At 39.4% G+C, this 144179-nt stretch overlaps 1 protein-coding gene and 1 pseudogene across 1 annotated transcript; both read right to left on the minus strand.

Annotated features, from left to right (window-relative positions):
• Positions 1 to 2337: 2337 nt before the first annotated feature.
• On the minus strand, positions 2338 to 42619 carry ppp1r2 (protein phosphatase 1, regulatory (inhibitor) subunit 2). Its single transcript, XM_052124561.1, has 6 exons — positions 42263 to 42619; positions 26601 to 26708; positions 21016 to 21099; positions 10189 to 10292; positions 9658 to 9831; positions 2338 to 5505 (listed from the first exon to the last, which is right to left on the minus strand). Exons 1-6 carry the CDS (start codon positions 42385 to 42387, stop codon positions 5486 to 5488), a joined length of 615 nt encoding a protein of 204 aa, XP_051980521.1. The 5' UTR covers positions 42388 to 42619; the 3' UTR covers positions 2338 to 5485.
• A 13641-nt stretch (positions 42620 to 56260) lies between these two features.
• Positions 56261 to 85709, minus strand: LOC127640957 (intestinal-type alkaline phosphatase-like; annotated as a pseudogene).
• Positions 85710 to 144179: the final 58470 nt, after the last annotated feature.

Below are 144179 nucleotides of genomic sequence, written 5' to 3' on the forward strand. Positions count from 1 at the left end.
TACTTATAAAAAAATACTGGAATGACCTTCATGTTTGGTTAAGTTTGAAATATGTAATACATGACTTTGATTTTAAATCTATAAAATAAGGGGTCTTTTTACTCAATAGTGATGTTGAATTTTTAGTTAATAATATTGTGGTTTTAGCCAATTACTTTATACATAAAGGAATTGGCGATCTTCCTCAAATTCTTAAAAGCAGAGGCGGCGGCAGCCGATTTTGCCGGGGCTTCAGCCCCGAATGTTTTGAGTGTAGCCCCGAATGAATTTTGAAAAGTTGACTGACAAATATGAACCGGACAATAGCCTATGTAAACCCCCAAAATCACAAGTTGCCTTATTTCATTGTGTTTTGGCTTTGCACATACTGCATACAGTCTGTAAAAATAGACATAGGCATAATCTAGCCTATATAATAAGTTTCTTTGCTGTCGGTAGCCTATGGGCGACTCCGTTTCTTCCTCTCTGTTGAATATGCAGCAGGTAGGGGAGGAGCTGACATCAACTTACGTTACTTAGTGGCGAGTTAACAGCAGTTAGCAGGAAAGACAGCAAAAATGAAGCAAATGAGGCCTCTAAAATTTCTGAAAGAAATCAGTGGGTAAGAATTCACATTTGTTTTTGTTCTTAAATTCTAAAGATCATCATCTAGCAGGCTTTCACCCACAGTAGGCTAAACCTCAAGACGTCTACTACCGACTGTTATTACATGTTTTATCCTCTAGCCTCTTGGTTAGCGCATCCGCCTCTCAAGCTGGAGACTGCGATTCGAGTCCTGTTCAGAGCATAATCTTCTTGTTTAACAGGTGTTGTTTTCTCTACGGATAACCAATAAGCATTAGCATAAAATGTATGTGTGACTTGTTTTGTGATATTAGTTTGTAGTAAATATACACTTTGAGGGTAGCAAAGATGTGCCAGAATCAGGCATGGAAACTGGTAACAATTAATCAGTCACTTTACTTTAGAGAAAGTTAAAAGTGAAACATTGTTTATCCCAATGATCCTAATGAAAGGATTTTGACAGATGAACATGAAGAATTATATACAGCTCGATGCCATGGTGTATCAATGAACTTACAGTAGACTAAAGTCATTCATGTATTGCTTTAACTTAGGATCTTATACATCATTTTGACTATTTATGTCAAAAAATATAAATTATTTATATAAAAAAATTTTTTTACCTCACTTTACTCACTATAATATAACTCTTTTGTGATGACTTTATTGTAATGTACATGAAAATTCAAGAATCATGATAGGTATTAGGGCAATCCCACTGATCTGCTCTTCCCAATACATTTTCTTCAATAGTATTGGTCTACAATTTGACATGAAGCACTTGATGAATTAGTTGTTTGAAGCTGATTTGCAATAAGTTATGTGCTGTATCTGTTCTTTTGCATCACAGATGATTCAGGGAGGAGAGAGGATGTTGAGGATAGTGCTAGAGTGGAAGATTTAGGAACTGTAGAAACAGGCCCAGCCAGAGCAAAACTCAAAGAATACCCTCTCACCAGCTTTGGACTACAGAGAAGTGGTTGCTAGTGTGAAAATAAAATGGTCTGGGCTAAGCACCGGATGTCCTTCAATGCTGGAAAGGCCTCTGCTTAAAATGTTTGCATGATAAAAAAGCCCTTAAATTGTGTAAACTTTTGGAGAAATACTTTGATGATTAACCCCCTTGTACAATATTATTTCGGTGCCGCATAGAGGAGAAAAAGAATTTGTGCCTAAAGGAATTTGTGCCAAAGAGATTTGAGACACAGCCAGAAACAGGCCTGTGAATAAAATCCTTATTTTCCTCCTTTTAATTCCAGTCTGGCACTTTAAACCATGCATTACTGTACACGATTCTGTGCTTTACCATCATCAACAATATTGAAGTCACGGAGTGCCATTTAAAAAAGAATGAAGAAATAAATAATCAATCTATTCATTTTATAAATGGACAAATACATAGACATTTAAATGTTTATTTAATTCACATTTAAAAATGTAATAATAAAAACTGTCCGATGGCATTTTTTAACTCAATTCTCAAATGAATAAAGTAAAGCCATTGGCAAATAGATTAAGAAAAGAAACTGGCAAATAAATGAAGAAAAACAATTGCCAAATGCTTTTTTAAAGCCCAATTTAAAAGGCGCATTTTTATTAATGTGTTATTTTATTGTTACATTAAATTGCATTTTAAACATGAAGTAAATACATGATTTATTAATGCACAATTTTATTGAAAAATATCATTACATTTTTAAACGTGAATTAAATAAACTCTTTTAAATGTTTCTACTTTTTTCCATTTATAAATTGGTTTATTTATTCTCGTTTTTATTTTCAAATTAATAGACTGATCTTTTATTTCTTCATTCTTTTTTAATTGGCACTTCATGGCTTCCATATAACAATTGCTTCAGATTAGCTCCTAATTACATACTTGTGAAATTAATTTGTTCAGCAAATATTGACTTTGTTTTCAGAAAAAGAGCTGCTCTTACAGGTTGACAGATTTAATCATTCACACTTTTATTCAAAGTGAAAAACGGAAATTGCTTTAAAGGTACAGTAACTTTTGTCTTTATCATCTTGGACTCACACTGACATCTAGTGGTTTGGATGCAGCATCATTCACAATAGTTTTCAGTTTCAGATATCATTGTAGAAATGTAATATTCACAGTCAGCCATGATTACTTTAATTAATGAGTGAAAGTGTGAAATAACAGGACAGTTACTGAGATTAAGAGAGTAGTATTCGGCTGGTCATGTGATTATAAAATGGCCGCTCTCCATGTAGAATAAAACAGCTTTTATAAGGTAACTGACATGACTGGAGTCTTAATTTTGTAGTTTTCCTACATATCTTGCAAAATTACCATTTATGTCTTTAAGAGTTAAACCTTTTTAATGAGGAAAAATGACTTTCACCTTTAAAAAAAAGAAACGTTTTTTTTTTCTTCAATACAATAAATGTCACTTAGCGTTGGATCAAGATTATATTTTCTTTGTTAGTTTAAATCGTAAATTGCTGTCCTCTAGTGTTCGATCTATGACACAGGCCTATATTTGACTTCCTAACACCCCATCTGTACACTGGAGGAGTCTGATGAAGTCGCGCAACAGGAGACACAAGCTGGCTTTGATGTAACGCTCAGAAGTTGAAATATACAACGAATAAAACTCACTGCAAAACAAATTCACATATATGATATTTGTTGAGTAAATATATTTTATCTTTGATGGACGGGTTATTATTGAGTCTGGAGTAGCTAGACATCATCATTGTTTATTCAGGGTAATATGCTTATAGTAACAGGATAGTTAACTTCATTTCTTGTAGTATTGTAAAATCATAATTATTGTGGGACCATGTTTCAAAAATGTTTCATTTTGTTAATTTTCTTTTTTGTTACAGTGGCAGTACTTTTAATGTAGGAATGCTAACTTTAGCATTTTGGGGCAAACTGGTTAAAATGGTGAATCTTAAATGAGTTTAAGTTTTTAAAGATATTCCTGAAAGGCAAATTGGAAGACCAATTTCTTATCAATATATGAAAATTAATTTTAGTTAAATTTAAAAATTTAGTTAGGTCAACATATTCATATAACCAAAGCTGTTAAGCATTTATGGTACAGGACTTTTACTTTGCTGACATCACAACACTGAATTTACATTGCATTTCATCTCCATTTCACCCATGTAAAATACACCATCAGATATTTATTAACAATATACAACCCTTTAAGAAATAATTGCTTCAGTGTTTCTGCACACAAACCGATAGGAACAAAAAGACACTGACACAAACTAAGCTTATAACTGATTGTGGCATTTAAAAAAACTTATCATTCAGAAAAGGGTCTAAAAATAAATTCAAACTGAAACAATCAAATGAAGAAATTCTATTTTTGACATTTTCATGACAATTAAGCACATACTGTTTAATTTCCCCCCCAAATTCTCATTTATGTTCCGGTAACACCTATGGATGTTTTTTATTTTGTGTCATTTTCACAACTGTAATACAGTATTTTTTGTATTATAGTAAAATTGCTGTAAAATTTTCTTACAACCATAATAAATTAAAGGCAATGTAACTTTTTCAAAAAGTAATCATGTTATTTTGGGTGAATCTCATGAAAATGTGTCCATCTCTCACCCCAAAATCAAAGAAACCTATTTATAGGACCAATAAAATCCTTTGTATTGTGACATTTTCATGACAAAATTTTATTAGTCATTTTTCTTTTGATTTTTTTGTGTAATTATCTGTAATAAAGCAATTGTTTGTATCATATATTTATACAGTTCTTTTTTTATTAAAATCATCATATATTAAAGACGCAATGCAAGGAAAAAAATGACTAAAATGCTTGTCATTTAAATATAGATTAATTTGCATTAGAGTAATTAGAATTAAAGAGGAAAAATGTGCTTAATTGTCTAAAAACTGTCACAGTTAGAAAAACAAACAAACTTGAGCTTCATTTTCTCTATGCAAAATACAATCTTATTTGTTGAGATGCACAATTTCATAACTTTAAAGTGATAAAATACATCAGGAAAAAAAAACAGGTGCCATTTAATTTTAGAAGTAGAACTGTTGTGAAAAAATGATTTCATTTACTTTTAATTTGGTATTGTGAGATGGACAATTACCGTATATAATAATCACAGAAAAAATAATTCCATCATAATGGTGTTAAAAAAGGCAGACAAATAAAGATGCCACACACAAAAAAAAGAAAGTTTAGCATCCATTTAAGCTGTTGTCATAGTTTATGAAAAGCAAGTGAGACGACCAAAGGATTCAGTCTACTCATCAGTAGTTTTACAGTTAGTTAAGTAATATTCACCCATTAATTCATATGTAGGACAGAGATACAATTAGTGCCAATGTAATAAAACATGGTTTCTGAAGCCATGCATACAGTAGAGCTCATATGAGCGGTTTTTCACAGGCTTTGTGTGTGCCAGAATCAAAAGTCCAAGGCCACATCAGTCCCCTTGATTTTAACCTCAAATTTCAGCATCAATGTAAAGCCAGTATGTGCTAAAACACCCATTTGTTTTTTGAGTGAGCTATCTCTTCAAAATCATTTAAATAAATTGATTAATAACACTGTGTTTGGAAATAAAAGAAACAATATGGTTTCATTGTGGAAGTCAATGGTCAAATCAAGAGATCAGGTGTATGAAAACAGCAGCGCTGGGCACAAGCGTACGTTTCCGTTGAGTGGCAGTTAGGCAGCTCTCTGGGCATATGAAGAGGGTGGAGTCCAGCCTGTAACTGTCTGATAACAGTCTTGTTTCTTAGCATGATGACAATAAAGGTTTGGCAAATAAAGGGGCCAAATGATATGCATGGCATTGCAGTGTTGGTGGAATACACAGGATGGAGCTTCACCAGTGACATCACTGTTCACGTTTAAGGGGTTCATGTCACAAGGCAGGAATTGAGGGACAACTGTTCACATCCTTATGAATCCAAGGAATCAGCTGCAAAAGAGGAGTTGACAGCAGTCAATTTGTTTCCAAACGTAATGTGGTTACATGATGAGACAACTTTTAATCCATTTCATAAAAAGAAAACTTCTAAATAATAAACAACATTTGTTGTAGGTGGTTGACAGGGTGTTACTTTTCTATTGCTTAAAAGGCTCCGAAATTTGAGCCAGTGTTTAGAGGAGCATTGAAATATAAATCATTAACCAATGTGAGTTATCAATCAGAATCAGAATTTACTTTATTGCCATGTAAGTTTTCACATACAAGGAATTTGCCTTGGTGTTTAATGCATACAATAACAATAAACATAGTAAGATAAATAAACTATATTTAAGATACAATATATATAAAGAAAAAGTAAACTGACTGGTTTTAATAAAAGGAACTGTACAGTTGTACACAATATGAACCATAGAATGTGCAAATGTTCACGGTTCAGTTTTTCACAGAAAGGTTTGAGTATAATAAAAGGACTATATCCTTAATTCTATGAATAGAATCCACATGAGATCAGCAGAAGAAGCAGTTTTAACCACTCTACGATGATTTAAAGTAATATTTCTGCAGATAATGTGCCATTTGCAGTGTTGGGTGTAATCTAATTACTAAGTAATTAGTTATTGTAATCTAATTACTTTTAAGTTAAACAAAAGTAGTGTAACACTGCATTTTGATTTCTTGTAATCAGATAACAAGATTACAAACTTTCAGGTGAGTTAATTCCTTTAAGTACATTACTTATACATACTGCATTTCTAAAATATTATTTATGTAGAATACATTTAATATGTCCATCTATATGGATTTTTGTGACTGCTGAAGGGCCTCTTAACAAGTCATTGTAATAGAGAAACATGAGGCACTGATGAGTATATGACTAGTGTGCAACAATGAACAAGGAGGAAATACTGTATAGACATTATTTTGACTTCATTGGGTCTCATTCATGAAACTTTTGTAAATATGAGAGTAAATTCAGAGTAAATTCTGCATAAAATGGACCACATTTGTTATTAAAACATGTATTCCATGAATTCCAAACATTCGTAAATAGGAGGCATGTGCATGTTCATTCACAATTATCATAAAATCACACCTATAAAACACCATACAAGAAAGGCACCAGACTCTCTAGTAAATGCTGTAAACATCTATGTGGAACAGTAATGAAATAGTTATGAATGAAGTGCATTCACATTTTGATTTAGCAAGCACAATAGCATCTATAAGAAAGGGAGGACTTACGCTCATCGCATGTTTTTGCTGTCATCAGAGGCTCTTTTGTGAATCAAACAGTTTGAGAAGTCAATAAAAATGGTTTGACATGAGTGTAAAGCATTTTAAATTCACGCCGGCAGGAGAGCGGTGGGGCCGGGCCGTGAGGACACAACCCTTGAATTACGCTAATCAGCCGGGAGGGGGATAAAGATGAGCCGGAGGCGCCAGTTTGAGTGAGTGTGAGAGAGAGAGTGTGAGAGATTGTGAGAGAGTGTGAGAGAGAGCCACATGCGGCCGCAGTGTGTGCTGTCGATGTGCTTTATTTTATTTAAAGTTTGTCATTAAAGTTGATGTTCTGCCCGTTTCCGCCGCTTCTTTACCCATCCCTTCCCATGTTTTGGCACCAACGTAACGGGTAAGGAGGAAGGATGCGCTGTCGCGGAGTCCTCACCTCCGCAGCCATTTGCCTGGGGCCGGAGGGTCACTGCCGGCTGCCAAGAGACAGAGTAACCGCTGTCATCCGCCGAGAAAGGGGAGGAGCCGTTCCGTCCACCAGGGGTTGGAGGGCTTGCTGCTGTCTGCCGGGGGAAGAGCAAGCTGTCGTTCGCCAGAGGTCGGAGGAGTGGCTGAGGACAAGGCAACAGAGTGTCCGGGAACCGGCAAGCCAGTGTTTTGCCTTTCCTCTGTCGCTCCACCTCGCTCTTTCCCTCTCCCCTTTCCCTCCCAGGCCTCCAGAAAGGTGGGGAAGACCTGCTGGCAGGCACGGCAAGAAGGGCAACAGCCCCTCCCTCCAGGAAGGAAGGGGAGTACGTCATCCAGGGACAATGTGTGTGTGTGTTTTATGTTGAGTGTATGTCATTAAATGTACATTGACTGTTCTGCTGGTTCCCACCTCCTTGCCCATCCCTTACTCCCGTTACATCCACCAACATTAACATTTTCTGATTCAGTTCGCAGCACGTCATTTGTGAAACTTCTCAGGTAAATCATGATGGTAACAGTGATTACTTGCACTGGAAGATTCTTCAGAGAAATAAATAGAATCCCAGAAGGAGGTTTTTGACTGAAATGCTGTAACGGCGGGTTCACACATTCTCCCGAGAGTGGGGCATGAGTGGCACGTTATCGTTTCGGCACCAAAATTAACAGATGACACCGATAAACTGGTAATGCATCCCAGACGCGGCAGTGAGCGAATAGTTTTGGTATTTAGCATATTTTTGCCACGCGGCTCATGCAGAGCTCAGTGGCTCTGGGGCAGTACAACACAAAAATAATCAGGAGATTATTGAAAAGACAGAAAAGCAAATCAAAACGATTAAAACCGAACCTATAGTACACTACAATGTATATGTCTGCAGGCAAGTAAACTCAATAAAATAACTTGAAGGAAACTATTAATAAACTGCCAGATCTTTTGCCATTCTGTGTATACAACATTAGCCAATCACAACCAAGTGTGCTGATAAAGATTAAGTGCGCGTGACAGCCCGCTTTTGTCCTTGAAGCAGCAATAACCTCAGCTTATTATGACCTAATTAACGAAAAAATCTGGCCTAGTTCCCCATAGATAACTTTATTTTCTGTGCAGAGGTCCAACACGACCGCCCCACTCACGGAGGATGTGCGAACACGATTTACTGATGCCTATACTAAATTCTGAAACCTAAACTACCGGTATAGAGCTCAAATCAAATAAAAATGAGGGCATACATATTCAAACGCAAAAGCAAAAATCAAACATCTTTCCATTTATCTTTTACCACCCCATGTGAAGCACTTCTGCTGGAAAAATGAGAAGTAGAATTTGGAAATAACTATATTTTGTAAAAAATAAATGCTAATTTACAAGTGGTCGGGAGAATAAGGTGTTAATTTTGTTTGTACCAACTATGTTTTGAAAATACGAAAACTTTAATGAACCTGATGTAAATGAGAATTTACATCAGTATGGCGAACGATTTACACAAAAATTGGTTTTGCTAATTTTTCATGAATGAGGCCTATTGAGTGGAAAAACAGCTGTGAAGTGTTTTAAAAACTTAAAAGTAATTAGTAAAGTGATTCATTTTTGATGACATAATCAGTAAAGTAATATGATTATGATTTTTAGAGAAGTCATTAGTAACGCATTACTTTAAGTAACATAATAAAACTGGTCATTTGCCAAGTATAGATTCTACATTCATGGCACTAATGCTAACGCAAACATGCTATACGTGGCATTAATATGCACGGATTACCATCTTTTATTGTATTTTATGATACATTTTGTGAAAAACATTCACATAAGATCATTATAATAATGGATTTTAAAAGAAAGACATTAGATATATTGCAAAGATGGGTTTATAAAAGGGTAGCAGACAGGTAAGGGTGTGTCAAAGGGCAGAATACAGACAAATAATAATTTCTATGGTTTCTAGATCGTTTTTAGGTGGTTGCTAGTGTTCTGAATGGCACTAAGCACGTGGCTAAGATTTTATGGTTGCTTGCTAGGGCATTGCTAGTTGCTAGGGTGTTCTGGGTGGTTGCTAGTAGAGGTCGACCAATATTGGATTTTGCCAATACCAATAACTAAATTGGTGGGAAAAGCCAATAACTGTTTAATCAATTAATCAATAGTTTTTAAAATCAATTTGTCAAAAAAGTTAATGTTTACTTAAAACTTGGCATACTAGTTGTGACCTTTGCCATTTCAGGCAACTATACTTAATTTAGGCAACTACACATATAGTACATTCAGTCATACTGGTTTGGAATAACATGAGTGAGTAAATGACAATTTTCATTTGTGGATAAACTCTTCCTGAAAACTCCTTTAAGTGGTTTCTAATGAACCGTCATTTGTGAAATACTTTGGTCATTCACTTTTTACATTTACAGATTTCAAGAGGGGAATATTTAAATGTTGTCTTTCTTTACCATCTTGTGGGGGGTCAATGGTGATGTCCTCCATCTCGGTGTCATCCTTCATCTCTTCATCCTCATCCTCCTCCTCCTCCTCTAGTTCATTGGCAATAAGTTGTCGAGCAAGTTTGATGTTTAGACCTTCATTATAATGCATCTTCCTCATCATTTGAAACTGCTTCTTTCTGACTGAGGACAGACAGGACATACACAGCTCTAAACGCTAGAATCGAAGCAATTTTGTCCACTGACAAAAGGAGATAAACATACTACACTGCATCATGGAGATTTTTCTGAAGTACATTAATGTAATAGACCAGATACCTTGTTTTTAAGCAGACACAATGACAGAGCATTTGAACTATACATCAGTATTTTTTTTTCAATTCAGTAAATATGTAAAAAAAGGTAGGCCAACACAAATAGTTGGAACAATGTGTGTTTCAGAGTTTGAGCCAAACAGCCACAGGCTGATTGTGCAGTGAGCTGTGTTAATGTACATCAGTGCGAAGAGGTGAAGCTGAGGGCACGAGAGAGATGTGTCACCTTGGTCCTCTGGACTCAACTCCTCTTCTTCCTCTTCCTCACTGCTCTCCTCTTCTGGCTCTCTCATGAAGCGAGATTCAGCACCCTCCACCGCTGCAGCCAGCCTGACAGAGAGAATGTAACCATTATAGACTACAAAAACCAAGTGAGCTGCCTTGTTCCCTACTGCCTACACAGGCAGCTGCATGTTGCTTGCTAATGATGTAATACTATTATAAGCATACATACTTAGACTTCTCAGTATTGATTCAACTGTTTATTATATTGATATTTCTCTCGCCATCTTGGATTTATCTTTTCACTGAGCTTGTCACAGGGATGCAGGGATTACCTTCTCTGTAAAAGATGTGTGCGATTATGCATACATCTGTAATATAGTTACACTTGTTATTCATGTTATATTCACCAAACCTTAAATAGCTGCAGTTAGCGGGAGTCGCTTGGTGCCATGCAAGGTTCAGACATGTGAATGGCGAGCTCCGTGCACTTTGCTCGTTTTAATACTTTGTGTCATAAACTGGTGAGATTTGATACACCCTCTTCCATAACTATTCTATGAAGACAATGTCAAAAAATTCAAAATCCTCAGGCTCTGGACACATTAAAAGACACTTACGTGCTCAAGCGGAGGCCCCTGAGCTACAGGCAGAAAGCCGGTGCGGTGGAAAAGATTCAGCGTCAAATGTCAAACATGTTGGCACTGTTGACGAATTTCAATGCTGACTTGGGAGGATTTTGCTTTAATACGTCGATCAATCACAGCCATGGAGACGAAATTCACAGAGTTTGTTACAAGAGTGTAGGATGTTGAGAAACGGATTGATTATCTGGAATTATCGGAGAGGGAACTAGGTGCTAATCCGTTAGCGACCAAAACAGACTTGGATTGCGTTTGGGAAAGGTTGGAAAATATAGAGAATCGTAACCGCTGACACAACGTTTGAATTGTTGGAATTTCTGAAGACGAAGGCGGCAGAGATATGGTGAAATTCCAAGACGAGCTCTTCCAGAGTCTGCTTGACATAACAGGCCATAAGCTGGAAATCGAGCAAGCTCAGAGTTCCGGCTCGGACACAGACCCTGATCAATTCTGGCCAAATTTCTGAGATCATCCGATAAAGATCTTGTGTTACATGTGGCGAGGAGTAAAGGAAGGCTTTCTTGGAAGAACCACAGCATTTTCTTTTTCCCAGACGTTGCGAATTCGACAAGAGAGAAACATGATTGATTCAAGGAATGCAAGAGACTCTTGGAAGGTTGCTTTTGCACTGATATTCCCAGCCAAATTGTGAATAGATGCTAAGGATGGCCGCAAAATATTTATAAGCCCACAGCAAGCGATATCCTTAATAAAGTCAATGGAATGAATAAGTCATTGTGTGATGCTCTCGATGCAGCCGAGTGGACCTGACTCACGGAACATTCACTGGACTGTCTGAGGAAACAGAGTGCCTTATGTGGTTCTTTTTGTGTTGGTTCTGCCTAATGGCTGGAGTTTGCTCTGAGACTAAGATGTTTCCAATTTAGCAAATCCACAACAGATGAAATGAGGGACTTGTATTAAAAATAAAATTCTTGAATAAATCTTATGGACTGATGAAAAAAATTGTATACTCAAACCAGATGTGTTCAAAAGTCTCCATATATCCAAAGTCTCTAAAGCCCAAGATTGTTACACATCCTGTGAAGCATCAATGTTGCTCTAGGGGGCTTACACACTTTTGCGGCACTATTTTCATTTTCATTTATTTATGTATTCTCTTTTCATGGTAATGCAACAGGAAATGCCACAACAGCAATTTAACAAATCCAACAAACACAAAAAAAGTACATTCCATGACAAAAAGAACAGGAGTAGGAAGAAGAAGAAAAAAATCTTATAAACTCCTACCCCATTCTTATAATAATTTTTTTTACAAATTAGATGACCTCACCGACATGACAAAAGATAACAACAACAAAAAATAACAAAATAGCCCAGACCAGATAATCTACTTTCAATTTTAACAATTTTCCTTTTTTTGTTTTATTTATTTTTTTATTATTAATTCTGCTTACACAACACTAAACAAACAAACAAAAACAACAATGATGGAATGATGACAACATTGTTGTTGTAATTTTATCAATTTTCACAATCATCTTTATATGAATTAAGTATCTTCTGTTTATACTTGTATTTAAATTGTAGAATGTTTGAACAACATTTTAGATCATTTTCTAGAAAATTCCATCTTTTCACACCAGAAACTGAAACACACATTTGTTTGAGGGTATTTCTAGCAAAAGGGTGTTTAAAGTCTTTATTTCTTCTGCTTGTCCCAGTATTTACAGTAAAAAGAGTTTGCAGTCCATGCGGTAACAAGCAGTATTTTGCTTTATGAACAACTAATAAAGTTTGTAAAGCAACCAAATCCTTCAGTTTGAGTAGTCCTGACTCCAAAACAGTCCTGTAGTATGTTCTCTTGGAGCAACTCCATTAATTATTCTTATGGCTCTTTTTTGCTAAATAAATAAGGGCATTAAATTAGTGAAATAAGAATTACCCCATATCTCCAAACAATACATCAAATATGGCAAAATAAAGGAACAATATAGGATTCTCATTTCCTTATAATTTAACAAACTTTACTCAAAACGGCAATGTTTTTACAAATTGTATTTCTTACATAAGCTATGTGTGACTTCCATTTAAATTTTTCATCAATGAGTACTCCTAAAAACCTAAATTCTGACACTCTCTCAATAATTATTCCATTTAAAGTCAAACGAACATTTACAAGGCATTTTTGATTTGTAAACAACAAAAATTATTACTTAAATTTAACGACAGTTTATTTTTATTAAACCATTTCTGAAGTAGAACCAATTCTTGTTCAATAGTTTTCATTAATATTTTGATGTTCTTTCCCGATACAAAAAAATTTGTATCGTCCGCAAAAATAACAAAACGTAAAATCTTTGATTCATCACAAAGATCATTAATATATAAAATAAATAATTTTGGCCCCAGCACAGAGCCTTGAGGGACTCCACACTGTATTATTTCCAACTTAGATTCATGGCCTATATACTCTACATATTGTTGTCTATTTTCTAAGTAACTAATAATCCAGTTTAATGCTACACCTCTAATACCATATGTCTGTAATTTAGATATCAATATACCATGATCAAGAGTGTCGAAGGCCTTTTTATGGTCAATAAAAACACCAACTGTGTGATTTTTATTCTCCAATTCTGTGGTAATGTCTTCTGTGATTTTCATCAAAGCCATAGCTGTTGAGTGGGTGCTTCGAAACCCAAACTGATTATCATGTATCAAAGAATGTTTTTCAAGAAAATAATCCAATTTTTTAACAAAAAGCTTCTCCAGAATTTTTGAAAATTGCAAATACAAAGATATAGGCCTATAATTTGTGAGACTATGCATATCACCAGATTGAAAAAGGGGAATAATTTTAGCCACCTTCATTTTATCTGGAAAGAAACCTATATTAAAAGACAAATTGATTATATATTTTAATGGTCTACTAATGCAACTTATAGTTTCTTTAACAATATACATATCTAAGCCATCACTATCGCATGAATGTTTACTTTTTAATTTAGAGACAATAGAAATAATTTCACTCTCACTAACTTAATCAACAAAAAGAGATTGCATGACTCTGCTTTCACCAGTCCAGCTTTTATTTTCATTATGTAGTGGTATAGTTTTGGCAAGATTTGGACTAACATTGCAGAAAAATGACTTAAATTCATCAGCCATTTTTTCACCACTTATCTCGACGTTCTGTTCATTTATTAAGTATAATGGCTGACAATATTTCATTTCACTGCCCATAACCTCCCTTAAGACTTTCCACATTCTTTTGATATTACTTTTATTATCTATCAACAAGTTTGTATAATAATCTTTCTTTGCACGTCTCATTATAGTAGTCAGCTTATTTTTATAGGCTTTATATTTTTTTTCTGCATTTACTGTCCGATATTTTACCAAGTCCCGATAAAGCTTATTCTTATTTTTACACGATTTCAATATACCCTTCGTTAACCAAGGTTTTTTTATTATATATCTTACTTTATCATTCAATATTTTTATTGGACAATTTTTATTATATAACCATAGATACTTTAAAAAAAAATAATTAATAAGCCTTATTAACATTATTTGTACTATAAACATTGTCCCATTGGTCTTTCATAAGATCATCCCTAAATCTATTTAGTCTTTCCTCCGTTCTTAACCTAATAACTTTAATAGACTTTTCTTTCTTTACTTTTACTTCACAGAGGTGAGCTACAAAAATCGGTAAATGATCAGTTGTATCATTTAACAAAAGACCACTTTTGACCGTTTTTTCAAATATATTTACAAAAATGTCAGATCACATTTCAGATCACTACTAAAATATAAAGCAACCACCCCTCCTCTCTTATTAATTAACAAAACATTCATAACCCTCAAAATGAAATTCCACACCTTTCTCATCCGTTAACCAAGTCTCAGACAAAGCTATAACAGTAAATTTATTTTGTAATGTGTTCAAATAATCATATATTTTACTAAAATTTGAATACAGGCTTCTACTATTCAAATGAATAAGAGAAAATGAACCAGCCGTTTCTATATTACTAGTAAATTCTGCGTATGTATAGTATTTACATGTATCATTTATATTTGGAAAAATATAAATTTGACTCCGAGTCCAGTTCTTCATGGTCATTCACATCCTTCTGAATTTTCAACTTGTAAGGTATGTTTACATACTGCGGACATTGCACTCAACTATACAAATTAGCGCTTGCCACAATGTAGGCCTAATCTCCACATACCTTATTCGTCGTGTGTCTTATGTTCATAACTGTCCAAGGAAAGTCGAAGAGATTCAACGCTAGCTGTTATTTCCCCAGCGGGAGCATGTTTGCTCCTACTGCGGGGGGACTGCCATCCTACAGCCCGCAGCGCAGAGTCCCAATCCGGCTCTTGTCTTGGAACTTCCATCGTTACACCAAAGTCCTTTAGACCCTCAGCTGCTTTTCGTGGACTTTCAAACATGAGTTTTGCAGGGTAGAGAATGCGAGACTTGATTTTTTCGCTCCTGGAGTTGTTTCCTTGCGCTCCTGTATTTTACACGCTCCTTAAAAACGTCGGTAGTATAATCCGCATCAAAATATATCCGTTGATCCTTGATCCGAATGTCCTTTAGAGACCATGCAGCATATAGCACTCGTTGTTTCTCCTTAAAACTGCGGAAACAGACGATGATTGATCTGGTGAAGTCCGCGGCACGTCCCGTAGAAACACCTGTTGCTGCAGCGTGATGCGCCCTTTCAATGTAAATCTCTTCCCGGATATTAAGCTGCTCACGAATAAGCTTTTCTATAAACTCAATCATATTACTTCCTTCTGTTTTCTCCGGTACAGAGTAAATTCTTAAATTATTTCTCCGTGAACGGCCTTCCAGACCCTCACACTTCTCCTCAAGGTACTTTTGTTTGCGCATTAGATGAAACAGCACCTTAGTCAGATCCATGTTTCGGTCCTCGTTGTCCGCAATCCTCTGTTCGGCATCCTTCACCCTTGTTTTTAATTCTTCAAAGTTCAGTTTTATATCGCTCACCTCCTTCCTCAGCACACTAAAGTTTTCAGCCGTTTCAATTCGAAATAATTTAAGTTCCTTCAATATTTGTGAAGTAATATCGGGGCTACCAGCGCCCTTTCCCTCCAGGCAGGTTTGGTTTGCTGGCACGATATCCGACAACTCGCCTCGTCTTAAATTTGGTTTTGGTATTTTTAGGCACTGTTTTTTTCCTTTAAATATTAACTTGATAGTTCAAGTCATAATACACTTTTTCTAAGTCCACAAGCAGTAGTCAATCTTTAAAATTTAAGCTTTTGTTTGTCAGACGTTACACCCTGGTATCGGCTGTTCGGCCATCTTGGCAAAATAAGATGGCCGAACTATGATCAAGGACTGAGTCCATCAAAAGATTAAAGTCTCCTCCCAATATTATATCATGAGGGGTGCTAACAGCTTGCAATAGACAAGCAATAGACATTAGCACTGAACCCATACTACACCAGACTCAAGCTTCATGATAACAGCGAAATACCACATTGTTTTTTATTCAGTACAGTTGTATGTCGAGAAGCAATATCTCACAGACAGCAGTGGTATTCGGCTGAACTCTGTGGTGAAGTAGCTCAGACTATGAGCACACTCCAGTGCTGTTCACACAGAAGGAACACAACACACTGGAATCGAACGCAAGGATCTCAAGACGCACAATTGCAAGTTGAACAATCTTTCCTGACAAAGCATTTAAACAACACTTAATTTGAGAAACACTTATAAGAGAGCAAGATGTAATGGCCAAAGACCTCCAGCAAATGTAAGGGGCTGTTCACAAGTATGTGATTGATCTGAAGTATGTGCAAGTATGTGATTGATCTGAAGTCAACGTTTTACAGTGAGGAAAAAAAATTATCATCATTGAAATCAGATGCATTTCTGATTTGTTTATACTTTTCTCTCAGCTGCATGATACGAATTTGCTTTCTCACGTCACTAATATGCAACTTAGCTGGCTAATGAATGCATAAATGTGACCAGCTAGATATAAACTAATGCAAATAGATGGTAACAATTGTGATATTTAAACATTTGGGTAAGACTTGAGTGTATTTTTGTCACACCGCTTGAGGTTAGCTTTAATGTTAGCATGCTCGCCACCTTGTCTGTTGAGATACTGCTGTTCTCTACTAATGCAGCATCTAGTCAACAAATTAATTACTTTATAATGATATGACAACATGTATACCTTTTTGCTGGTGATATTTTAAATCAGCATCTGAAGTGTTCCGCTCCATGCGGTGTTAAGTCTTATGTGTCAAAACAAACACCACAAGGCATCAGTAAAGTTTATTTCACCTCTAGAGGCCGCTCTCATGCTGTATAACGACAGCGAACCTTCCCAACCGCTCCAGCACCAGACGCAGAAGAGAAAAACTATCGGCGTGAATTTTTGCAGATAACCGATAGTTTCTGTAATGTTATCGGTGCCGATTAATCGACAAAACCGATATATCGGTCGACCTCTAAAAGATACAGATGGAGAAAGCGAGAGCAGTTGAGACAGATCAAAGCAGAACAGTTTGATAACTCAGAGGTTTGGGATGGGAACAATATTCCCTGCAGCTAATGAACCACTCACTCACATTCATCTCAGTGCATCAAAGGCTTTTAAAGTCAGGGCACTACATTTCAAGACCCAAAGCCTACACTAAAACATAGCACTTATTTATTCAAAGACTTTAAGTGCTTTTCTCTTAGGGGAAAAAATTCTTCTGTCAAAAAGATTGCCTCTTTCTGATGGTCTGGAGTTAGTCTCACATAACCAGACCTTTGACTTAATGACAAAAGTTTGAGTCCACTTTACAGCTTATTCTGTCCAAGAACCACCCATGTAGAGAGGGCGATATAAATCGAACAATTATAGTAAAAAAAATTATGTAGGTGCCGTTTAGAAGCAGGTTAATCAAAACAATTTATACATACTAAAAGAATACATTTGAAAAGTACTAAAAATAAATGATGACGGTCTGGTAAAAAGTTCCCAAGTCAGTTTTAATGTGAAAAAAATCTTGGAATCCATTAATTTTTAATAAACATCAACCCCTGGAACATGCAAGTGCCTGAAGTTGAAGAAACACCCATATAGACATTTGTGATCAGAAATTCTCCCCGCCCAAATAGTGCTAAGTATTTTGAAACTGCTAGAACGTTGGATGATAAACAAGCTCTTAAATCATGTTTAAGTTTAATCATCTGGCAAACGCTTTTATACAAAGTGACTAGTGCACTATACATTTAATCAGTGTGTGTGTCCCCTGGGAATCAAACCCATGACCTTGACATTGCTAGTTCCATGCCAGTTGAGAGACAGGAACCACGAAAACAGCGTAGATTGTACATAGTGTCATGATGTCAAACTTCACATAGGAGAGATAAGAGAGAGAAGACTGTGTGCTAACCTTATATTTAAATGGGTTAGCAGCTACGGTTGGAGTGGCTGTGACCATTGATTCACCTGTAGGCTGTTCCATGTGAACTCAGTTCTGTTAATTCATGTAACATCTCTGACTACATGTATTCAACAAACCTTGTGTGCAGGAGACAAGAAAATTAGTAAAATTGCAGGTAACCCTACAATTTTGTTGATGATTCCAATGGGGATGGGGCATTCCAAAGCTTTGCCAAAGTGACACTCCATCATGCGAAAATGTTAGCTTTTGCTGCAACTTAGGCATCCATTGACCAATAAGAAATGTAGGCAGGGCCCAGCTTTTGCAAATCCAAACTGAGCTTAAGACTACTGTCAAACAAGCTCTCTCAAGCGTTATTGTGCCCTAATCCTTGTGCAAGTGAAATGCCCTATGCTTCAGTTTAACTGAATCTATAGATTCAGTTTAATTCAGTGTACTGTAAATACAGTTGAAGTCAGAAGTTTACATACACTTTGGTTGAAGTCATTAAAAAAATATATTTTAACCACTTCACAGATTTAATATTAGCAAACTATAGTTTTGTCAAGTCATTTAGGACATCTACTTTGTGCATGATGAGTAATTTTTCCAACAATTGTTTACAGACTGTTTCAGATTGTTTCACTTTTTATTGACTACCACCATTCCAGTAGGTCAGAAGTCTACTTACACCATGTTAACCATGCCTTTAAGCAGCTTGGAAAATTCCAGAAAGTGATGTCAAGCCTTTAGACAGTTAGCAAATTGGTTTATGATAGTAGGTTTACTGAATTGGAATTGTACCTGTGGATGTATTTTAAGGCCTACCTTAAAAAAAAAGTGTATGTAAACTTCTGACCCAGTGGGAATGTGATGAAAGAAATAAAAGCTGAAATAAATAATCATACTATTATTCTGAAATTTCACATTCTTAAAACAGTGATCCTAAGTAAGCTAAGACAGGGAACGTTTTCTATGATTAAATGTCAGGAATTGTGAAAAACTGTATTTAGCTAAGGTGTATGTATACTTCTATCTTCAACTGTATAAAGAAAACACAAATTTTGTGGTTCTAGAACAGAGCTGTACAGTGAGACAGTTTTGCTTGCAAGTGTGTGATAAGTGTAATTTCCAGCTACGAGGAGCATTGTAACAATGTTTTGCAGCACAATGACTTTTATTGTGATTAATATTTATAGTAATAAAAGTACACTCAATGAGCACTTTATTAGAAACACCTGTACACCTACTTATTCATGCGATTATCAAATCACTCAATCATGTGGCAGCAGTGCAATGCAGGAACAGGAGCTTCAACCATCAGAATAGGGGAAAAAATTTTATCTCAGTGATTGACCGTGGCATGATACTTTGTGTCAGATGGGCTGGTGTGAGTATTTCTGTAACTGCTGATCACCTGCCAAAAACAAAAAAACACCCAATTCTATGGAAGGAAACCACTTTTTATGAGAGAGGTCAACGGAGAATGGCCATGACTTGTTCGACAGACTGATGACAGAGACGCAAGAGTAGCTCAGATAACCTCTCTGTACAATTGTAGCGAGCAAAATAGCATCTCAGAATGCACAATATGTTGAACCTTGAGGTGGATGGTCTACAACAACAGAAGACCACGTCTGGCAATTTATTAGGACCATAGTCTTCCTAATAAAGAGTATATCATGTCAAATCATTAAAAATATGTTCTCAACCCTGTTCCTGGAGGCCTTCCAACACTGCATATTTGTATATCTCCCTTTTTTGACGCACCCAATTCAGGTCTTGGCATCTCCACTAATGAGCTGATGAGTTGAATCAGGCGTGTTTGATTAGGGAGATATCCAAAATGTGTAGTGTTGGGGGGCCTAGGAACAGGATTGAGAACCACTACGCTAGATGGATGCCTTTGACTGTTGCGCTGTGTCTAGCGATTTTTTTCAGCATCTTGTGCAGTAGCGATGCATTTTTTGATGCTTTGTCAATTTAAAAGTCTCTATACACCTGCGTTCACAAATACAACATTTTAATGCTCATTTTAGCAATCAAATTTGCATTTTAATCTTAAATTCAACTAATATTTATTTTCAGTTCATTAGCACCAGTTCTAACATCTAAACAAGTAAGTGTGAAGCCCTTTGCTAGAGTGTTTTGACAACACGAGAGACATAAAAGTCTAGCTCTTAAAAGTACAAACTAAAATAGTTGTCAAAATATAACTGAAGAAAAAACTTTTTTGTATGAGTTATTATACAGTGGGGTCCAAAAGTCTTTGTCCACAATGACAATCTGGGATTTTTTAAATGTAAATGTGGAAATAAAGTAAGGATTTGGGAAAAAATTTTTATATAAGAAGCCATAAATTGAAGAATAAATATTGAAGATTCTACACCATTTCTAAGATTGATTGTGTGACAGACAATGTTAACGCCTTTATACAAAAGGTAACTTCTTTGCTTCCATTAAAGCTTACAATATGCACTTTGAATCATATTCAAATCATGCTGGATAACATGGATCATGATGTTTTCCTTGTGAAGTCAATGCCAGCTCGAGTGCATGCCGTCATTAAAGCAAAAAGGGACCCATCAAATACTTTACCAATTCTAAAATGTACATTTTGTATTGAATTTGTAAATAAAATGTTTTTGTAATTAATTTAGAAGCAAACTAGAAGTATTTTTACAAGTAGTTTCAGACATTTGGATGCTGTCGAAGCCCTTATGCACATATACGTAATAGCAATGATGCACTGCCCTAAACCGTACAGTAGTTTTTTCACAGACATCACTCACTTCTTAGCAAGGTCATCTCCAGGTAGTACTGTATTCCCATCTGAGTCACTGAGTGCCCCCTCGTCCTCGTCCTCACCAACCATCCTAAGAGAGACAGAAGAGTTTTGGCCGACAGCCTGAGCGGAGAAAGACGGCATAACCTTTTCTGCAAGTTTGCAGTCATATTGAGTTGCAGCCTCAAAGTGCATCTCTTGTATTTTGAAGACACAGCAGAAACATATACAGAGATTAAAGAAACTGTTTTAACTCAATCCATACAGCCTCAGCAAGAGATCATATCAGAACAATCTTGAATGACTATAGGGGTAATTCTCCTTAAACTATGATGCAGTCATTTTTTAAATATATTACAAAAAGAAACTGTTGTACAATGATTTTTTTAAATTAAAATCAGTGAAAATTAAAGGCAGTACCAAGGGAGGGGAGTACTCTTTAAGTATGGATTTAAGCATTTGCTTTAAGTAATCGTGTGTAACAGTTTTTCATATTCTGTTTGTTTCATGAAAATAACTTGAATAATAAACCACGTCTGTTTAGAACATATGCAACTCATTATTGAGATAAACAGCTTTTAGTCTCAGTAAAGAAATATGCCTGTTATGTTCTATTCATCTATTAACATTAACAGCTGTTTATCTACTGTTATACTACAGGGCTGTTGAATGCTTGATTCTGATTGGTTGAGAACGTTCTAAGGTGTGCAATTATTTTCAGGGAAACGCACGGCTAAAGTAGTTCCAGGCAGGTCTTGACCGCATTACAGTTCCATATCACTTCGTGTAGTCAACTGTAATAACGGAAAATAGGATACATTTCATAACAAGAAGTGACAGCGACAAATCCACTTCAACTTCAAGAGGATTTGTCACCAGACACAGCAGCCCAATACGTCGTTGGATGATTTGAATTCTGTCAGCCCAATGCGCTTGATCTGCCATTTTCGATGTCTGACTTCACCATCAATGGAAACGTGCAGTTTAATTTTAATAAATAAATTCGTTCGAATTAACGAATGAATTATAACGTATGAATTAATAAATAAATTAAATAATATGGCGCACATGATTTTCTGTCTCATTATTGCAACCTCTGTCTCTCTAATAACTACACTAATAACTGCATTAGTCTGCTGTCAGTGGCTCAAACCTCCGTTACTACCTCTAAAATGGCGTTTTGGAATTAGCAACGGAGGCATGGGATTAGATGCGTAAGAAATTAGTCCTACATACAAGAGCGTTTTAATGACAAAAACTTGACAAACGTCTAGAATCACATCATCTGAACAATGTTTCGAGGTGTGGTAACTGTAGTATAAGCGGAATAATTGACTCCGGGCGTTGAATTATTAGAAAAATAATGCACACCAGGTGTAACGGCCACTCCGCTTCGCGTCGTGACCGCATTACCACCCCGGGTGTGCATTATTTTTCTAATAATTCAACGGCCCGTCGTCAATTATTCCTTACTTATACCATGGTCTGTTCAAATAATCTATTATGATTGGTTGGAATGTGTGCTGTTCAAACCGTTGAATGAACAGGTAGTTTCCGGTCAGTTTTAATCAACGTTTGATATTAATGTGCTGTTTGTAACCCTAGCAACATAACATCACAGAGCAAGCAGCGTGAGCTACAGCAATTGAAAACATTTCCTAAACATTTTCATCAGCATAGCTAATATAATGGAAATGAGAGGTTGAAATCAGGACCTATTAAATGCTTCTTTCGCTGTCCAGCAAGGCGATGCAAAAGATTTAAACTAATGTGTTGTGTAACCCACACTTACACATCACTGACTCAAACTCTGAAGAAGAGCCGTTTGTTTACAATTGCAGTTAAGCGCTACCATTCAAGGGCGATTTTCATTCATAATTCAGTCAATCGTGCAGCTTTGATGGATATCATACCGATGTCTCAGAGGTAAAAATCTGCAGGTTCCAGAGTGTTTTGAATGGTTTTCCCCTTATCATACAGTATAGTATGTATTACTTTTACTGTCACTGCCACGTTTGTAACATCCTTTTTACATTCCCCTCTACATTCTGTGGATATTATTATTTTTGGATTGTGCATTGATTGTGCACTAGAGCTGTTGGAAATAATAGTTTCAGTGATGCATCGCTATTCATGAATCTGTTCTATTCTATTCTGAATCGATTCTCAAAAAATCATTTGATTCGGAGTTCAGTTTAAATCATGGCAGAGCAGTGGTGCATGCCAAAGACAGATGTGGAAACAAAGACGTGAGTTAAATGCATACACTAAAGTCAAGTGCACAAACACGACTGTTTGCAGACCAGCTGTATCAAACACATGACCATTTGTGCCCGAATGAAAATATGATCCCGAAATTCTTTCACAAACCCACACACATAGCAACGGGAGAGTTTATTAGTGATAAGAAGCCAACAAACAAACAACATGAAAGACGATCTTGCACACATTTTGGTGCTTTTCTCTCTTTATACTGTTAAATGCTTTGTTTGGAAAATGTTAATAAAACATTGTTACATATGGTTTTCTTTTCTAAGGAACTAAATGTATTTTGACAGAAAAATATGTATAATCAAATGTCAGCACTTGATTAATCACGTTTAAATATTTTAAATCGACTGACAGTGTGGAATATTCCACACATTAAGCGACCAAAATTAAAATATAAGGAACAAAATCACTATGCGTCTTCATGTTTTGTGTCAAGTGCCGTTTCACAGGGAGATAAAGACTGGCTCATCTCAAATAAAATTGTTTTCTTTAAAAACTTTTTTTTTTTTTTTTTTTTATTTTAACTGTAAATATAAAATACAGTTTAATGGCCAGTAAGAATTATTTATGGATGGATAAATATTTTCTAATTTATTGAGAACATAAACCTGTTCTCTCTTTGAGAGGCCGTAAGCTATGGAATACTCTTCCATTTACCATTAGAAACGCCCCAATCTTGGACAGTTTTAAGAAGTTACTTAAGACTCATTAATTTAAGGTAGTCTTTTAATATTTATTAATATTAGTTTTATGTGTGGTTGCTGCTCTATGTTAGTCATTTTGTGTTTAGTCTTTTTAAATTTGTTGGTATGGTGGTTACTGTTGGCTAACTTTTTCCCCAAGGAGTACATGCGCTCCTAAATGAAAAAATGTAGGAGCACACAAAGAAATTTAGGAGCACAGTGAAAATTAAATACAGAGTTTATTAACAAACAATTTATTACATACATATTTATACTGCGTGTATGAGTGTGTGTGCGTGTACTACGGGACACACATCTGTGAACAGCACATACCTCCCAAATCACACATTGAACCCATGCCTACTAAAATCAAAGGATATCAGTTGTCCAGCTGCTTTTGTATGTTGACCGTCTGGCACACTTAGTGGTCAGACAGCGATCTCTCATTATGTCAGCAATTTGACCGATCATCTCCGCACATTGTCGTATGTGGGATTCATGTAAACTCAGTTTTTGTGGTGCAGTCTGATAAGCGACTCAGATTTGATGAAAGGTTCTTCTTCTTTCACAATGAAGTATGCAATGTTTATCTTTATTTTCAGCTGCTTCCACTTCCTCTCCTCAGACTGCAGCACTTGCCTCCTCAAGGCTGCTGACACAGAGCCTGATTGTTTCTCCTGTCTCATCCAGAGCACTGGATATGCCGCCGTGAGATGTTTCGCTACACTATCTCTTTTCAGATTAGCGATGGGCATTCCGGCTCTTTTCATAATTGGTGTTAAAACAATTCTAATTAAATTATTAAATGAAATTATACTCTACCTTAACCACAATTTATTTAAAAATGCATTGATTTGTTAAGAAAAATAATACTATTAAACATTTGCATTTAAAGTATAACTTATTGTATATAAACAAAGTGCATATAAATCTAACCATTCAAAACGAATACAATCTGAACAGAATAATAGACAGGGCCACCGCTGGCCTAATTGATGCCCTACGCGTGATATGAGCGAAGCGATCGTCAGTGTTCCGCAACTGCTTTCAGGTGCTTGAATAACGTATAGCGAGCGAGTAAGGGCAGCCGGTGGACTTTCTGGTGCCATCCTAGGGTAAGATGGTGCCCCCCTAGGGAGTTGATGCCCTACGCAAACTGCGTAGTATGCATGTACGTAGCAGCGGTACTGATAATAGAATAATGCAACATATCAAAGAAAAATAAATAATCTGCAAAACTGCAGCATCCCACAAATTGAAATAAATTAAAAAAAGAAGGATGTTATTTCACGTGTGCATTTAAAGTACAACTTTTCAATGTACATAACAAAGTGCATATAAATGTAACAATTCAAATACAATCTGATCAACATAAGTTGGCTCCGCCCTCCCTCACGCATCTTTGGTTCATTGGTTGACACTGAGTGTCTGATTGACAGGAACAACAGGTGAGGCTTTTAGTCTGAGCAGACAGTCAGAACTAATGTGTGCGCTTGAGCATTTAGGCCTATATTATTTCATTACTTTTTTTCGTTATTTTTAAATCTTTTGATTATTCGTATCTTAATTTGTTTTTAAATATTTGTATAAATAGATTCTGACCTTCCAACGTTCACCTACAAGAGCCGACTCGTTCGCAAATGACCCATTACTATTTCAGATGTGGGTTTCTTGACACGAAGGACGAGTTGCCCACCTGTTTCTGCCCTCTACAATATTTGCAGAACATGATGTTGTTTTTGAACTCTAGCCATGGGAACATTTTGAGCCAATTTGCATTGAATCTATATGTTCTCCCTCCACCAGCTACAGTGGACGTTGAAGTGACAGCTGTGGTCACGGTAGCTTTGCTCTCAGCATCCCTAACGTTAGCCGATTCAGGTAAACCTTGTGAAGAGACTTCGTTAGTTGAACCTTGCGAATCCCCCTTGCGAAATTCCTCTTTCTCCTCATCTCTTTTTCACTTAAAATAAAATGCGATGTCGCCTATACCGCTACTTTTTTCAATTGTTCACCTTTCTCTCTCTGACTGGACCGCGTCATCACAGAAAACTCTGCTTGTGGAATGTGGGTTTTGTAATTTTTAAAGAAATATCTTAAAAAGGGGTGGGGGGGTTATAAATAAAAGGTATTAATATTATTAAAGTGATTATTACACCACAAAAGGCTGCTATTTAATTAAATTAAATTTTGTTTGTATGCTACAAACAGAGTGTGCAATGCTCATGATGGTGTTTTCCATGTTTGAGTCAAGGAGTTCTGAAAGGTATGATCTCTTTGAATCTTTATTTCAGCACAACACTAGCTCCAAACATTCACAAGCACTCACATTTGAAGTGTGCAGCACATGCAAACTAAAGAATTATCTAATTAAATTGCAGCTTTTGCAGTTAAATAATCTCACTAGGACATAACGTGATTTTAATTAGTGCACTGAATCTTTACGGTTGACATTCGTACGTCAGATGGCATCAGTTTTTGGAAGCAAAGCATTTTTATGAGCATGAGTACAAGTACATGTGCACGATATCTGAGCAGTATCAGTCTTGGGACATTCCTACTAATAGCTAAATACATGTGGACATTTACAGAAGGTTGACTACCTCTATTGATTTTTGGTTTACCGTCTGCTGCTCACCTGTGGTACGGTGTGCTAGGTTCATCAATCTTCATTAACCCATAGTCCTTATCTGCTGGATGATATGTAGCCAGAATATTCATTTCATCCCATTTCTGTGACTTCTTCCTGAAAGAATGAGTCCAAACACAGAGTGCTTAGCAAACAATTATAGATGAACTATTAGCCCTCATGCAAATATTACCACTGAGATCTGTTACATTTAACCAAGGACTTGTCCCCACTTTGAAACTTCATGGTGTACTTTAAAAAAACAGAAAGTGGTATACATGGTGAAATATGTTGACAGACATATGAGCAATTTTAATAAGACTGGGAAACACACTGAGAATTAACCAATGCATCTTCCATGTATAAGCAGTATTATAATAGAAGTAATAAATGGGTGGTTACGGTCCAGCACAGCTTATATAGCACAGCTGCTTACATTATTGCTGAACTGCAGTCTATACACCATAATCCCTCCAGAAATTATATATTTTTTTTACAGTCCCACTGTGACGGCTGAAATATGTTTTGACTGTATGGACCGTCAATAATTCACTGTGCTACAGCAAAGCTAAAATATGACCTCAATCAATCGATTTCAACCATTTCCATCAAAAATCAACACCCACTCAATGCAATGGCAAAGCCACTTTACAACACAGCATTTTATTAACCTTCAAGCAGTTTAAACTCAGACACCCTGACTCTACTAAAGTAAATGATCAAAGCTTTGGAGGTCTGAACCTGTTCTTTCTAGTGCTCTATAGTGTGATTAAAATCATGTCAGTGCATTTAGTGACATGAATCCACTAGACTGGACAACTAATGCTTCTGCAGGAGCAGTTAGATGTGCCAATCCACATGGAAGAACAGTTATACAACCAGTGTTTGGAAGAGGTGCTATGATTAAATCAACTGCAGAAATCCACTCAAACCTGATGCAGGATTTCAAACATGATGATATTTATATACAGCATTTCTAAACGCCAACGCAGAGCCAAAGACACTGTTGTTTTGACAAAGATGATTATTTTAAGGAAGATGGTGGGACGAAACCAGAGCAAAAACACTGAACAAAATTTAGGGCTGGATATGGATACAGATTTTCCATTATGATTCGATTATGATTTACAAGCTCTCAATTTGATTCTGATAAAATGTGATTTGATTGGGCTTCATTTGGGTAGGTTTCAGGTATAATGAAAATTCTTACTTGCATATGAAAACATCTGAAATGATACACACCTTAATCTCATGGGGGACAACCTTTCTCAGTTCTTACCTCTAGTTTTAATCAGATGGAATAATTTAAGAATTCTTCCAACATTATGGCCTTCTGTCAATTCATCACATGCTGATTTACATTTGTTTTGTTTGTTCTCGGCAGATACCATTAACAAATACTTTAACAGGTAGATAAAAGGCAGTTCTAGAGGTCGACCGATTAATCGGCCGATTTTTTGCATTTTTTACATAATCGGCATCGGCCAATATCCACGCATATCAAGCCGATTATTAGGCAGGCGCATCTGTGGGCACGTGGAACACGTGTTCGACGCACACTGCCCCTAGAGTCATTTTCCAGCAGAGTGAGCAGACCTCATCCAGTGCCTAAGGAAGGAGCTAAGTTCCTTGGAGAAAACAGTAAGGGTTAAATTTGTATAACATCTTCAGATTTAATTAAAAACTTTTGATATGTTACTGCCAACTTCAAGAAAAACGTGACAAACACGATAGTTGACATGACGTTCGGCTACTTTGGATATTGATAGCGTAGTTGAAGTTGCATTATCACAGCAGAAGGGTTGCTATCATGTCACAATAAGGAAGCAAGAATTTTGCAATTACAGACAGTGAATCTGAGACTTTTATTTGTTCTGTTTGTGTGTCTTATATTTGAGAGGGTTGTCACTCAATGCAGAGAAATAAGTAATAAAAATATACCAACGCAGTATAGGCTATTGAAGGACTGGCTTTGGTAAGCTCGGACGTTATCGGTTCTGCTGTCGGTACTGGAGAAATTAAGAAAATACATTCTTTATTGCTATAAAGAGAAAGTTATTTTATCTCGCCAGCCATTTCTATGTATAATAATATGAAACCATTTGTCTGTGATGCAATTTAGCGATTCGCAGTGAGAGCGAGAGAGAGAGAGAGAGAGAGAGAGAGAACTCGCTCACGCGGTGCCACAGCGAGCACAAAACGAGCCCTGCTTAATGAGTGACAGAACTAAACATTCAGAATAGCCTGGTTTAGATCTGTGATTATTAGTCTGATTTTATTTTAGATTTCGCCTTCCAAAGATTATAAAAAGAATATTTATACATAAGCCGCATTCTGTCTAGCACAACTTCCTTCCCTTCACAGCGGTGCACTGACATTTCTCCTAAAACTCAAACTTAACGTCAGAATCAGCACGATCGGTGATTGTTGTAAAATGCAGTCTAGCTACTGTTGCTAAATTGCGGGACGCGTTTAATAATAAAAAGAGCGCAAAAGATACCGTTCCCAAGGCGGCGCGCGCTCCGAAACACACCGCAAAGAGACAAGCAAACTATAGGCTACTTTGGGTTTCATGTGCGTGTCTAAACGATCAAATATACACAAAAATATGTCAAAACGACCGGCTTGGAGAGTCACTTAAACACAGTTTATGTCTTAAAGGTGGGGTACGTGATTTGCAAAACGGCCGGCAGATTTTGAAAATACACAACTCTAAGGTCCTACCTTCTCTCCTCCAACGCTGGCCCTGACTCCACCCGTTCGAAAAACATGGACGCGCAATCATGCACGAGCGAAAACTCAGATGCGCAGTGTTCTAGCAGTGTTCTAGACTCACTAGTCAAACAGTGCATTCACCTGTCAGACAATTTTTCAGAGCAAATTGTTGACACAGCAGGAGGAGGGGGTCGCATACCACTCTTGAAAGGTGTAGAGCTGATTTTCTCATAACTGTAAAAAAAAAAAGAACATCGCCAGCCCTGGCGTCTGTACAGCGGTCTTCTATTCAAAACAGGATTCATAGAAATGTGGAACAACCCCACTAGCACTATAAAAGCTCTATTCTCCATACATAAATACAATCGCTTCCTGTTACTGGGTCACGAGCTTTGAGTATGCGCACTGAACAGGACACGCAGCGCCAGGGTGGTGGGGGAGGGGGCATGGTACGACCGTTTGATTGACACATTTTCTGTCCAATGATTCTAGATGGTCTTGAAAATGATTGGCTGGAGTTTTTCGAGTCCTGCCCATTCCACAGATGATTAAATTGCTTAATTTTCATTTCAGTGCTTCTAATTTACAGCCAGTAAGTGGGTTAGGAATAGGATTTCAAGTTATTTTGAAAAAATGGTCAAAAAAGAAAATCACATACCCCACCTTTAAATGGACGTAGTTATGGAAATAGTTGGGGAGAAAATATGCTGCATTAGGAGACTATTAGATCTGAACTCGGTCTTAAAGGGGAAGCTGTCTATTAAACATGTGACGATTGAGACATTACTAAGAATCAAACAACAAAAGGCAAAGAGAAAATCACTTACAGCTCTTGAATGAATAACTTCTGCATTAATAAGCATTAATCTATCTATGATAAACTATGCAGTGTTATTTTACAATTGATTACTTTATTAGATTTCTTTTTAGACCACACCTGAACAGTAATGTTAGTAGACCTTCCTGAAATTAAATCACTGTGCCTATATAACGTTTATATTTGTGTAATATATATATATATATATATATATATATATATATATATATATATATATATATATATATAAATAACAAAAAGAACCGTTAAGAATACCGTTAAAGTACCGGATCGATAAACAGTATCGGTAAGATTGTAATACCATTAAAACCTTAACGATACCATCCCTAGTTATGCCTGTGCTTCTCTTGGATGCTCTGAATATTGGATTACGTATCTGGATTGCCCCTTAATTAAAGCTGCAATTGAATCTCTACCTTCCTGTCTCGGAGCAGTTCGTAACACCTGCTTTGTTTATTTAATATATTTGTTATACATTATTTATACAATATGTTTTTACATTATACATTTCTAATTTTAAGTGTACAAGTGCAGATTGGTCAAGTGTTCAATAAATGTATTTGTTGAGAAATGTTGTCTCTCTTAAGTAATTATTTGTGTCACATTTTATCTTTCAAACAAAAGGTTCAAATAAGAGGTTAAAAACAAGCACATATCGGCCAAAATAAATCGGCAGCATTAATCGGCCATCGGCCGACCCGGATTTCAAAAGATCGGCATCAAAAAAAAACAATATCGGTCGACCTCTAGGCAGTTCACCAAAAAATTAAACTGGTCATCAACAGTCATCATACAAGTCTGTCTGAATTTCTCAGGAAATGTTTATACTTCTGCATCAAACCCCTGCTATAGGCTTCACGTAGTGGACAACGTGGTGATTTGCATTTATATTTCTGCTTTTTGTGTGTTGTGTCGTTCTGCGAGTAAACAGCCAAGTGCTAGTATGTTGAGAAATTGCCTTTATTCCTGAAATAATTATAGATTTCATAAATAAACAAAAGCGATGCAATTTGTGGATTCAAAAGTATTTCTTAAATTATTGTAGCAATAAAAACTAGTTCAAAGTATGTGTTTGCTAGTTCATACTGAGATGAAAGTTTTTTTTTTTTTTTTTTATCCCACTAAAATCATGTTAACATTAGGCAAGATGCAAGAAACATTTTCACAATTTTTTTTTAAATGTGATTACATTATCAAATGTAATCACATATTCATATCTGAATCAAGGTACTGATTATCATTGTGCCATGTCTGCCAAACATATTGAGTGGTCCAAACATCATCTGCAGCCTGAAACTGAACATTTGATAGGAAGCTATAGAATGCTCCCCAAGTAGGGAATGACTTAACCTCCAGTGTGCGGTCTATCTGCACTGGTCTCAGAACAGTTTGAAATGCACCTTATTTTCATCCTAACTCCATATAATGCCTCTGAAAGCAACATTTTTCATCTTTTGGATGAACCCTTAATTCTCAATTAGGGGTGTTGAAAATAATCGTTTCTATGATGCATCACGATGCTGATGTGGACGATTCTTCATTGAAGCAGTAATAGACCATAATCGATTTTAGCCTACTGATGTTTCTCTGACGTCATTCATTGCATACGTGCTTGTCACGCTAGCGTAAAATGGTGGGAGGAAGGAAACACAAAAGTAATAAAAAAATGCACAAACTATTTAAAAAGCTTACGTCTGGGCATATTTCGACTTTTATGAACAAACTGGTAAGCACGAACTGGATAAGACACACAGTGTGTGTAAAGCCTGTCACACACACGAATAAAACATTTAGGGAATACCACTAACTTAAGAAACAATATTAGCCGTTTTCACCCTGAGATGCCATCGCCTGCCAGTGCCAAGGCGAACCCAGCTCAGCCAAAAATATATCAAACGATATCAACTTTGCTGCCCAACTCTGAGAAAGGGAAGATTTAAGTACAGTACTTGACACTTTCATGCGCTTTTAGTATTTACTCGTTCTAAATGATCCTTTTGTCTGCTGTGTTCAGACTTAAGTTTTGTTTGATATGTGCTACATTCAGGAAGTGTACTTTCTTGCAGCAGATAAAATAAAAAGGGAGTTCATATATCTGACTGCTTGTATTCATTGACGAAAATGTAGCCATGTGCAGTAATATTGAAAATTGAGGATGCAATGCATCGTGATATGGAATCGAAAGCATGATAATCGTAATCGAATCATGAGACCAGTGAAGATTCACACCCCTATTCTCAATGTGAAAATGCATAGTAAATATATAGTAATGCAATTACGACCCATATTGTACAGTGATAACAAAATAAAATATAACAAAATGCATATTAAAATGAAGTCAAATGACCCACAGATGTGTTAATGTTGAAAGTTATTCAAAATAACTAACATACTTTAACTTTTGAGAGAATGCGGTGAAGGGTGAGGGTCGAAATCCCTTGTCTCTTCAGATATATCAATACATATATATATCCTTTTATATCAATATCTATCTATATTCTGTTGCTTAACTTCTTTAATAAAATGATGAATTAACTATATGCATGATAACATAATCAATTCTATTTTCTTATGCATAACTGAAATATACTTTGAATCATATGTGTGTTGGAATGTTAACTAGTGTCTTTTAAGGAACATTCCAGAGTCTCTCTCTCTCTGTCCTGCCCGTAGTCTGAAGGTCCTTTGGGGATAAGCTTAGCTGTGATGAGAGGGGGCAGGGAGAATGTTAAACATATGTTCTGTGTTTGATCATTACTTTTCTATGATTAAGTATATGGTTTAAAGTCCTATGTAAGAATACCTGAATAGTAGAAGTGTGATTTTCTCTTATTATTTCTTTAGGGAAGAAATGTATGTTATTTCAACCCTCTCCTCTGCCCGAGGAGTAAATATTTTATCTCTCTGTTTTGGTTCAAATGGCCTGATAATGTGTGCTCTGGCTGACTTGTGCCCAGAGAAGAACTGTCGTTCGTCAGTGTTTTGTGTGTGCGTTTGACCTTCTACCTAGGTTTTGCACCCAGGGATGCACACCAGGCCGACTCGAAGACGCCCCGCGACCATCTGCGTGGTCACTTCAGATGTAAATCTCAGGCGTGGACTACAAGTGCGCTGATTAATGTTGATAGGCCATTTAACTATCTATATGTTGTGACTTTATGTTCTTTTAGCCAATCAGGAGTAAAATAATGGAATGTATGTCCTTGCAAATGGTATAATTGATGTAAGATTTTGTGTAAGGTAGGAGTTGGCTTTCGATCTCCTCGTGAGGCTTTGCCGCTGGCTCTACCAATTTCACTGCAAACTATTCTTCAGTAAATTTTGATTCTTTAATTGAATTTCTCGACTCCTGGTTTTCTTTCTCCATATCTGGTCCGGGTCACAACTGTTATACCCCTAACAGCGGTCGCAGGTTCCACATATGTTGTTGTCATGTTTATAGTATGCACAAGATTAATAATTACATTTATAATATATGCACTGTTTTTATCTAGTTGCTAAGCCATAGCGTATTTGTTACAAGCCATGTGTGAGTCTAGAGAGAAAGTTATAACTGAAAATATTTTCATGCTATTCAGAGAACATGTCAGCACTGAAAATGGACACAACTGGCATTAACCTGTAATGCTTTAAATGTTTTAATACTTAGATTAGTGTCTAAAAATGTAAGTGCATGATAAATATTGGGATACTATTTAATATATTTGGCAACATTCCAGCTCCATGGCTTTGTCATTTCCTAATATCATTGATCATTGTCTGTCAATGACAGCTGCAGTCGGCATAAAGATTTGTTATTCAGATGTTATCAATATCTAAATAGATCGTCCAGCCCTCATGAACATATATAGTTTATGCCTTGTGGCCATACTTTTGAAGCAGTGTGTATTTTAAAGTGCATTACTGTCACCTCTATTATTAATAAACAAGGTGTTTGTGGTAATCAACATTATGCCACAAACACTGCTGATTGAGCTTATCTTGTATTGAACCGCGGATCAATACTTTACGGCTCCGTTACCTTTGTCATTGCACAGCAAAATTGCATGGGGGAAATAGTCATCTCAGTTTATTTTCACTGTTTAGGGTAGTGTTGTCAAAAATACCAAGTCGGTAGTCAAACCAAAAATTATTTACGATACCAGAATTTCTGGAGGTACCGGGGTATCGAGTACCTGGTCTACCCAGTACCCATACAGAGTCGGGAACTTTCGAACGCTCACACCAAGAAAAAAGATGACGACAAGCAAAGCTGCTGCTGCAGAGTCTCAACTGAATCTTGTCGAAAAAAAAGTGGAAAAAGCCAGGTTTGGAAATTCATAGGTTAGGGAAACATCATAGAGCAGCAAAAACCTATTTGTTAACGCTGCTTTCGCAATTTTCTGACGAGAGGAGGAAACACATCAAACTTAATAAAGCACATGAAAGACAGTCACCCGAATTTATTCAAGCAACTAAAGCATATTATCTTTTGCATTAGGGCTGAAACGTTTAGTCGACATTATCGACATCGGCGAAAATACAAAATTGACGAGTAAAATGTTCGTTGTTGAATAGTCGTTTGATCTCATTTAACGTAACATGAAATCACAATAAACTGTAACAATGACGCGCGAGAGCACAAGTTCACAAGTTCACGCCTGATGGAGGAAGAATTACACAGATCAGTCCAGATGCACTCGAAACTTTCACAGTTGATTTTATGTAGATCCCAAAGTATTAGGGAATTATGAAAAAAAAAAGTACATTCAGAAGCATGTACCATTGTGGAATAAGCAGAGGCGGAGCTCTTTAAAGGAAACATGGGGGCGTTACATCTTAAATGCAGTAAAATGTAATGTGTTATAGCTTTATTAAAGTTCAAATAATACAGAAGCAGCTCATGTTAATCACTATAAACTCAGAAACTGGCATTTCTCTGTGTGGTCGGTGCCTCTTCAATGAGTTGTGCGAATGTCCCGAACTGAGGGGGAGAGATTGAAACTGTACCAGGCTGAGAGAGACTCTGCCTCGGGGACATCATCCCTCGAGCAAGCACATCCCTTGATCGCGGATGCTTCATGCAGCTAGATTAGAACTTATTTAATCATAATATGTATGTGTATATATATATATATATATATATATATATATATATATATATATATATATATATATATATATGTGTGTGTGTGTATATATATATATATATATATATATATATATATATATATATATATATATATATATATGTGTGTGTGTATATATATATATATATATATGTGTGTATATATATATATTTATTATATATATCCATCCACATGCATTTCTTATCATGAAGAAAAATTGCAAAATGCAGCTTTATTAATAAGAGAGCACTTTGCACATTAGTTTGGAAATCGTTTTTTATTCATTTTATTGTATGCTTGTTTATTTAGGATTTGATTTTTAGTACTTGGTAAACATTTAAATTAAAAGTTGAAGCAAATCTTATATAAGTGTTCAAAAATACTTTAAGCATACATTGTACGGTTTTGTTATCATTAAAAAAATTATACATTTAAATTAAAGTGTTGCTCAATGGCATATTTCTGTTCTTAGTTCTGCTGCTAATGTTTTGTAGACTTTGTTAATAAAAGAGTGTTGTTTAGTAACCCGTTTTTGTGTTTTGCTATGGTACCGAAAATGGTATCGAGTACCGTGAAATTTCACTGGTATTGGTACCGACTACTGAAATTTTGGTACCGTGACAACACTAGTTTAGGGTGTACAATTTTGGTCTTGCTACCCAGTAAACACATAAAATCACCCTTCTGTGAGTAAACCCCAATGGTTTTAATGTGTCAATTTTAAGCGCTGCTTGTGTCGAGAGCTTGACGCAAGTAAAAATCAAAAAAAAGACTTAAGGTGTTTATGACATAAAGCTTTGACCTGTTTTTTTTTTTTTTTTTAAAGAAAATAGACATTGTTTGCTGTTTGATGAAATTAATAATATAATACACTGAACAATGCTGTATTTTTCAATGGTTAAGCTCATTGTTGAATAGACTTTTTTTAAAGCAAGGACAAATTTGGTATCACTGCAGTCGGATCACTGTCTCAAAGGACAAGAATTCAGTTATAAATGCCCATTCTTTCAGTGTGTCCTATTTTTCTAAGGGTAGAAGAATTGGATTCAAGAACAATGTCTTCTGGGAAAGAAAAGAGGTGGTGGCACATGACAAGCCAAAAGAGAACACCTACATACATTCAACACATCCCATACTGACAAACACAACCAGGGGGTTCAGTACAATTTTGGGTCGACCTAAAGGTACCAAAAAAAAATCAATAATGGGGCTAAATATCAGTAAAAGCCTGGCAACTTAGCAAACAAGGAAATTAGATATTTTGGTTCCATCCTTTATAGGAGACAACATCTTTGACCTCTAGAAGAGAAAATACATCAGAGATACATCCACAACTCCTGAAAGCGTCTAACTGGATGAATGAATGTCAAAATAAATAAGATAATTTTTTACACACGCCGCACTTCAAGCAGAAAATCACACTTCTAATTTTACAAATCTGCAGTGACAGCGTTTTTTAGGATAGCCAAAGTGAATGGATAAGTAACCATTTGATGTGTTATGGCTCAACCAAACCAATTTTCTACCACTTCTAGTTCTTGAAGCTCAAAGTTTTTGCGTACAATCAAAAATTCCAAATATAACTGATTTGACTGTGCGTATTCACAGCTGGTTGCCGCATGCGCACTACGACGGCTATGCGACACTGGACTACTTCTGTGTCTTTAAATTCCTTCAGACATTAGCTATACAAATGTAGCAGGTAACTCCTGACCTCCTCACACACGCTCTTGACATGCACATACACGGTTGTGGTTTCCAGCTTTGTCTCCGGTTGTTTACTGGCGATAACATTTTCTAGCACTTCTTTGAGACCGCAATGTCTCAACAGTGAGTTGCCACCTTGTGGGCCCACTAATTAGTGTGAGTTGTAAGTTCGAATCCAGGGCATGCTGAGTGACTCCAGTCAGGTTTCCCAAGCAAACATTTGGCCCGGGTGCTAGGGTGGGTAGAGTCACATTTTGTTAACCTCCTTGTGGTCACTTTAATGTGGTTCTCGATCTCAGTGGGGCACGTGGTGGAGAAAAGCGTGAGCTTCGACACGCACTAGGTCTCCGCGGTAACACTCAGCAAGCCTTGTAATAAGATGCATGGATTGACTGTCTCAGACACGGAGACATCTGAGATTCATGCTCCGCAACCCAGATTGAGGCGAGTCACTATGTCACCACAAGGATTTAGCGCGCTGGGAATTAGGCATGCCAAATTGGGGACAAAAGGTGAGGAATAACAAAACAACAATGTTTAAAATATATGTTTTTTTTTTTTACTTATTCTCAAATGGCGATTCTCATTCCAGTAATGGATTATTTTAACTGTATTACAGTATAAGAAATGAGGCAACGATTTTTTTTATTAAATTATTATAAAGGAAATACAAGAAAAACTCCCACGATATACACTTAATTTAAATAGCTTTTATTTTGCATATTAAAATTAGTATTTTTTTTGTCAATACAGTAATACGTTTTTTTTACTATGCTGAATTGTGATGAAAGGCACATAGACTCGTGCATTTAATTCAAAGCCACTTGAAGAAGTGCGATAGCTCTGTGAATCACAAAAGGCTGTATTTAATAAGGAAATATATAAAATGTATGCGCAGCTCCAGCGCATCAGTGAATAGCACTGCTCTGTTTATAGACACATTCTAGGCTATTTTTAGCCTTCACGCAGGTGCACAATATTTGAGCACTACTCACGAACAACATCTCAGATGTAGATGCTCAAAAGTTCGGTTCACTTATAATATGCATTTAGGACGGCACCAGAAGTGAATTTTTACCAGAATTTGAATAAGAAGCGAATCAAACTACTGTGAACTTGCCTACAAACAGACACACTTACAGGTCACCCAACACTATTGCGGATATATGAGCAAAATTACCTGCTCATGTAAAACCTGCAATTGGAAAAGAAGCTTGCAAATAAGGAGCTGGATTCAGCCTTGTCGCATTTGGCGGGCGCAAATTTCAAACGCTCGAATGACTTCCCAGATGTGTGAACCCATAAGCTTATGATGCCAACAAAAGTTATTTAGAGTCAGTTGGCAAACCTGGCATCCAATAAATGAAATGAGATTAGAGGTGTGGGTTAGAGCTACTTTGGCTTATAAAAAGCACTCAAACATTGAGTTTGCTATTCACAAGAAGCATCTGATGAGGTGGACCATGCCTTTAAAAAAGAAAAAAAAAAGATTTCAGAAAACCTACGATCAAGAATTGTTGGTTTTCATAAAGCTAAAGTTATCTCAAAGAGCTTAGATATTTATCTGTCCACAGTTAGACAAATTGTTTATAAATGTAGACAATTTAGTACTGTGGCTACTCTCCCTAGAAGTGGCATTCCAACCAAGATGAATCAAAGGGCACACCACAGAATGCTCAATGAGGTAAAAAAAAAATAAAAAGCCTATAGAGACAGCTTAAGACTTGAAGGAATCAATGGAACTTCTCTGTTCATGAGTCTACTATACAGAAAACATTAAACAGGCATGGTTTCCATGGCAGGACACAACGAAGAAAGCTGCTGCTTTCCAACAAAATCATTGCAGCACCTAAAGACCAGCTTGATACTGCACAATGCAACTAGGAAAATGTTTTGTGGACCGATGAAACAAAGGTTACATTTTTTGAGATGAAAACGCAGCACTATGTATGATGAAAAAAGGGCACCATATCCCAATATGAAATCATCCCATCATGATTTGGGGCTGCTTTGCTGCTTCGGGGCATGGAACATTTCCTATCATCGAGGGAAAAGTGAATTCCCAAGTTTATCAAGATATCCTACAATATCATGTCAGGGTGGTGGGGAGCCAGCTGAAGCCTAGTAGAAGTTGGGTGATGCAGCTGGACAATGATCCAAACCATCAAAGTAAATCCACTACAGAATGGCTAAAAAAATAACATTTACCATTTGGAGAAGCCCAGTCAGAGCCCAGACCTGAACCCAATAGAGATGCTGTGGAATGACCTAAAGAAAGCCGTTCACACCAAACATCCTAAGAATATAGCTGAGCGGAAGCAGTTCTGTAACGAAGAATGGTCCAAAATTCCTTCTGAACATTGTGCAGGTCTAATCCACAGCTACCGATAATGCTTGGTTGAGTTTATTGCTGCCAAAGGAGGATAAACCAGTTTTTAAATTCAAGGGTTCACTTATTTTTCCACAGCACTATGAATATTTAATGGGATGTGTTCAATAAAGACATTAAATATTATAATTGTTTGTGTGTTGTTAGCTTAAGCACATTGTTGTTTATCTGTACTTGTGACAATGATGAAGATGAAATCACATTTTATGACCAATTAATACAGAATAGTGTTGTCACGTTACCAAAATGTCAGTAGACGGGACCAATACCAGTGAATTTTCATGGTTCTCGATACCAGAAATATGCAAATATGATAATGTGCCATTGAACACACCAGTTTATTTATTTTAAATTATTTTAAAATAATGTAATAATTATTACGGCTGTCGATTTAATGTTTTAATTTAGTGAGATTAATTTTATTAAAAATAACGCGTTAAAAAAAATGTTACGCAATTAATCGCAACGTAATAAAGAAGATTCCTGAGAAATGCAAGCTTGTAGAACCACCTGTTTACTCCAGAGGGCAGTAAGTGAAACTTCAGCTGTGTGGCAATGCGCAGTTTATACAGTGAAGAAAACAACCATCCAGCAGACAGAGCAACACAAACATGCTTTATATTCTTGCGTTCAAAACACTTGGAGCGCAAATCCGAATAAGGGATCTCAAGATGTGTTCTAAGTATTAAACTATATTTAACTTGACACAGTGACCTAAACATTTTATGTTTATGACGCAACGCACCAGAGACACTACACAAACATGTCTGATGCAAGTGTAAATTGACGGGTCCTTAAACAAGCCCTCATAATAAATCTCCAACTGATTGACAAATTCACTTGTGAAATGGATTTCTGTGAACTGTATGCCAACGATTGACTTATGATCAATAATATGGTAGTAAAGAATACATTGTATTCTAAAGACACTTTTTGTATTCTCTTATCAATGATTAACCCTTCTGCTACAAGAATGTAATGCATTTTAATTATCTGAATAATATATATATATATATATATTTTGCTATAAGATCTGGATAAACCCTCAAGATGATCTCATCCCCTCTTCTGTCAACAAAAACCTGGTGTCATAGGGTTGTTTAAGATTCCTATAGGAACTAGTAGTGAACAATGAAAGTGAATTTGAAGCGCTGTAAATATATCAGCGCACGTTACCAAACCAAAACTAATGCAACACGTCTGTTACTCTGTGCACAAGATGAAATTCAAGGAGCGGTACAGAACCGCCTCACATGTGCTCAGAACACCGGTAGACATGAGCATCATGGACAGACTGTTTGATTAAATCACATCACAGCCCTTTGTAGTTTAATATTCACATAAGTTCATATCTTGATTAGAGCTCAACCAATATGGTATATTTGAGACTGATTTTAGAATATAGTTCATTTTTGAGCTGGATTGAAAACAGACCTTTTCTATGTGGATTTTTCACCGATTTTGCACCGATATGACTATGCAAAGGCACTCAGAAGGCTGCTTTCTTACACAAATATTTTTTATCAAAGAATATTTGAAATTATTATTATATATTTTCAACAAATTCTAGAAATGAACACTGACAAAATAAATAATAACTAAAAATACAATAAATAGGTTAAAGCATCAGTACTGTATTCAATTGCTGACCATCTAAAAATGTAAAAAGTTGGGGTTTTGTTTTAGTTGTTGTATGCACACTTTGTTTTTCAGAGGTTATTAATGAAATTGTCTAATCTTTTATTGTCAGTGTGTTGCTTGGGATTATTTAATGAAAGAAAATATCCAAGAGTTAAAGTGTATTCCTTATCTATCAATGTCATGATTATTCAAATAATAACTTGTAAAAAATAAATGTATATGAAAAACAATTTGCAAACGTGCGTAATCTGATTGAAGTATGCCCCAAAAAACAGGCTATAACAACTCATGCACCCTCATGGTCCATCGGCCTGCACTCGCTTACGTTACCAAAGTCCGGACCGCAATTTTGGACTAGGCCTCAGTTTGGCCAATTTACTTTAAAAATGCGACTCAAATCAATATGATGATACTGAAATAATATTAAACCGCAAAACGAAATACGGTAAACAAATCAGTATTGCTCAAATAAATTCTCAGAGAAAATGTTTCTCAGGTCAGCAGGTGAACTCCAGTACAGCTGCAGGCGCCACTGTATACAACCATACAAACTAGAAATATTTGCACTAACAACGATTCGAAACACACTGTTCAGAGCGAGAGAAAAGGATACACAGACATGTGAATAAATGACACAGAAAGCCGAAGTCGACAACGTGAACTTTTAGCTATATTATATATAGTGTATGCAAACGGGAAAGCCACTTTCTGGCAAAAGGGCGCTTTCGGGTGTCCATGTAAACTTAATATCTGCTGCATGCGCCATGAACACGATCTGAGGTGCGTTCAATAGCAGTGGGGCTTGCATGCGTTCCCAATATATAATAGACCACGAGTCAAAATCTCTGTGTCCCTAAACGTAGCGGTTTTAGCTGCATAAGACTGATTTCGGGGCAAGTGGTGTTCGTTCTCGGCAAAGGGAAAATACGCACAATTATTTTCCAGGACGCGTGAGAACCCTGGAAAGGAATAAATATTACATCCATTCCAGACACCTGTCTCTAAATAACTTAGTTAACACTCAGTTGTTAACATGGTTAAAATGGCTTGTTGTTTTGATATTACAGGCCAGTGGCGAACAAGTTTAGCAGCCTAAGCTACTAATCAACCCAGTAAACTTGACAAAAAACATAAAACGGAACCTACAGGACGCTAGTTTTGGTCACTGTCACTATGATCCCAGAGCGGAGTTTGATTGACAGGTCTCATGTTCACTGCAACTGCATAGCCGCCCTGTCCCACTGTTGGTTTTTTTTTCGGGCTGTTTACTCACTGTAGGTCGTCTTCAGGGTTTGTATGGGCTCCTTGTTCTGAAGTGTCCTGGACTGGTTCTTCTGGTGGGGCTTTGGTGTTGGTTTTGTTCTTCAGGATGCCTTTAATGGGTCGCGGTGCTGCCATAACCGTCAAACCCACCCTCAACTACTCTTTTACACTGTTTACGCCTCAAACAAACGGCTTAAACACACACAGGCGGGCTAAAAACAACACCTTGATCTAATTATTTATGCGCTGGTGTATTTCCCGCCTTTGATTAAAGTTAAACGGTGTTTGTGACTAAAGTTAGTGAACGTTGAACACTTGATTTATCTCACAGCTCTCGCACTTGTCCATTTCCAGCGAGGAAAGGAAATAGGGCGCCGCAGTCAGTATCGCAGTCTGGGTTATCGCGAGAACTGCAATGTTGCTATATCAACGGTACGCCGATGTGTCGCGTGAGTGGCGCCATGTTTGTTGTGGCAAAGAGGTCACGCACAGGCGGCATATTTATATTTGTGTAGGCCTACCAACGTAAACTTTATATGATCAGTTTGATGGATTTGTATGAATGCAATAAAGATACCATCATGCAAACAATGTACTTGAAATGTAGTGAAAGTAAAAAATAAAATAAAAATTTCACAAAAGCATTTAGTAAATTCATAATTGACTCACCCTTATGTCGTTCCAAACGCCTATGACTTCTTGTTATATGATAAATTTACAATTACGCATTTGGCAGACACTTTTATCTAAAGTGACAAAGCATTCAATGGATATATTTTATTACTTTATTTTGTATTATTCATGTTTGGAATGTCGTTTCAATACAATGGCAGTGGATAGTGCCACATTTTGAAGCTTAAAAAAGGACCAAAAAGTATAATGAAAGTAGTCCATATGATTCATGCATCATATTCCAAGTCTTCTGGAGGCATATAACATGGATTTCTGTTAGAATCAACCCGAAATTTAAAGGTGCACTCAGGTTTTTTTTTTTTTTTTCTAATTATAAGTTTACTTCTTTAGGACTAAACCACTCGAATTAATAGTAATTTTGAAATATGCGTAAAATCATGAGCACTCACGTGAGATAAAGACTCCAGTCACATAAAAGCTGTTTTATTCTACATGGAGAGGGTTTCCTCATGGGGGCAGCCATGTTAGAATCACATGACCTGCTGAATACTACTAGCTTAATCTCAGTAGCCGCTCTGCTGTTGGACACTTTCTGAATGTGAATAGGGAATTTCTACCAGTGGTGTCCAGTCAGCTCCTTCAGAGAATGGGTAATGTAAATGAAAACAGAAAAATTATAATTAATAATTAAATTATGAAACATTCTTTGCCCTTCCTTCATGTTTTTTATGTGCATTTAATAAATAAATAAATACATAAAAATACAGTAATGTTAAAATTCAAAACAACTTAAAACTACTGTAGACTACCTCAAAAGTTTTTGCATCATTTCATCTGTTTGACAGAGTGTAAACGGTCCGTAGCAGCCAATTCAAACACTTATTAACGTGCTCTTCCTTACTGCGTGATATTTTAAATGGTTCTGTGATTAATTTGTATTAGAAGAGTGACAGCAAATCTGACCAATCAAATGTATTATTTGGACCTTTATTATTTTGGGGGGTGGCCGTCAGGAGTCTGCACCTTTATCTTGAAGGGTTACCCACTTTTGCACTTCACGCCACTGATTTCTAAAATGGCATCGGTAACTGAAATCTATGTTTGAATGATGCTGCATCTATGCCACAAGGTATCAGTGTAAGTCCAAGGTGACTACTAGCACAACAATAACAAAAAATACTGAGTGACTTTAAGTAATTTATTTGTTAAAATTGTGATGTCCGTTGCGATTTCAATAGCACTTTGAGAGATGCTCGTTCACAGTGCAGAACATGTGCACATTAGAAGCTGGTGTTTTTAGCACAGTTGACGTCTGTATTTTCACTGTAAAAATTAGGGTTGTTTTTCATTAAATAAAAGGTTCTTTCTCACCACCATGATTTACCAACCTCAACTGATCACTTAAGGTATGCTAGTAGCATGTAGCATCCCAGCTAACACACGACGTACCAGTTACGTAATTTGTCCAGCTAACACACGACGTACCAGTTACGTAATTTGTCCGTACTTTTTGGTAATTTCATGACTTATTAACTGGTAACGTAACTACAACGTAGCAAGCCCGTAAATTCATTACCATTAAATGACCAATTCACAACGTCGCAATTACGCTCTCTTAATGTTGCAAGATAACCAAGAACGTTCCAGTTATGTAATATATTCGTATTTTTATGTACAATTGTATGACTTGCTGGCAATGAGACTGCAATGTCCCAGGCCCGTAATTTTACCACCTTTCACATAATAACTCAAGACAAATTGCATTTGTTTGTTTGTTTTTGTTGCTGTAGCAGTTTCATAACACCAAGTGTTGCACATCTGGAAGACAGTTACATTTTACAAAAAGGGGTCATATGAAATAAAATGTTAATAGTAATGTGTTTCATGCATTCTTTGTTTTGTATCCTTTTGCTTTACAGTCTCAGATGATTAATTATTTGGACATTACATTTTTGAATCCTCTGCAACAGAATACAAACCACAATTTGGGAGCCTGACATGTCAAATTCCTATGCTATGTGGAGGTTCTCTGGATAAAGACAACACACACACATATTTTAAACTTTATGAAGGCACGTTATTTAGACCAGGATACACAATTTCATCAAACAGGCTTCTTAAAGGTTGCAATATATTTATCACTTGATATGATCCACATATATTAATTTGCTACAGTTGTGTAGTGCTTTGTAGTAACTTGTAAAAAAAATGGCCAATTTAACCCTCTATTGTGATTTGTCTGACCTAAATTTAGGCAATGTATATGATCTTCACATGTAAGAGTGCCCACTGACATTTATGTGCATTCCCCCACATTGTAGAAAATTACATTCTAAAAAAGTTTACCGTAGAGTAACAGGAATATATCTTATGTACAACAATCAAAAAATTGTTGGCTACAAATAAAAACAGAGCCAAAGGTTTAGCAAGAATTAGATGACAGATCAAATTTATTTATTTGCTTGTCTCATAACAGAAACTACTAATGTAGTGTGCAGTTAACTTTGATATTAACTGTCAGGGATACAGTAGGACATTTAATGATAACAAGGCAGTAACTGTACTGTATGATATGACATTTTGAAAAGGAACCATGATGCACAAAATTGCTATGTACTCTTCAATTTTTGACATTAATTAAAGGGTAACTAAACCCTAAACCAACTTTTTTTAGTTAATGATCTGTAAGAATGGGGCTTTATTAGTACTGGTCATTGATTCAAGTAATTTTTTTGACATTTGTGTATAAAGTGTTTTAATTCTACAATATATGGTGTAAAAACGTCTGAGTGCTGCCCTCTTCAGGTTGAACGGTGGCTACTGCAGTTGAATTTTCCTATTGGCTGTTTGCGGTACTTCGTGACGTAACCGGTGACAGCTGACGTAAGCAGGTTCAAGCTCACCACGCCCTTGGTACGAGCTACCACGCCCATGGCAGTATAAAAACCATCTCGTTTCGTCAAAACCACTGTAGCGAGTCAGGAGTTGGAATTGCGAGTATTGAAAACAATCAGGATAGAGTATTTTAGCATCTATTTAGCATAGCATTTATATAGTTATTTAGATTATTTAGTGTAGTCTAGGTAGTTAATTAGCATATTTGTTAGTGTAGTATTGTTAGAAGCATAGTTATTTAGTAGCATAGTATTACGGCCAGTTAGGATATCTTCAAGTTAGCGTAGATTATCTGTATTTAGTACAGTGGTCAGGATGGTACGTGAGGTGTAGTGTTGCTGGTTGCAACAGCACTGCTGGACTGTATAGCTTTCCAGCAGACTTGGAAATTAGGCCAGTGGTTGCATGTCCTTGGCCTGGAAGACCGCGAAGTTCCCGCCTAGAGCTGTAGGAGTGTGCAAACTGAATTTTACGCTGGATTGCTTCTCCAACGCAATGGAGGTGGAAATGGGCTTCTCCAAACAGCTCAGCTGAAAAGCTTGACGCAGTGCCAAACACTGCTCCTCCTGCATGGACTCCACCACCGCAGCGGCGTCTTGAGGTGAGTGATCATATATATTTGAATCACAATTTACTGGATTTGCTGGATTTTTTCACATAGCGGCAAAATATGAATATGCCTACAGAGCGCACGCTATTGACATCAACTCGATAAAACTCATCAGATTCATGTACGTGCTTGCGACCGTGTGAGGAATAATAATAACATAATAGTAATACTCCTGGAGAAAATTACCACTCCAGTCACTCTCCATTTTAGAGTCTGACAGCAGCTGTCAATTAATCCGTCACTACGGGTCTCAGGTGCACACCCCCCCGCTCAGCCCCGCCCTCGTTTCGTCCCCTCTATCCCCGCTGGTGTCTGCCCACTTTTCCAGCATTTTTCAAATATTGCTAGTGGGTGGAGTCAGACTCTGAGCAGGGGTTTAGTTACCCTTTAAGGGATTCACTTTAATGGTTGCAGGATCCGTACGTTAATGCGCGCACGCAGCACGGTCTGCACATGCGCATGCGCATTGTCTTGTGATGTTAGAGACATAATTCGATTTAAAAAATAAAAAATAAAATACTTAAAGAAATCATTTTTTTTTTAATGTAAGTGCAAAGGAAAGCAAAATATCATAATTTCTGTTCATTAAATGAAGCAGCTTGATTACGTCGTTTAACTTTTTATTTTTTATTTTCTTTAAATAACCGTTGCCTGAGGCGCGAATTCCAACCGTGACCACTCGCTGGAAGACACAACCCGATTATGTTCGCGTTAATTAAATGGGTGGAGGATGAAAAATTCTCAATTCAGCCCACTGAACATATTAGAAAATTGTATGAGGATGAATACACACCGGGTATGGAGGAAAATGACGTTTACTTGGTGGAGTGGCGTCAAAGAGCCTAAAGGGGGGTGGGTGGCCGGCCTATGAGGCCTCCATCATCAAGATAGCAGGTGCCTACTTTTATTATCCTATTCCCAATATAATACTCTTATATTATCCTCTATTATTCTGTATACCACTTGTAGATTTATAACAAGACGTCAGTAAAATATTCATTTTGTAGTTGTGACGTACTACAACAATTAGACTTTTTCTTAGCATTATTCTACCTCCTCAAAAAGGGAAAGAACTTTAGAAATGAAACTTAAGGAAATTGAAGAACAGCTACCCAAGTCAGACACTGAAGAGAAAGAGTAAACATTCAATGAATCTCCTGGAGGCCGCAGAGATGAGAGAGGAACCAGCAGCTAAGAAGGTTAGTGTTGGTCAGAACCGTATGTGTGTTTGTGTGTGTGTACATATATATATTGCATAATTATAATTACATATAATTGTACTTGTTTACAGTCAATGATGTATGTTTAAGGTACACCTGTTGTAAGCGACATGATAGATCATGACATTCTCTTGAATAGGCTGGAGAATTATGTTGGCATTTGTGGAGTTGCATTAGCATGGTTTAGGTCATATTTAGCAGACGGCTACCACTTTGTCTATGTAAATGAGGAATTGTCAAACCAAACAAAAGTAAAATATGGAGTGCCACAGGGATCAGATGTAGGGCCTCTGCTTTTCTCCATGTATATGCTTCCCCTGGGAGATATTATCAGGAATTGTGGAATAAGTTTCCACTGTTATGCCGACGATACACAACTTTATATTTCTTCAAAACCTGATGAGATTTCACAATTCTCGAAATTTCCTTCTACTCAATTCTGATGTACTTTTATTGGACCAAAAAACAAGCCACTACAATATAATTTGACTCTCGATGGATACACTGTTACATCATCTTCAACAGCGAAGAACTTAGGTGTTATATTTGATTCCAATCTGTCCTTTGAAAATCAAATTACCAATGTTTGTAGAACAGCATTCTCCCACCTAAGAAATATTGCTAAATTAAGGCATATGCTCTCTGTTGCTGATGCCAAAAAACTAATTAATGCGTTCATGACCTCAAGACTAGATTATTATAATGTATTACTGGTATGATGTCCAGCAATATCAATAAATAAACCTCAATTGGTTCAAAATGCAGCAGCCAGAGTGCTGACGAGAACCAAGAAATATGATCATATTAGCCCCATTTTATCATTGTTACATTGGCTACCTGTTAAATTCCGTATTAATTAAAAAATTCTGATAACTACATACAAAACTTTGAATGGTCTAGCTACGCAGAACTTAAGTGACCTTCTACCACGCTATATTCCATCACGTTCATTACGATCACAAAATTCTGGCCTGTTAATAGTTCCTACAATATCAAAATCCACAAAAGGAGGTAGATCGTTTTCATATTTGGCTCCTAAACTATGGAATAGTCTCCCTAGCACTGTTCAAGATGCAGACACACTCCCTCAGTTTAAGTCTAGACTAAAGACTCATCTATTTATACAGACATACACCTAATTTATCCTCCAACGATCAATTAGGCTGTTTTAGTTGCGTCTGCCGGAACCAGAAACATTGATCATGATTTATAACTGCAATAAACTGAATGGCATCTATGCTTATATTATTTTATTTGTTTCCCTGTCTCAACCTCGGGACTCCTATCCTGAGGTCACCAGAACCGGCTGGATCCAGCACCGATCCAGCACCATTCCTGCTTCGTGTTGGACTCCACTGCTACGAGTCGCTGAATGATGATGACTAAATGCAGACAAACATCACTTCAGTCTATTATGATGGACTTCAGAGGATGAACTGATGCCAACTCCAACCATGGGATACTTTATATGCCATTGTCTGAACCTTGGATATAGGATGGACCACACCGAACCTCACCGAAATTACCGGCCAGGTTGAACTGCGTTTCACATCCCTGAACTCTGCCTGCATCACCTCGGTCTATTGATGGACTACGATCTTGAAATGGAATACATAGACTAACAATTGCCTTCAAAACCCTTATTAACAAGGATAATTGCATCTATGTGAACTTCTGCAGTTAATCCAGGATGGACTTCACAAACATTAGTCATTAATCTTACAGTTCATACAAAACCGATGTTTAAACACTGACCCTTAACACTTACTTAGTTGAATAATTTTAAACCATGACTTGAACTATATATAAGTAAAATTTACATTATATTCTTGATATAATATATTCGTGAGGAACTGGCGAACAGTGAGTCTGGTTTCTCCCACGGTTATTTTTTTCCATTAATCTACATCTTAAGGAGTTTTGTGTTCCTTGCCACAGTCGCTTTCATCTTTCTCACTGGGGTTATTAATACATTTATTATTTAATTACTTATTTTTAAACACAAATAAACAATCATATTTTATCTAATTACACAATGATGACTCATCAACAGTATAGACATTACAGTTTTACCTTCTGTTAATGCCGGATTGTCTGTAAAGCTGCTTTGAAACAATGTGTGTTGTGAAAGGCGCTATACAAATAAAATGGACTTGACTTGACACCTCACAGACCTACCAAATGATCTAAAGTTATATAATGAAAGAAAAATTCTACAGTGTGTGATAAATCAGCCTATAGAAGAGAACACAAATCTAAATAAAGAGAATGAGAGGCTGAAAAATTACAGAACGTAAGTACTGTACTAATTAAAATAAATAATAATAATAATTATTGTTATATAAATATATATATAAAATATGCATGTGTGTGTGCTTACACTAACCACAGTTTGGTCTTTCAACTGTTTTTTGTTTTGTTTTGTTTGTTTTTTTATTTTTTCAAAATATATTCACATTTAATTTTTATTTCACAGAAATATCCATCTCTCCTTCTGGCTACAGAGCACTTAGGGAGGTTAGAAGTGTTTACATAATATAAAGCACAGTTACTAATGACAATGTTTCACATTTCCTTGCCTTTTTAAACTTAAGACCTTTAGAGTTTTTTGGTTGCTCAGTAGTAATATTTCTGCCTATTTATTTCAGCCCATGAAATCAAATGCTGATGTCCCTGAAGTAAGATTTAAATCTAATTCATTAATTTGTTTGTCATTATCATTATTATTGTTGTTGTTGTTGTTTTTGGTGCAGTTAACAATAGCTTGTGGAATCTGTTGCAGATGTTCATGATGTACATTTTACATCATTAGATAAACTTATTTTGTAACAACAATTGTCCATTACTATTGCTAACATATATCCATTTACTGTATTCATTTTAGCCTTTGGAATGAAATGCAGATTTCCTTGATGCAAGTTATGCATTTTTAACTATTGTTTTTATTTTATGTTTTTAACATTCAAATATACTTGTACAAGTTAGGAACATTATTCATAGCATCATAGTGATTTGAACATGACTGTGGTAGATAAAGAATAGTTCACCTAAAATAGATATTCTCATCATTTACTCACCATTGTGTTGTTTCAAGTTTGTATGACTTTTTTTCTTCAGCATAACAGCAAGATATTTTCTGATGGAGATATGGTGAGTATATGCATATACAGTGCATCTGGAAAGTATTCACAGCACTTCATTTTTACACATTTTGTTATGTTACAGCCTTATTCCAAAATGGATTAAATTCATTATTTTTCCTCAACATTTTACAAACAATACCCCATAATGACAACGTGAAAAAAGTCTGTTTGAAATCTTTGCAAATTTACTAAAAATAAAAAACGACAAATTCACATGTACATAAGTATTCACAGCCTTTGCTCAATACTTTGTTGAAGCACCTTTGGCACCAATTACAGCCTCAAGTCTTTTTGTGTATGATGCTACAAGCTTGGCACACCTATTTTTGGGCAGTTTCTCCCATTCTTCTTTGTAGGACCTCTCAAGCTCCATCAGGTTGGATGGGGAGCGTCGGTGCACAGCCATTTTCAGATCTCTCCAGAGATGTTCAATCGGGTTCAAGTCTGGGCTCTGGCTGGGCCACTCAAGGACATTCACAGAGTTGTCCCATAGCCACTCCTTTGTAATCTTGGCTATGTGCTTAGGGTTGTTGTCCTGTTGGAAGATGAACCTTCGCCGCAGTCTGAGGTCCAGAGCGCTCTGGAGCAGGTTTTCATCAAGGATGTCTCTGTACATTGCAGCATTTATCTTTCCCACGATCCGGACTAGTCTCCCAGTTCCTACCGCTGAAAAACATCCCCACAGCATGATGCTTCACTGTAGGGATGGTATTGGCCAGGTGATGAGCGGTGCCTGGTTTCCTCCAGACATGACCCTTGCCATTCAGGTCAGAGTTCAATCTTTTTTTCATCAGACCAGAGAATTTAATTTCTCATGGTCTGAGAGTCCTTCAGTTGCCTTTTGGCAAACTCCAGGTGGGCTGTCATGTGCCTTTTACTGAGGAGTGGCTTCCGTCTGGCCACTCTACCATACAGGCCTGATTGGTGGAGTGCTCAGAGATGGTTTTTCTTCTGGAAGGGTCTCCTCTCACAACAGAGAAACACTGGAGCTCTGTCAGAGTGACCATCGGGTTCTTGGTCACCTCCCTGACTAAGGCCCTTCTCCCACGAACGCTCAGTTTGGCGGGGCGGCCACCTCTAGGAAGAGTCCTGGTGGTTCCAAACTTCTTCCATTTATGGATGATGGAGGCCACTGTGCTCATTGGGATCTTCAATGCTGCAGAAATGTTTCTGTACCTCAATACAATCCTGTCCCGGAGGTCTGCAAACAATTCCTTGGACTTCATGTTTTGGTTTGTGCTCTGACATGCACTGTTAATAGACAGGTGTGTGCGGGACCTTATATAGACAGGTGTGTGCCTTTCCAAATCATGTTCAATCAACTGAATTTACCACAGGTGCACTCCAATCAAGTTGTAGAAACAGCTCACGCATGATCAGTGGAAACAGGAAGCACCTGAGCTCAATTTTGAGTGTCATGGCAAAGGCTGTGAATACTTATGCACATGTGATTGTGTTTTTTATTTTTAATAAATTTGCAAAGATTTCAAGCAAACTTCTTTCATGTTGTCATTATGGGGTATTGTTTGTAAAATGTTGAGGAAAATAATGAATTTAATCCATTTTGTAATAAGGCTGTAACGAAACAAAATGTGGAAAAAGTGAAGCGCTGTGAATACTTTCCGGATGCACTGTAGACATACAGTCCTAGTGCTTAACACATGCACAGAGCACTAGGTAGAACCAGGAAGTTATTTAATTAATCATGTGTAAAGCAGTTCAATTATATGCGATATAAACAATATTTTAATGACTAACTAAAACAAAAGACAAACACACATGACGGACATGTCCGTAAACAATCTCTCTATCGTCGCACCACCGCCCGCAATCGGCCTTTATCCCTCTCGGAGGCTTAATTAGCCTGATAAGGGACCGGGTGTGTATAATCATTACCCGGCCCCGCCCTCTGCCCTGTCACATCATGATCATGAAGTTGATTGCTGATGTCAAGATTTATAGTAGAGGTATAATTTGGAGAAATGTTTTGGTCTGTTATCACCCAAAATCAAGAAGACATTTGCTTCAGAACACATTTATTAAACTACTGGAGTCTTATGGTTACAATTAAGCTTTTTCTGTCTTTTTCAGAACATGAAACTCCTAGTCACTTGCATTTTATGGGTGTATTCACATCACATCTCCATCAAAATATAAGTCACATGACTTACAAGCAGTAATGTTTAGATAGTTGTGCAAAGTTCTGATATTCTGATACTTCTACACAGATTTTATTATGCTCAGTGTTATGTGTATTGTTTTTAATCTATCAATATTCTGCTTCACAGGTGCCAAAGGCTCCATCCAAGGCTTCTCTGTCTGGTTCTGCCAAAGTAAGTATTTTGTTTTCACCTTGCAAAAATACATGGTGCAGTTACATTAGTGTCATTGCTTTGTTAATTCTTAATAAAGTGTGTAAATGTTTGTAGGTAAGCTCTTCCTTTCCATTATAATTGACCAGCAACACTCTGTCTGTAATAACATTGTTGACTTTTTTGTTGTTGTAATTTTTACTTTTATTAGCTTTGCAGTGATGCTAATTATGTAAGTACTTTTTGCTGAGGATTTAGGTCTGTACATACAGATTTGTTATGCATTTCTGTGATGGGTGAAATGGCTGAATAAAAACTTAAATGAGATTTAAATAATTTATTTCAAAATAATGTATACTGTAAATCTCTTTTTATGTGATCAAAACCACAGGTGGAGTTAGCACATGGCACAGGTATAACAATTCTAAAGTATCAGTGAACTTCTGCCCTGCACACACAAACAGCCACTTCAATGGTACATGTTCTTTTTATGGCCTCCTTCCCACTGAAGATTTGGAAGGTAAACAGTTTCAAAGGCCAGGTCATATTCTAGTAGTTTAAAAAAGCTAATTCTACCTCTCCTTCATTATTTTCTTTACTGTCCAAAACATACCCATACAAATATCTTTCAAATCCAGCATGCCTATAGTTATTTTTCTTCAGTTCCACAGTTAAGGTGAACAAAAATATTTGGAAATTTAAAACTAGTTTGAAGACAATGGTGCATGCCCTCTGTACCCTATTCAAATGTTCATGTATCGTGTATTGTCTTTTGTAGGAGGAATGAGTAAAACTGACTGTGGTGCAGAGAGAAGGAATGCCCTTGACAAGGACACCATGGCAGCAATATATGGTAAGTCAAGAGTTGCTGTGCGTCTGAAATCACATACTGTTTGAGTAGGTACTACATTTGTATTTTAATTTACTTCACAACCATTAAAAAAGTATGTTCTATATGAATTAAATTTTGATTTTTTTTTTTCAAAAACTATGAATTCGGACATACTACCATGTTGGCATACTGTTTTTCGAATACTGCATAGTAGAGAAGTATTTGATTTTGGATACAGAGTTGGTGAAAGGAAATTTCACTAGAAAAATTCAGTTAAAGGGTTAGTTCAAACAAAAAATGAAAACAATTTTATAATTTACTCACCCTCATGTTGTTCCAAACCTGTAAGACTTTAGTTCATCTTCAAAAACACAAATTAAGATTTATTTTTTATGAATTAACTTTTTGAAGCGTTAAATTGGCGTGGACTGTCAATGGAGGGACAGAAATCTCTCAAATTTCATTGAAATATCTTAATTTGTGTTTTGAAAATGAAAAAAGTTTTTTGGGTTTGGAACAACATGAGGACGTGTAATTAATGACAGAATTTTCATTTTTGGGTGAACCATCCCTTTAAAATATAGCTGTGATTTTTGTCTCTTACAGTGGCAGTGAAGAAGTTTCCCAATGTGTCCAGAGAAGCTTTTGGGGTTTGCAGTGAATTCTAAGATGGGGAACTGAGATGGTTTTTAAAAAAAAAAAAAAAAAAGTACATTTTTAGAAATGTAAAGTATGTTCCTTGCTTGATTTTTATCATATAAAAGATTTTCATTATATAAAGATTTTCTTCAATATGTTACGTGTGTGTATTGGTTTGTGCAAAAAATAAATAGCTAATGAAAACTTTCCTAACTTATAAAAAAACGTTTCCTGCTCGCAGTGGACATATCACAGAGCTGCCACGTGACGCAAGCACAATGGCACGTTCACACATTAATTCAGAAGCGTGTGCTTTGTTTACAACAGAGGAACGAATGTCACGTGAGAGTTAGGTAATTTCAAACAGCGCTGCCTAGTTATAAACTTTTTAATTATCAATTTATTTCTTACACAAACCTATCGATTTACTTCAGAAGACATTAGTTGATCAACTGGAGTTGTGTGAATTACTTTTATGCTGCCTAAATATGCCTTTTATACCTTCAAACAGCCAGCAGCCTGATGGCACCCATTCACATGCATTGTACAGACAAACAGAGCTGAAATGTGCTTATAAACATCTTCACTTCGGTTCTGCTGAAGAAGGAAAGTCATTCACATCTGGAATGTGGCCCATGAGAGAATTTACATTTTTGGGTTAACTAATCCTTTATGTGCCAATGTAACATCATAGTAGCAACTGGATTACAATGCAATATACAAATATGCCTATGAATAGCAACATGAAGTGCTCAGAAGCTTCAGGTTTAACTTTAGCTTGATTGAGATGATCTTGAAACCAGCTAAGAAAGACTGACTCAACAGATCCCACAGATTCACTACAGAAGATTTGTACAGATCACACAGATTGTGGTGAGGTCATCTCAGATTGATGGTGTCTGCAAGACTGTGCAGAATCCCTTACATCTGTAAAACGAGTGCTATCTGCATAGAATAATCAATTAAATCAAAGGCCTTGGGCAAACAAGACAAGTCTACCACAATATTGGAAAACCGTGTTATTGTGATACTGTAGCAGACCCCTTTCAGATTTACTCGCCCCATAAACAGTACCCCATAAGTTTCCATACAATGCATAAATATGAATACAGCCATAAACATGAAAGTGAGGAATCTAGAGTACCGATGCAATGAAAGAGATTTTGAGATTGTTTTGTTATTATTAATCCTGTTCCTTATTGTTTCGAAATGTCAGAATTGATCTGCTGTCATGCTCCAAATGAATATTCCATTGGTTTCAGTTCAATTTCTGGTTAATAAATCACATTTCACAACACACTTATGGAATTTGCTCATCAAAATATCCTATCAATTCCAACAGTAGTGCAGACTTAATATTTTTCAAGCCGCCTATTCACCTAAAGAAAACACCAGCAATTTACAGTGGACGTAATATCTTGATATCATGCACACTTCACCATACAGTTATCATTGGACATGATATTTAATAAATAGCTTAATACATTTTTCTCCACCACCTTTGAAAGTGTAGGACCACCCCTGCATGTCTAAACTCCTTTAATAATCAAAACTGATATAATTTCATCACAGAGGATTTTAAGGATGTTTAGATATTTTTACTGAAAATAATGAACTGATTTAAAAAAGTTTTTTTATGCAGTGTGAGAGCTTCAGATGTAGCTGATGTATTGCTGAGCATTGCAATACGTTAGTAGAAACACTCTTCATCCCTTTTAGTGGCATTATGTCAGAGCCATGAGAGAAGACACCAAGCCCAACACCAGAACCAGGAGACAGAACTTAGTGGAAACTGCAAAGGATTGTAGCTCCAATAGGCAGTCAGTGTAAGGCTCAATACAGGCTGCATAAGCCATAGCATGAGCTATGTAACTTTGCTCCTGGACTCCGTGGAAGAGGTGGGACATTTGACCTTTGGCAAAAATGGCAACATCTTCAGAACCATGAGTTTCTGATTCGAGAGGTACAGCAGCCTGCTGAAGATATTCATCATCACCTAGGAGGAAGAACAATGATAAATGAGTTGAAATAGCAAATATTACCATGCATTGTGAATGGCCGATCATTATGAAATATGGCATCCATCCACTTAAAGGTTGCCAAAATTAGACTGAATACCAAATTTAGTGAGAAGCGGGCACAAGATTGTGCTATAATAAGCTAATGTAATCTATTGTTAATAACTTCAGAACCATAAGGGCTAGAATACAAATCAGTTTCCTCTGAATCCTTCACTGCTCCTACATGATTTGATTATATATTTACATTTCAGCAAAAAACAAAAAACAATCTACAACTTTTTTTAAATACTTTTTCGAACTCATTGTAGGATGTTTGTTATTTTTATTGTTCAGAAGATATGAGCCAATACATTTTTGGGTGTGGCCCATAATGAATAATTGACCTGTATCTTGTGTGATATTTAGACTTAACAAAACTTGATAAACATGGGCAAAGGGACATTCTGAGGTCACATGCCAGATTTGATCCACTTTCAATGCTAGGTGTGCTATATCTTAAGAACATCCTAATTGTGTAACTGCAATCAGAACTAAAAGCAGTTGAAATTTGACACCAAATCCACAGCATCCACAGGATCTTTTCTGTCACAGGTCATGTTCTCTTCACATATGCTATGACTTAGATCATTTCCACTTCTGACTATATTAATAATTATTGTTTTCAGGTTTGGTCAGACAAACAGATTGTGCTTCCCCAAACACACACCACTGGTTCAGCCAATGTTGCTGTCAAGATGCTCAATCAAACAGAGCAAAGTCTTGAAAGCATCACAGAGCAAGGATAGGAGAAAATATTTTTAAATTATACATATTACATTAAGATTAAGGTCGTGTGACCTAAACGTTGCAATACTCCAATACTGTTTGTAAGCAGCAGCTCTCTGAAGGATTTTATTCTTGTTTATTTACACAGAACACATAAAGAGAATTTTTGAAGAATGTTCACACTGTTATTTTCCAAACAATCAAAGTAAATGGGGACTGAGGCTGTCAAGCTCCAAGAATAAACAAATAGCAGCAAAAAAGTAGTCTCAAATGATATTTGAGAACTGCAGTAGCAAGGAAGATTTTCAGAGAAATAATGATTTAAATTTCTCACACAGTGCTACTGTATGACTGCAGAGGATCAGCACAAATATAGTGCACAAGTTATATGGACCAATTTTATACTTTTATGGTACTTTTTTTGTTACTTTGGAGCTTGACAGCCATAGTCATGTTCGCCTTCATTGTATGGAAAACAACAGTATGAACATACTACGAAACATCTTTTTTTTGTGTTCCATGGAAGAAAGTCAGACTGGTCTGGATGACAGAATGCTCACACTTGAGTCCTATTTAGAGCAGAATTATTTCCTTAATAAATAGATCGCAATGTGAGAGAAAGGTTTGTTTCATAATCTTGCTGTATCCTACATGTCCACAAGATGGGGTGTCTGTATTTTCAAAACACACAGCTTGTGCCATGCCTTTAAAAATGCTATTTGCACCCAAGGGGATTACAGTTAAACTCATAAAACTTACTTGAGACGGTCTCATTCACGTCAGGGCGAGCTCCATTCACAATCTGGTATCCTGGACCATTGCCATAAAGTGCATTAGTAAATTGCTTACCATCCAAACCTTTTGAATAGGAAGTGCCTAAAAGACACAAGAAATTAGTCATTATTAAGCCATATATTCCTTATGTTCCATTACTAAATGAGGGCAACTTCTCACTTCCTGAAACCTTGAAAAATGTTATTAAATCTTTAAACTATTGTAGCACTCTTTAAATGATGGAGGACAGGAAACAGGTCTTCGGGGCACGGTAAGATTTTAATTCTCTTTTTTTTTAATGACAGTATTTGCAATCATGTAGAACACAGCAGGGACTTCAAACGCTGAGTTTGTTGTTCCGTCTCCTCCTCCTCTGTGGCTGCTGGCTTTTTAAACCGCTCTCCTCACTCTACTGCAATTAGAGACAGGTGTTAGACATAATTTAGCCCAGGTGTGAGCGCCCTTACCGCTTTTCTCTCTCGGACGGGCGCTTGACCACGCCCCCGCTGCCACAACTATGTTTTTGTCGATGTTGAAACATTTAGTATCACATCTCCAGAAATACAAATCTTCTCTTGGCCTTGGTCAACCTTCTAGTGGATTTTGGTCAATCTGTAATGGTGTGGGTTCTTTAAATTGTATGTGATTGTAATGATATTTCAAAGATTTTAGAGAAGAAAACAAAAAAACAAAAACAAAAAAACAAGTTAGGTAGGTCTTCAAACTGTTGCTCTGCTGCCCCGTCGAAGAACAAGTCCACTATAGACCTTATTCACGGTAGCACCATTTTTTATGTTTAATGGGAATGACAGTGGGGCTGTGAGGGATAGACTTACATCTCTTCAATGGCATGAATGGTATAAAGCTGTTAAAAGCTCCTTGATCACATCTGATTTTCCACAATGCATGTTGTCTGGAGTTTTCTGTCTACTGAATGTTCTTGAAAATATGTTTTTTCTATGTTTTGTCCATAGAACGATCCAAAAACATTTTAAACTGCAATACAGCCCATTAAAATGACTGTATGTCTATCCCTCACAGCCTCGCTGTCATTCCCGTCAAAGATGGCTGCCATGAACTCCAGTTCCACAATCCACCCCGCTTCTTCCAGTTCCTACACTCGTTCCCAATCACCCGAATATTAGTTTCACCTGCACTGTTTTTTGTTCTCTATTTATTAAACTCTTCACTTTAGTTGTCTTGGTTATTGCTTGTGAGTCAATCTGCTTTGCTAACTGCAGTGTTTTGCTTAAACTACCTGTTTGTTCGTTCTTGTGTTTTGTTTTCTTGTTAACTGATCTCCTGGCTTTGACATTGCTTTTGTCTCTACTACACTCCTCTGGATTTGCCCTCTGTACTTTTGCCAGTCTGTTATTAAACCTGTTTTCTGCAACTGAATCCATCTCGTCCAGCCTCGTTACAATGGCGCTGCTGTGAATAAGGTCTATGCTCCCTTGCTTTTAAATCTGAATCACTTTTCACTCTACTTTTGCCAACTGCTAATTCATAATCATTTCTTCATAGCATTCCTTATTCTTTCTATATCTCTAGTCTGCTGTTAGAGGGAGGTCAATTCAGTATGCATTAATGTTTATTAATGTTTATAATTCCGACCCTGGATGCTGATCAGATGAGCCTTTTTTTTTCGAAGCCATTGTAAAATGACTATAAATACACACCTGGGATAGCACATTCTTCATTAAATCCTGAATGAACGAATAATCCTAATTGTTTATTAGGATTATTATTAATAAAAGCAATACGCCACTTAAGTCTCTGTGTTACTGTAAGGACGATTTAGGCTCTCCGCTTCGCATCATACCAATGCATTTGGAGCAGTCTCTTAGAATGGCCATTACCCATGGGTAAATCACTGTAACGCACAGCCTCTTGTGGCATATTGCTTTATTAGATGTTCCTTTTTCATCAGATGTCCACTGTCTGTTCATTGAGTTTTTTATTTATTTATTTAATATTTCTTAAATGCATTTAAAGGAATGTTCCGGGTTCAATACAAGTTAATCTCAATAGACAGCATTTATGGCATAATGTTGATAACCACAAAAATGTATTTTGTCTCAATATTGAGGTTACAGTTAGACGCTAACAATGGAAATTAATAAGGATAATTTTTGGAGGGTTTAAAACCAGAAATGTGAAGATTATACTTTTACTTACATTAATTCTACTGTTACAACTTGTGCATTATTTGAGCTATAAGTCATTAAATCACAATTTTTACAGTAGTTTTTAGCATTTTAGGTTTTGTTGACATTACATCGTCATTGCAACAAAGTTTTAAAATTCGCTATAACTTTACACAGAAAAGGTTAGTAAGTGATTTTATCACAGTAAAATCATGTTAACACACATATTGTTTATGTCTTCTGTCTAATCTTTTGAAACATTGAGTATTTTAACACAAAAAATTGGCCCCCATTCACTTCACTGTCACCAGATTGAGCTTAACTTGTATTGAACCTGAAGCATTCCTATACACATGTCTGAAACCAGGCCCTGATAAGTTAATCAAACATCTTAAAGTTGAAACTCTAGATTTAAGGAAGAATTCGGTCAGCGTTCCACTTGCACTGTATCTAAATGTGCGCCATTTATCAGTGTTTCCTCCGACAACCAAAGTAAAGAGTCTGTAATCTGAGTTCATTTCACATCAAAACGTCTCCACAATTAAAAAGGTTGCGATAAAAAACTTGCTAGTTTTATCATTCCTGTTGGGGTCCATCATAAACAAGGCTTCGTCTAATTCCAACCCTTGAAAAAAATGAATTATCAATGAATTGTTCAATTCCTCTGGACCCGTAAGAAATCTTTGTAGAAATTGCAAACAAAAAGCAGCAGTTCTGCTTTGTAAGTGTACAAGACCTTGCCCACATTCTTCTTTTGGCAAGTACAAAATGTTATGTAGCACCCAGTATAATTTATCCCAAAGAAATCAAACTAAATTGATTGTGTTTTAAGCAATAAATATAAAGATGGATCGACACAAGGCCAACGATGCCACAGAGAGTATGCCACTTGTTTATTTTTGATGAGCACAAAACCTCTGTATGACATCGTTGGCACATGACACTTCCATTTGTTTAAAAGCCATTTTATCTTCTCAATCATCTGAACAGTAGCTGAACAATCTTTTTTATAAACAATAAAGAAATTAGAATTGTCAAACAATGCAGTGTGTGAGCATGAGGACCTGCAGAGGACTGTTACAGACAGCACTCGGATTAGCACCATTCTTTTTACATGAACATAACCAGGAAAATGTCATAGTCATACACAATACAATTTATATAATAATAAATATAGACACAACACCTTTTTTGTGTCTATACTATTCTAATCGAAAATTTTCCTGGACCATTACATAAATGATGAATTATGACATTTCATAATTTACATTAAAATAATACAAGTACACGTGAGTTCAAATTGGCTCACTATTTGCAGGTATGAAAGTCACCTTTTTATTCATGTTGTTATAACTGCACATAAATAATTTATGATGCATTTGTAGATGAGTTATTCATCATTAATAAACCCCTTTATAAACCCTTTACACTTTAATGGAATGTTAATGGAAAGTGTTCCATTAATACTTCTAATTCTGCTCTCAGCTATTGGAGAAAAGGGTTTTAACCAACTAAAGGAGCTTATAAGCCACCATTAATCTTCAAGACACTCTATATTACTGTATAGAGTTCTAATTTTGTTACAAAAAACAGAGCTAAAAACAAAAACTTGCAAACATTTCCACAAATGTTTCTGTTTCTGAATTTCATAATTTCGGTTTATTAAAATGTTTGTAGATCTAGACAATTCTATGATGATATTAAATACATGAGTGCAGTAGCGGCTCATGACCACAGATATTGGTGGGGCAGATCCAACCCCACACACAACATGTGGTGTCTTTCCATTATTCCACCACGAACATAATGTCGATTCTAATATTCTAAATAAGAACAACATATCTTAAAATGTTGACTTGTAGCAGATCAAAATCTCAATCAAAATCTTATTTTATAATGTTAAATGTTGTTAAAGAACACCACGGAGGAGAAGGAGAGAAACAGATCTCTCCACATGTCATTTACATGTTTCCACAGTACTAAAATATAAAATACTTTATAATGATAATAATGATTTCAATCACAGTAAATTAAAAACAGAAAGTTTCAAGAGCTCAACATACAAAATCTCATCACACGTGCACTAAGCTAATACCTTTTGTTTGAAACTCTGTTTATGGGCAGAATTATTTCTGGGGGCTTGTTGCATTTGACCACAGATTTCCATCAGGAAAAACTGAAGGGTGCTATGGAGTTCAGAGGGCAGCTGACTCCCTGCCCCACATGTTTGAATATCTATATCAAACAAAATAGGATAACAACTTATACTAGGCCTGCTTTTTCTTTCTTTCCATAAACCAATCAAAATCAAGAATTTAACAGCTCCATGGAATAAATACTTGTAAGCAACCACTTTAAATCAATAGTTTTCTATTTTCCATCATTTTTTATTTGATTACATCATGCGCAATTCTTAACTGGATTGTTGTTCATTTCCTCATTAAAGATTTTAAGTTCACAGTCTTGTACCTTTTGTCTTTTTGTCCAATTTTCAAATAATTTTTTGCTTTGAATTAAAGTTTGTAATGTTGTGATGTTAATGCTGAAGTTATGCTAGGTGCCTTAAAAGTTCCCCTAATTGAAGAATCACCCATTTATGTTTCAAAAAGGTCAGAAGTGTGGAAAAATAATACATTTTAATCTATAGATGAATTAGATTGTACCATACCTAGCACAGGATTTCCCCTGTTAGAGTAGCCACCAAAAGAAAAGACATGTGAGTGGTCAGCGGTGACCACAGTCATAGTGTCCAGTTCACTGGTCAACTCAGCCGCACGCGCAATGGCCCTGTCAAATTCCACAGCCTCGGTCTAAGCGTGTTTGGCCTGGCCTGCATGATGGCCGTGATCTATTCTTCCACTTAGAGAAAAGAAAACAGACCAAAATAAGTGCATTCGGCACAACAAGGGTTATGCAATGGAAACCACACAAAATATCCACTTATCTTCCACAAAGAGGTAGAATCCTTCAAGGTTTTTGCTAAGAATCTTTATGGCTTTCTCCGTCATCTCTGTCAAGGATGGATCCATTTGTGTGTCACGATCCAACTCGTACCTGGTGTCCTTTGGCTCAAAAAGTCCTAATCGCAGCAAATAAAACCACAGCATTAAACCACATTGGTCATCCACCAGAATAGCTGACCTGGCAAATGCAATATGCCAAACAGAGCTTAATCAAAGACTGAAATAATATGCATTTATTAACAGTTTAACCCTGCAGCATTGTTGAGTTATGATCAAAAATACCTTTGCTGAGTCTAAGCAGGCTTGAAGGTTGGCTAGAAAAAGCCAAAATACTGTTCTACAATTAAAGCTGATTAGGGGTTTTCAAGTTTTCTTCCACCAAACTCGGCACAGATCTTTAGAATTTTCTGACTCGGGTTGCAATGACTTTTCTAAGAGATCAGAATATTCATTTTCGAAAAATTTAAATGTAAATGATAGAATGTTCAACCGGGCCAAAACTTTTTAAACTACCACTGTCAAAAATGTAAATGTAAAGTACGAAATGTTCAAACACCCTTACAAAACCAAGAGTTCATGGCAAACTGGCAGGCAAATTCGCCACTGATTATTTTCACATGCAAATGAGTTTTGTAAAAAACTTGCGGCAAATTGTCCATTGTTGCCAAAGATTTGCAAAGAGCTGCAAATTTCAGTAAAACATTTACACTGAATCACAAAGATTTTTTATAAGGGCGAGCCAAGACCATTAAAACTTTTCAAAATTCAAATGTAAACAAACACTCACAACGCTTTAATTTTCTTTGTTTGTTTGTTTCTCTTTCTTTCTTTCTTTCTTTCTTTCCTACCTGTCTATGTTATAACTTTTGTCTCGACAAACTTTAACTATCTAGTTTTATATATGATGTATACATTATTGATTATATAAATTATATAACTTAAAGATTAAAATAACATGGAACATATAATATACATAAATTGAGAAGGCAGTCTTACCCATCAAGTAATCAGTATTCTCTTCTTTAACAGCATCAAAGTCTTGTTTATTCCAGACATATTTGGCATTCTAAAGTCAAGATAGGAAATATAGGAAATTTAAGGAATACTTCAGGCAAAAATGAAAATTCTGTCATCATTTACTGTCATATTATTCCAAACCCACATGACATTCTTTCTTCCATAAAACACAAAAGGAGATTTTAGGCTGCCTTTTGGAACCATCATGCTCCAAAAATAAGGACAATTATTATAATAGTAGCATAAAAATTTAAATAGAGTCTGAGATCTGAGCAAAATTTGCCCTCCAGCACAGCACTCAAATCTCAAACTAAACTATGCCATGTGAAGATCCAGCACACCAGATGTGATGTCAACGATGGCTGTTCCCTCTCGAGAGGTCTCTCCTATTGCGTAAGTAGCTTACGCTATGGGAAAACTCCGTTTCTCGAGAAATATTGAAGTCTTTATGTAAAACGCATTGCAGCTGCACAGCATACAGCAATGAGCGAGGCAGCTCGGTCATTGGCTGTGCTGCGGCAATTTGCTCGAACCAATGACGGGGCGACTCTGAACGCGCGCCCATCACTGATATCCTTTTTTACTTACAAGTTTTCGCCTCTGCAACGCTTTTGATTTAAGTAAAAGAGCACTTTCCGAGGCGTTGTTCCAAATGCCTTTAACCTGCGCCTCGTGCAGAGGCCCTCTTCCTGACGGGGACCATCACGTTATCTGCACTCGCTGCCTGGGACCGGACCACGCAGAAGCTGCTTTCATTCAGGGCGGATGCCCCGAATGTGACTCCCTGGGCCTCGCCGAGCTGCGTGCTCACTTTGCCGCCTTCGCCGCAAACGAGCCTGCTTCCACCGTGCTGCCGTCTCCTCCGTTCGAGCCGCGCAAGAAAAAGCGCTGCTCACAGAGGCTGCCAGAGCACGCGGAATTCAGTGACGTCACGCCGGGCCAGTCCCCGCGTGCTTCACCACTACCCAAGATCTCCCCGCCGCCAGTCCATTTCACGCAGGCGGACCAGCACCCTCCAACAGAGCGGTGGGTCTCGCTCGCTCGGGCGTCAGGGGACGACGGTGAAAAGGATGACAGCCTTTCTATTGACGCTGCATCCGACGACTGGCCGGGCTCGGCCTTCGACCCCACGCCGTCGACATTAGCGGACACGAGCACGGGCACCAGCATGGACTCTGAGATTGTCCGCATCCTGTCCAAAGCCGTGGAAGACCTCGGGCTCGACTGGTCTTCTCCGGAAGAACCCGCCCGCAGCCGGCTGGACGAGTGTTTCCTGCAGGGGCGCCGGCAGGCCCCTCGACAGAGACCCTCCCCGAAGTTCACGACGAACTCACAAAGTCGTGGAAAGCCCCGCACTCTGCTCGCCTGAAGCCTTCTTTCTCTTCTTCGCTCTCCTCGGTGGACGGCGCGAGAGAAAGAGGCTACGAGGGAACCCTGCCCCTCGAGGAGGCTGTGGCCAATCATCTGTGCCCACCCTCCACCGCTGGATGGAAAGCCAAAGCTTCTCATCCCTCGAAGCCCTGCCGATCTACCTCAGCTCTCGCCGGCCGAGCATACGCCGGCGCCGGCCAAGCTGCGTCAGCGCTTCATTCCATGGCTGTTCTACAAGTTTATCAGGCCAAACTTCTCCGCACCATGGACGAGTCGGGACCTGAACCTGAGGCTTTCAAAGACCTGCGCAGCGCCACTGACGTAGCCCTGCGAGCCACATAGGCCACCGCCCAATCCATCGGCCGGGCCATGGCTAACCTGACTGTCCTTGAGCGCCATCTGTGGCTGACGCTAACAGAGATGAAGGACGCGGATAAGGCGCCATTTCTTGACGCGCCTATCGCTCCAAGCGGCCTGTTCGGACCGGCGGTAAAAGAGTTTGCTGAACGCTTCACTGAAGCTCGGAAGGATTCGCAGGCTAAGCGAATCCTTCCGCTGCCCAAGCGCTCCAGCTCGTCTCAGAGCCACCAGAGACCGCCTCAGCAGCAGCAGCGAGCCAGGGCTGCGCCTCCCGTCTCCCAGCCAAAGAGCAGACCTGAAACGGACGCTCGACACCGCTCGCATTCCGCTAACCGAAGGAAGCCGCCTGAGCAACGGGGTCCTCGGCCCAAGATCGTGCTGAACCTGGAGCCTCGTAAGTCTTCCTAGCAATAGGAAGAAAAAGAGAGAGTGCGTGTCTCGCAAAAGCCGGACCACTCTCTCTAAAACGTGTGAAACATTACCCAGTCCCCTTACAGGCGGCTGGAAATGTCTGTACAGCAGTCAATGGGCCAGTCACAGAACTCGCTCACCTGCAATCAAACGCCGTTTTAGCGGCAACACACAGAAATCACAAAAAGAGTAATTTTCTGCCTGTGTCACTAAGGGGTCACGTGTCCACACTAAAGTGCGCATTCCCACGTATCAATACTGTCCAAACAGTGCCGAATACTTCCCCAGCTCCAGCTGGACGCACCATATATGTAGATTGTGTGCCTATTGTCATGTATGCACCACTACACGCAAGCACTGTTCCCACAGTTATAAACACTTCCCCAGTAAAAGCCGGAAATACTATAAAGGTAGCGGCGTGCCTGCTGTCCTGCATGCACCCCTACACACAAACACTGTATGCATAGCCAAAAGCCCCCGCACGCAAGCAGGAGGCTTTATGAAAGTGGCGCTGTGCCTACTACGGTATATGCACCCCCACCCAAAAGCACTGCCCATACAGTTTCAAACAGTTCTCTGTCTCATGCCGCAAGCATCACAGATGCGACGCATGAGCCAAGAAACTCCCCACTAAGAGCTGGAAGCTTTATGACAGTGGCGCCGTGCCTATTACGCATGTATGCACCCCCACCCGAAAACACTGTCCATACAGTTTCAAACATTTCTCCAGCTCATGCTGCGAGCATTTCGGAGATAGCGCGTGCCTGTAATCTCACACGCACCCCTGCACTCGGCACTCAACAAGGCTGCTCAGCCGCACCGTGCCTCTGACAGCTGTAAGCTCAGTGTTAGCACAAGGCAATTTGCCGGTGGGGCCCATACGCCACTGCGACACGCTCCCAGCCAGCATCCAGCCCATATCTGTGCGAGCAAAAGCCTGGGAAAAAATCCCGACATGCCGAAATAGGTTTTGAACATAATAAAACACGGTTACTCGCTTCAATTCGCCAGCAGACCACCCCGCATTTCAGCGGTGGTCGAGACGAAAGTGAGGAGAGATGTGTCACATGTTCTACGCACCGAGGTGCTCAAACTAATAGAGAAGGGCTTATAGAAACTGTTCCTCCCTCTATGAGCGAGGCAGGTTTTTACAGCCGCTATTTTCTCGTCTCCGAAAAGGACGGTGGCCTCCGCCCCATCCTAGATCTCAGACATCTGAACAAAGCTTTAATGATTCACTCGCTCAGAATGTTAACGACCAAACATATCCTCGCGCAAGTTCGCCCGGGATTGGTTTCTATCAGTGGATTTGAAAGACGCCTTTCACATCTCGATAGCGCCTCACAGGCCTTTTCTGAGATTCGCTCGAGGGACAGTCATACCAGTACACAGTACTACCATTCGCCTATCATTGGCCCCCGTACATTCACGTAAATGTATGGACGCAGCACTTTCCCCCCTGAGACAGCGGGGAGTGCGAATACTGAATTACCTCGACGATTGGCTAATCATAGCACAATCAGAGAGTCAGTTAATGATGCACAGATCTTGGATTATCAGCCATCTAGAATGCCTGGGTCTGAGAATCAATTTTGCAAAGAGCGTGCTATCCCCCAGCCAGAATATCTCCTTTCTGGGAATAGTGCTAGACTCAGTGCAGATGACGGCGCACCTCTCATCAGAGCGCGCGCTCTCTATTCGACGCCTTGCAACATCATTCAGACCCGTCAAACGATTTCAAAGGATGCTCGGTCTCATGGCCTCGGCATCGGCTGTACTCCAGCTAGGATTGTTGCACATGCGTCCTCTCCAACGCTGGCTCAAGAGCCGTGTCCCCACTCACGCGTGGCGCTCGGGCCACTTTTTAATCAGAGCAAATCACGGCTGTATAAAAGCCCTGACGCCCTGGAAAGCCGTCGACTGGTATCGAACCGGCGTGAGTCTGGGCGTGAACACATGGAGAAAAATGATCACGACAGATGCCTCCAAAATAGGATGGGGGGCCCTTTACGAGGGCAGGCCTGTCTCCGGCTTTTGGTCAAACCCGAAAAGCTCTACATATAAACTGTCTGGAAATGAAAGCAGTCGCCTTGGCTCTCAGAGCCCTGCTTCCGTACCTGAAAACGAACACGCCCTGGTCCGAACGGACAACATGACGGTAGTATCGTATATAAATCGCCAGGGTGGACTCAGGTCGAGCTCCCTGCACTCTATGGCCAGGGAGCTCATCTCATGGTCACAGCACCACTTGCGCTCGCTGAGAGCAGCGCATGTGCCAGGCGTCCTGAACCAGGGAGTGGACATGCTGTCCAGAGACAAGGTTCTCCCAGGAGAATGGTCTCTCCACCCCTTGACGGTTCAGTGGTTATGGCAAACCTTTGGCAAGGCGGAGGTCGACCTCTTCGCCTCCAGGGAAACTCCGCGCTGCCCCCTTTTCTTCTCAAAGAGCACAAGTCTGGCCGAGCCGCCCCTTGTATGTTTTTCCCCCGATCGCGATGCTACCTCAGGTCATCAGTCGGATCAGGGAAGTGAAATGTGCAGTGCTCCTGGTAGCCCCTCTCTGGAAAAACCAGACGTGGTTTCCAGAACTGATGCAGATGATGCAATCTGCCCCATGGCCGATTACGCTGAGGCTAGACCTCCTCAGGCAGGCCAACGGGATGATTCTTCATCCCCGCCCCGATCTGTGGGCCCTCCATGCATGGCCCCTCAACGGGTTCCCGAGAACCTCCCCAGTGGAGTTTTGAGAACCATCACGGAGGCGCGAGTGCCCTCTACGAGACGCTTATATGCCCAAAAGTGGAAAGTGTTCAGTGACTGGTGTGATACCAAGAGCTTGAACCCCAAATCGTGCGAGATACCAAGTGTACTCGCCTTTTTGCAAGAGCTGCTGGAGGCGGGCCGCACACCCTCCACGCTCAAAGTCTATGTGGCTACCATAGCGACTTCACACAATCCTGATAAAGGACGTTCATTAGGGAAAAACGACCTAATCATTCGTTTCCTAAGAGGCGCTAGGAGGATGAACCCCCCTCGCCCCCCCTCGGTGCCGATCTGGGACTTGGCCACGGTCCTGGACGCACTCAAGAGTGCCCCGTTCAAACCTCTCCGAACCGTGCACCTTAAACAGCTCTCGCTCAAAACTGCGCTCTTGCTGGCACTCGCCTCAGTCAAGAGAGTGGGCGACCTGCACGCGCTGTCATCAAGCGCTGCTTGCCTGGAATTTAGACCTAATGACTGCAGAGTTGTCCTTAGGCCAAAGCACGGGTATATTCCTAAAGTGCTCTCCACACCCTTCAGAGTACAGGTGATATCTCTGGCAGCGCTATTGTCCCCAGCGGATGAAAGTGACGCTGCCCGGTCAGGGCGCTCAGAGTATATTTGGAACGTTCTGCCCCGTTCAGACAGACGGAACAATTATTCGTATGCTTTGGCGGCCGCACTAAAGGTCTCGCAGTTTCAAAGCAAAGAATATCGCGCTGGATAGTGGATGCTATAAGCTGGCTTATGAAGCCAAGGGCCTTCAATGCCCCTTAGGCATCAGAGCTCACTCTACGAGGAGCATGGCCTCCTCGTGGGCGTGGTCGAGTGGGATACCCATTGAAGATATTTGTGCGGCGGCAGGCTGGGCCTCGCCTTCGACATTTATCAGGTTTTATAACCTACAGGTCCCCTCATTGCATTCCAACATTCTATCAGCCTGACTGTAGAATGGACTGGAGTATGTATATGCTGAGCATTATCTCCTCCCTTATAGGTCCGTCTCTGACTGACTTAGAGGATTTTTATGCATATCAATACATAGAAAAATCAGTACATAAGTTATGTGCTTGTGTTTTTACAATGAGCGCCCCACCATGGACCTCCTTGGGGCAAAGGCGCTCTGTATTTTCCCATTATATAGCTCGCCGTTGGCCGGCTTGTTGGATAATCACTTTGCTTTAAGGCTCAGGCATCCGCCCATTGGTCGCGCGTTCAGAGTCGCCCCGTCATTGGTTCAAGCAAGTTGCCGCAGCACAGCCAATGACCGAGCTGCCTCGCTCATTGCTGTATGCTGTGCAGCTGCAATGCGTTTTACATAAAGACTTCAATATTTCTCGAGAAACTGAGTTTTCCCATAGCGTAAGCTACTTACGCAATACTCGTTCCCTCCTCTCAGGGAACCGAGGTTACGTTAGTAACCGAGTCGTTTTCTCTCTAACACAATTTCAACCCGAGACGATGTACTGGGGCAGTGGTGGCTCAGTGGTTGAGGCTCAGGGTTACTGACCAGAAGGTTGGGGGTTCAAGCCCCAGCACCACCAAGATGCCATTGTTGGGCCCTTGAGCAAGGCACTTAACTCCAGGTTGCTCCGGGGGGATTGTCCCTGTAATAACTGCACTGTAAGTCGCTTTGGATAAAAGCGTCTGCCAAATGCATAAATGTAAATGTAAATGTGCTAAACAGAGCAAAGTCAGATAGGATTGGAATGAAATTAGGGTGAGTAAATTATGACATTTAGTTTTAATTTATGGGTGGTCTAACCCTTTAATATTTGCAATAGAATATTGGAGACATAAACCAAATGCATATAATGCAGTAGCACTCAAACCCAGAGTGCCATAGTTAGCTTTCACACCACAGAGATACGCGGTGGCCGTCGCTGCACTGTCAGGCATCTGCTTATCCACATTGTAGGTCTACACAAACACATAAAAAACAATTAAACACCAGCATGCACAACATCTACAAGTGATGTGAGAGATAAAGCTTTCCGAAACTTTGATTTAACTGAATCAACTGCTTCAAGAATCATCTGCTAGTCACATGCGTGTAAATGCAATGGGAAGACTTGTGTAAAAATATTTAAGTTTGATTATATAATAAAGTGGTTGGTGAGTGTATGTAACAACTTATTTTAATAGACTAAACGCACTCTGGCAATTTGTTTACTTGTCCTGTCACAAAACTTTTCCTGGCTCAGCTGAACAATCAGTGTCAGACTGGCTGTCAGAAATATGATGATAGTTTCACTTTCAGTTATAATCTATATCGCAGCAGTCTGTCTGGTTTGAGTATGAAAAATTGTGCCACGGTTGAAATTACTGAGATCATGTTTTTTCCACATTCTGATGGTTGCTGAGAATATAAACTGAAGCTTCACTTCTGACCCATATCTGTATGATTATATGCATTAGACTGCTGCCAAACAATTGGCTGAGTAGGTGTACAAGTGTTCCTAATAAAGTGGTCGTAAGTGTAATCAGTTCTTCTTGTAAATGTAAAATGTTTAAGCAGCATGTTACCAGCCTATCATAATAAACAATCTTAAAGGGACAGAATAACTAAATATGTTAAATATCAAACAAAGAGTAAAACAAAAAGTCATAAACATGTTTTGTTGCTTGCCTAATTGCCAGGAATAGGCTGCTTTTTTGTTGATATTGATAGGATGTCCAGGTATTTGGTGGCAACTTGTGAACTGTCCGTTCTGAACAAAAAATAAACTGTATCGTTCTGTTCAGTTTACTACACAGTTCACAGACTGATAGACACAGGTAGTTTTGTGTACCTTTGACAGAGCGAGATGTGGAAATGTGTCCATGGTCAGGACGCTTTCCTCTCCTGTCTGTCCGTTCATCTGTCCCTTCAGGATTCTGGTTGCGGTCACAGTGCTAATTCCCATGCCTTTTCACAGGTCAAGAACAACATGTTACACAACTCTTAAGCACACATATGCACAAATTCACAAGATAAGTTTTTTTTTTTTTTTTTTAAATGTGTTCCTCACTTGAAATTAAATTTTGTAACATTTGAAAAAGTAGCTGAAAATGTGCTTTTAACTGATGATGCAAATCAATATGATCTAAGATTATTCCACAAAAACTGAATAATATCACAATAATGGAAAGTGAACACAATGTGCATCAAGATGCAAAAGATTAAATAGAAAAGAACAAGGCAAAAACAAGAAATATGTCAAAAAATAATTACATGCCACTCTGCATGATCATATACATTATGTTCTGTACACTTACCATCTCCGAGAAAGAGGATGAGTTCCCTTTACAAAAGGCTTCACTACGATGTTGCGCTGCTAAGCGCTACGGGGGAACAGCTTTCGCTGTGAGCTATAGTATATTTTTCAATATTCTAGTATGTTTCTTATATATCAAAATACTTATATGAGTTTCCTGGCCTTTGTGTGACCCAGGAGAGAGCATATGAGGTTACTAAAAGTGTTGATGCTGCAGAGGCCACAAAGAGCACCCAGCTGTAACAAAATAATGAGACTAAGGACCTTGAAGATAGACTAAAGCCAAGTTTCTACCAGTAAAAAGATATCAAAACGCTCTGTGAGATAATGGTGGCAAATAGTATCCATTGGTTACAAAAATAACAAAGGGGCACAGAAATGAGGTAATGCCAGATAACAAACTGTATAGAAGAGGAGGTTTTGGACTAAGACAGTCAGAACGGACAGCTGGCCGGTCTCATGTTTGTTGGTGTTCAATAAACTACAAGTTTGGCATCTGGAACTCAAGACGCTGAGAGTTTTCTTACAACTTAAAGAGATTCATCGTGATATTCCACGACATATCTTTGGCGACCAACTCGTGGGGCTGGCATTGAGGTCAAGAGGGCAGAGGTCGCTGGTGGGACGGCTTGCACAAATCGCACAGAAACACCAGCGCCAGAAACTGAGGTAAGCATCTTTGCTTAAGGTGTTTTTGTGTGATCTGTGGTAGCGAGTCCCGGTAAGTGGCTTCCCTAAGACTTTTGCCAGTCCGGACATAGAATAATTTGAAGTAATTGGCTAAAATAGAGGCGAGTTCCAGATTTCAAAAATAGGTAAGTGTGATTGCGTATGGAAGTGTATGTTATATGAGCCCTATAAATATCCATCCAGATAGAGAGGTTGATCCTTTGCTGCATAACTAATGAGGAGTATGTATGCAATTTACATAAAAGAAAATCTATTTAGACTATTTTCATCAATATAAGAGGCAGAAGAGATCTGATGATTAATAAATATTATGATTGTAGAATTAAAACCAATGATAAAAATTATATTTGTATGTCTGTGTAAATGTGTGTATGTATATGTATATGTATGTATGTAATACAGTATAAACAAACAAATAGCTTTAAAACAAAAATGTGAATGAAATCAAAAAGTTAACCCTTAGCGGACTGGACAACGTTTATTCTTGGGCTGTTCTTTTCATGTCATGAATGAAGCCTGATGTAAGATTAACTAAACTGAGCAGGAGCAGCTGTTGAATGGACATGTGTCAGATCATAACTCCTTTTATATCAAAGTGATGAGTAAGAATATTTAGATTATAAAAAAGTGATAACTTTAAAGTGATTGAATTGCATTTGGGAAATCACATTATCTGGACAAACAATAAAGTGTATTGCGCTAAACTAAAGTCAAATAAGTAATTGTATTTTAAACCAAGGTTGTATTTAAGATAAGTGTTGTTATATTAAAGCAAATGGCAAAAGAGGACCAAAGATATGATAAAATAAGAAAATTATATTTTGTATCTGTGGCAGCGGGGGCGTGGTCAAGCGCCCGTCCGGGAGAGGAAAGCGGTAAGGGCGCTTACACCTGAGCTAAATTATGCCTAAACACCTGTCTCTAATTCCAGTGAGCACGAGGAGAGCGGCATAAAAACAGACACAGAGCCTCCAGACGGGGAGAGAGACCACAAGCAGACCCAGTGTTTGTCATTTGTATTGTGTGTGCAAATAGTGTGAGGAAAATATAATTAAAAAGACTTACCTTGAGAGGAAGACCTGTTTCCTGTCCTCCTTCACTAGAACGGTGCTACAGTATCTTGTGCAGTTAAACCTTAAATGTGAAAACTTCACATTCATGTGTCCATTTTATGTTCTGTCTGGTCCAGTTTATGAGAGAATACTATTTTAACATTATTAAATTAAACACAAGAAAGTTGTTTTTGAATTTTCTATGATTTTAAAAATGTCTGGAGAACAATTTAAATGTGAGTGCAGCGTTATCGGTGTAAACTTGATCAACCAACAAAAGATAGGCAGAGATTTTTTATTTTTGTTAGGGACTGTCTGATGAAGGCATTGAGGATGGCTTTGAGGGGAAACAGGCCTCTCTTGATGTCTTCAGACAGACAGAAAGGGGCCCCGACTTTAGAAAAAAGATAGATAGCAAATAGTTAGATATTTTATTTTAATTTTATTTATTTTATGTTTGGTATACACAGAATAGGTCTTGGTTGATCGTGGATACACTGAGAAGCTGCATTTGAGACTAAAATTAAAGGAAAATAAATTTAAGAATGATTTGGATCATTTAAAAATTAGTCTTTGGGGCAGGTGAAGCCCATAGAGAAAGGTTAAGATTAAATTGAACATCATAACTTCCTCATATATGAATGTTAATAAGTTCATATTCATGTGTCTATTCTGTGTTTCTTTTGTCATAATTATGTGTATGTTGTTTCACTAACTCATTCTGGAACTAGTTTCTCACCATTGCAGACGGCTGAGAAAGATGATTTTATAGAAGTTACTAATGCTGCAGGAGGAAATCCGGAGACAAAGAAGACTGAAAATGATGTGATTGTTCTGATTGATCTTCCTGCCCTCATTACTGCTGCATTTGTAGATGTTCCATTGGCTGTGTCGGTTCTCTGGTGATACTCCCTGAAAAAGAAAATATCTGTTTACTGATACCAAATAATTAAGGATTGAGGACTGAGCAGCATCAAGACCAGTGGCAAGAGGTGACGACCCAATGACGGGTAAGACTTGACAATGGCATAAAAGGTTAAGCAACCAAAGCAGGGGCGTCACCGCCCTGGAGACCTGACTAAGAAGGTTTGAAAGGGGTTTAAGGAAGTGGATGAATGCTCTTAGATCAGAAGCATCAAAAGGGAGGTCTAGAAGAGACCTGCTCAAAAATTTAAAAGTTCCACTGAACCCGACAGCATTTTAATAACCACTTTACTAAAATAACTTATCACAGTGTTAAATACTAAGCATTCTGTCACTGTGTTGTCAGGGAATCATACCCTGTGTAGAGGATTATTTATAGATTGGTTTTTGGGGTAAAGTTTTGAGAACCGTTGCAGACAAAGGAGTGCTTGACTTTATATAGAAGTATTAAACAAACATGGGAATGTTTGTATGATAATGAATTTAGACTGGAAGATGATTTATTACTTTTACTTATGCTTTAATTGAACTCATGTACATTTTAAAAGTAATAAAGAATGGAAAAGATATATGGTGGTGACTAAAGATTAAGATTGCTTGTCTTGTTTGTTTGTAACAATATAAATGGAATTAATTAAGAAATAGGGTGCAGGGTTGGCTACAATTGGTATAATAATTGAAACAACAATTCTTGAGAGGGGAATAATATTATATTGTGTGTTACCACTGATTAAATAATTATGTAAAAACCAGATGAATTACTGATCAATGTAAATGGCCCAATGCAACAGAAAGACCAAACTGGGAGGAAATTGATTCCTCCAATGATATGTTATATATTTGATAATTCTTTTATTGATTTAATACTCTGAATTACTCTGATATAGTCTGAAACTATGAAAAACAGCTTAGCTTGCAGGGAAAATTAATTAATGTGATACAGACATTGAGAGTCCTTGGGAAACAGGAGGAAATGAAATGTATGTGATAAGTGAATGAGTAGGGAGTTTTAAGTTAAGGAACACCTGTGGTAGTTTACCTCCTCTGTGGAGAATTATAGCCTTTTGTGAATGACCATGAAAAATGTTGTGTATAGATATGGGATGATCTAATGTTTTTAATTGGAACAAAGTCAGGCTATGCCTGGCTCCTGCCTGGAGGAGGCAGAGGACCCATGTGTTATTTAGTGCTAGAAATGAGATGCAACAAATGCGTGTGTAGCAAATGACTCTAATAAGGGAAATCATTTAATATATTAACCAAATGAAAGCAGAAAGTATTGATTGTTAGTTAATATAAAACATGTAACCATATGAGGTGATTACAGTGTTCTTTATGCATATAAAATGAAATAGTCATGCTGTTGCCATCATTGAAGCAAGTTAGGACAGGATGACCCGCTGAAGGAGAGAAGGTGGAAAACAATTGCGGCCTACAATACCAATGAATAAGAAAGACATATTAATATGGATGTTATTACTGACATACTTGGGACAAGTGTTGCCCCCAATGACGGGGCCTACCAGAGAAACGTCCCAAGAAGGACCAGGATCCCCAGATGAACAATTCTATGAAAGCATACTGCAGAATGGGCTCCCTACAATCAGCCTTGGAGATCTTGGTTGGCCTTTCCAATGAAGCTAACCTGAAACTAAATAATCCAGAAAGTGAATTCAGAAAGTACAGAGCACTTGACGGACTGTATTGAAGAAACTATGAATATGGACTTCCCAACGATGAATACGAGGCAAGATTCAGACAAAGAAGAGCAGCAAGCACAAAACTAAGAACCCAAGGAAGAAGAAGATCAGCAGGAACCGGCTACAGAATCTGAGGAAAGAGAAGAGGAAGTAGAAGGACAAGCGAAATTAGGGGAAGAGCAGGCTGCGGCAGAAAAAGGGATTGAAGTGCCGCAGTAGAGCAGGAAAGCATAGAAAGTGAGACGGAAGTACATGTCACAGAAGAACAGGACCACGAAAGTGAAGAAGGAGAAAGACAAGAAGAAAGTGATCGTCCTGCTGAAACAGATTCAGAAGCAACTGAAGGAAATGAAACAGGCCAACAAGCGCAGTTGTTCGAGCAAGAGTTGTGGCACATGGAGAAAGAATGGAAGCTCAAGGAGGTATTAGTGTTGATGATGCTGTTACTAACATATTTGGGACAGGTATTGCCTCCTATACAGGGCCTACCGGACAGGCGATCAAGGAAGGCCCAGACTCTCCAGGTGAAGGACTGTCACAACGACTATGGTATGATGAATTTCCTACAATTGACATCTCAGACCTTCAATGTTATTCCCCCGAATGAGCAGAGACTAGATAACATAGCACGAGAAATCAGAAAGAAGCGAACGCCTGGATCACTAAACAAAGGTGAACCTGAAAAGCAAAGAATCTGGATAAGCAATTTGGCTAAGCAGAACAAACCGAAGAATCGGCTTCAAAAGACACCTGTCAAAATAATCACCCAAAGACTGAAAAAGCAAATAAATTTAGAAAATGATATGGAACCCATAGAGTCAGCAGGAACAGAGGAACTATTACAATATGCAAATCAAAATGACTGGTATAAATGGGCCAGATATACAGCTAAGCAAGCAAAAATGACAAACTGTGTAATGTGCTCACCCACTCCATTGAAAAAATTTGTAGTAGTCCCAAATCAGTATGATTATAAGCATTGCGCTGAGTATTATGCCAAAAAATTGTGGTAAAACAGGGAGAACAGTGTACTGCCCAGCAGAATGTTTGGCATTCTTGGGTCATCCGGAATATGATAAATATTCTAAGATGATAGGGTGGGGAGATGAATGCAAAAAATTAGACATACGTGTGGATAATGAGAAAAAAGAAAGCCCATTATCATATAAAATAAATTGTCAACTGGTGTATGAATGTTTTAACAAAACTAAAGGAAAAACGAATGTAGGACAATTTAAGGGCAATTGTGCAGTAATATGGCATTTAGATGATGAAATGTTTTTTAATAATATTGTGATTAGGTTTAGATTTAGATTGCTGTATATACATACATACCAAATAATACATCCCAGAAGGAACTTTTACCCAGGCGATGAGGAAACTGCATGACCTGAGAAAGGAAGTTAAATCTAATGTAGGGAGAGATCAGCGGTTTGGGCAATGGTTTGATGATCTTTTTGGTTCATGGAAGTTGGGGCTAATGAAAATAGGTATAATAGTAGTTATGGGACTGACCCTATTTGCATTATTGTTATGTTGTATTATACCCATTCTGAGATCAATTATGACTAGAACGGAGGCTAAGCAAATGGTAGCCATATCAATGATGACAACGCAAACAAGTGTAGCAACCAGACAATATACCATTGGGCCAGGATTGGATGAACTTGATGAGATTTACTGAGAAGCAATCAAGAAAATAACAATGTAAGGGGAATTTTATTTTTGAACACTTTTCTCATGTTTTTGATAGTAAGGGAGACAGCAAGACTATTGTACTTTCATTTTACATAACAAAATAGGTAGCATCTCAAGAAAGGAGTTAGAGGGTGTTTTGTTTGTTATTTTTGACATATTCCCCTATTATCAATGTAACCAATTACTTATTACTTATTGGTGAAGTATATCTTTAGTACACTGTATCTAACCAAATAGAAGTAGCATTTTTGATGATTATGGTTCCATATAATGTATATGTGAAGTTATTGCCAAGAGAAGACATATAAGAGCTATATTTGAAGACAGGAGCGACGAGCACCTCAGTGCTTGGCTGCAAAAGCAAATAGACTCAACTGGTGGTTTAAAAACCCGCTGTCTGCTCCAACACACCACCAGATAGCGCTCCAGGCTACCGGAATTGTCTGTGAGTTCCTCTGGCAACGAAGGATAAATATTACTATGTTACTTTTAATAGTGTTTTGTTAAAGCATATATATATATATATATATATATATATATATATATATATATATATATATATATATATATATATCTTCTACTCAATGGATAATCAATTGTACTCTACATCACGCAAGGCTTCACATTTGCATGCACATGCTTATTACAAATGAGTTGATTTTTGTCACCCACCCCCAGGCACAGCGCTAGCTAGAGGACTGGGATCTTTTACTCCTTCCTAGTTAAGTGTGGATGGAGAGGTTTGGTCCCAAGTTCTGCAGAGTGCAGCCCCATAAAAATGGCATTGGATAGTGGACTGAGTGGCCTACTATGGCTACATGATGAAATGGGACAGGCTAGCTTGTGTGACTGCACTCTGGTTTGAGGAAATAGAGTGTGAGACTTTTTTAAGTCTCAGAGGTGGGAATATATAGTATATTTTTCAATATTCTAGTATGTTTCTTATATATCAAAATACTTATATGAGTTTCCTGGCCTTTGTGTGACCCAGGAGAGAGCATATGAGGTTACTAAAAGTGTTGATGCTGCAGAGGCCACAAAGAGCACCCAGCTGTAACAAAATAATGAGACTAAGGACCTTGAAGATAGACTAAAGCCAAGTTTCTACCAGTAAAAAGATATCAAAAGGCTCTGTGAGATAATGGTGGCAAATAGTATCCATTGGTTACAAAAATAACAAAGGGGCACAGAAATGAGGTAAGGCCAGATAACAAACTGTATAGAAGAGGAGGTTTTGGACTAAGACAGTCAGAACGGACAGCTGGCCGGTCTCATGTTTGTTGGTGTTCAATAAACTACAACTTTGGCATCTGGAACTCAAGACGCTGAGAGTTTTCTTACAACTTAGAGAGATTCATCGTGATATTCCACGACAGAGCCGAGCTGAATAATGTGTGGAACACGTCAATGGACATTGACCGGAATTTATAGCCTCGGCTGATGTAATCATTAGATGCACCTGAGGCCAGGCTATAAATGGATACGTCACCAGGTGTCGTCAGAAACTCTATTTTCAGAGCGATTCTGTTTCTGTGTGTTTCACACACCCTGTCAAAACTTTCTTTCGTCTGTTAGGAGTTAGAATCAGTTAAACAGTGTGCAGTGAACTTTGTTCTTTGTTCTCTTTTCTCTTCTGTTTAGAAAATATTATATATATATATTTCTAAAAAAGAGAGAATGACTGAAAGCCGCAAACGGTGCGTGTTCCCCTCTTCTCGCTCTATAGCTGAAGACGACACACATCAGTTTTTGCTGTTTGTTTGGGAGCACGCTGCTCTCGCGTTGCAGCAGGGCGGGTGCGAGCACTGCGATTTGCTTTAACAGGCAGAGTGCGTCGTGCTCGCCTCGCTTGCTTCCGGGAGTCAGCACTCTCGAAAAGAAGATCGTTCGTGGGGCTCTTGCATGGTTTTGGCTGAGGAGCAAGAGACGGGTTGATCCCTTTCTCTCACTCTCTCCCCAAACCCAGCTGTTTCTTCACATGATCTCGACGCTTCGGATCATGAGGTGGATCGCTATTCTCTTCCCGCCTCCGAGCTTTCCGTCCGCGATAAAAAATCTACGGCGGAATTGCTTGATGTTGTTACTCGTGCGGTTGCCAGATTGGTCTGGCCACGCGAAAAAGAGACCCCCAAACGCTCCAAATTAGGGGATAGATTTTATCTTCCAGTCTAAGAAAGGGAACGCCTCATGGGTTCCTTCCCTTCTTTGATAAACCTCCATTAAGAGCTTTTTCGCTCATGGAGAACCCCTAAAAAAATTATATTTTCTTCCCGTGTTCACATACCCTCGACGTCATTATATTCGACTGTCGTGGGTGCTGAGGCACGGCAGTATTCAGTGATGCCGCCGGTCGAAGAGACGCTTGCGGGCTATCTCTCGCCGGGCTCGGCATCGTCACTTAAGTAGCCCTCTCTCCCCTCAAAGCCTTGTAGGACAACCTCCACTTTAGTGGGAAGGGCTTATCAAGCAGCAGGTCAGGCTGGTGCTGCTCTGCACACTATGCTGTTTTACAGGCGTACCAGGCTGACCCCCTGGGCGACCTGAGTGTGGGTTCTGCGCTTGACGAGCAAGCTGCAGACCCGCCTCGGTCCTGACTGAAGGGAGGCTCAAAAACAAAGCGTGGTGAGTCGTGCTCCTCCTCCCAGGGATTGGGGACAGTCTCGCCGCCCTCGCCAGCCCCGAAGCAAGACCCAAGAGAAAACCCTGACGGTCTTGCACCTAGATTAGGGGGTAGCTCCCCTCGGGACGGGGCGCGTGTTTCACTTCACCCCTCCCGGTACCCCCTCGAAGCCCCCCATTCCCGCCACCTCTTGGTGTTTCGGGTTGCAGAGGCTTCCACCAAAATTGGGTGTTTTCGCTGTTCCTGCATCTTATTCAGGATGCGAAGCACCCGACAACCCCTCAACAGGAAGTGTTAAAATATAATACCCATCTCAGGGATCCTGGCAGCGTGGAAACTCCTGCCGGATATATTCTTTTTGTGGGTCTTATAAGGGCGTCAGGATTTAATTCACTCGCCGTTTTTCCGTGATTCAACGGCGTGTTCTCACTACCGTAAACCGGATTTCTTTTTTTGTAAAAACAAAAACTCATTCTCCTGGTTAAAGGGGCCACGGTATGTGTTCCCCTTCCAGAGAGAGAGTTAGGTTATTACACTAAATACTTCCCGTTACCCACGGAGGGTGAGGGGTGGCGTCTGGCTTAGATCTTAAAGCTTGAACTACCCGTGGGTGTTCAAGTCCAAGATGATGCCTGTCAAGATGGTCGTGTCTCAAGCCCTACAACTCGTTTGGCTGGTCACCATCGATCTTATGACGCACTTCTATACTTCATTTAGAAGTTCTGCCACAACATGGAAAGTTCCTGAGGTTCACTTCCGGGGGCGAAGTCTTCCAGGGTCAGGTTCTTTCACTCAGCCTAGCCATTTTTACCCGCACATTCACAATGCATGATGTAGCGCTGGCTCCTTGCGACTCCGGGGCATCTGCATTCTGAATTATGTAGACGACTGGCTGATCCTAGCGCAGTTCCAGGAACTGGCAGTTCAGCACAGGGGCATCGTCTTAGCTCATCTGTTTCTCTGGGGTTGAGGCTCAACGCCAAGAAAAGCGTCCTCTCTCCCACTCAGAACACTGTCTATCGGGGCATCGTATGGAGTTCAATCTCTATGCGGGCACAACTGTCTCCCGCTAGGATTGAGTCGATTTAGATCACCCTGAGCAAAGTCAGGCTAGGTCACGGTTGCACTGTTATCAGTATCAATGATTTCCAGGTCTCAGGGCGAATGCGTCCACAGTGATCCCTCTGGACCTTCTGCTCATGAGACCGTTTTTGTTGTGGCCAAAAGCCAGGGGATTCTTCCAAGGGCCAAAACCCCTAGGCTAAATAGGGTTACGCGCCTCAGGCTTCGTTCCCTTTCTATGTGGTTCAGACCCCGGTTTTCTGCCTTGGGTCCCACTCTAGGTGCGTCTTGTTGTCGCAGGCTGCTAACGACAGACGCCTCCCTGATGGGCGGGGTAGCGGCCTTAAGTGGTCGTCCAGCTTAAGGGGATAGGAGGGTCGTCAGCTCGGTTGTCACAGTCACTGTCTCGGGTTGATGGCTGTATTTCTGGCCCTGAAATACCTCCTCCTGAGGCTGCCATGTCTTGGTGCGGGTGGACAATGCAGCGGTAGCCTCTTACATAAATCATCAAGGAGACCCACGTTCTTGTCAGCTGTATTTCTGACACGTTGGGTTCTCCTTAGGGCCCAGGGCAAGCTCCTGTCACTCAGGTCAGTTATATCCCTGGATGCCCATATATGGGAGCAGATTTACGGTCCAGACAGAAAATACCAACGGGGGAGTTAAGAACTCCACCCTAAGATAGTAGTTGCCCAGAGTTCGCCAGCAACGGTTTTTGCCTCTTACTGATAGCACCGCGCTGGCCGAACAGGGCTTGGTTCTCGGAGCTAATCTCTTCCCTCGACGGCTCGCCTTTGGCGATGCCGAACAGGAAGGATCTTCTGTCTCAGGCACAGGGCAATATTTCATCCCTGCCCCAAATTGTGGAATCTTTCATGTTTGGCCCCTAAGGGTACCAACTGAGGGACACAGGGCTCTCTCCTGAGGTTATCGAGACCTTTTTAAATGCCGGGCTTTTTCCACTTGGAACAAGTTTGGGTGAGATCTTAGGGCAGAAGAGGACCTCTTCGCCTCTATGAATAGCGCAATGTCTCCTCTACTTCTCCCTGAAATCACCCAGCCCCCTTGGGTCTGGACGTTAAGACACTTACATGACCCAGAATGCGTCTGTATGCGTTTCTTTCCCGGTTTCTCTGCTCCGGGAGTCTTGGCAATGTTCACCAGCAAGGGTCTTGCCTCCTATTAATGGCGCTGCGCTGGCTGAACAGGATATGGTTCTCGGAGTTAATATTTCTCCTCGACGGCTCGCCTTGGGCGATACCGAACAGGTAGGACCTTCTTTCTCAGGCTCGGGGGACATATTCAGCCCCGGCCCGAATTGTGAAACCTTTCATGCTTGGCCCCTGTAGGGTACCAACTGAGGTTCACAGGGCTTTCTCCTGAAGTTATCGAGACCATTTCAAGTGCTAGGGCTCCCTCCCTTGGAACTGATCTGGGTAGATTTTACAGGGCAGAAGAGGACCTCTTCACCTCTGTTGATAGCGCAATGTCTCCTCTACTTCTCCCCGAGTCACCCAGTCCCCCCCCCTCGGGGGTGCTGATCGTGGTGGCGCATACATGGCACAAATGCTCCTGCATGCGTTTCCTTCTAATAAGTTCAAATTACAGAACCAGCTAACTGCCAGTTTGCTTCAGTTCTGGATTTTCTGTGGAAAGAACTGTCAGCGGGCACTTGCCTCGCCACTGCCAGGTTCTATGTGGCTCCCACTTCGGCTTGCCACGCCTTGGGGGGCAGGGTGCCCTCTAAGAGGCATCCTTGCTAGGACCTCTTCATAGGGTAAGACCCCCCTTTTTAAAACCTCTAGAGTCAGCGTTTGGTAGACTTCTGACTCTCAAGATGGTTTTTCATATGGCAATTACGTCTCTAAGGAGACTTGGGTACCTACAGGCTCTGTCTCTTTTGCCGGCCTGTTTTGAGTTGCCCCAGGTAGGACCAAGAGCATTCTTTGCACCCTCACCCTGACTACCTGCCCAAGGTGCCTTTCTTGAACCTTGGCCAGTCATTCTCTAAGCCTTCTGCTCCCTGCCGTTTGTAATGCCGGAGCAGCTAAAGACTACTCAGACTTTGTCCAGTCTGTGCCCTTCAGAATTATGTCCACCGCATTTGCTGGTGGCGTAAAGTCAGGGCAGCAGTTCTTCACTTTGAAGCCGTGACCGGGTTGTCACTTTGGGTGAGGGACCTTACTGCCCGGGCCTCACGAGGCTGCGTTCAAGCTTCGCCAGTAGGTTTTAGGGCGCACTCTTCCAGAGGGCTCTCCTCCTCTAAAGCCTTGGCTAGAGGTCTCCCTCTGCAGCAAGTTTGTGGTGCGGCAGGTTGGTCCTCTCCGCGCACATTCATTAAACTTTTATACTTTGGATGTTCTTGCCACTCTTGGCTCTTACGCCCTTGAATTGACACCGAACAAGTTTGTGGTGCGGCAGGTTGGCACTCTCCGCACACACTAATCACATTTTATGGTTTAGATGCTTTGCTACTCCGGACTCTTATGTCCTTGAGTCGACATCTCAGCCCATGCCTAAAAAAGTTTGTGATGCGGCAGGCTGGTCCTCTCCGCTCACGTTCATCAGTTTTTATGACAAGTTTGTGTTGCGATAGGATTCTCTTCGCACACATTCATCGAACTTTATGGGTTAGATGCTTTGCTACTCTAGGCTCTTATGCCCTTGAGTCGACATCTCAGCTCATGCCTGAACAAGTTTGTGATGCGGCAGGCTGGTCCTCTCCGCTCACATTCATCAGTTTTTATGACAAGTTTGTGTTGCGATAGGGTTCTCTTCGCACACATTCATCGAACTTTATGGGTTAGATGCTTTGCTACTCTGGGCTCTTATGCCCTTGAGTCGACATCTCAGCTCATGCCTGAACAAGTTTGTGATGCGGCAGGCTGGTCCTCTCCGCTCACATTCATCAGTTTTTATGACAAGTTTGTGTTGCGATAGGGTTCTCTTCGCACACATTCATCGAACTTTATGGGTTAGATGCTTTGCTACTCTGGGCTCTTATGCCCTTGAGTCGACATCTCAAGCTCATGTCTGAGACCTCTCACGTTTTTGTGAGTACACTGCACAACCGTAGGGGTCCGGACAGCCCCAAGTGCGGCGGCGTGGGTATTGCGTTCCCCGTAGCGCTTAGCAGCGCAACATCGTAGTGAAGCCTTTTGTAAAGGGAACGTCTCGGGTTACAGGTGTAATCCTTGTTCCCTGAAAAAGGCGGAACGAGATGTTTCGCTGCTTTGCCGCACTGGGACGTCCCAGGACTGCTCTTCAAAAAGAAGTATCTGACGACACCTGGTGACGTATCCATTTATAGCGTGGCCTCAGGTGCATCTAATGATTACATCAGCCGAGGCTATAAATTCCGGTCAATGTCCATTGACGTGTTCCACACATTATTCAGCTCGGCTCACAGCGAAAGCTGTTCCCCCGTAGCGCTTAGCAGCGCAACATCTCGTTCCGCCTTTTTCAGGGAACAAGGGTTACACCTGTAACCCGAGACGATTTTTAGCACGATGCATGTTGGGCTTCACAGAGAGTGCCGTATTCAGAGCCTGTTTTGCTTTAACATGCCAGAAGTTTGGCTTCTCCTCCTCTTTAAATAAATTCAAGACATTTTTTTTCTTCACTTGATTTCTCTTTGTTTGGAGAGAAAAAAATAAAATAATAGCGCACATTGGAAAAATACTTACCGGGATTAACTGTTAAACCTCCTTTCAAGCATGACAAAACAAATATTCCAAAAATCAGAAGGAACTGTCGCATGGCCATGGTTTCAGTGACTGAAATGACACTGACAGACCTGTAAATATAATTTATAGTCTAACTTCAGACCAAAGGTCAATTGTAGTTCTCAGCAGCTCTTTTGTAAGCAAGAATGTTTTATCACATGTTAATCATGCATTATTATATGATATGGACCCTGTCTAGCACATGTCAATCCTATAGATAGGACAAAAGGCCAAACCTAATCTTTGGCAATAATTACACTGAACTAAATGAACCGAAATCTACAGCATTGTTTTGTGCTAAACTATTTACAGGTACTGAACTCTTACATTCTATTCTGAACTAAACTGTACTGAATTAACTTTTGTATTGTGAACTCTGCTGTTCCATACTAAACTTTGTATTCTGAACTTTTTAAATAAACAGCTCTGTTCCTTAGTGAACAGTTCTGTTCTGATCTTAAAAGTTCTGTTCCATACTGTCCTATTCTGTTTGGTACTGTTCAGTAATATAAATGTACTGTTCCCCGTCTGTTGCTACCTTCGACGTTGTGTCGAAGAAGCGACACTAGGGGTCTCTCTTGAGTGCCGAATATGCCTCTGATCTATGAAAAAAGGCCAATGGGAATTAGGCAGACAGTATTTGCATACCCCGCCCCCGGACATACGGGTATAAAAACAGGCAAATACGTTGAGTGCATTTAGAAATTTTCAAAGCCGATGGTCGTGTTGCAGTCAGCTGCGAGTCACACACCTGTTCCTGTTTTCCTCTGACGCTTTGCCTGGTGGATTTGACGGCGCATTACAGCGGCTTTCTCCATTCCCTGCACGGCAGTGCAGTTTGCCCCTGGGCGCTTCGACAGCGCAAAGAAACTTAAAAGAGTACCATAAAAGAGTGATTTCTCTAAAAGAGCAATGCGCAGCTGGCGTTGAACGTTCTTTTCAGGACGCATCTTTATAAAGATGCCCTTCCGCCCCTGCGTAGTTCCTGGATGTTGTAGAGTGCTCTCCGCTTCAGATAGCCACAGGTGTTGTCTTGTGTGTCTGGGTTGCGATCACACCGAGGCAGCGTTTGTGGATTGTTCATGTTCCCACTGCGAGAGCATGACCATGACAATGTCGCAGTCGCGGCTCGCTTTCAACCGAAAGCACGCCACTCCAGCTGCCCCCCGCATTGCTCCCTCTTCCCACGGGATTGAGGACGGTGCGGCTGGCGATGGAGGCGATCTGGGGATGGCAGCTCCGCCTGGTATGACCCCTCGGACCACCCGCCCCCCCGACACGCTCGTTGACTCCCGTCCGTGCTCGAGGCAACAGCCTGCCTATCCTCTAGAGCTCGAGGTGGATGACCTCGCCGCTGCATCGGAGAGCGCGGCGTCTGACGCTGAGGACTTCCCTGGGCTGCCGTCTTCAGGCCTGCATGCCCAGGCTGAGGCCAACACGCAGATGTCCGATATAATTGCCCGGGCCGCCGCCAGCTTGGACTGGAACCCTCCATGCTCGCCACAGCCATCGCAGTTGGATGACTGGTTCCTGGGTGCTCCGTGCCGCTCACAGCCGCACCCCCCCCTTTTCCCGGAAGAGCATGATGAGCTGATGTCTGCATGGAAGGCACCCCTCTACACATGTCACAAAGCCATTCGCTCATCCGCTCTCGCTAGCGGCCCACAGGTACACAGCGATTCCTCAGGTGGATAGGGCTGTTGCACTCCACCTATGCCCCGAAAACCCTACCACCTGGCGGGGTCAATGTCGTCACTGACGGCCAAAGCCTACAGTGCCACCGGACACGGCGCTTCTGCCCTGCATGCCATGGCCCTCCTGCAAGTCCACCAGGCCAAGGCACTCAAAGATCTGCATGGGAGTAGCCCTGATCACGATGTGCTGCTGAAACTGCGCTCAGCCACCGACCTCGCCCTCAGAGCCACGAACGTCACAGCGCAGGAGATGGCCACACCACGAGTGTCCAGGAACGTCATCTGTGGCTGAACTTGGTCGAGATGCATGAGGTCAACAAAGTGCGCTTCTTCAACGCCCCTGTCTCCCAGTTCGGCCTCTTCGGTGACACCATCAAGGACTTTACCCAGCAGTTCTCCGCGGTGAAGAAACAGACGGAGGCCATCTCACATATTCTGCCCCGCCGCAAGCCTGCCACCATGGGCCATGCCCCGTCTGCTCACCAAGGGCGTCCTCCAAGGAAGTCAACGCCCCCCGTCTCATGGACCCCCTCGAGGACCTGCAAGGCTCCCAGGCGCTCCTGAGACGATCGACCCAGCACTCTGCCACCACACCTCAACAGTCCTGGCACGCTGGATGCGGACCCTCCGTCCTCAGCCCCACGACTGTTCCCCGGCTGGCCGGTTCTGACGAGTCCAGAGGACGCCACTACAGGACCTCCTCCTCAATCAGGAACCCGCCCCCTGCCAGGAGTGCGGAGCAAGGCAAACGATCCGAGTCTTTTCTCAGCACTAGAGCCTCGGGACGAGTCCGCGCCTCCACACGCCATACTACCTGCTCTGCCCCGCTGCTACACCCCGCCGGGTATGTCAAAAATTCTCGTCCCTTTGGTGCCCCTAGCACAGAGCTTGGATGCGTGGCTTTCACTTCCCAACCCGTCACGCTGGTTGGCCCGGACCATCCGACTCGGTTACGCAATTCAGTTTGCCGCCCCCCCTTCAGGGGCATCAGCTTCTCCGCAGTACACGGCGAACATGCCAAATCCCTGTGCACGTAAATCGTTACTCTTCTACTCAAAGACACGATAGAGCCTGTCCCTCCAACCGAGATGAAGAAGGGTTTCTACAACCCTTACTTCATTGTACCCAAGAAAGGTGGTGGCTTATGACCGATCTTGGATTGCGAGTTTTCAACCAGGCATTATACAAACTCATGCAAAAACACATCTTAACTTGCGTCCGGCATCTAGATTGGTTCGCAGCGGTAGACCTGAAGGACGCGTACTTTCACGTCTCAATTCTGCCTCGACACCGACGCCTGGATGGCCAGGCGTATGTCCTCCCCTTCGGCATGTCTCTGTCCCCTCACGTCTTCACGAAAGTAGCAGAGGCAGCTCTTGCCCCGCTCCGAGAGGCCGGCATCTGCATACTCAATTACCTTGACGACTGGCTCATACTGGCCCACTCCCGAGAGTTACTATGCACTCACAGAGACCAGGTGCTCAGACACCTCAGCTACCACCTTCCGTCGTAGACACGATCAGCCAAGTCAGACCCCCCTCTACCAGGCAACTTTACACCCTGAAGTGGCGCTTGTTCGCCAATTGGTGTTCTTCCCGGGCTGAAGACCCACAGAGGTGCGCAGTTAGGTCATTGCTCCTATTCCTGCAGGAGAGGTTGGAGGGGAGGCTGTTCCTGTCCATCTTGAAGGTGTATGTTGCTGCTATCACGGCCCATCACGACGCAGTAGACGGCAAGTCTTTGGGTAAGCATGACTTAATCATCAGGTTCCTAAGAGGCGCCCGGAGGTTAAATCCTTCCTGGTCAAGCCTGTTCCCCTCCTGGGATCTCTCAGTGGTCCACACGGGCCTTCAGAGACCCCCCTTCAAGCCGCTAGAATCAGTTGGACTCAGGACCCTCTCTCTAAAGACTGCCCTGCTGATTGCCTCCATCAAGAGGGTCTGGGACCTGCAAGCGTTCTCTGTTAGCGACACTTGCCTGGAGTTCAGTCCGGCATACACCCATGTGACCCCTAGTGTCACTTCTTCGAAACAGAATGTCGATGTATTTGCCTGCTTTTATACCCGTATGTCCGGGGGCGGGGTATGCAAATACTGTCTGCCTAATTCCCATTGGCCTTTTTTCATAGATCAGACGCATATTCAGCGTTCAAGAGAGACCCCTATTGTCACTTCTTTGACACAACGTCTCGTTCCCTCCATTAGGGAATGGAGGTTACATCCGTAACCTAGACGTTCTCTACAACACTGTTCTGTTCTCAACATTTTCTTTTAAACTATCTGTTTTATTTTGTACTGAACTGTTTTGCACTGAACTGTACTTCCCCTTCTGTCGCTTTCTCCACGTTGTGTCAGAGAAGCGACACTAGGGGTCTCTCTTGAGCGGCGATATTCACCTCTGAACTATGAAAAAAGGCCAATGAGAGTTGGCACCCAGTATTTGCATGTCCCGCCCCCGGTCATACGGGTATTTAAGCGGCGCAAATACGGGAGTTCATTCAGAAAATTTATTCGGAGCCGATGGTCGTGCATGCAGTCTGCTGCGAGTTACACACCCAGTTCCTGTTTAATCCTCTGATGCTCTGCATGCTGTTGGATCTGACGGCGCATAACAGCGGCTTTCTCATTCGTGCACTGCTGCGCATTCTTGCCCCTGGGCGCTTCGACAGCGCAGACAACTCGAAAGAGTGTTCACTAAAAGAGTGAATTTCGCTCTAAAAGAGCAAAACACAGCGGCGTTGAACGTCCTTCTCAGGACGCGTCTTTGTGTAGTTTCTGGATGCGTTGATTCTCCCCACCTCTGACGGCCATAAAAACTGCCTTGCATTACTGGGTTGCGATCACACGCAGGCAGCGTTTTTATGAATGGTCTATGTTTTCAGTACGAGAACATAGCCATGACAGCATTGCGGTCGTAGGCTTTTTCTTGTAGTGAGAAAAAAGCCGCTTCAGCCGCCCCCCCGCGCCCGCGCCTCGCCTCCTTCCTACGGGATTGAGGCAGGCGCCGCGGGCGATGAAAATGATCTGGGGACAGTGACGGGCTCCGTTTCCCCTCGAAACCCCCCGCCTCCCCGGCACGCTTGCTTGTTTCCGTCCGAGCTCGGGATGAGCATTCTCTCCAATGGGTTATGTTTTCAGTGTGAGAACATAACCGCGGCAGCGTTGCAATCTCTGCTTTCTCTTGTAGTGAGAGAGAGCCATTTCAGCCACCCCCCGTGCCTCGCCTCCTTCTTACGGGATTGAGGCAGGTGCCGCGGGCGATGGAGAACGATCTGGGGAGAATAACGGGACGCTTTCGGCAGGTAAATCCCCTCGAAAACCTCCCGCCTCCCCGGCACGCTTGCCTGCTTCCCCCGAGCTCGGGATTAGTGCGGTCCGCTTAACAGCCTACCGTCCGTTCCCTCGAGCTCCCCGGCATTGGATGATGACATCACCGCTGCATCGGAGAGCGTAACAGCGGCGTCGGATCAGGAGAAGCGATCTATCTACAGGAGTCTGCAGTTGTATTGGTTATTTATTGGACTTAATGCTGACGCGGAAGCGGAAGTGGTGGCCCTCGTGTCAAGCCCTCCTCGTGTGAAGATCTACTTGGGTAAAGACCAGCGAGTCTACCTGTGCGAGTCCACCGAGCAAGGACACTGACAAGGCGCCACTCACCAAAGCACTTAAGTATTTTTCTATTCTATCTCTTTTATTATTTTACTTATACATACATACTAACATGTCTAGTTCACTAATAACACATGCCTTCAAGCACATCCCTGTTATCTGTTGTACACCGTTCACAAGATACAGATGCAAGACAAAACGCAACCCACACAACCTACGGCCACTTTGCACTTCAACACCTGCTCCACTCTCGTTCTCAGTTGGACTCTGGAACTGCCAGTCTGCTGTGAACAAAGCTGCCTTCATTCCAGCTTTCGCCACACAGTCCACCCTCAGCATCCTGGCACTGACGGAGACATGGATACATCCTGAGGATACAGCAACACCTGCTGCGCTCTCCAACAACTTCTCCTTCTCCCACACCCCTCGACATACTGGTAGGGGTGGGGGAACAGGTTTGCTCATTCAGAATAACTGGACTTTTTCACCACAGGCTTCACTATGTAACAATACATCTTTGGAATTCCATGCCATTACTACAATGCAACCCACAAAATTACATGTTGTTGTCATCTATCGCCCCCCAGGTCAGCTGACAAGCTTTCTTGAGGAATTGGATGTCCTGCTGTCCTCCTTGCCAAAGGATGGCAGGCCACTTGTGTTTCTTGGTGATTTCGACATACACCAAGACAAACCCCAGGCCATTGAACTGAATACTCTTCTGGCCTCATTTGACTTGGAAAGACTACACACCACAGCAACTCACAGGTCGGGCAACCAGCTGGACCTCATTTTTACACGTAACTGTACCACCTCTAATATTCTTGTTACACCTTTACATGTCTCTGATCACTACTTTGTTCAATTCAACATGATTCTCCCATCCATTGTAAAGCCGACCCCACCTTTGGTTTCCTTTAGCCGTAACCTCCGTTCCCTCTCACCCTCTCGCCTTTCCACTGATGTCTCTGCTTCTCTTCCCACAATAAATGTATTTTCCATGCTTGATGTAAACACTGCCACAGACACACTTAGCTCTACTTTAACAACCTGTCTAGACAACATCTGTCATCTCTCCTCTAGACCAGCACGGACTACACCACCCAGCCCCTGGCTGTCTGACGTCCTTCGTGAACATTGGACTGATCTCAGGGCAGCTGAGAGGAGATGGCGGAAATCTAAAGATCCAGCTGATCTAGGTAAATATCAGCTTCTGCTTGCAACTTTTTCAAATAACGTTAAAACTGCAAAAACTTCATATTACCAGACCAAGATCAACAGCACCACAGACACTTGTAGTTTGTTTAGAACATTTAACACACTTCTCTGCCCTCCCCCTCCACCACCTGACACATCACTGACAGCAGATATATTCGCCACATTTTTTACTGATAAGGTTACAGCCATCAGCAATACATTCACAGCACCACACCCTGTCAAACACCTGGCTCCTGTATGCAACCCTTCTTTCCCTATGTTCTCTACTTTAACTGACACTAAGGTCTCTAAACTCCTCCTCTCCAACCACCCCACAACCTGTTCCCTTGACCCCATTCCATCACACCTTCTCCAGGCCATCGCTCCGTCCATCCTACCGGCACTTACACACATAATTAACACATCCCTTCTTGCAGGCACTTTTCCCACTACATTTAAGCAGGCTTGAGTAACCCCACTGCTGAAAAAAACCTGCACTTAACCCCACACAGATAGAACACTACAGACCAGTCTCTCTCATCCCATTCATGGCAAAAACACTTGAAAGGGCAGTTTTCAATCAGATCTCCACCTATCTCTCACAGAACAAGCTGCTGGATGACAATCAGTCAGGCTTCAAAAGCGGACACTCCACTGAGACTGCCCTGCTGTCTGTCATCGAGTCACTGAGACAGGCGAAAGCTGAATCCAGATCATCCGTTCTGACTCTGCTGGACCTTTCTGCTGCCTTTGACACAGTCAACCATCAGATCCTACTCTCCACCCTCTCTAAATTGGGTATCACTGGAACTGTGCTTGACTGGTTCAACTCTTATCTCTCAGAAAGGTCCTTTGAGGTAGCATGGAGAGGGGAAGTATTCAAGCCACACCAATTACTCACTGGGGTACCTCAGGGATCAGTGCTTGGGCAACTTCTCTTCTCCATATACACAACATCACTGGGACCCATCTTTCAGTCACATGGTTTCTCTTACCACTGCTACGCTGATGACACGCAACTCTACTTGTCTTTCCAGCCCAACGACACCACAGTGACCGCTCGAATCGCAGCCTGCCTGGCAGACATCTCAGCCTGGATGAAGGAACACCACCTTCAACTCAACCCTGCCAAGACCGAACTCCTTGTCTTTCCAGCCAACCCGGCTGTTGAACACAACGTCACCGTGCAGCTGGGTCCAACTACAGTTTCGCCTTCCAAAATGGTCAGAAATCTAGGGGTAACCATTGATGATGAGCTAAATTTCACAGACCACATTTCAAAAACTGCAAGATCATGTAGATTTACACTCTACAATATCAGGAAGATAAGACCCTTCCTCTCTGTACATGCCACACAACTGCTCGTTCAGTCCCTTGTCATAACTAGTCTGGACTACTGTAACACTCTCATTGCAGGCCTTCCTGCATGTGCTATTAGACCCCTGCAAATGATCCAGAATGCAGCAGCACGTCTGGTCTTTAATGAACCTAAGAGAGCACATGTTACACCACTCTTTGTCTCTCTCCACTGGCTGCCGGTTCATGCACGTATTAAATTCAAGACCCTGATGCTGGCATATAAAACAGTCACTGGGTCTGCTCCAGCATACCTAAAAACATTTATGCAGAGCTACGTTCCCACCAGAAGCCTGCGGTCAGCTAAGGAACGTCGCCTTGTCGTACCAAAACAAAGAGGCACCAAAACACTTTCCCGGACTTTCAGTTTCATCATACCACGGTGGTGGAATGACCTTCCCAACTCAATCTCTATCTTCAAAAAACGGCTAAAAACACATCTTTTCCAAAAGCACTTAACCGGTCACTAAAACAAAAAAATAATTATTTACATTTCTTGTTGCACTTAAATCTGTTTTGTATACTATTCTGATGATAGTGAAACTTTGTAATATGGAACTTTTTGTACCACTGTCTCCCTAAGATGATTCGCTGATGTTCTTCCTCTTTTGTAAGTCGCTTTGGATAAAAGCGTCTGCCAAATAAATAAATGTAAATGTAAATGGATAAGTCAGGAGGATGAGCCGCCACCTTCGGGTCTCCGCCCAGTCTGAGCCTGATGTAAGAAGGTCCGCTATGCTTCCCCGGGCTTAATTGGTTCCGCGGGCATGTGCGCCGCTCACAGCCGTGCCCCCCCGGATTCCTTCCCGGACGTGCATGAGGAGCTGAGCAAGCCCAGCTTCCTCGCTCCTCCGCTCTCGCTACCCTCGGTGGTAGAACGGTCCCAGACCGCTCCCCCCTGCACGCCATGGCCCCCTCCTGCAAGTCCACCGGGCCAGGGCACTTCAAAATCTGCACTTGGGTGGTCCTGTTCTTGACGTGCTGCAGGAACTGCAGTCAAACAGGCGATGGCCACTCCGTGGTCCAGAAACGCAACGATGGACAGGCAGTACGGGAGGCAGACAAAGCACGCTTTCTCAAACGCCCCCGTCTCCCAGCTCCGTCCATTCGGCGACACCACTTGACGACTTCGCCCAGCAGTCCTCAGTGGTGAAGAAACAGACAAAGGCTATTTTCAAAAAAAAAAAAAAAAAAGCATCCTGCCCTGCCGCAAACCTGCCGCCAGGGGCCATGCCCTGTCTGCTCGCCGAGGGCATCCTCCTGCGGCTTTCAAGAAAGAAAGAAAGTGGTGCTCCGCCTCAACTAACAAGTGAGTGGGCCCAGCTCTCAGCCCCAGCGTAGAGCTCCCCGCAGAAGTTGGACGCCCATCGTCTCACGGACCCCCTTGAGGACCAGAAGGCTCCCAGGCGCTCCTGAGATGACAGACCCAGAGACCGAGACGTTAGCTCCGGAGCTGGTAAGACCACTCCGTTCCCCGGTGGAGGGCCGGGAGGAGAATTTTTTGTTAAATTCTTTACACACTATAGAGCTATTTCCTTGTTGTCTCTGGGGTCACCTGGCCCGCAAATGCCATTCTCACGGCACTCTGCTTTCAGGCCTCAACAGTCCCGGCTTCCCAGACACCGTATCCCCACCCTCAGCCCTACGACTGTTCCCCGGCCGGCCGGTTCAGACGAGTTCAGAGGATGCCAGCATCAGACCTCCTCCTCAGTCACAAACCCGCCCCCTGCCAGGTACGCGGAGCAAGGTAAGTGCTTTGAGTTTATTCTCAGCACCACGCCACATTGCCTCCCGACGCCGCGTTACCTGTTCCGCACCGCTGCGAAGCCCCGCCGGGTACGTCCAAAAAACTCGTCCCTTTGGTGCCCCTAGCACGGAGCTTAGAGGCGTGGCCTTCACTGCCCAACTCGTCACGCTGGCTGCACCGGACCATTCGACTCGGTTACGCAATTCAATTTGCCAAGTCTCCGCCCCCCTTCCTGGGCGTACATTTTTCCACAGTACACGGCCAACATGCCCATTCCCTGTGCGAAGAAATCGCCTCCCTTCTATTAAAGGACGCGATAGACCGATCTTGGACCTGCGAGTTTTCAATCGGACCTTGTCCAAACTCCCGTTCAATATGCTCACCCTGAAACAAATTTTATCTGGCATACGGCATCTAGATTGGTTCGCAGCAGTAGACCTGAAGGACGCGTACTTCCACGTCTCAATTTACCCTCGACATCGACCCTTCCTACGGTTCGCGTTCGACGGCCAGGCGTATCAGTACAAAGTCCTCCCCTTCGGCCTGTCTCTGTCCCCTCGCGTCTTCACCAAAGTCGCAGAGGCAGCTCTTGCCCCGCTCCGAGAATCCGGCATAGGCATACTCAATTACCTCGACGACTGGCTCATATTGGCCCACTCCCGAGAGTTACTATGCGCACACAGAGATCAGGTGCTCAGCCACCTCAGCCGTTTGGGGCTTCAGGTCAACTGGGAATACGGGCAGGAGTACCCTTGCAGCAGGTGTCCCGACGTGTTCTGGTCACAACCGACACCTCCAAATTGGGTTGGGGTGCCGTGTGCAACGGGCGGTGGAACTGAGGCCCGCTGCGCTGGCACATCAACTGCCTAGAGCTGCTGGCTGTTTTTCTGGCCCTGCAGAAGTTTCTCCCATTAATTCGGAACAAACACGTCCTAGTCAGGACAGACAGCACCACGGTCGTAGCCTACATAAACCGCCAAGGCGGAGTACGCTCCCTCCACATGTCACAGCTCGCCCGTCTCCTCCTCCTTTGGAGTCAGCAGCGACTCAAGTCACTGCGCGCTACTCACATCCCTGGCAACCTCAATGTGATAGCGGACGCGCTGTCAAGACAAAGCTTGCCTGGCGGAGAGTGGAGGCTCCACCCCCATTCGTTCCAGCTGATTTGGGACCGGTTTGGCAAGGCTCTGGTAGACCTGTTTGCCTCCCAAGAAACCTCCCACTGCCCGCTCTGGTATACCCGGACAGAGGCTCCCCTCGGGGCAGACGCGTTGGCACACAGCTGGCCTGCGGGGCTGCGCAAGTACGCATTTCCCCCAGTGAGCCCTCTTGCACAGGTGCTATGCAAGGTCAGGGAGGACGAGGAGCAAGTCATTCTGGTAGCCCCCTACTGGCCCACCCGGACTTGGTTTTCGGACCTCACGCTCCTCACGACAGCCCCTCCCTGGCGAATTCCCCTGAGGAAGGACCTTCTTTCTCAGGGATGGGGCACGCTCTGGCACCCGCACCCAGACCTCTGGAACCCCCACGTCTGGCCCCTGGACGGGATGCGGAAGATCTAGCCATCCTACCATCGACCGTCATAGATACAATCAATCAAGCCAGAGCCCCCTCTACCAGGCATGCTCTACGCCCTAAAGTGGCGTCTGTTCGCGGACTGGTGTTCTTCCCGAGCCGAAGACCCGCAGAATGCGCAGTTAGGTCAGTGCTCGTGTTTCTACAGGAGAGGTTGGAGAGGAGGCTGTCCCCCTCCACCCTCAAGGTGTATGTCGCCGCTATTGCGGCCCACCATGACACGGTAGATGGCAAGTCTCTTGGTAAGCACGACTTAATTGTCAGGTTCCTAAAAGGTGCCCGGAGGATGACTCCCTCCCAGCCTAACGTGTTCCCCTCCTGGGATCTCTCGGTCGTCCTTACGGGACTCCAGAGACCCCCCCTTCGAGCCGCTTGACTCAGTTGGACTCAGGGCCCTCTCTCTCAAGACCGCCCTGCTGATCGCGCTCGCTTCAATCAAGAGGGTAGGGGACCTGCATGCGTTCTCTGTTAGCGACGCTTGCCTGGAGTTTGGTCCGGCAGACACTTCCGTGTCTTCTCAGGTACTGAGCCCGTAGAACTCGGTAGCACGCTGACGATCTGACCGGGTGAACCGCTTGCACCTAGCGCCCTTCCCCCTAACCAGGGGAAACAGTGCGCCTTCATTCCCAGGAGATCCCATGTTTGGGACGCTGGTTGATTCCTCCCTAGCCCTCGTGGGTTGCAGTTCGTGGAGGAACTTGCCGACCCAAGCCACTGCGGGTACCGCAAGCTACCCTGTACTGGTATAGGTGCTCCACAGGTAAGGCCTCCTTCGGACTCCCCCTGTGTGTAACACCACGGTTCTGTCCCCTCTGAACGAGCGGACTCCCGTGTTTCCCTTAGGCAGTCACGGCTGCCTCGGTTGCCGTGCTGTAGGTTCCCCCCTCTATGAGGCTGGATCCACCACCGCACCAACTTTTCCACATAGGCCCTAAGTCAGGCCTCTGATGGTTTTGCCACTTAAACTTGCCTCCCCTCTCAGTTAGGCGTGGCCTCCGCAGGGTCTTCTCCGCCCTGAATAAGGGCTAAGACCCCCTTCCTTCAATGCGTGTAAGGGCCCCGGCCTTAGTTGCTCTATGCGAGAAACATAGAGAGAAAAGAGGCCCGGCCAGGCTTGGCCCGTTCCCAGGTTGGCGGCCAGCACCTTGTTCCCCCCTCCAGGGAAACGATAAGGAATCCTGATGGCTTAAATGGGGCATTGGGGAAGGGTACGTGCAGCCTGATACAGTTGGTCGTCCTGCACGTAAGAATACCTGCTCGCTCCTGTATCAGCAGTTCACGTACACGGCTCAGTGCATGGCACTTTTATAAGTGGACCCCTAGTGTCGCTTCTCTGACACAACATGGAGCGACAGAAGGGGAACGTTTAGGTTACGTATGTAACCTCCGTTCCCCGATGGAGGGAACGAGACGTTGTGTCTCCCCTGCCACGTCGCTGAGCCGAGCCACTGTTGTGGTCGGACCATTTCCGGCTCCTCAGAAAAATCCTGAATGAACTACCGTATTTGCACCGCTTAAATACCCGTATGTCCGGGGGCGGGACATGCAAATACTGGGTTCCAACTCTCATTGGCCTTTTTTCATAGTTCAGAGGTGGATATTGGCGCTCAAGAGAGACCCCTAGTGTCGCCTCTCTGACACAACGTCTCGTTCCCTCCATCGGGGAACGGAGGTTACATACGTAACCTAGACGTTTCCTGGTGTGAATGTCTCTCTTGAGAACTTTCCACAGCATCTCTATTGGGTTAAGGTCTGGGCTCTGAGAGGGCCACTCCAAAAGATGTATTTTATTTTTTTGAAGCCATTCTGTAGTAGATATTGTGACAGGGCTGAGGGCGGGACCAGGTCGTGATGCTACACACCCGGCCCCTAATCAGGCTGATCAAGCCACAGAGAGGCATAAAGGCCAACTGGAGACTGCAGCTGTCAGACACCTTTGTGTGTTTGTTTTTTTGTTGAAGTTCTTCATTAAAACTAATAGTTATATTATCAAAGCGGTTCTCGCCTCCTCCTTTCCATTAATCCCTTTACAGATTTGCCATTATTTCCATTGGAGTCAAGATCTACTTCCAGGTATTAGATCAATACAACACTGGACAGCCTTACAAGACCACTCTTTGTAATGAGAAATGAACTGGGAAGTTACATAAAGAAATCTAGCAGTAACCATGTGTTAGTGAGAAGGACTTTTTGGAAGCTAGACATGATTTTTGGAATTGCCAGTATTTCCATTGGAGGCAAGATCTACTTCCAGATATTAGAGCAATACAACACTGGACCGCCTTACAAGACCACTCTTTGTAATGAGAAGTGAACTGGGAAGTTACATAAAAAAATCTAGCAGTAACCATGTGTTAGTGAGAAGGACTTTTTGGAAGCTAGACATGATTTTTGGAATTGCCAGTATTTCCATTGGAGGCAAGATCTACTTCCAGGTATTAGAGCAATACAACACTGGACAGCCTTACAAGACCACTCTTTGTAATGAGAAGTGAACTGGGAAGTTACATTTGGAAGAAGACTTCCTTTTTGAAATATACATAAAAAAAAATCTAGCAGTAACCATGTGTTAGTGAGAAGTACTTTTTCGAAGCTAGACATGATTTTTGGAATTGCCTTTATTTCCATTGGAGGCAAGATCTACTTCCAGGTATTAGATCAATACAACACTGGAGAGCCTTACAAGACCACAAGAAGACTTACTTTTGGAAATATACATAAAAAAATCTAGCAGTAACCATGTGTTAGTGTGAAGGACTTTTGGAAGCTAGACATGATTTTTGGAATTGCCATTATTTCCATTGGAGGCAAGATCTACTTCCAGGTATTGGATCAATACAACACTGGACAGCCTTACAAGACCACTCTTTGTAATGAGAAGTGAACTGGGAAGTTACATTTGGAAGAAGACTTACTTTCTGGAAATATACATAAAAAAAAATCTAGCAGTAACCATGTGTTAGTGAGAAGGACTTTTGGAAGCTAGACATGATTTTTGGAATTGCCAGTATTTCCATTGGAGGCAAGATCTACTTCCAGATATTAGAGCAATACAACACTGGACCGCCTTACAAGACCACTCTTTGTAATGAGAAGTGAACTGGGAAGTTACATAAAAAAATCTAGCAGTAACCATGTGTTAGTGAGAAGGACTTTTGGAAGCTAGACATGATTTTTGGAATTGCCAGTATTTCCATTGGAGGCAAGATCTACTTCCAGGTATTAGAGCAATACAACACTGGACAGCCTTACAAGACCACTCTTTGTAATGAGAAGTGAACTGGGAAGTTACATTTGGAAGAAGACTTCCTTTTTGAAATATACATAAAAAAAAATCTAGCAGTAACCATGTGTTAGTGAGAAGTACTTTTTCGAAGCTAGACATGATTTTTGGAATTGCCTTTATTTCCATTGGAGGCAAGATCTACTTCCAGGTATTAGATCAATACAACACTGGAGAGCCTTACAAGACCACAAGAAGACTTACTTTTTGGAAATATACATAAAAAAAATCTAGCAGTAACCATGTGTTAGTGTGAAGGACTTTTTGGAAGCTAGACATGATTTTTGGAATTGCCATTATTTCCATTGGAGGCAAGATCTACTTCCAGGTATTGGATCAATACAACACTGGACAGCCTTACAAGACCACTCTTTGTAATGAGAAGTGAACTGGGAAGTTACATTTGGAAGAAGACTTACTTTCTGGAAATATACATAAAAAAAATCTAGCAGTAACCATGTGTTAGTGAGAAGGACTTTTGGAAGCTAGACATGATTTTTGGAATTGCCATTATTTCCATTGGAGGCAAGATCTACTTCCAGGTATTGGATCAATACAACACTGCACAGCCTTACAAGACCACTCTTTGTAATGAGAAGTGAACTGGGAAGTTACATTTGGAAGAAGACTTACTTTTGGAAATATACATAAAAAAAATCTAGCAGTAACCATGTGTTAGTGAGAAGGACTTTTTGGAAGCTAGACGTAATTTTTGGAATTGACAGTATTTCCATTGGAGGCAAGATCTACTTCCAGGTATTAGATCAATACAACACTGGACCGCCTTACAAGACCACTCTTTGTAATGAGAAGTGAACTGGGAAGTTACATAAAAAAATCTAGCAGTAACCATGTGTTAGTGAGAAGGACTTTTTGGAAGCTAGACATGATTTTTGGAATTGCCAGTATTTCCATTGGAGGCAAGATCTACTTCCAGGTATTAGATCAATACAACACTGGACAGCCTTACAAGACCACTCTTTGTAATGAGAAGTGAACTGGGAAGTTACATAAAAAAATCTAGCAGTAACCATGTGATAGTGAGAAGGACTTTTTGGAAGCTAGACATGATTTTTGGAATTGCCAGTATTTCCATTGGAGGCAAGATCTACTTCCAGGTATTAGATCAATACAACACTGGACAGCCTTACAACACCACTCTTTGTAATGAGAAGTGAACTGGGAAGTTACATAAAAAAATCTAGCAGTAACCATGTGTTAGTGAGAAGGACTTTTTGGAAGCTAGACATGATTTTTGGAATTGCCAGTATTTCCATTGGAGGCAAGATCTACTTCCAGGTATTAGAGCAATACAACACTGGACAGCCTTACAAGACCACTCTTTGTAATGAGAAGTGAACTGGGAAGTTACATTTGGAAGAAGACTTCCTTTTTGAAATATACATAGAAAAAATCTAGCAGTAACCATGTGTTAGTGAGAAGGACTTTTTCAAAGCTAGACATGATTTTTGGAATTGCCTTTATTTCCATTGGAGGCAAGATCTACTTCCAGGTATTAGATCAATACAACACTGGAGAGCCTTACAAGACCACAAGAAGACTTACTTTTTGGAAATATACATAAAAAAAAATCTAGCAGTAACCATGTGTTAGTGTAAAGGACTTTTTGGAAGCTAGACATGATTTTTGGAATTGCCATTATTTCCATTGGAGGCAAGATCTACTTCAAAGGTATTAGATCAATACAACACTGGACAGCCTTACAAGACCACTCTTTGTAATGAGAAGTGAACTGGGAAGTTACATTTGGAAGAAGACTTACTTTATGGAAATATACATAAAAAAAATCTAGCCGTAACCATGTGTTAGTGAGAAGGACTTTTTGGAAGCTAGACATGATTTTTGGAATTGCCATTATTTCCATTGGAGGCAAGAAATACTTCCAGGTATTGGATCAATACAACACTGGACAGCCTTACAAGACCACTCTTAGTAATGAGAAGTGAACTGGGAAGTTACAGTTGGAAGAAGACTTACTTTTTGGAAATAAACATAAAAAAAAATCTAGCAATAACCAGAGGCAAGATCTACTTCCAGGTATTGGATCAATACCTCACTGGACAGCCTTACAAGACCACTCTTTGTAATGAGAAGTGAACTGGGAAGTTACATTTGGAAGAAGACTTACTTTCTGGAAATATACATAAAAAAAATCTAGCAGTAACCATGTGTTAGTGAGAAGGACTTTTGGAAGCTAGACATGATTTTTGGAATTGCCATTATTTCCATTGGAGGCAAGATCTACTTCCAGGTATTGGATCAATACAACACTGCACAGCCTTACAAGACCACTCTTTGTAATGAGAAGTGAACTGGGAAGTTACATTTGGAAGAAGACTTACTTTTTGGAAATATACATAAAAAAAAATCTAGCAGTAACCATGTGTTAGTGAGAAGGACTTTTGGAAGCTAGACGTAATTTTTGGAATTGACAGTATTTCCATTGGAGGCAAGATCTACTTCCAGGTATTAGATCAATACAACACTGGACCGCCTTACAAGACCACTCTTTGTAATGAGAAGTGAACTGGGAAGTTACATAAAAAAATCTAGCAGTAACCATGTGTTAGTGAGAAGGACTTTTGGAAGCTAGACATGATTTTTGGAATTGCCAGTATTTCCATTGGAGGCAAGATCTACTTCCAGGTATTAGATCAATACAACACTGGACAGCCTTACAAGACCACTCTTTGTAATGAGAAGTGAACTGGGAAGTTACATAAAAAAATCTAGCAGTAACCATGTGTTAGTGAGAAGGACTTTTGGAAGCTAGACATGATTTTTGGAATTGCCAGTATTTCCATTGGAGGCAAGATCTACTTCCAGGTATTAGAGCAATACAACACTGGACAGCCTTACAAGACCACTCTTTGTAATGAGAAGTGAACTGGGAAGTTACATTTGGAAGAAGACTTCCTTTTGAAATATACATAGAAAAAATCTAGCAGTAACCATGTGTTAGTGAGAAGGACTTTTTGGAAGCTAGACATGATTTTTGGAATTGCCTTTATTTCCATTGGAGGCAAGATCTACTTCCAGGTATTAGATCAATACAACACTGGAGAGCCTTACAAGACCACAAGAAGACTTACTTTTGGAAATATACATAAAAAAATCTAGCAGTAACCATGTGTTAGTGTGAAGGACTTTTGGAAGCTAGACATGATTTTTGGAATTGCCATTATTTCCATTGGAGGCAAGATCTACTTCAAAGGTATTAGATCAATACAACACTGGACAGCCTTACAAGACCAGAAGACATACTGTTTGTAAATATAAATAAAAAAAAATCTAGCAGTAACCATGTGTTAGTGAGAAGGACTTTTTGGAAGCTAGACATGATTTTTGGAATTGCCATTATTTTCATTGGAGGCAAGATCTACTTCCAGGTATTGGATCAATACAACACTGCACAGCCTTACAAGACCACTCTTTGTAATGAGAAGTGAACTGGGAAGTTACATTTGGAAGAAGACTTACTTTATGGAAATATACATAAAAAAAATCTAGCAGTAACCATGTGTTAGTGAGAAGGACTTTTTGGAAGCTAGACATGATTTTTGGAATTGCCATTATTTCCATTGGAGGCAAGATCTACTTCCAGGTATTGGATCAATACAACACTGGACAGCCTTACAAGACCACTCTTAGTAATGAGAAGTGAACTGGGAAGTTACAGTTGGAAGAAGACTTACTTTTTGGAAATAAACATAAAAAAAAATCTAGCAATAACCAGAGGCAAGATCTACTTCCATGTATTGGATCAATACAACACTGGACCGCCTTACAAGACCACTCTTTGTAATGAGAAGTGAACTGGGAAGTTACATAAAAAAATCTAGCAGTAACCATGTGTTAGTGAGAAGGACTTTTTGGAAGCTAGACATGATTTTTGGAATTGCCAGTATTTCCATTGGAGGCAAGATCTACTTCCAGGTATTAGAGCAATACAACACTGGACAGCCTTACAAGACCACTCTTTGTAATGAGAAGTGAACTGGGAAGTTACATTTGGAAGAAGACTTCCTTTTGAAATATACATAAAAAAAATCTAGCAGTAACCATGTGTTAGTGAGAAGGACTTTTCGAAGCTAGACATGATTTTTGGAATTGCCTTTATTTCCATTGGAGGCAAGATCTACTTCCAGGTATTAGATCAATACAACACTGGAGAGCCTTACAAGACCACAAGAAGACTTACTTTTTGGAAATATACATAAAAAAATCTAGCAGTAACCATGTGTTAGTGTGAAGGACTTTTGGAAGCTAGACATGATTTTTGGAATTGCCATTATTTCCATTGGAGGCAAGATCTACTTCAAGGTATTAGATCAATACAACACTGGACAGCCTTACAAGACCACGAAGACATACTGTTTGTAAATATACATAAAAAAAATCTAGCAGTAACCATGTGTTAGTGAGAAGGACTTTTTGGAAGCTAGACATGATTTTTGGAATTGCCATTATTTTCATTGGAGGCAAGATCTACTTCCAGGTATTGGATCAATACAACACTGGACAGCCTTACAAGACCACTCTTTGTAATGAGAAGTGAACTGGGAAGTTACATTTGGAAGAAGACTTACTTTATGGAAATATACATAAAAAAAATCTAGCAGTAACCATGTGTTAGTGAGAAGGACTTTTTGGAAGCTAGACATGATTTTTGGAATTGCCATTATTTCCATTGGAGGCAAGATCTACTTCCAGGTATTGGATCAATACAACACTGGACAGCCTTACAAGACCACTCTTAGTAATGAGAAGTGAACTGGGAAGTTACAGTTGGAAGAAGACTTACTTTTTGGAAATAAACATAAAAAAAAATCTAGCAATAACCAGAGGCAAGATCTACTTCCAGGTATTGGATCAATACAACACTGGACAGCCTTACAAGACCACTCTTTGTAATGAGAAGTGAACTGGGAAGTTACATTTGGAAGAAGACTTACTTTCTGGAAATATACATAAAAAAAATCTAGCAGTAACCATGTGTTAGTGAGAAGGACTTTTGGAAGCTAGACATGATTTTTGGAATTGCCATTATTTCCATTGGAGGCAAGATCTACTTCCAGGTATTGGATCAATACAACACTGCACAGCCTTACAAGACCACTCTTTGTAATGAGAAGTGAACTGGGAAGTTACATTTGGAAGAAGACTTACTTTTTGGAAATATACATAAAAAAAAATCTAGCAGTAACCATGTGTTAGTGAGAAGGACTTTTTGGAAGCTAGACGTAATTTTTGGAATTGACAGTATTTCCATTGGAGGCAAGATCTACTTCCAGGTATTAGATCAATACAACACTGGACCGCCTTACAAGACCACTCTTTGTAATGAGAAGTGAACTGGGAAGTTACATAAAAAAATCTAGCAGTAACCATGTGTTAGTGAGAAGGACTTTTTGGAAGCTAGACATGATTTTTGGAATTGCCAGTATTTCCATTGGAGGCAAGATCTACTTCCAGGTATTAGATCAATACAACACTGGACAGCCTTACAAGACCACTCTTTGTAATGAGAAGTGAACTGGGAAGTTACATAAAAAAATCTAGCAGTAACCATGTGTTAGTGAGAAGGACTTTTTGGAAGCTAGACATGATTTTTGGAATTGCCAGTATTTCCATTGGAGGCAAGATCTACTTCCAGGTATTAGAGCAATACAACACTGGACAGCCTTACAAGACCACTCTTTGTAATGAGAAGTGAACTGGGAAGTTACATTTGGAAGAAGACTTCCTTTTTGAAATATACATAGAAAAAATCTAGCAGTAACCATGTGTTAGTGAGAAGGACTTTTTCGAAGCTAGACATGATTTTTGGAATTGCCTTTATTTCCATTGGAGGCAAGATCTACTTCCAGGTATTAGATCAATACAACACTGGAGAGCCTTACAAGACCACAAGAAGACTTACTTTTTGGAAATATACATAAAAAAAATCTAGCAGTAACCATGTGTTAGTGTGAAGGACTTTTTGGAAGCTAGACATGATTTTTGGAATTGCCATTATTTCCATTGGATGCAAGATCTACTTCAAAGGTATTAGATCAATACAACACTGGACAGCCTTACAAGACCACTCTTTGTAATGAGAAGTGAACTGGGAAGTTACATTTGGAAGAAGACTTACTTTATGGAAATATACATAAAAAAAATCTAGCAGTAACCATGTGTTAGTGAGAAGGACTTTTTGGAAGCTAGACATGATTTTTGGAATTGCCATTATTTCCATTGGAGGCAAGATCTACTTCCAGGTATTGGATCAATACAACACTGGACAGCCTTACAAGACCACTCTTAGTAATGAGAAGTGAACTGGGAAGTTACAGTTGGAAGAAGACTTACTTTTGGAAATAAACATAAAAAAAATCTAGCAATAACCAGAGGCAAGATCTACTTCCAGGTATTGGATCAATACCTCACTGGACAGCCTTACAAGACCACTCTTTGTAATGAGAAGTGAACTGGGAAGTTACATTTGGAAGAAGACTTACTTTCTGGAAATATACATAAAAAAATCTAGCAGTAACCATGTGTTAGTGAGAAGGACTTTTGGAAGCTAGACATGATTTTTGGAATTGCCAGTATTTCCATTGGAGGCAAGATCTACTTCCAGGTATTAGATCAATACAACACTGGACAGCCTTACAAGACCACTCTTTGTAATGAGAAGTGAACTGGGAAGTTACATAAAAAAATCTAGCAGTAACCATGTGTTAGTGAGAAGGACTTTTTGGAAGCTAGACATGATTTTTGGAATTGCCAGTATTTCCATTGGAGGCAAGATCTACTTCCAGGTATTAGATCAATACAACACTGGACAGCCTTACAAGACCACTCTTTGTAATGAGAAGTGAACTGGGAAGTTACATAAAAAAATCTAGCAGTAACCATGTGTTAGTGAGAAGGACTTTTTCGAAGCTAGACATGATTTTTGGAATTGCCTTTATTTCCATTGGAGGCAAGATCTACTTCCAGGTATTAGATCAATACAACACTGGAGAGCCTTACAAGACCACAAGAAGACTTACGTTTTGGAAATATACATAAAAAAAATCTAGCAGTAACCATGTGTTAGTGTGAAGGACTTTTTGGAAGCTAGACATGATTTTTGGAATTGCCATTATTTCCATTGGAGGCAAGATCTACTTCAAAGGTATTAGATTAATACAACACTGGACAGCCTTACAAGACCAGAAGACATACTGTTTGTAAATATAAATACAAAAAAATCTAGCAGTAACCATGTGTTAGTGAGAAGGACTTTTTGGAAGCTAGACATGATTTTTGGAATTGCCATTATTTTCATTGGAGGCAAGATCTACTTCCAGGTATTGGATCAATACAACACTGGACAGCCTTACAAGACCACTCTTTGTAATGAGAAGTGAACTGGGAAGTTACATTTGGAAGAAGACTTACTATATGGAAATATACATAAAAAAAATCTAGCAGTAACCATGTGTTAGTGAGAAGGACTTTTGGAAGCTAGACATGATTTTTGGAATTGCCATTATTTCCATTGGAGGCAAGATCTACTTCCAGGTATTGGATCAATACAACACTGGACAGCCTTACAAGACCACTCTTAGTAATGAGAAGTGAACTGGGAAGTTACAGTTGGAAGAAGACTTACTTTTGGAAATAAACATAAAAAAAATCTAGCAATAACCAGAGGCAAGATCTACTTCCAGGTATTGGATCAATACCTCACTGGACAGCCTTACAAGACCACTCTTTGTAATGAGAAGTGAACTGGGAAGTTACATTTGGAAGAAGACTTACTTTCTGGAAATATACATAAAAAAATCTAGCAGTAACCATGTGTTAGTGAGAAGGACTTTTGGAAGCTAGACATGATTTTTGGAATTGCCATTATTTCCATTGGAGGCAAGATCTACTTCCAGGTATTGGATCAATACAACACTGCACAGCCTTACAAGACCACTCTTTGTAATGAGAAGTGAACTGGGAAGTTACATTTGGAAGAAGACTTACTTTTGGAAATATACATAAAAAAATCTAGCAGTAACCATGTGTTAGTGAGAAGGACTTTTTGGAAGCTAGACGTAATTTTTGGAATTGACAGTATTTCTATTGGAGGCAAGATCTACTTCCAGGTATTAGATCAATACAACACTGGACCGCCTTACAAGACCACTCTTTGTAATGAGAAGTGAACTGGGAAGTTACATAAAAAAATCTAGCAGTAACCATGTGTTAGTGAGAAGGACTTTTTGGAAGCTAGACATGATTTTTGGAATTGCCAGTATTTCCATTGGAGGCAAGATCTACTTCCAGGTATTAGAGCAATACAACACTGGACAGCCTTACAAGACCACTCTTTGTAATGAGAAGTGAACTGGGAAGTTACATTTGGAAGAAGACTTCCTTTTGAAATATACATAGAAAAAATCTAGCAGTAACCATGTGTTAGTGAGAAGGACTTTTTGGAAGCTAGACATGATTTTTGGAATTGCCATTATTTCCATTGGAGGCAAGATCTACTTCCAGGTATTAGATCAATACAACACTGGAGAGCCTTACAAGACCACAAGAAGACTTACTTTTTGGAAATATACATAAAAAAAATCTAGCAGTAACCATGTGTTAGTGTGAAGGACTTTTTGGAAGCTAGACATGATTTTTGGAATTGCCATTATTTCCATTGGAGGCAAGATCTACTTCAAAGGTATTAGATCAATACAACACTGGACAGCCTTACAAGACCAGAAGACATACTGTTTGTAAATATAAATAAAAAAAAATCTAGCAGTAACCATGTGTTAGTGAGAAGGACTTTTTGGAAGCTAGACATGATTTTTGGAATTGCCATTATTTTCATTGGAGGCAAGATCTACTTCCAGGTATTGGATCAATACAACACTGCACAGCCTTACAAGACCACTCTTTGTAATGAGAAGTGAACTGGGAAGTTACATTTGGAAGAAGACTTACTTTCTGGAAATATACATAAAAAAAATCTAGCAGTAACCATGTGTTAGTGAGAAGGACTTTTTGGAAGGTAGACATGAATTTTGGAATTGCCATTATTTCCATTGGAGGCAAGATCTACTTCCAGGTATTGGATCAATACAACACTGGACAGCCTAACAAGACCACTCTTAGTAATGAGAAGTGAACTGGGAAGTTACATTTGGAAGAAGACTTACTTTTTGGAAATAAACATAAAAAAAATATCTAGCAATAACCAGAGGCAAGATCTACTTCCAGGTATTGGATCAATACAACACTGGACAGCCTTACAAGACCACTCTTTGTAATGAGAAGTGAACTGGGAAGTTACATTTGGAAGAAGACTTCCTTTTTGGAAATATACATAAAAAAAATCTAGCAGTAACCATGTGTTAGTGAGAAGGACTTTTGGAAGCTAGACATGATTTTTGGAATTGCCATTATTTCCATTGGAGGCAAGATCTACTTCCAGGTATTGGATCAATACAACACTGGACAGCCTTACAAGACCACAAGAAGACTTAGTTTTTGGAAATAAACAAAACAAATCTAGCAGTAACCATGTGTTAGTGAGAAGGCCTTTTTGGAAGTGAGACATGATTTTTGGAATTGCCATTATTTCCATTGGAGGCAATATCTACTTCTAGGTATTAGATCAATACAACACTGGACAGCCTTACAAGACCACAAGACTACTTACTTTTTGGAAATATACATAAAAAAATTTAGCAGTAACCATGTGTTAGTGAGAAGGACTTTTTGGAAGCTAGACATGATTTTTGGAATTGCCATTATTTCCATTGGAGGCAAGATCTACTTCCAGGTATTAGATCAATACAACACTGGACAGCCTTACAAGACCACTCTTTGTAATGAGAAGTGAACTGGGAAGTTACATAAAAAAATCTAGCAGTAACCATGTGTTAGTGAGAAGGACTTTTTGGAAGCTAGACATGATTTTTGGAATTGCCAGTATTTCCATTGGAGGCCAGATCTACTTCCAGGTATTAGATCAATACAACACTGGACAGCCTTACAAGACCACTCTTTGTAATGAGAAGTGAACTGGGACGTTACATTTGGAAAAAGACTTACTTTTTGGAAATATACCTAAAAAAAATCTAGCAGTAACCATGTGTTAGTGAGAAGGACGTTTTGGAAGCTAGACGTGATTTTTGGAATTGCCATTATTTACATTGGAGGCAAGATCTACTTGCAGGTATTAGATCAATACAACACTGGACAGCCTTACAAGACCACAAGAAGACTTACTTTTTGGAAATATACATAAAAAAAATCGAGCAGTAACCATGTGTTAGTGAGAAGGACTTTTTGGAAGCTAGACATGATTTTTGGAATTGCCATTATTTCCATTGGAGGCAAGATCTACTTCCAGGTATTAGATCAATACAACACTGGACAGCCTTACAAGACCACAAGAAGACTTACTTTTTGGAAATATACATAAAAAATCTAGCAGTAACTATGTGTTAGTGAGAAGGACTTTTTGGAAGCTAGACATGATTTTTGGAATTTCCATTATTTCCATTGGAGGCAAGATCTACTTCCAGGTATTAGATCAATACAACACTGGACAGCCTTACAAGTCCACAAGACTACTTACTTTTTGGAAATATACATAAAAAATCTAGCAGTAACCATGTGTTAGTGAGAAGGACTTTTTGGAAGCTAGACATGATTTTTGGAATTGCCATTATTTCCATTGGAGGCAAGATCTACTTCCAGGTATTAGATCAATACAACACTGGACAGCCTTACAAGACCACTCTTTGTAATGAGAAGTGAACTGGGAAGTTACATTTGGAAAAAGACTTACTTTTTGGAAATATACCTAAAAAAAACCTAGCAGTAACCATGTGTTAGTGAGAAGGACGTTTTGGAAGCTAGACGTGATTTTTGGAATTGCCATTATTTACATTGGAGGCAAGATCTACTTGCAGGTATTAGATCAATACAACACTGGACAGCCTTACAAGACCACTGTTTGTAATGAGAAGTGAACTGGGAAGTTATATAAAAAAAATCTAGCAGTAACCATGTGTTAGTGAGAAGGACTTTTTGGAAGCTAGACATGATTTTTGGAATTGCCATTATTTCCATTGGAGGCAAGATCTACTTCCAGGTATTAGATCAATACAACACTGGACAGCCTTACAAGTCCACAAGACTACTTACTTTTTGGAAATATACATAAAAAATCTAGCAGTAACCATGTGTTAGTGAGAAGGACTTTTTGGAAGCTAGACATGATTTTTGGAATTGCCATTATTTCCATTGGAGGCAAGATCTACTTCCAGGTATTAGATCAATACAACACTGGACAGCCTTACAAGACCACAAGAAGACTTACTTTTTGGAAATATACATAAAAAATCTAGCAGTAACTATGTGTTAGTGAGAAGGACTTTTTGGAAGCTAGACATGATTTTTGGAATTGCCATTATTTCCATTGGAGGCAAGATCTACTTCCAGGTATTAGATCAATACAACACTGGACAGCCTTACAAGACCACTCTTTGTAATGAGAAGTGAACTGGGAAGTTCTATAAAAAAATCTAGCAGTAACCATGTGTTAGTGAGAAGGACTTTTTGGAAGCTAGACATGATTTTTGGAATTGCCATTATTTCCATTGGAGGCCAGATCTACTTCCAGGTATTAGATCAATACAACACTGGACAGCCTTACAAGACCAATCTTTGTAATGAGAAGTGAACTGGGAAGTTGTATAAAAAAATCTAGCAGTAACCATGTGTTAGTGAGAAGGACTTTTTGGAAGCTAGACATGATTTTTGGAATTGCCATTATTTCCATTGGAGGCAAGATCTACTTCCAGGTATTAGATCAATACAACACTGGACAGCCTTACAAGACCACTCTTGTAATGAAGACTTGAACTTTTGGAAATATACATAAAAAAATCTAGCAGTAACAATGTGTTAGTGAGAAGGACTTTTTGGAAGCTAGACATGATTTTTGGAATTGCCATTATTTCCATTGGAGGCAAGATCTACTTCCAGGTATTAGATCAATACAACACTGGACAGCCTTACAAGACCACTCTTTGTAATGAGAAGTGAACTGGGAAGTTACATAAAAAATCTAGCAGTAACCATGTGTTAGTGAGAAGGACTTTTTGGAAGCTAGACATGATTTTTGGAATTGCCAGTATTTCCATTGGAGGCCAGATCTACTTCCAGGTATTAGATCAATACAACACTGGACAGCCTTACAAGACCACTCTTTGTAATGAGAAGTGAACTGGGAAGTTATATAAAAAAAATCTAGCAGTAACCATGTGTTAGTGAGAAGGACTTTTTGGAAGCTAGACATGATTTTTGGAATTGCCATTATTTCCATTGGAGGCAAGATCTACTTCTAGGTATTAGATCAATACAACACTGGACAGCCTTACAAGACCACAAGACTACTTACTTTTTGGAAATATTCATAAAAAAATCTAGCAGTAACCATGTGTTAGTGAGAAGGACTTTTTGGAAGCTAGACATGATTTTTGGAATTGCCATTATTTCCATTGGAGGCAAGATCTACTTCCAGGTATTAGATCAATACAACACTGGACAGCCTTACAAGACCACAAGAAGACTTACTTTTTGGAAATATACATAAAAAATCTAGCAGTAACTATGTGTTAGTGAGAAGGACTTTTTGGAAGCTAGACATGATTTTTGGAATTGCCATTATTTCCATTGGAGGCAAGATCTACTTCCAGGTATTAGATCAATACAACACTGGACAGCCTTACAAGACCACTCTTTGTAATGAGAAGTGAACTGGGAAGTTCTATAAAAAAATCTAGCAGTAACCATGTGTTAGTGAGAAGGACTTTTGGAAGCTAGACATGATTTTTGGAATTGCCATTATTTCCATTGGAGGCAAGATCTACTTCCAGGTATTAGATCAATACAACACTGGACAGCCTTACAAGACCACAAGACTACTTACTTTTTGGAAATATACATAAAAAAAATCTAGCAGTAACCATGTGTTAGTGAGAAGGACTTTTTGGAAGCTAGACATGATTTTTGGAATTGCCATTATTTCCATTGGAGGCAAGATCTACTTCCAGGTATTAGATCAATACAACACTGGACAGCCTTACAAGACCACTCTTTGTAATGAGAAGTGAACTGGGAAGTTACATAAAAAAATCTAGCAGTAACCATGTGTTAGTGAGAAGGACTTTTTGGAAGCTAGACATGATTTTTGGAATTGCCATTATTTCCATTGGAGGCAAGATCTACTTCCAGGTATTAGATCAATACAACACTGGACAGCCTTACAAGACCACTCTTTGTAATGAGAAGTGAACTGGGAAGTTACATTTGGAAAAAGACTTACTTTTGGAAATATACCTAAAAAAATCTAGCAGTAACCATGTGTTAGTGAGAAGGACGTTTTGGAAGCTAGACGTGATTTTTGGAATTGCCATTATTTACATTGGAGGCAAGATCTACTTGCAGGTATTAGATCAATACAAAACTGGACAGCCTTACAAGACCACTCTTTGTAATGAGAAGTGAACTGGGAAGTTACATTTGGAAGAAGACTTACTTTATGGAAATATACATAAAACAATCTATCAGTAACCATGTGTTAGTGAGAAGGACTTTTGGAAGCTAGACATGATTTTTGGAATTGCCTTTATTTCCATTGGAGGCAAGATCTACTTCCAGGTATTAGATCAATACAACACTGGACAGCCTTACAAGACCACAAGAAGACTTACTTTTGGAAATATACATAAAAAATCTAGCAGTAACCATGTGTTAGTGAGAAGGACTTTTGGAAGCTAGACATGATTTTTGGAATTGCCATTATTTCCATTGGAGGCAAGATCTACTTCCAGGTATTCGATCAATACAACACTGGACAGCCTTACAAGACCACAAGAAGACTTACTTTTGGAAATATACATAAAAAATCTAGCAGTAACCATGTGTTAGTGAGAAGGACTTTTGGAAGCTAGACATGATTTTTGGAATTGCCATTATTTCCATTGGAGGCAAGATCTACTTCCAGGTATTAGATCAATACAACACTGGACAGCCTTACAAGACCACAAGAAGACTTACTTTTTGGAAATATACATAAAAAATCTAGCAGTAACTATGTGTTAGTGAGAAGGACTTTTTGGAAGCTAGACATGATTTTTGGAATTGCCATTATTTCCATTGGAGGCAAGATCTACTTCCAGGTATTAGATCAATACAACACTGGACAGCCTTACAAGACCAATCTTTGTAATGAGAAGTGAACTGGGAAGTTATATAAAAAAATCTAGCAGTAACCATGTGTTAGTGAGAAGGACTTTTGGAAGCTAGACATGATTTTTGGAATTGCCATTATTTCCATTGGAGGCAAGATCTACTTCCAGGTATTAGATCAATAAAACACTGGACAGCCATACAAGACCGCAAGAAGACTTACGTTTTGTAAATATACATAAAAAATCTAGCAGTAACATTGTGTTAGTGAGAAGGACTTTTGGAAGCTAGACATGATTTTTGGAATTGCCATTATTTCCATTGGAGGCAAGATCTACGTCCAGGTATTAGATCAATACAACACTGGACAGCCTTACAAGACCACTCTTTGTAATGAGAAGTGAACTGGGAAGTTATATAAAAAAATCTAGCAGTAACCATGTGTTAGTGAGAAGGACTTTTTGGAAGCTAGACATGATTTTTGGAATTGCCATTATTTCCATTGGAGGCAAGATCTACTTCCAGGTATTAGATCAATACAACACTGGACAGCCTTACAAGACCACTCTTTGTAATGAGAAGTGAACTGGGAAGTTACATAAAAAATCTAGCAGTAACCATGTGTTAGTGAGAAGGACTTTTGGAAGCTAGACATGATTTTTGGAATTGCCAGTATTTCCATTGGAGGCCAGATCTACTTCCAGGTATTAGATCAATACAACACTGGACAGCCTTACAAGACCACTCTTTGTAATGAGAAGTGAACTGGGAAGTTATATAAAAAAAATCTAGCAGTAACCATGTGTTAGTGAGAAGGACTTTTGGAAGCTAGACATGATTTTTGGAATTGCCATTATTTCCATTGGAGGCAAGATCTACTTCCAGGTATTAGATCAATACAACACTGGACAGCCTTACAAGACCACAAGAATGACTTACTTTTGGAAATATACATAAAAAAATCTAGCAGTAACCATGTGTTAGTGAGAAGGACTTTTTGGAAGCTAGACATGATTTTTGGAATTGCCATTATTTCCATTGGAGGCAAGATCTACTTCCAGGTATTAGATCAATACAACACTGGACAGCCTTACAAGACCACAAGAAGACTTACTTTTGGAAATATACATAAAAAAATCTAGCAGTAACCATGTGTTAGTGAGAAGGACTTTTGGAAGCTAGACATGATTTTTGGAATTGCCATTATTTCCATTGGAGGCAAGATCTACTTCCAGGTATTAGATCAATACAACACTGGACAGCCTTACAAGACCACTCTTTGTAATGAGAAGTGAACTGGGAAGTTACTATAAAAAAATCTAGCAGTAACCATGTGTTAGTGAGAAGGACTTTTGGAAGCTAGACATGATTTTTGGAATTGCCATTATTTCCATTGGAGGCCAGATCTACTTCCAGGTATTAGATCAATACAACACTGGACAGCCTTACAAGACCACTCTTTGTAATGAGAAGTGAACTGGGAAGTTATATAAAAAAATCTAGCAGTAACCATGTGTTAGTGAGAAGGACTTTTGGAAGCTAGACATGATTTTTGGAATTGCCATTATTTCCATTGGAGGCAAGATCTACTTCCAGGTATTAGATCAATACAACACTGGACAGCCTTACAAGACCACAAGAAGACTTACGTTTTGGAAATATACATAAAAAATCTAGCAGTAACCATGTGTTAGTGAGAAGGACTTTTGGAAGCTAGACATGATTTTTGGAATTGCCATTATTTCCATTGGAGGCAAGATCTACTTCCAGGTATTAGATCAATACAACACTGGACAGCCTTACAAGACCACTCTTTGTAATGAGAAGTGAACTGGGAAGTTATATAAAAAAATCTAGCAGTAACCATGTGTTAGTGAGAAGGACTTTTGGAAGCTAGACATGATTTTTGGAATTGCCATTATTTCCATTGGAGGCAAGATCTACTTCCAGGTATTAGATCAATACAACACTGGACAGCCTTACAAGACCACTCTTTGTAATGAGAAGTGAACTGGGAAGTTATATAAAAAAAATCTAGCAGTAACCATGTGTTAGTGAGAAGGACTTTTTGGAAGCTAGACATGATTTTTGGAATTGCCATTATTTCCATTGGAGGCAAGATCTACTTCCAGGTATTAGATCAATACAACACTGGACAGCCTTACAAGACCACAAGAAGACTTACTTTTTGGAAATATACATAAAAAAATCTAGCAGTAACCATGTGTTAGTGAGAAGGACTTTTTGGAAGCTAGACATGATTTTTGGAATTGCCATTATTTCCATTGGAGGCAAGATCTACTTCCAGGTATTAGATCAATACAACACTGGACAGCCTTACAAGACCACTCTTTGTAATGAGAAGTGAACTGGGAAGTTATATAAAAAAATCTAGCAGTAACCATGTGTTAGTGAGAAGGACTTTTTGGAAGCTAGACATGATTTTTGGAATTGCCATTATTTCCATTGGAGGCAAGATCTACTTCCAGGTATTAGATCAATACAACACTGGACAGCCTTACAAGACCACTCTTTGTAATGAGAAGTGAACTGGGAAGTTACATAAAAAATCTAGCAGTAACCATGTGTTAGTGAGAAGGACTTTTGGAAGCTAGACATGATTTTTGGAATTGCCAGTATTTCCATTGGAGGCAAGATCTACTTCCAGGTATTAGATCAATACAACACTGGACAGCCTTACAAGACCACTCTTTGTAATGAGAAGTGAACTGGGAAGTTATATAAAAAAATCTAGCAGTAACCATGTGTTAGTGAGAAGGACTTTTTGGAAGCTAGACATGATTTTTGGAATTGCCATTATTTCCATTGGAGGCAAGATCTACTTCCAGGTATTAGATCAATACAACACTGGACAGCCTTACAAGACCACAAGACGACTTACTTTTGGAAATATACATAAAAAAATCTAGCAGTAACCATGTGTTAGTGAGAAGGACTTTTGGAAGCTAGACATGATTTTTGGAATTGCCATTATTTCCATTGGAGGCAAGATCTACTTCCAGGTATTAGATCAATACAACACTGGACAGCCTTACAAGACCACAAGAAGACTTACTTTTTGGAAATATACATAAAAAATCTAGCAGTAACTATGTGTTAGTGAGAAGGACTTTTGGAAGCTAGACATGATTTTTGGAATTGCCATTATTTCCATTGGAGGCAAGATCTACTTCCAGGTATTAGATCAATACAACACTGGACAGCCTTACAAGACCACTCTTTGTAATGAGAAGTGAACTGGGAAGTTATATAAAAAAATCTAGCAGTAACCATGTGTTAGTGAGAAGGACTTTTTGGAAGCTAGACATGATTTTTGGAATTGCCATTATTTCCATTGGAGGCAAGATCTACTTCCAGGTATTAGATCAATACAACACTGGACAGCCTTACAAGACCACTCTTTGTAATGAGAAGTGAACTGGGAAGTTACATAAAAAATCTAGCAGTAACCATGTGTTAGTGAGAAGGACTTTTGGAAGCTAGACATGATTTTTGGAATTGCCATTATTTCCATTGGAGGCAAGATCTACTTCCAGGTATTAGATCAATACAACACTGGACAGCCTTACAAGACCACAAGAAGACTTACGTTTTGTAAATATACATAAAAAATCTAGCAGTAACCATGTGTTAGTGAGAAGGACTTTTGGAAGCTAGACATGATTTTTGGAATTGCCATTATTTCCATTGGAGGCAAGATCTACTTCCAGGTATTAGATCAATACAACACTGGACAGCCTTACAAGACCACTCTTTGTAATGAGAAGTGAACTGGGAAGTTATATAAAAAAATCTAGCAGTAACCATGTGTTAGTGAGAAGGACTTTTGGAAGCTAGACATGATTTTTGGAATTGCCATTATTTCCATTGGAGGCAAGATCTACTTCCAGGTATTAGATCAATACAACACTGGACAGCCTTACAAGACCACTCTTTGTAATGAGAAGTGAACTGGGAAGTTACATAAAAAATCTAGCAGTAACCATGTGTTAGTGAGAAGGACTTTTGGAAGCTAGACATGATTTTTGGAATTGCCATTATTTCCATTGGAGGCAAGATCTACGTCCAGGTATTAGATCAATACAACACTGGACAGCCTTACAAGACCACTCTTTGTAATGAGAATTGAACTGGGAAGTTATATAAAAAAATCTAGCAGTAACCATGTGTTAGTGAGAAGGACTTTTTGGAAGCTAGACATGATTTTTGGAATTGCCATTATTTCCATTGGAGGCAAGATCTACTTCCAGGTATTAGATCAATACAACACTGGACAGCCTTACAAGACCACAAGAAGACTTACTTTTTGGAAATATACATAAAAAAATCTAGCAGTAACCATGTGTTAGTGAGAAGGACTTTTTGGAAGCTAGACATGATTTTTGGAATTGCCATTATTTCCATTGGAGGCAAGATCTACTTCCAGGTATTAGATCAATACAACACTGGACAGCCTTACAAGACCACAAGAAGACTTACTTTTTGGAAATATACATAAAAAATCTAGCAGTAACTATGTGTTAGTGAGAAGGACTTTTTGGAAGCTAGACATGATTTTTGGAATTGCCATTATTTCCATTGGAGGCAAGATCTACTTCCAGGTATTAGATCAATACAACACTGGACAGCCTTACAAGACCACTCTTTGTAATGAGAAGTGAACTGGGAAGTTATATAAAAAAATCTAGCAGTAACCATGTGTTAGTGAGAAGGACTTTTTGGAAGCTAGACATGATTTTTGGAATTGCCATTATTTCCATTGGAGGCAAGATCTACTTCCAGGTATTAGATCAATACAACACTGGACAGCCTTACAAGACCACTCTTTGTAATGAGAAGTGAACTGGGAAGTTATATAAAAAATCTAGCAGTAACCATGTGTTAGTGAGAAGGACTTTTTGGAAGCTAGACATGATTTTTGGAATTGCCATTATTTCCATTGGAGGCAAGATCTACTTCCAGGTATTAGATCAATACAACACTGGACAGCCATACAAGACCACAAGAAGACTTACGTTTTGGAAATATACATAAAAAATCTAGCAGTAACTATGTGTTAGTGAGAAGGACTTTTGGAAGCTAGACATGATTTTTGGAATTGCCATTATTTCCATTGGAGGCAAGATCTACTTCCAGGTATTAGATCAATACAACACTGGACAGCCTTACAAGACCACTCTTTGTAATGAGAAGTGAACTGGGAAGTTATATAAAAAAATCTAGCAGTAACCATGTGTTAGTGAGAAGGACTTTTTGGAAGCTAGACATGATTTTTGGAATTGCCATTATTTCCATTGGAGGCAAGATCTACTTCCAGGTATTAGATCAATACAACACTGGACAGCCTTACAAGACCACTCTTTGTAATGAGAAGTGAACTGGGAAGTTATATAAAAAATCTAGCAGTAACCATGTGTTAGTGAGAAGGACTTTTGGAAGCTAGACATGATTTTTGGAATTGCCATTATTTCCATTGGAGGCAAGATCTACTTCCAGGTATTAGATCAATAAAACACTGGACAGCCATACAAGACCGCAAGAAGAATTACGTTTTGTAAATATACATAAAAAAATCTAGCAGTAACCATGTGTTAGTGAGAAGGACTTTTGGAAGCTAGACATGATTTTTGGAATTGCCATTATTTCCATTGGAGGCAAGATCTACTTCCAGGTATTAGATCAATACAACACTGGACAGCCTTACAAGACCACTCTTTGTAATGAGAAGTGAACTGGGAAGTTATATAAAAAAATCTAGCAGTAACCATGTGTTAGTGAGAAGGACTTTTGGAAGCTAGACATGATTTTTGGAATTGCCATTATTTCCATTGGAGGCAAGATCTACTTCCAGGTATTAGATCAATACAACACTGGACAGCCTTACAAGACCACTCTTTGTAATGAGAAGTGAACTGGGAAGTTACATAAAAAATCTAGCAGTAACCATGTGTTAGTGAGAAGGACTTTTGGAAGCTAGACATGATTTTTGGAATTGCCAGTATTTCCATTGGAGGCCAGATCTACTTCCAGGTATTAGATCAATACAACACTGGACAGCCTTACAAGACCACTCTTTGTAATGAGAAGTGAACTGGGAAGTTATATAAAAAAATCTAGCAGTAACCATGTGTTAGTGAGAAGGACTTTTGGAAGCTAGACATGATTTTTGGAATTGCCATTATTTCCATTGGAGGCAAGATCTACTTCCAGGTATTAGATCAATACAACACTGGACAGCCTTACAAGACCACAAGAAGACTTACTTTTTGGAAATATACATAAAAAAATCTAGCAGTAACCATGTGTTAGTGAGAAGGACTTTTGGAAGCTAGACATGATTTTTGGAATTGCCATTATTTCCATTGAAGGCAAGATCTACTTCCAGGTATTAGATCAATACAACACTGGACAGCCTTACAAGACCACAAGAAGACTTACTTTTTGGAAATATACATAAAAAATCTAGCAGTAACTATGTGTTAGTGAGAAGGACTTTTTGGAAGCTAGACATGATTTTTGGAATTGCCATTATTTCCATTGGAGGCAAGATCTACTTCCAGGTATTAGATCAATACAACACTGGACAGCCTTACAAGACCACTCTTTGTAATGAGAAGTGAACTGGGAAGTTATATAAAAAAATCTAGCAGTAACCATGTGTTAGTGAGAAGGACTTTTGGAAGCTAGACATGATTTTTGGAATTGCCATTATTTCCATTGGAGGCAAGATCTACTTCCAGGTATTAGATCAATACAACACTGGACAGCCTTACAAGACCACTCTTTGTAATGAGAAGTGAACTGGGAAGTTATATAAAAAAATCTAGCAGTAACCATGTGTTAGTGAGAAGGACTTTTTGGAAGCTAGACATGATTTTTGGAATTGCCATTATTTCCATTGGAGGCAAGATCTACTTCCAGGTATTAGATCAATAAAACACTGGACAGCCATACAAGACCGCAAGAAGACTTACGTTTTGTAAATATACATAAAAAATCTAGCAGTAACAATGTGTTAGTGAGAAGGACTTTTTGGAAGCTAGACATGATTTTTGGAATTGCCATTATTTCCATTGGAGGCAAGATCTACTTCCAGGTATTAGATCAATACAACACTGGACAGCCTTACAAGACCACTCTTTGTAATGAGAAGTGAACTGGGAAGTTATATAAAAAAAATCTAACAGTAACCATGTGTTAGTGAGAAGGACTTTTTGGAAGCTAGACATGATTTTTGGAATTGCCATTATTTCCATTGGAGGCAAGATCTACTTCCAGGTATTAGATCAATACAACACTGGACAGCCTTACAAGACCACTCTTTGTAATGAGAAGTGAACTGGGAAGTTACATAAAAAATCTAGCAGTAACCATGTGTTAGTGAGAAGGACTTTTTGGAAGCTAGACATGATTTTTGGAATTGCCAGTATTTCCATTGGAGGCAAGATCTACTTCCAGGTATTAGATCAATACAACACTGGACAGCCTTACAAGACCACTCTTTGTAATGAGAAGTGAACTGGGAAGTTATATAAAAAAATCTAGCAGTAACCATGTGTTAGTGAGAAGGACTTTTGGAAGCTAGACATGATTTTTGGAATTGCCATTATTTCCATTGGAGGCAAGATCTACTTCCAGGTATTAGATCAATACAACACTGGACAGCCTTACAAGACCACAAGAATGACTTACTTTTGGAAATATACATAAAAAATCTAGCAGTAACCATGTGTTAGTGAGAAGGACTTTTGGAAGCTAGACATGATTTTTGGAATTGCCATTATTTCCATTGGAGGCAAGATCTACTTCCAGGTATTAGATCAATACAACACTGGACAGCCTTACAAGACCACAAGAAGACTTACTTTTTGGAAATATACATAAAAAATCTAGCAGTAACCATGTGTTAGTGAGAAGGACTTTTGGAAGCTAGACATGATTTTTGGAATTGCCATTATTTCCATTGGAGGCAAGATCTACTTCCAGGTATTAGATCAATACAACACTGGACAGCCTTACAAGACCACTCTTTGTAATGAGAAGTGAACTGGGAAGTTACTATAAAAAATCTAGCAGTAACCATGTGTTAGTGAGAAGGACTTTTGGAAGCTAGACATGATTTTTGGAATTGCCATTATTTCCATTGGAGGCAAGATCTACTTCTAGGTATTAGATCAATACAACACTGGACAGCCTTACAAGACCACAAGACGACTTACTTTTGGAAATATACATAAAAAAATCTAGCAGTAACCATGTGTTAGTGAGAAGGACTTTTTGGAAGCTAGACATGATTTTTGGAATTGCCATTATTTCCATTGGAGGCAAGATCTACTTCCAGGTATTAGATCAATACAACACTGGACAGCCTTACAAGACCACAAGAAGACTTACTTTTGGAAATATACATAAAAAAATCTAGCAGTAACCATGTGTTAGTGAGAAGGACTTTTTGGAAGCTAGACATGATTTTTGGAATTGCCATTATTTCCATTGGAGGCAAGATCTACTTCCAGGTATTAGATCAATACAACACTGGACAGCCTTACAAGACCACTCTTTGTAATGAGAAGTGAACTGGGAAGTTATATAAAAAAATCTAGCAGTAACCATGTGTTAGTGAGAAGGACTTTTGGAAGCTAGACATGATTTTTGGAATTGCCATTATTTCCATTGGAGGCAAGATCTACTTCCAGGTATTAGATCAATACAACACTGGACAGCCTTACAAGACCACTCTTTGTAATGAGAAGTGAACTGGGAAGTTATATAAAAAATCTAGCAGTAACCATGTGTTAGTGAGAAGGACTTTTGGAAGCTAGACATGATTTTTGGAATTGCCATTATTTCCATTGGAGGCAAGATCTACTTCCAGGTATTAGATCAATACAACACTGGACAGCCTTACAAGACCACAAGAAGACTTACGTTTTGGAAATATACATAAAAAATCTAGCAGTAACCATGTGTTAGTGAGAAGGACTTTTGGAAGCTAGACATGATTTTTGGAATTGCCATTATTTCCATTGGAGGCAAGATCTACTTCCAGGTATTAGATCAATACAACACTGGACAGCCTTACAAGACCACTCTTTGTAATGAGAAGTGAACTGGGAAGTTATATAAAAAAATCTAGCAGTAACCATGTGTTAGTGAGAAGGACTTTTGGAAGCTAGACATGATTTTTGGAATTGCCATTATTTCCATTGGAGGCAAGATCTACTTCCAGGTATTAGATCAATACAACACTGGACAGCCTTACAAGACCACTCTTTGTAATGAGAAGTGAACTGGGAAGTTACATAAAAAATCTAGCAGTAACCATGTGTTAGTGAGAAGGACTTTTGGAAGCTAGACATGATTTTTGGAATTGCCATTATTTCCATTGGAGGCAAGATCTACTTCCAGGTATTAGATCAATACAACACTGGACAGCCTTACAAGACCACTCTTTGTAATGAGAAGTGAACTGGGAAGTTATATAAAAAAATCTAGCAGTAACCATGTGTTAGTGAGAAGGACTTTTTGGAAGCTAGACATGATTTTTAGAATTGCCATTATTTCCATTGGAGGCAAGATCTACTTCCAGGTATTAGATCAATATAACACTGGACAGCCTTACAAGACCACAAGAAGACTTACTTTTTGGAAATATACATAAAAAATCTAGCAGTAACCATGTGTTAGTGAGAAGGACTTTTTGGAAGCTAGACATGATTTTTGGAATTGCCATTATTTCCATTGGAGGCAAGATCTACTTCCAGGTATTAGATCAATACAACACTGGACAGCCTTACAAGACCACAAGAAGACTTACTTTTTGGAAATATACATAAAAAAATCTAGCAGTAACCATGTGTTAGTGAGAAGGACTTTTTGGAAGCTAGACATGATTTTTGGAATTGCCATTATTTCCATTGGAGGCAAGATCTACTTCCAGGTATTAGATCAATACAACACTGGACAGCCTTACAAGACCACTCTTTGTAATGAGAAGTGAACTGGGAAGTTCTATAAAAAAATCTAGCAGTAACCATGTGTTAGTGAGAAGGACTTTTTGGAAGCTAGACATGATTTTTGGAATTGCCATTATTTCCATTGGAGGCAATATCTACTTCTAGGTATTAGATCAATACAACACTGGACAGCCTTACAAGACCACAAGACTACTTACTTTTTGGAAATATACATAAAAAAAATCTAGCAGTAACCATGTGTTAGTGAGAAGGACTTTTTGGAAGCTAGACATGATTTTTGGAATTGCCATTATTTCCATTGGAGGCAAGATCTACTTCCAGGTATTAGATCAATACAACACTGGACAGCCTTACAAGACCACTCTTTGTAATGAGAAGTGAACTGGGAAGTTACATAAAAAAATCTAGCAGTAACCATGTGTTAGTGAGAAGGACTTTTGGAAGCTAGACATGATTTTTGGAATTGCCATTATTTCCATTGGAGGCAAGATCTACTTCCAGGTATTAGATCAATACAACACTGGACAGCCTTACAAGACCACTCTTTGTAATGAGAAGTGAACTGGGAAGTTACATTTGGAAAAAGACTTACTTTTTGGAAATATACCTAAAAAAATCTAGCAGTAACCATGTGTTAGTGAGAAGGACGTTTTGGAAGCTAGACATGATTTTTGGAATTGCCATTATTTACATTGGAGGCAAGATCTACTTGCAGGTATTAGATCAATACAACACTGGACAGCCTTACAAGACCACTCTTTGTAATGAGAAGTGAACTGGGAAGTATGTCTTACTTTATGGAAATATACATAAAACAATCTAGCAGTAACCATGTGTTAGTGAGAAGGACTTTTGGAAGCTAGACATGATTTTTGGAATTGCCATTATTTCCATTGGAGGCAAGATCTACTTCCAGGTATTAGATCAATACAACACTGGACAGCCTTACAAGACCACAAGAAGACTTACTTTTGGAAATATACATAAAAAATCTAGCAGTAACCATGTGTTAGTGAGAAGGACTTTTGGAAGCTAGACATGATTTTTGGAATTGCCATTATTTCCATTGGAGGCAAGATCTACTTCCAGGTATTAGATCAATACAACACTGGACAGCCTTACAAGACCACAAGAAGACTTACTTTTGGAAATATACATAAAAAATCTAGCAGTAACTATGTGTTAGTGAGAAGGACTTTTGGAAGCTAGACATGATTTTTGGAATTGCCATTATTTCCATTGGAGGCAAGATCTACTTCCAGGTATTAGATCAATACAACACTGGACAGCCTTACAAGACCACTCTTTGTAATGAGAAGTGAACTGGGAAGTTATATAAAAAAATCTAGCAGTAACCATGTGTTAGTGAGAAGGACTTTTGGAAGCTAGACATGATTTTTGGAATTGCCATTATTTCCATTGGAGGCAAGATCTACTTCCAGGTATTAGATCAATACAACACTGGACAGCCATACAAGACCAGCAAGAAGACTTACGTTTTGTAAATATACATAAAAAATCTAGCAGTAACATATGTGTTAGTGAGAAGGACTTTTGGAAGCTAGACATGATTTTTGGAATTGCCATTATTTCCATTGGAGGCAAGATCTACGTCCAGGTATTAGATCAATACAACACTGGACAGCCTTACAAGACCACTCTTTGTAATGAGAAGTGAACTGGGAAGTTATATAAAAAAAATCTAGCAGTAACCATGTGTTAGTGAGAAGGACTTTTGGAAGCTAGACATGATTTTTGGAATTGCCATTATTTCCATTGGAGGCAAGATCTACTTCCAGGTATTAGATCAATACAACACTGGACAGCCTTACAAGACCACTCTTTGTAATGAGAAGTGAACTGGGAAGTTACATAAAAAATCTAGCAGTAACCATGTGTTAGTGAGAAGGACTTTTGGAAGCTAGACATGATTTTTGGAATTGCCAGTATTTCCATTGGAGGCCAGATCTACTTCCAGGTATTAGATCAATACAACACTGGACAGCCTTACAAGACCACTCTTTGTAATGAGAAGTGAACTGGGAAGTTATATAAAAAAATCTAGCAGTAACCATGTGTTAGTGAGAAGGACTTTTTGGAAGCTAGACATGATTTTTGAATTGCCATTATTTCCATTGGAGGCAAGATCTACTTCCAGGTATTAGATCAATACAACACTGGACAGCCTTACAAGACCACAAGAAGACTTTTTTGGAAATATACATAAAAAAATCTACCAGTAACCATGTGTTAGTGAGAAGGAGCTTTTGGAAGCTAGACATGATTTTTGGAATTGCCATTATTTCCATTGGAGGCAAGATCTACTTCCAGGTATTAGATCAATACAACACTGGACAGCCTTACAAGACCACTCTTTGTAATGAGAAGTGAACTGGGAAGTTACATAAAAAATCTAGCAGTAACCATGTGTTAGTGAGAAGGACTTTTTGGAAGCTAGACATGATTTTTGGAATTGCCAGTATTTCCATTGGAGGCCAGATCTACTTCCAGGTATTAGATCAATACAACACTGGACAGCCTAACAAGACCACTCTTTGTAATGAGAAGTGAACTGGGAAGTTATATAAAAAAATCTAGCAGTAACCATGTGTTAGTGAGAAGGACTTTTGGAAGCTAGACATGATTTTGGAATTGCCATTATTTCCATTGGAGGCAAGATCTACTTCCAGGTATTAGATCAATACAACACTGGACAGCCTTACAAGACCACAAGAAGACTTACTTTTTGGAAATATACATAAAAAAATCTACCAGTAACCATGTGTTAGTGAGAAGGACTTTTGGAAGCTAGACATGATTTTTGGAATTGCCATTATTTCCATTGGAGGCAAGATCTACTTCCAGGTATTAGATCAATACAACACTGGACAGCCTTACAAGACCACTCTTTGTAATGAGAAGTGAACTGGGAAGTTATATAAAAAAATCTAGCAGTAACCATGTGTTAGTGAGAAGGACTTTTGGAAGCTAGACATGATTTTTGGAATTGCCATTATTTCCATTGGAGGCAAGATCTACTTCCAGGTATTAGATCAATACAACACTGGACAGCCTTACAAGACCACTCTTTGTAATGAGAAGTGAACTGGGAAGTTACATTTGAAGAAGACTTACTTTATGGAAATATACATAAAACAATCTATCAGTAACCATGTGTTAGTGAGAAGGACTTTTGGAAGCTAGACATGATTTTTGGAATTGCCATTATTTCCATTGGAGGCAAGATCTACTTCCAGGTATTAGATCAATACAACACTGGACAGCCTTACAAGACCACAAGAAGACATACTTTTGGAAATATACATTAAAAAAATCTAGCAGTAACCATGTGTTAGTGAGAAGGACATTTTGGAAGCTAGACATGATTTTTGGAATTGCCATTATTTCCATTGGAGGCAAGATCCACTTCAAGGTATTAGATCAATACAACACTGGACAGCCTTACAAGACCACTCTTTGTAATGAGAAGTGAACTGGGAAGTTATATAAAAAAATCTAGCAGTAACCATGTGTTAGTGAGAAGGACTTTTGGAAGCTAGACATGATTTTTGGAATTGCCATTATTTCCATTGGAGGCAAGATCTACTTCCAGGTATTAGATCAATACAACATTGGACAGCCTTACAAGACCACTCTTTGTAATGAGAAGTGAACTGGGAAGTTACATAAAAAAATCTAGCAGTAACCATGTGTTAGTGAGAAGGACTTTTTGGAAGCTAGACATGATTTTTGGAATTGCCAGTATTTCCATTGGAGGCCAGATCTACTTCCAGGTATTAGATCAATACAACACTGGACAGCCTTACAAGACCACTCTTTGTAATGAGAAGTGAACTGGGAAGTTACATAAAAAAATCTAGCAGTAACCATGTGTTAGTGAGAAGGACTTTTTGGAAGCTAGACATGATTTTTGGAATTGCCATTATTTCCATTGGAGGCAAGATCTACTTCCAGGTATTAGATCAATACAAAACTGGACAGCCTTACAAGACCACTCTTTGTAATGAGAAGTGAACTGGGAAGTTACATTTGGAAAAAGACTTACTTTTTGGAAATATACCTAAAAAAAATCTAGCAGTAACCATGTGTTAGTGAGAAGGACGTTTTGGAAGCTAGACGTGATTTTTGGAATTGCCATTATTTACATTGGAGGCAAGATCTACTTGCAGGTATTAGATCAATACAACACTGGACAGCCTTACAAGACCACTCTTTGTAATGAGAAGTGAACTGGGAAGTTACATTTGGAAGAAGACTTACTTTATGGAAATATACATAAAACAATCTATCAGTAACCATGTGTTAGTGAGAAGGACTTTTTGGAAGCTAGACATGATTTTTGGAATTGCCTTTATTTCCATTGGAGGCAAGATCTACTTCCAGGTATTAGATCAATACAACACTGGACAGCCTTACAAGACCACAAGAAGACTTACTTTTGGAAATATACATAAAAAATCTAGCAGTAACCATGTGTTAGTGAGAAGGACTTTTGGAAGCTAGACATGATTTTTGAATTGCCATTATTTCCATTGGAGGCAAGATCTACTTCCAGGTATTCGATCAATACAACACTGGACAGCCTTACAAGACCACAAGAAGACTTACTTTTGGAAATATACATAAAAAATCTAGCAGTAACCATGTGTTAGTGAGAAGGACTTTTGGAAGCTAGACATGATTTTTGGAATTGCCATTATTTCCATTGGAGGCAAGATCTACTTCCAGGTATTAGATCAATACAACACTGGACAGCCTTACAAGACCACAAGAAGACTTACTTTTGGAAATATACATAAAAAATCTAGCAGTAACTATGTGTTAGTGAGAAGGACTTTTTGGAAGCTAGACATGATTTTTGGAATTGCCATTATTTCCATTGGAGGCAAGATCTACTTCCAGGTATTAGATCAATACAACACTGGACAGCCTTACAAGACCAATCTTTGTAATGAGAAGTGAACTGGGAAGTTATATAAAAAAATCTAGCAGTAACCATGTGTTAGTGAGAAGGACTTTTTGGAAGCTAGACATGATTTTTGGAATTGCCATTATTTCCATTGGAGGCAAGATCTACTTCCAGGTATTAGATCAATAAAACACTGGACAGCCATACAAGACCGCAAGAAGACTTACGTTTTGTAAATATACATAAAAAATCTAGCAGTAACATTGTGTTAGTGAGAAGGACTTTTTGGAAGCTAGACATGATTTTTGGAATTGCCATTATTTCCATTGGAGGCAAGATCTACGTCCAGGTATTAGATCAATACAACACTGGACAGCCTTACAAGACCACTCTTTGTAATGAGAAGTGAACTGGGAAGTTATATAAAAAAAATCTAGCAGTAACCATGTGTTAGTGAGAAGGACTTTTGGAAGCTAGACATGATTTTTGGAATTGCCATTATTTCCATTGGAGGCAAGATCTACTTCCAGGTATTAGATCAATACAACACTGGACAGCCTTACAAGACCACTCTTTGTAATGAGAAGTGAACTGGGAAGTTACATAAAAAATCTAGCAGTAACCATGTGTTAGTGAGAAGGACTTTTTGGAAGCTAGACATGATTTTTGGAATTGCCAGTATTTCCATTGGAGGCCAGATCTACTTCCAGGTATTAGATCAATACAACACTGGACAGCCTTACAAGACCACTCTTTGTAATGAGAAGTGAACTGGGAAGTTATATAAAAAAATCTAGCAGTAACCATGTGTTAGTGAGAAGGACTTTTGGAAGCTAGACATGATTTTTGGAATTGCCATTATTTCCATTGGAGGCAAGATCTACTTCCAGGTATTAGATCAATACAACACTGGACAGCCTTACAAGACCACAAGAAGACTTACTTTTGGAAATATACATAAAAAAATCTACCAGTAACCATGTGTTAGTGAGAAGGACTTTTGGAAGCTAGACATGATTTTTGGAATTGCCATTATTTCCATTGGAGGCAAGATCTACTTCCAGGTATTAGATCAATACAACACTGGACAGCCTTACAAGACCACTCTTTGTAATGAGAAGTGAACTGGGAAGTTATATAAAAAAATCTAGCAGTAACCATGTGTTAGTGAGAAGGACTTTTGGAAGCTAGACATGATTTTTGGAATTGCCATTATTTCCATTGGAGGCAAGATCTACTTCCAGGTATTAGATCAATACAACACTGGACAGCCTTACAAGACCACTCTTTGTAATGAGAAGTGAACTGGGAAGTTACATTTGGAAGAAGACTTACTTTATGGAAATATACATAAAACAATCTATCAGTAACCATGTGTTAGTGAGAAGGACTTTTGGAAGCTAGACATGATTTTTGAATTGCCATTATTTCCATTGGAGGCAAGATCTACTTCCAGGTATTAGATCAATACAACACTGGACAGCCTTACAAGACCACAAGAAGACATACTTTTGGAAATATACATTAAAAAAATCTAGCAGCAACCATGTGTTAGTGAGAAGGACATTTTGGAAGCTAGACATGATTTTTGGAATTGCCATTATTTCCATTGGAGGCAAGATCCACTTCCAGGTATTAGATCAATACAACACTGGACAGCCTTACAAGACCACTCTTTGTAATGAGAAGTGAACTGGGAAGTTATATAAAAAAATCTAGCAGTAACCATGTGTTAGTGAGAAGGACTTTTGGAAGCTAGACATGATTTTTGGAATTGCCATTATTTCCATTGGAGGCAAGATCTACTTCCAGGTATTAGATCAATACAACATTGGACAGCCTTACAAGACCACTCTTTGTAATGAGAAGTGAACTGGGAAGTTACATAAAAAATCTAGCAGTAACCATGTGTTAGTGAGAAGGACTTTTGGAAGCTAGACATGATTTTTGGAATTGCCAGTATTTCCATTGGAGGCCAGATCTACTTCCAGGTATTAGATCAATACAACACTGGACAGCCTTACAAGACCACTCTTTGTAATGAGAAGTGAACTGGGAAGTTACATAAAAAAATCTAGCAGTAACCATGTGTTAGTGAGAAGGACTTTTGGAAGCTAGACATGATTTTTGGAATTGCCATTATTTCCATTGGAGGCAAGATCTACTTCCAGGTATTAGATCAATACAACACTGGACAGCCTTACAAGACCACTCTTTGTAATGAGAAGTGAACTGGGAAGTTACATTTGGAAAAGACTTACTTTTGGAAATATACCTAAAAAAATCTAGCAGTAACCATGTGTTAGTGAGAAGGACGTTTTGGAAGCTAGACGTGATTTTTGGAATTGCCATTATTTACATTGGAGGCAAGATCTACTTGCAGGTATTAGATCAATACAACACTGGACAGCCTTACAAGACCACTCTTTGTAATGAGAAGTGAACTGGGAAGTTACATTTGGAAGAAGACTTACTTTATGGAAATATACATAAAACAATCTATCAGTAACCATGTGTTAGTGAGAAGGACTTTTGGAAGCTAGACATGATTTTTGGAATTGCCTTTATTTCCATTGGAGGCAAGATCTACTTCCAGGTATTAGATCAATACAACACTGGACAGCCTTACAAGACCACAAGAAGACTTACTTTTGGAAATATACATAAAAAATCTAGCAGTAACCATGTGTTAGTGAGAAGGACTTTTGGAAGCTAGACATGATTTTTGGAATTGCCATTATTTCCATTGGAGGCAAGATCTACTTCCAGGTATTAGATCAATACAACACTGGACAGCCTTACAAGACCACAAGAAGACTTACTTTTGGAAATATACATAAAAAATCTAGCAGTAACCATGTGTTAGTGAGAAGGACTTTTGGAAGCTAGACATGATTTTTGGAATTGCCATTATTTCCATTGGAGGCAAGATCTACTTCCAGGTATTAGATCAATACAACACTGGACAGCCTTACAAGACCACAAGAAGACTTACTTTTGGAAATATACATAAAAAATCTAGCAGTAACTATGTGTTAGTGAGAAGGACTTTTGGAAGCTAGACATGATTTTTGGAATTGCCATTATTTCCATTGGAGGCAAGATCTACTTCCAGGTATTAGATCAATACAACACTGGACAGCCTTACAAGACCAATCTTTGTAATGAGAAGTGAACTGGGAAGTTATATAAAAAATCTAGCAGTAACCATGTGTTAGTGAGAAGGACTTTTTGGAAGCTAGACATGATTTTTGGAATTGCCATTATTTCCATTGGAGGCAAGATCTACTTCCAGGTATTAGATCAATACAACACTGGACAGCCTTACAAGACCACAAGAAGACTTACTTTTTGGAAATATACATAAAAAAATCTAGCAGTAACCATGTGTTAGTGAGAAGGACTTTTGGAAGCTAGACATGATTTTTGGAATTGCCATTATTTCCATTGGAGGCAAGATCTACTTCCAGGTATTAGATCAATACAACACTGGACAGCCTTACAAGACCACTCTTTGTAATGAGAAGTGAACTGGGAAGTTATATAAAAAAAATCTAACAGTAACCATGTGTTAGTGAGAAGGACTTTTGGAAGCTAGACATGATTTTTGGAATTGCCATTATTTCCATTGGAGGCAAGATCTACTTCCAGGTATTAGATCAATACAACACTGGACAGCCTTACAAGACCACTCTTTGTAATGAGAAGTGAACTGGGAAGTTACATTTGGAAGAAGACTTACTTTATGGAAATATACATAAAACAATCTAGCAGTAACCATGTGTTAGTGAGAAGGACTTTTGGAAGCTAGACATGATTTTTGGAATTGCCATTATTTCCATTGGAGGCAAGATCTACTTCCAGGTATTAGATCAATACAACACTGGACAGCCTTACAAGACCACAAGAAGACATACTTTTGGAAATATACATAAAAAAATCTAGCAGTAACCATGTGTTAGTGAGAAGGACATTTTGGAAGCTAGACATGATTTTTGAATTGCCATTATTTCCATTGGAGGCAAGATCTACTTCCAGGTATTAGATCAATACAACACTGGACAGCCTTACAAGACCACTCTTTGTAATGAGAAGTGAACTGGGAAGTTATATAAAAAAATCTAGCAGTAACTATGTGTTAGTGAGAAGGACTTTTGGAAGCTAGACATGATTTTTGGAATTGCCATTATTTCCATTGGAGGCAAGATCTACTTCCAGGTATTAGATCAATACAACATTGGACAGCCTTACAAGACCACTCTTTGTAATGAGAAGTGAACTGGGAAGTTACATAAAAAATCTAGCAGTAACCATGTGTTAGTGAGAAGGACTTTTGGAAGCTAGACATGATTTTTGGAATTGCCAGTATTTCCATTGGAGGCCAGATCTACTTCCAGGTATTAGATCAATACAACACTGGACAGCCTTACAAGACCACTCTTTGTAATGAGAAGTGAACTGGGAAGTTACATAGAAAAATCTAGCAGTAACCATGTGTTAGTGAGAAGGACTTTTGGAAGCTAGACATGATTTTTGGAATTGCCATTATTTCCATTGGAGGCAAGATCTACTTCCAGGTATTAGATCAATACAACACTGGACAGCCTTACAAGACCACTCTTTGTAATGAGAAGTGAACTGGGAAGTTACATTTGAAGAAGACTTACTTTATGGAAATATACATAAAAAAATCTAGCAGTAACCATGTGTTAGTGAGAAGGACTTTTGGAAGCTAGACATGATTTTTGGAATTGCCATTATTTCCATTGGAGGCAAGATCTACTTCCAGGTATTAGATCAATACAACACTGGACAGCCTTACAAGACCACTCTTTGTAATGAGAAGTGAACTGGAAGTTACATTTGGAAGAAGACTACTTATGGAAATATACATAAAACAATCTAGCAGTAACCATGTGTTAGTGAGAAGGACTTTTTGGAAGCTAGACATGATTTTTGGAATTGCCATTATTTCCATTGGAGGCAAGATCTACTTCCAGGTATTAGATCAATACAACACTGGACAGCCTTACAAGACCACAAGAAGACATACTTTTGGAAATATACATAAAAAAATCTAGCAGTAACCATGTGTTAGTGAGAAGGACTTTTTGGAAGCTAGACATGATTTTTGGAATTGCCATTATTTCCATTGGAGGCAAGATCTACTTCAAGGTATTAGATCAATACAACACTGGACAGCCTTACAAGACCACTCTTTGTAATGAGAAGTGAACTGGGAAGTTATATAAAAAAATCTAGCAGTAACCATGTGTTAGTGAGAAGGACTTTTGGAAGCTAGACATGATTTTTGGAATTGCCATTATTTCCATTGGAGGCAAGATCTACTTCCAGGTATTAGATCAATACAACACTGGACAGCCTTACAAGACCACTCTTTGTAATGAGAAGTGAACTGGGAAGTTACATAAAAAATCTAGCAGTAACCATGTGTTAGTGAGAAGGACTTTTTGGAAGCTAGACATGATTTTTGGAATTGCCAGTATTTCCATTGGAGGCCAGATCTACTTCCAGGTATTAGATCAATACAACACTGGACAGCCTTACAAGACCACTCTTTGTAATGAGAAGTGAACTGGGAAGTTACATAAAAAATCTAGCAGTAACCATGTGTTAGTGAGAAGGACTTTTGGAAGCTAGACATGATTTTTGGAATTGCCATTATTTCCATTGGAGGCAAGATCTACTTCCAGGTATTAGATCAATACAACACTGGACAGCCTTACAAGACCACTCTTTGTAATGAGAAGTGAACTGGGAAGTTACATTTGGAAGAAGACTTACTTTATGGAAATATACATAAAACAATCTATCAGTAACCATGTGTTAGTGAGAAGGACTTTTGGAAGCTAGACATGATTTTTGGAATTGCCATTATTTCCATTGGAGGCAAGATCTACTTCCAGGTATTAGATCAATACAACACTGGACAGCCTTACAAGACCACTCTTTGTAATGAGAAGTGAACTGGGAAGTTACATTTGGAAAAGACTTACTTTTGGAAATATACCTAAAAAAATCTAGCAGTAACCATGTGTTAGTGAGAAGGACGTTTTGGAAGCTAGACGTGATTTTTGGAATTGCCATTATTTACATTGGAGGCAAGATCTACTTGCAGGTATTAGATCAATACAACACTGGACAGCCTTACAAGACCACTCTTTGTAATGAGAAGTGAACTGGAAGTTACATTTGGAAGAAGACTTACTTTATGGAAATATACATAAAACAATCTATCAGTAACCATGTGTTAGTGAGAAGGACTTTTGGAAGCTAGACATGATTTTTGAATTGCCATTATTTCCATTGGAGGCAAGATCTACTTCCAGGTATTAGATCAATACAACACTGGACAGCCTTACAAGACCACAAGAAGACTTACTTTTGGAAATATACATAAAACATCTAGCAGTAACCATGTGTTAGTGAGAAGGACTTTTGGAAGCTAGACATGATTTTTGGAATTGCCATTATTTCCATTGGAGGCAAGATCTACTTCCAGGTATTAGATCAATACAACACTGGACAGCCTTTACAAGACCACAAGAAGACTCTACTTTTGGAAATATACATACAAAAATCTACTGTAACCATGTGTTAGTGAGAAGGACTTTTGGAAGCTAGACATGATTTTTGGAATTGCCATTATTTCCATTGGAGGCAAGATCTACTTCCAGGTATTAGATCAATACAACACTGGACAGCCTTACAAGACCACTCTTAGTAATGAGAAGTGAACTGGGAAGTTATATAAAAAAATCTAGCAGTAACCATGTGTTAGTGAGAAGGACTTTTGGAAGCTAGACATGATTTTTGGAATTGCCATTATTTCCATTGGAGGCAAGATCTACTTCCAGGTATTAGATCAATACAACACTGGACAGCCTTACAAGACCACTCTTTGTAATGAGAAGTGAACTGGGAAGTTACATAAAAAATCTAGCAGTAACCATGTGTTAGTGAGAAGGACTTTTGGAAGCTAGACATGATTTTTGGAATTGCCAGTATTTCCATTGGAGGCCAGATCTACTTCCAGGTATTAGATCAATACAACACTGGACAGCCTTACAAGACCACTCTTTGTAATGAGAAGTGAACTGGGAAGTTATATAAAAAAATCTAGCAGTAACCATGTGTTAGTGAGAAGGACTTTTGGAAGCTAGACATGATTTTTGGAATTGCCATTATTTCCATTGGAGGCAAGATCTACTTCCAGGTATTAGATCAATACAACACTGGACAGCCTTACAAGACCACAAGAAGACTTACTTTTGGAAATATACATAAAAAAATCTAGCAGTAACCATGTGTTAGTGAGAAGGACTTTTTGGAAGCTAGACATGATTTTTGGAATTGCCATTATTTCCATTGGAGGCAAGATCTACTTCCAGGTATTAGATCAATACAACACTGGACAGCCTTACAAGACCACTCTTTGTAATGAGAAGTGAACTGGGAAGTTACATAAAAAATCTAGCAGTAACCATGTGTTAGTGAGAAGGACTTTTGGAAGCTAGACATGATTTTTGGAATTGCCAGTATTTCCATTGGAGGCCAGATCTACTTCCAGGTATTAGATCAATACAACACTGGACAGCCTTACAAGACCACTCTTTGTAATGAGAAGTGAACTGGGAAGTTATATAAAAAAATCTAGCAGTAACCATGTGTTAGTGAGAAGGACTTTTGGAAGCTAGACATGATTTTTGGAATTGCCATTATTTCCATTGGAGGCAAGATCTACTTCCAGGTATTAGATCAATACAACACTGGACAGCCTTACAAGACCACAAGAAGACTTACTTTTTGGAAATATACATAAAAAAATCTACCAGTAACCATGTGTTAGTGAGAAGGACTTTTGGAAGCTAGACATGATTTTTGGAATTGCCATTATTTCCATTGGAGGCAAGATCTACTTCCAGGTATTAGATCAATACAACACTGGACAGCCTTACAAGACCACTCTTTGTAATGAGAAGTGAACTGGGAAGTTATATAAAAAAAATCTAGCAGTAACCATGTGTTAGTGAGAAGGACTTTTGGAAGCTAGACATGATTTTTGGAATTGCCATTATTTCCATTGGAGGCAAGATCTACTTCCAGGTATTAGATCAATACAACACTGGACAGCCTTACAAGACCACTCTTTGTAATGAGAAGTGAACTGGGAAGTTACATTTGGAAGAAGACTTACTTTATGGAAATATACATAAAACAATCTATCAGTAACCATGTGTTAGTGAGAAGGACTTTTGGAAGCTAGACATGATTTTTGGAATTGCCATTATTTCCATTGGAGGCAAGATCTACTTCCAGGTATTAGATCAATACAACACTGGACAGCCTTACAAGACCACAAGAAGACATACTTTTGGAAATATACATAAAAAAATCTAGCAGTAACCATGTGTTAGTGAGAAGGACTTTTGGAAGCTAGACATGATTTTTGGAATTGCCATTATTTCCATTGGAGGCAAGATCTACTTCCAGGTATTAGATCAATACAACACTGGACAGCCTTACAAGACCACTCTTTGTAATGAGAAGTGAACTGGGAAGTTATATAAAAAATCTAGCAGTAACCATGTGTTAGTGAGAAGGACTTTTGGAAGCTAGACATGATTTTTGGAATTGCCATTATTTCCATTGGAGGCAAGATCTACTTCCAGGTATTAGATCAATACAACACTGGACAGCCTTACAAGACCACTCTTTGTAATGAGAAGTGAACTGGGAAGTTACATAAAAAAATCTAGCAGTAACCATGTGTTAGTGAGAAGGACTTTTTGGAAGCTAGACATGATTTTTGGAATTGCCAGTATTTCCATTGGAGGCCAGATCTACTTCCAGGTATTAGATCAATACAACACTGGACAGCCTTACAAGACCACTCTTTGTAATGAGAAGTGAACTGGGAAGTTACATAGAAAAATCTAGCAGTAACCATGTGTTAGTGAGAAGGACTTTTTGGAAGCTAGACATGATTTTTGGAATTGCCATTATTTCCATTGGAGGCAAGATCTACTTCCAGGTATTAGATCAATACAACACTGGACAGCCTTACAAGACCACTCTTTGTAATGAGAAGTGAACTGGGAAGTTACATTTGGAAGAAGACTTACTTTATGGAAATATACATAAAACAATCTAGCAGTAACCATGTGTTAGTGAGAAGGACTTTTGGAAGCTAGACATGATTTTTGGAATTGCCATTATTTCCATTGGAGGCAAGATCTACTTCCAGGTATTAGATCAATACAACACTGGACAGCCTTACAAGACCACTCTTTGTAATGAGAAGTGAACTGGGAAGTTACATTTGGAAGAAGACTTACTTTATGGAAATATACATAAAACAATCTATCAGTAACCATGTGTTAGTGAGAAGGACTTTTGGAAGCTAGACATGATTTTTGGAATTGCCATTATTTCCATTGGAGGCAAGATCTACTTCCAGGTATTAGATCAATACAACACTGGACAGCCTTACAAGACCACAAGAAGACATACTTTTTGGAAATATACATAAAAAAATCTAGCAGTAACCATGTGTTAGTGAGAAGGACATTTTGGAAGCTAGACATGATTTTTGGAATTGCCATTATTTCCATTGGAGGCAAGATCTACTTCCAGGTATTAGATCAATACAACACTGGACAGCCTTACAAGACCACTCTTTGTAATGAGAAGTGAACTGGGAAGTTATATAAAAAAATCTAGCAGTAACCATGTGTTAGTGAGAAGGACTTTTGGAAGCTAGACATGATTTTTGGAATTGCCATTATTTCCATTGGAGGCAAGATCTACTTCCAGGTATTAGATCAATACAACACTGGACAGCCTTACAAGACCACTCTTTGTAATGAGAAGTGAACTGGGAAGTTACATAAAAAAATCTAGCAGTAACCATGTGTTAGTGAGAAGGACTTTTGGAAGCTAGACATGATTTTTGGAATTGCCAGTATTTCCATTGGAGGCCAGATCTACTTCCAGGTATTAGATCAATACAACACTGGACAGCCTTACAAGACCACTCTTTGTAATGAGAAGTGAACTGGGAAGTTACATAAAAAATCTAGCAGTAACCATGTGTTAGTGAGAAGGACTTTTGGAAGCTAGACATGATTTTTGGAATTGCCATTATTTCCATTGGAGGCAAGATCTACTTCCAGGTATTAGATCAATACAACACTGGACAGCCTTACAAGACCACTCTTTGTAATGAGAAGTGAACTGGGAAGTTACATTTGGAAGAAGACTTACTTTATGGAAATATACATAAAACAATCTATCAGTAACCATGTGTTAGTGAGAAGGACTTTTGGAAGCTAGACATGATTTTTGGAATTGCCATTATTTCCATTGGAGGCAAGATCTACTTCCAGGTATTAGATCAATACAACACTGGACAGCCTTACAAGACCACTCTTTGTAATGAGAAGTGAACTGGGAAGTTACATTTGGAAAAGACTTACTTTTTGGAAATATACCTAAAAAAATCTAGCAGTAACCATGTGTTAGTGAGAAGGACGTTTTGGAAGCTAGACATGATTTTTGGAATTGCCATTATTTACATTGGAGGCAAGATCTACTTGCAGGTATTAGATCAATACAACACTGGACAGCCTTACAAGACCACTCTTTGTAATGAGAAGTGAACTGGGAAGTTACATTTGGAAGAAGACTTACTTTATGGAAATATACATAAAACAATCTATCAGTAACCATGTGTTAGTGAGAAGGACTTTTTGGAAGCTAGACATGATTTTTGGAATTGCCATTATTTCCATTGGAGGCAAGATCTACTTCCAGGTATTAGATCAATACAACACTGGACAGCCTTACAAGACCACAAGAAGACTTACTTTTGGAAATATACATAAAAAATCTAGCAGTAACCATGTGTTAGTGAGAAGGACTTTTGGAAGCTAGACATGATTTTTGGAACTGCCATTATTTCCATTGGAGGCAAGATCTACTTCCAGGTATTAGATCAATACAACACTGGACAGCCTTACAAGACCACAAGAAGACTTACTTTTTGGAAATATACATAAAAAATCTAGCAGTAACCATGTGTTAGTGAGAAGGACTTTTTGGAAGCTAGACATGATTTTTGGAATTGCCATTATTTCCATTGGAGGCAAGATCTACTTCCAGGTATTAGATCAATACAACACTGGACAGCCATACAAGACCACTAAGAAGACTTACGTTTTGTAAATATACATAAAAAATCTAGCAGTAACCATTGTGTTAGTGAGAAGGACTTTTTGGAAGCTAGACATGATTTTTGGAATTGCCATTATTTCCATTGGAGGCAAGATCTACGTCCAGGTATTAGATCAATACAACACTGGACAGCCTTACAAGACCACTCTTTGTAATGAGAAGTGAACTGGGAAGTTATATAAAAAAATCTAGCAGTAACCATGTGTTAGTGAGAAGGACTTTTTGGAAGCTAGACATGATTTTTGGAATTGCCATTATTTCCATTGGAGGCAAGATCTACTTCCAGGTATTAGATCAATACAACACTGGACAGCCTTACAAGACCACTCTTTGTAATGAGAAGTGAACTGGGAAGTTACATAAAAAATCTAGCAGTAACCATGTGTTAGTGAGAAGGACTTTTTGGAAGCTAGACATGATTTTTGGAATTGCCAGTATTTCCATTGGAGGCCAGATCTACTTCCAGGTATTAGATCAATACAACACTGGACAGCCTTACAAGACCACTCTTTGTAATGAGAAGTGAACTGGGAAGTTATATAAAAAAATCTAGCAGTAACCATGTGTTAGTGAGAAGGACTTTTGGAAGCTAGACATGATTTTTGGAATTGCCATTATTTCCATTGGAGGCAAGATCTACTTCCAGGTATTAGATCAATACAACACTGGACAGCCTTACAAGACCACAAGAAGACTTACTTTTTGGAAATATACATAAAAAAAATCTAGCAGTAACCATGTGTTAGTGAGAAGGACTTTTTGGAAGCTAGACATGATTTTTGGAATTGCCATTATTTCCATTGGAGGCAAGATCTACTTCCAGGTATTAGATCAATACAACACTGGACAGCCTTACAAGACCACTCTTTGTAATGAGAAGTGAACTGGGAAGTTACATAAAAAATCTAGCAGTAACCATGTGTTAGTGAGAAGGACTTTTTGGAAGCTAGACATGATTTTTGGAATTGCCAGTATTTCCATTGGAGGCCAGATCTACTTCCAGGTATTAGATCAATACAACACTGGACAGCCTTACAAGACCACTCTTTGTAATGAGAAGTGAACTGGGAAGTTATATAAAAAATCTAGCAGTAACCATGTGTTAGTGAGAAGGACTTTTGGAAGCTAGACATGATTTTTGGAATTGCCATTATTTCCATTGGAGGCAAGATCTACTTCCAGGTATTAGATCAATACAACACTGGACAGCCTTACAAGACCACAAGAAGACTTACTTTTTGGAAATATACATAAAAAAATCTACCAGTAACCATGTGTTAGTGAGAAGGACTTTTGGAAGCTAGACATGATTTTTGGAATTGCCATTATTTCCATTGGAGGCAAGATCTACTTCCAGGTATTAGATCAATACAACACTGGACAGCCTTACAAGACCACTCTTTGTAATGAGAAGTGAACTGGGAAGTTATATAAAAAAATCTAGCAGTAACCATGTGTTAGTGAGAAGGACTTTTTGGAAGCTAGACATGATTTTTGGAATTGCCATTATTTCCATTGGAGGCAAGATCTACTTCCAGGTATTAGATCAATACAACACTGGACAGCCTTACAAGACCACTCTTTGTAATGAGAAGTGAACTGGGAAGTTACATTTGGAAGAAGACTTACTTTATGGAAATATACATAAAACAATCTATCAGTAACCATGTGTTAGTGAGAAGGACTTTTGGAAGCTAGACATGATTTTTGGAATTGCCATTATTTCCATTGGAGGCAAGATCTACTTCCAGGTATTAGATCAATACAACACTGGACAGCCTTACAAGACCACAAGAAGACATACTTTTTGGAAATATACATAAAAAAATCTAGCAGTAACCATGTGTTAGTGAGAAGGACATTTTGGAAGCTAGACATGATTTTTGGAATTGCCATTATTTCCATTGGAGGCAAGATCCACTTCAAGGTATTAGATCAATACAACACTGGACAGCCTTACAAGACCACTCTTTGTAATGAGAAGTGAACTGGGAAGTTATATAAAAAAATCTAGCAGTAACCATGTGTTAGTGAGAAGGACTTTTGGAAGCTAGACATGATTTTTGGAATTGCCATTATTTCCATTGGAGGCAAGATCTACTTCCAGGTATTAGATCAATACAACATTGGACAGCCTTACAAGACCACTCTTTGTAATGAGAAGTGAACTGGGAAGTTACATAAAAAAATCTAGCAGTAACCATGTGTTAGTGAGAAGGACTTTTTGGAAGCTAGACATGATTTTTGGAATTGCCAGTATTTCCATTGGAGGCCAGATCTACTTCCAGGTATTAGATCAATACAACACTGGACAGCCTTACAAGACCACTCTTTGTAATGAGAAGTGAACTGGGAAGTTACATAAAAAAATCTAGCAGTAACCATGTGTTAGTGAGAAGGACTTTTTGGAAGCTAGACATGATTTTTGGAATTGCCATTATTTCCATTGGAGGCAAGATAAACTTCCAGGTATTAGATCAATACAACACTGGACAGCCTTACAAGACCACAAGATGACTTACTTTTGGAAATATACATAAAAAAATCTAGCAGTAACCATGTGTTAGTGAGAAGGACTTTTGGAAGCTAGACATGATTTTTGGAATTGCCATTATTTCCATTGGAGGCAAGATCTACTTCCAGGTATTAGATCAATACAACACTGGACAACCTTACAAGACCACAAGAAGACTTACTTTTTGGAAATATACATAAAAAAATCTAGCAGTAACCATGTGTTAGTGAGAAGGACTTTTGGAAGCTAGACATGATTTTTGGAATTGCCATTATTTCCATTGAAGGCAAGATCTACTTCCAGGTATTAGATCAATACAACACTGGACAGCCTTACAAGACCACTCTTTGTAATGAGAAGTGAACTGGGAAGTTACATTTGGAAGAAGACTTACTTTATGGAAATATACATAAAACAATCTATCAGTAACCATGTGTTAGTGAGAAGGACTTTTGGAAGCTAGACATGATTTTTGGAATTGCCATTATTTCCATTGGAGGCAAGATCTACTTCCAGGTATTAGATCAATACAACACTGGACAGCCTTACAAGACCACAAGAAGACTTACTTTTGGAAATATACATAAAAAAATCTACCAGTAACCATGTGTTAGTGAGAAGGACTTTTGGAAGCTAGACATGATTTTTGGAATTGCCATTATTTCCATTGGAGGCAAGATCTACTTCCAGGTATTAGATCAATACAACACTGGACAGCCTTACAAGACCACTCTTTGTAATGAGAAGTGAACTGGGAAGTTATATAAAAAAATCTAGCAGTAACCATGTGTTAGTGAGAAGGACTTTTGGAAGCTAGACATGATTTTTGGAATTGCCATTATTTCCATTGGAGGCAAGATCTACTTCCAGGTATTAGATCAATACAACACTGGACAGCCTTACAAGACCACTCT

This window comes from Xyrauchen texanus, chromosome 50 (assembly GCF_025860055.1).
Source record: "Xyrauchen texanus isolate HMW12.3.18 chromosome 50, RBS_HiC_50CHRs, whole genome shotgun sequence".
Taxonomy (NCBI): Eukaryota; Metazoa; Chordata; class Actinopteri; order Cypriniformes; family Catostomidae; genus Xyrauchen; species Xyrauchen texanus.

Coding starts and splice junctions, on each gene's coding strand:
- ppp1r2 (XM_052124561.1), bottom strand. CDS start 42,387: ATGGCAGCACCGCGACCCATTAAAGGCATCCTGAAGAACAAAACCAAC. Junction 21,100..26,600: donor CCTAGCACACCGTACCACAG/GTGAGCAGCAGA, acceptor TGTCTCTCTTAG/GATGGTTGGTGAGGACGAGG. Junction 5,506..9,657: donor CATTGACCCCCCACAAGATG/GTAAAGAAAGAC, acceptor CCTCTTTTGCAG/CTGATTCCTTGGATTCATAA.